This window comes from Anopheles cruzii, chromosome 3 (genome assembly GCF_943734635.1).
Source record: "Anopheles cruzii chromosome 3, idAnoCruzAS_RS32_06, whole genome shotgun sequence".
Taxonomy (NCBI): Eukaryota; Metazoa; Arthropoda; class Insecta; order Diptera; family Culicidae; genus Anopheles; species Anopheles cruzii.
The window spans coordinates 20,762,523-20,866,030 of NC_069145.1; the positions used below are offsets into that span (position 1 = coordinate 20,762,523).

At 51.4% G+C, this 103,508-nt stretch overlaps 8 protein-coding genes across 8 annotated transcripts; 4 read left to right on the forward strand and 4 right to left on the reverse strand.

The window, feature by feature from the left end:
- Positions 1–23,725: 23,725 nt before the first annotated feature.
- LOC128274430 (linear gramicidin synthase subunit D) lies at positions 23,726–29,887 on the forward strand. The gene is made up of 6 exons (XM_053012631.1): positions 23,726–23,858; positions 26,508–26,972; positions 27,034–28,107; positions 28,185–28,590; positions 28,660–28,923; positions 29,009–29,887. Exons 1-6 carry the CDS (start codon positions 23,726–23,728, stop codon positions 29,337–29,339), a joined length of 2,673 nt encoding a protein of 890 aa, XP_052868591.1. The 3' UTR covers positions 29,340–29,887.
- A 201-nt stretch (positions 29,888–30,088) lies between these two features.
- LOC128271274 (negative elongation factor A) lies at positions 30,089–36,834 on the reverse strand. The gene is made up of 4 exons (XM_053008731.1): positions 36,625–36,834; positions 32,617–35,658; positions 31,497–31,652; positions 30,089–31,422 (listed from the first exon to the last, which is right to left on the reverse strand). The coding sequence occupies exons 1-4, from the start codon at positions 36,832–36,834 to the stop codon at positions 31,210–31,212; spliced, it is 3,621 nt and encodes a 1,206-aa protein (XP_052864691.1). The 3' UTR covers positions 30,089–31,209.
- Positions 36,835–52,602: 15,768 nt separating this feature from the next.
- LOC128274048 (3-hydroxy-3-methylglutaryl-coenzyme A reductase) lies at positions 52,603–73,235 on the forward strand. Its single transcript, XM_053012134.1, has 5 exons — positions 52,603–52,966; positions 66,558–66,645; positions 69,129–69,704; positions 70,482–72,218; positions 72,293–73,235. Exons 1-5 carry the CDS (start codon positions 52,609–52,611, stop codon positions 72,384–72,386), a joined length of 2,853 nt encoding a protein of 950 aa, XP_052868094.1. The 5' UTR covers positions 52,603–52,608; the 3' UTR covers positions 72,387–73,235.
- Positions 73,236–74,871: 1,636 nt separating this feature from the next.
- Positions 74,872–78,810, reverse strand: LOC128270028 (protein O-GlcNAcase). The gene is made up of 5 exons (XM_053007431.1): positions 77,610–78,810; positions 76,750–77,546; positions 76,611–76,675; positions 76,033–76,544; positions 74,872–75,953 (listed from the first exon to the last, which is right to left on the reverse strand). Exons 1-5 carry the CDS (start codon positions 78,808–78,810, stop codon positions 75,061–75,063), a joined length of 3,468 nt encoding a protein of 1,155 aa, XP_052863391.1. The 3' UTR covers positions 74,872–75,060.
- A 613-nt stretch (positions 78,811–79,423) lies between these two features.
- Positions 79,424–80,356, forward strand: LOC128271728 (ATP synthase subunit C lysine N-methyltransferase). Its single transcript, XM_053009350.1, has 3 exons — positions 79,424–79,535; positions 79,634–80,007; positions 80,066–80,356. Exons 1-3 carry the CDS (start codon positions 79,439–79,441, stop codon positions 80,228–80,230), a joined length of 636 nt encoding a protein of 211 aa, XP_052865310.1. The 5' UTR covers positions 79,424–79,438; the 3' UTR covers positions 80,231–80,356.
- Positions 80,307–81,572, reverse strand: LOC128271727 (uncharacterized). Its single transcript, XM_053009349.1, has 2 exons — positions 81,316–81,572; positions 80,307–81,239 (listed from the first exon to the last, which is right to left on the reverse strand). Exons 1-2 carry the CDS (start codon positions 81,436–81,438, stop codon positions 80,583–80,585), a joined length of 780 nt encoding a protein of 259 aa, XP_052865309.1. The 5' UTR covers positions 81,439–81,572; the 3' UTR covers positions 80,307–80,582.
- Positions 81,573–82,067: 495 nt separating this feature from the next.
- LOC128269666 (N-alpha-acetyltransferase 15, NatA auxiliary subunit) lies at positions 82,068–87,191 on the reverse strand. Its single transcript, XM_053007049.1, has 6 exons — positions 87,053–87,191; positions 86,605–86,845; positions 84,334–85,974; positions 84,080–84,143; positions 83,328–83,977; positions 82,068–83,231 (listed from the first exon to the last, which is right to left on the reverse strand). Exons 2-6 carry the CDS (start codon positions 86,659–86,661, stop codon positions 82,950–82,952), a joined length of 2,694 nt encoding a protein of 897 aa, XP_052863009.1. The 5' UTR covers positions 86,662–86,845; positions 87,053–87,191; the 3' UTR covers positions 82,068–82,949.
- Positions 87,192–87,632: 441 nt separating this feature from the next.
- Positions 87,633–89,095, forward strand: LOC128272771 (peroxisomal membrane protein PEX16). The gene is made up of 3 exons (XM_053010643.1): positions 87,633–87,855; positions 87,954–88,206; positions 88,278–89,095. Exons 1-3 carry the CDS (start codon positions 87,732–87,734, stop codon positions 88,948–88,950), a joined length of 1,050 nt encoding a protein of 349 aa, XP_052866603.1. The 5' UTR covers positions 87,633–87,731; the 3' UTR covers positions 88,951–89,095.
- The last annotated feature ends 14,413 nt before the right edge of the window (positions 89,096–103,508 follow it).

Sequence of the window (103,508 nt, forward strand, 5' to 3'; positions counted from 1 at the left end):
GCTCATGGTGACTCGAACGCTGGCTAAAACTTGACGACAGAAACAATCATTCAAGAAGGAGCAAGTCTTATTGGTGAAGATTTCACCGTAAAACAGGAGACTGCAGCATTCCACAAGTCAGTTCAATATTTTCTCTCCTAAACGAAATTGAAGGCCCTGACAGTGTGGCTTCGATTTATGGAAGGAAGTTCCGTGCAAAAATAGAACATAGCAATCGATAGCTATAAGACTCGTGTAGAATCAATCAGTGAAAGTGAAACGATTAAACGACAGATGATTGAAACGATCGAGATATTCGATACATTTTTCGCCGTCAACTCATCCAAAACTTTCCGGTTTACAGGTAGAATTGACACCGTCTCGGTTAAAACTGCCAAAAACTGTCTAAAAAAATGGCGAAACGATCTAGACTGTGCTTAGCAATTGTTGTGCCAATATGCCAATCTGTTACCTCGGCGTAAACGCCTTCAAAACAATAGTGTCGTTAGTTTTGCTACACTCCCAAAAGAACCGGGAGAAGACACGCCCAATCATCAGGGGTACAAATTAGTCCGGCTCTCACCATGGTTGGGAAAATCTAAAAAAAAACCTCGAACTTCGCGGAGCCTTACCCGCTGCGTTATAGGTTACCGTTGGCTACCCTTTCTGGCTAAAGTGACCAACGGCCGGTGCTAGAATGTTTTGGAAACTTGATTCCTTGTGTTGACGACCGAAATAGAACAACAAGACAACCTGGCAGCGTATAATAAGCGTGAGCAAGGTTCAAGAAACACTCGAGGAAACATCATCTGAATTCAGCGTACCAAACAAGCCACGGTAACCGGCCAGCGTCGGACATCCTTCATTTTTTTGTTTTTTCAAGTACCATCACAACTCCAATCCAGCGTGGCCTTCCAGTGGCAGCGGCCCAGGCAGCCCAGGAACCACCGACAAAGACCATTAAGCCCCCCGTGCACACGGCGGCGTGTTGCCTTCACTTACGCCAATGAGGTCCGCCGGGGGCCCTATGCGCTGTGTGGGATTCGAGCAAATTACTAAATTAGCCAACAGACATTATTCAATTATAAAAAATCAACTACATCTGCTTTGGCAACAATTTAGCGTCCACCCCAGCGTTGTCCGGTCGCCGCCCGACCAGCGGGTCCCCCCAGGATAGGACTTCGTCCTTCTTGTTGTCGGTTCGCCGCCGGTTGCGATGGTTGACAAACAAATGTTGATGGATCGGTGTTGTTTTTTCTGCATCGCACCGGGAGGGGGAGTTGTATTTAACAAAACACTTTGTTTCCGTTTGTCTTTTTCCTCCGCCGCAATTAGCTACATCAGCTCTTCGTCACACACCTGTCACTCTTCCGCGTTGCGGCCGCCGGGAAACAATTGAAAGATGGACGAGCTCGGAGCTCACCATCCTTCGGTGGCCGAGCGCACCAGAAAGACGGCCTGAAAGAATCAGGACCCAATCGCGCCGCTCGGCGGTGTGGCCGTTCTAGCCACTTAACCACACGTGCAGTTATGGTTGAAGGAGTTGCGGAGCAAAAACAATCCGAGCGCTTGCGAAATTTATCGATACTAGGCGTCGTAGTTACGCCGGAGAATCTGCGTGAGCAGAAGGCTCGCCCGTCGGTGAAAGGACAGAACCGACGACGAAAACGACGACGAAGGCAATCAACCGGGTACCGGCCATTAATTGGACTCGATGCTCCATCAGGCCGGAATCGGGGCTGCACAACACGTCACGGTTGGCGAGCCCGACGGTTCTGGGGACTCACAAAATATTGCACCATTCCGATGACAGATGCATCGACTGAAATCGTAAGCGTTTCCTCAAACACAATAAGGCTTTCCGACAGGTCTGTTTGTTTCTTTTGTTTTCCAATCGTAGTTCAAAGTAAACAGTAGTTCAAATCTGCTCCCTTTAAGACAGTCCAGACCGTATAGAGTAGGGCCATGCCCATGCCAGTGCCAACTCCACCACAACATCACATCGGATGCAACGCAACTTTCGGCTCGAACCAGCCTTTAAGGACTGCCTGTGAAGGTACCTCCGCGCTCCATTCGAAGGTCCATTTTGCGGGCCATTCTTTTGCCTTGCATTTTGTACCCAACTGAGACATTGGCAATCCCCGGGCAGCGTCCAGCGGGGCCGGGGCAACCTAATTTGTTGCCAGCACTTTGCAAAACAAATTCGCATCCATCGCGCCGGCCAAGGCAGTGTCGGCGAATGTGTCCAAACGGTATATAGTGGCGCTGGAACTGACTGGAACATAACTAGCCGCCCGACGGCCGACTACCGGCCGCGAAGGTGCGTCATAAAACTGCTCAACCGTCACCTCGCCTTGCGCCCAATGATTTGAAGGAGTATAGTAAAAAATCGATGGTTCCCCACCTGACCCGATCCGTTCGCCGCACGGCGCGGGTCCACGGGCTTTGTTCTTGGCCCCAGGGCGGCTTAGCATACCTTGCCGTGTCATAATTTTATGACGCCCGTCTCCGGCAAAGGGTTGCTCCGGTTGCAGTTGCAACCGCCCGCCCGGGGGTTGCATTCTAATCGAACCGTCGAGCGTATCGTTCGGAGGCCGGAATTCAAAGCATCGCCGCGTGATGCGTCCCTAACGAACGTCACTCATTAGTAGCCCCCAGTCCTTGGCACTTCCCGAAAGTGCAACGCGGCCGTTGACCGTGAAGTGAAGGAACTGCCACCGCGAGATGGTGGGGGGCTACCGAACCACTAATGGACCGGAGTCCGCACCGCGCTGAACGTGCGGCACTGTAACCTGATCCGTGTCAGTTGCTATCTCTGTTGTCGCATTTGTTGGGAGTCAATAGCGCTAGGCTTGGGCCAATAACCAAAATCGGGGGACATTTTAATACACCCTCAAGGTCACGTTAATGTATCTCCGCCGTTTTGTTTTTTTTTTTACAAACGCCCCAACAGGTGGAAAATATGAAAGGAGGTAGTCTGGAGCGCGCGCGAGCCTGGCACACGACCGGCGGCCAAAATTTGCGCCAACGGCCACCGTAAACGGCTTTGGCCAGGGTCAGGGTGGATTAAGAATTTTGACAGAGCGATTAACATATGCCGCCAATGTTCGGCGCGGCGAACCGGTTCAAACCACCGAAACCTTCAAACTCCCGGTGAGTGATTCGCATCCCAGTGAACAATTTTGAGTGCCCGAGCCGAAAATCCACGATGACGTCGACGGTTCGACGGCGCCTCGACATCGCTTCGGCAACGGTCCTATGTATATTTTCTTGAGCAAATTGTTCTAAACCGTTGTTTAGCCGCCGAAGGGCCCAAGGCGCGCGCCGTCGATATAAATTCTCTCGAGCGTTCTCTCTCCCTCTCTTCTATGTGTCCCCTCTCTTCTTTGTATTCCCCCATTTTCTTTCTCTTCTATTCCGACCCCAAATAAAATAGTTCGTGTTTGGTCGGTTTCGAATCGGTATATTTTTTTCTCTCTTTTCTTTGGATCACTCTCACTGTCACTTTTCACTATCGGTATGATGCGGTGCGGATGATGCTTGGTGACGACGCAGACACTTGTTGTTGCATGTTTTGTGTTGGAATCCCATCAATCCATTTAGTCGGGCATCTGAAACGAGCAGAGTGAAAACTTTTGAACACTATTTGAACATTACTGAACACTGTCCAATAAACTTACCTGGATTATTTCTATCAGGATCACACATGATTGAACGAAAAGCACTGAACGAGAACTTGACACTTAGGAAATACCAAGTCAGAAGCTTCGCCCCGACACGAAAATTGAACTAAGTCCTAACCGAACAAAATAGATACTGACTGTCGTCGGTGGTCCCGAACATAGAATTTCTTCGCTACCCTTCCCTACCTACCTCACCATGCACTCGGACTTGTAAAAATTTCCGAATGCCCGGCGACACAGACCCGGCGACTGCCGGGTCTGTGTGTCGCTCTGTCTCTTTTTTTCTATTCCTTTCCCTTTCCCTCGTCCGTTCGTCTTCCACTTGCTCCGTTCGCTTCGTTTCTCGGCCCTTCCTCCCTTCCCTCTCCGGGTAAATGAAACCCACAAGCTCGCGTTCGGCCCGTCTCGGCTCTTTTGCCCTTCCATCTCCAGGTAATTCAAACCCACAAGCTCGCGCGTGGAACTCCCTCCTCTCATGGTTTCCTCCGCTCTTTTCCGCCGCTGCCTACGAGCGGACCCTCACGAGCCCGCCTGCCCGACTTTTCTCTTCCTCGTCGCAGGCAGAGGGGGTTCGGTTTCAGCCTTCCTCATCCCTTCCTCAGGCCGAGGGGTACCTCGGGCACTCAAAATTGTTCACTGGGATGTAAGCGACTTCAAAAAGATTGATTGATCGATCGTTTAGTAGGGCACTCTGGTGAACTTTAGTGAACTTTCGTGACGCGCCAACGTTGCGTGAACGCGGGTTGCCACTGGTCGTGGTCGCAGCAGCATTCCTGCGACAGGCAGTCAAGTTTCAATCAGCCTTCTTCTGTCGGCTCCACCCCCCGGACGTGCGAGGCGCGCGCCAAGCGTCACTCGAAGAGCGGAAAACAAACCTCCTTCGGTCGCAAAGTGCTACTGCCGATCCCGATTCGGCACACACCGCTCGACTCGACTCGTTAAGGAGCGTTTGCTTTTTTGCTCCACTCCGGAGGCTATCGCACGGTGGCGCACATAATTAACATTTAGAATATGGTCGCACACACTCGCGCCCGTGTTACCTTTATCGAACCGGAAATGTGTCTTGCAGTAGTAGAAGGCCTAGTAAAAGTAGTGACGGAAAAGCGGAAATCAAATACGAGCACGATCCTTACTGTCTCATCATACGACATGACCTAATCAAGTTCGGTCCGACGAACAGAAACTTGACTCGAATCGAAAGCAACCAACGCTGCACATGCAACACAGACCGATGCCGGTATCTTGACAAAATGACGGATCGGGCTGGAGCACTTCGCTGACCATGGTGATGCGTGTAGGCCGCTCGATCCCGTGGAATATGCCAAACTAGGTTGGGCGTAGAGTGGCAACCTTGTCCGCAACCGCACATCATCCTGCGTAAGACGTCGGTGTAGTGAATTGGCATGCGTAAGACCTCGAAATCTTGGGTAGTTCTGGTACGAACTAAAATCGAGAAGCGTATCATAAACAATCCGAAGGACGCCTCGGTACGAGATTGGCACCGATCAATAAGTCATCGTTCTTGAAGACATTAAGCGATTATTTTTTAGTAGCTGGTACTGGAAGACCTGGAAATTACCGGAAGACCAAAATCGGTATCGGTATCGCGGTTTCGTTCGCATTTTCTGGCTGGTCAGAGTCTGGTCCGTATACTTAAGGAAAAAGTATACCACTTACCATATCATACCATGACGCACCCATCGCGTAGAAACAATTAAGTTCAATGCCAATATTTTAAATCAGTATTTAAAAATAAAACTCAGAAATATCTACAAACCTTAAGTTAGCTGTTCGTTGACATACTTACCTAAACAACCGGAACGACTAAACTTGCACTAAAAATAATATAGCTCAATCTATGATCAAAAACGAAAGGCGAAACCCACAGCCGAGTAGATTGTGTTGAGTTTTCTTTGGAGCAATCATATGCAATTACTATGTAGTTCAATAAGTTCGTAGCCTCGATAATAAAAACACCCATAAAATTGTGTTTTTTGAAACACACTTTATTATTAAATCTCTTTCAGTCATTCGACGATTTTCCAATACAATATCCTGTATTTTTTCTACGGTTTCAGGTGTTGTGTCTGTTTTTGGACGTTTTTGTGTACGACAACGTTTAAAATCAGAAATATACACCTTCTAATGTACTAATTGAAGGCGAAGAGTCCTTATACACTTTCAACACTCGTTCAAAACTTAAAATTCAAGAAAATCAATCATACTTGATTTCTTCCGTTCTAAAAAACACTTTGACTTGTCGATACTAAGTTGTCGAACTAACTAAATACTAAAACAAAACTAAGCGATTGATTGAAATTAATCTTCACATACGGTCATGTGAAGGGTGTACCAACATAACGAAAACTAGACTCGTAGCAGCGCCCTCTGTTCGGCTACTGTCGAATACGTAGCTTCGAACTCGAGACTACGAACTTATTGAACAGCCCAGTATGTCTATTATGATTCTTTTTAAAATCTTATATAAACCGTATTTCTCGAATCTGTCTATAAGAAATTGATTAATTTTGTAACAGAGGGTTGATATTCATTTTTTAGTAAAATATTCCAGCAGTATTCGCCCCAATTCGAAAACTGTCTTGAGTACGACAAGTACTGTCTTGTTCCTCGCAAAATTGAAACAACAATCTCCATAATTGAGTGAAACAACCAATGTACATGGGAAGTGTCAACGAGCCAACGCAAGGTGGATTTTAAAACCGGGTTGAGTAGCCAATTTTGATTTGTCATTAACACTCGCTGGAGCGACCCGTCGACGGCGCCCGCGGTCGATATCCTTGTTGGATTTCGAAGCTTATTGGGCAAGCGCCATACTTCCTACAACCTATCGGCCGTGTGCTCGCCGCCAATCAACTAGTTCGCATCTACCGGAACGATGCAGGCCCGAAACGAGGTGCAGAAACGAATCGACGATTAAATGTAAACAATGACTTTCATTTTGGTATGAGAAAATAATTGATTCCGGCATCAAACACTCGCGAGCGGCCACAACGACCGGCCTTCTCTGAGTTAATAAACATTTCGTGACCGCTGTGGTCTTCTTCTTATTACCGGTGGCCCCCTAGTTTATCCCACGATCAAGTTCAGAACAGTAAACAGTGTGGATGTATCTTAAGTCAGGTATTGCGAATAAACCATTGGACGTTAGTTAAATTTAGTAACCAGCAATACTAAAAACAACTGTTTGTCTGGACATTTACAATGCACAATTAGCCATTAATTTTATGTAATTTTTGAAAGCCTTTAGTATTACTCAACATTCAATTTAATGTAATACGAGCCCTGTAGGAGCCCCATTTGTTAATAGAATTCATACATCGTCTTAGCTCATATTTATAGCAAGTATTACCGTCACCGGGCGGTTGTCGTTGATCGAGATTCTTCAAGTTGATCACAGCGAAACAGGGTTTCAGATGTGCATTCCATTGTCGTGGAGATTTTTCGCATTCGCCAAGTTGTTGTTGTTTGACGGGGTAGGGATCACACTCAGTCACTAAGTTAACGTTATCGAACCTGACGTTCCAGTTCTCCGGAGAATGTTAAGCTGACATTACGGAAGTTAAGTTTGCGTTGCCGTTTCTTGTTGGTGGCCAGAGTCCCAGACAGAGTTCTTTCCACGGACGACCCACAACTCGTAGAGGCCGCAAAGAGCCCGACAAGAAGCCCTACGAGTGGGTGTGATCCACGCTGCTGTTGGTACTCCGTAGAATTTGCCCCGACCGAGGGGGCTACCTTCGTTACTTCTGGAGTAACCGGTTCTTAAGCGTGAAAGCACTCTAGGGGCCGTTGTTGGCGCGATCGAATCGGGAAGAGGTCAAACATCTTCACAATGTCAAAGCATCACAACGTCCAATCGCCCGTAGGTACGCCGTAAAAGTGAGCGTTCTACCGCGTAGAAGACGCATTTCATCTCTATAAGGACTCCAGGGATTATGAAAACTTACGAAACGAACGATTTAGCTAGGTTAATCATGTGAAACTGGGCCGCCAACCGCAAATAAAAACTCCCGAATACTCAATTCGGAGTTAGTTTGGCTGTTCCCTCGTCGCTTCGAGCCATGAGCTTTTGAAATACATTCCCCAGTCATGATTTATGATGAACTTTACATCCCTGTTTTATATTACCCTAAACAAAAGATTAACAAGACTGGTTTTTTTATCTTTACTGCCATTAATAGGCACCTCCGATGTCTGGTACAACTTTGTCAATAGCTTCATCATCGATGCTTAAGAAAGCGTGTAGCGTAAGCGTAGCCCATTCTACACAATCTTGATGCGGTACAAAAATAGCGTCTTGGAGATCCAGTTTTGGTTCCTTTCATCCTACAGAGAACATACATTCCTAGAACAATTTTCAGATGAGCTACGGCGTCCATGCTTATGCGTGGAGGGTTTGCGATCCAGAACAAGGATAAACGACGTACTGACCTCGAACGGCTCCACTGTTTCCTCCACGCTATCGAAGCCGCTTCAGAACCACTTTCAAATCAGCGGCAACTTCATGCGACTGTTGGCGATAAAAACCGTACATACCGTTGTGCAGCATGGAACAAAGAACGAGGAAATGACAAGTTTTAAAATAACCATCTAGTTTCGTGTCGCTGCCATTGCTACTTTTTGCTTTAAATTATCGGGTGAATCAACAAGCTGCTACGATTTTATTCGAAACTATTAATTATCGTGGATGAACATAACACAATTTCTCGGGTGTTCTCCAGAACTTTAGCCACCGCATTGCTTCACGACCAACAAATCAGTTTTTGGGATTTTAATGGCAATTATAAAGGTGACATTCCAAAATGTAACAATTAACTTCCGTCGGTTGCAACAGTGATAGAAACTGATTTTATTGTTCTTTTAATTAGTATCATAATTAATTTAAACAGAAAAGGTATCACAGCAAACCAACGTGATACAACAGGCAACGGAACTTTCTTGGACACTCAATGCAATGCCTCAAACGACGATCGACCGGCAAATGCAGGCAAACGTTCGCGAGACGACGGCCCTCGATCCCCGATAACCGATCATCAACAATGCGGATTCCAGAGTTCGATGGGGCAGCACTTCGGACACATTTGAAACACTGCCCACCGCCGTTGCATAACGTCAGAGCGAGGAAAATTTAAATATGAAAAGAAAACCCTTGCCACCACGCTCGGTTCGATCAATAAAGGCCTGCCCTGGAGTGCCCGGGCACCTGACACCCTTGACATTGCGACGATAAAGCCACTATCAGGCAGTGCGCGTTGCATCACGCTGCACCCGTTTAATGTCCATTAATCAAACCCGCTAATTATTTCCGAGAGACGGACACCACACACACAGCGGGCGGTAAATGCAAAGTACAGCCTTTGGCCCGGTCAGACATCCCACGATCGCAAGCTACCCGAGGTACGATTCCGGTTCCACCGTAACACCCATAGAACCTCACAACCGCAAAGCGCGCGCAGCGGCGTGTCCTGTGTGCCATCGTCGGCCATTTAAAGTCGGTCGCCATCACCGGCGGCCATTTTCACACTCAGCGCGCGCACCCGTACACGAACGTACAATTAACACTTCAAAACATCGCCTAATGCACCTTATCACTTACCAACGGGCGGGACCGTCAACTGTCACGGCTTACGGGCGCCTCCATTGGGCTGCACCGATCCGTTGGCCCCCCGTGTCACATTATTATGCACCGCGCGTAATTGAATGCCGAGCTCTCAGAGCATACAAAATGTGCACAAACTATCGTGCATATCCTTCGTCGGGGCGACCGAAGCGCGCCCGAAGAAGGAGCCGTGCCGAAAAGCCGAGGGACAAATGACAAGCCTTTTCGAAGCGCCCACCAGAAGCAAGCCCATTTCTCTTGGAGTGCGACCAACCGGGCCAGAACGGGGTAGAGGCGCCGCCGTGGTCGTGTGTCAAGCGTCGTGTCACGTGTCACGAGCCGTGTCGCGAGCGCCGAGACACCCGAACAGCAGCAGCAGCAGCAACCGATCGGTTGCCGATCGGGTTGCCGCGACCACGAGAGCGCGCGCCACTCCGACGGTTCGCGATCGATCGGCCGACGTGGTCGGTATAAAAAGCAATGGCGGGCGTTTCGAGTCAACTAGTTTGTTTTGAAAGCAGAAGCAGCACGCGCGGCAGCCGTCGTCACGTCGTCGGAGTCCTGTTTTTCCCCCCAAAAGCGCTAGACACCCAGTAGACGCGCCCGGACCAGTGTGGAACCGCGTGACTGGGTTTTCCTGCGAGTGAGCTAACAGTGTGACGAGAGCAGACGAGAAAGTAGTGCAAATAACTAGGGCAAAGAGTGCATTCCGCAAGCAAATCGCACGCCAGAAAGTGAACTGCGAACTGATCATTGTTTTTCTCGTGGCTCCCCAACCAAACACAGAGCACGGACTGCACCCCGTGCGGACGGAAAAGTGAAGTGAGTGACGACCCTCACACGGCGGCCCGTAGTGAGCGATCAGTTTTGGAATCGAAAAACTAAATCCTCATTAAGGAGCCCGTGCGCGTGGCTCAGAAAATCCAAAACAAAAAGCAAAACAACAACGGAACGCTGCAAGGTTGTGTTAGTGTCAATGCAATCGTGTGCAACGCGATCGTAGTTTGAAGCCTCTCACAGAAACCGACGACAGAAAGACATTCTCGGCCGATACTTCGTTTGCTAAGGACGGCGGCGAGCGATCGGAGCGATCAACGCCCACACGACACGGCAGCCCAGCCCGGCGGGAAAATTGACGACCAGCCCAGGGAAAAAACCCCGCGTCCCAGAACAGGTAACCTAGCAATCCATGCACCGCCCGGGGATTTTTAACGGTTTTCCACCAACCCCGACGGGCCCTGGCCACGATGTGTGCCGCGATGGCGACGTGATTGCCATTTGCAATCGGTTCGATCGTTACGCTTTCGAAGGCCGGCCGCCACCACAAAGGGACACCTACGTCGCTAATGCATTTTCTATTGTTTAACCGTGCCCTATCCTTGGGATCTGTGCCGTTGCATTGTGTTCCGTTCCGTTCTTGTCTAAGATGGAAAGCTAGCGCTACCTTCACGCGCAATCCCCGTGCTAGATCGTCGTGATGGTGAAGCTTTGTTCCTTCGGTTGATGTTGGTCTGTTTGGCACTGAACATCACGAATGTCCTCAAACTATTGCCGAAGTGCCGAAATCTGTTCTCGTCTTGGGAACTCCCTCTAGCAAACGACGGCATGAAACTCGAAATTCACCGAGAGAAGCGCTTGACGCACACAGGCGGCATATTTTTCGCCAACGGCAGCAGCAACAGGGTCAATTAATTTATGCCCCATCTAGAACTTCAGTCGCGCTCTTTCCAGGCTTACTTTATTGAACCAGATTTATGGCGCCCTTCGGTTCGGTTGTTATCGTATAAATTATTCAGTGTTTAGCGCTCCTCACCGGGGGCGCGCGCAGATGTAGCCGATAGCCTGAGCCCACCCGCCTTTGTTTTGCCCCGCGAGCTGGATGGTTTCAGCTCGTTAAGTCGTCACGTTTTACGTAAACAACTGCAGCAACCGGGCGCGGGCTTTTTTCTCTAATGAAATAGAACTTTTCCTCCATCAATTACCGGGCGAGTGAGCGCTTTTCTTATGCTCTCCTTGACGAAAGGGAAACACTCGACCGACGGGGCGACACTCGAGGACATCACAAGGGTGCCGCACTATAGGAGTGTCACCGGTGTGGCAACTTTGTTGTTGAAAAGATAATCACTACCATTATTAACGTTGATGTGATGATGAATATTTGATTGAATTCGATCGTGATCGATCGTTCTGTGGGTGTGTTTTTTTTTGTTGAAATTTCGCTTAATGAAACAATCTCGAAGGATCGGTTTCATTTTGTAGGAAAACAAAAACGATCGAGTAAATATGACATCAGACACATTCCACCGGCACCCACAGCAGCAGGACTTTGTCCAGACGATCGTCCGGAGGCTCGGCACACAAGTTGCAATCGTTGTCGTTTTTTGTTGACTTCAAGTTCCACAGCGTTCGCAACTAGCGATCGCGATCGCGCAATCCGCTTTTTTTGACAACAGACAGCTTCATCGGTTCCCGGGCGTGGTACGAAATAGAAACAACAAAATCTCGCAAATCACTGTTCCATGAAGTGCCGCCGACAGCAGGCAGCACCGCCACCGGCCGCACAGTAGTGACCGGGGCGAGGACCAATTGCCATTCGAATCTGTGTTTGAACATTTGAATTTCAAAGCAAGCGTTAATTGTTTAATGATCAATTGCCGGTGCGGTGCGCGAGCGCCACCGCGTGGACCGGGACGGGACGGGCCGGGCCGGGCCTTGGCATTGTGAGCGAGTGGAAAAAGCAAAAAAAAACACTACCGTGGCACGCGAACAAACGCGGCTCTACCATTTTGTTCTAGGCGGCATCCCGCGGCAGTGGCTGTTTGTGCTCCGAAGCTCGCGATTCCGCAGCGTCAGCGTCAATGGAGGTGGTGCATTCTCACGCACGCACGCACGCGAACGAGCGAGTGCGGAACTGAATTGCTAAAATAACAACCACCCCACGGAGGGCGGTGGCGAGTGGGCGCGTGCGCGTTCCATGCTCCGGTTTTTACCCTTTAAACGGCCGAGCGGAATCGGAATGCCGAACACGAACGGTAGTGCGTCCGCTGCGGCAAAGGTCCCTGCGAAGGGTTTTTGAATAGAAACCGTTTACGCGAGAACTTATTTAATGCCACCATAATTAAACCGAGATTCCTGTCGATGTCGGTGAGTGAGGTATGCTGAAGTTCCGTGCTTACGTATCGAGGAAGACGCACTCTCGGGCATCGAAATCGACACCAACCGAATTTTAACACCTTGTTAAAGGGGAGACAGTTGACCTGGTATGGCATTGGTCAACGATATTCGAATAAGAATATTCGATATTTAAGATAAGCTTTCAATGGGGCTGGTGTTAAAGGATTTAAAATACTCGATAAAAAGATGACTTTGAAGTTGTGACTGAGTTCTTGAAGTTGACATCTTTACAACCATCCACACGTTCTGGCTAGGCCGGATTGACAATCAAAAGATTCACATTCAGTAAACTGGTACAGAAAACAAAACAACATGGCATAACTACAACAACAAAACGTATGGCTGCTTTAATGAAAGTATTGTCCGTCGTTAGCTACTACTTTCTGCCATCTATTAGGTAGTTCCTCAATTCGGTGTCGATAGAACCCCTTATCTTTATAAGCAATCCCCTCAGAGACCCATTTTTCAATACTTTAATAAAAAGTGAACCACTGTGCTGCTAAATCGTTACTCATGCAACGGAACATGTAGCAGTCCTAAAGAGCAACAACTGGTGAATACAGCGGGGAGGACAACAATTCCCATCCGACATTTGCGAGAGAGGTTTTGATCGGTTTTATGATGTATGGTCGTGCGTTGTCATGTTGAAAAATCAGCTTATCATGTCTTTTATCCCATTCTGGTCCTTTTTTGGCCAAAGGTTTGCTTCAAACGCATAACGCATTATTTATGAGTCGGCGGAGGCGTAAACCCAAGCGTAAAACCGAGCGTAAACACTGTTTGCATACACGTTGTTTACAAACAGAGGATAATGTAAGTCCTTAAACGCTGGTACAGCAATAAAATCTAAAAACACAGAAAAAAATGTTCACAAATCAATTTACCTCTCCGATTTCTATTTTCTCGGGCCAAAAACACGAATGTGAACACGGTGTTCAATGTTTCGGTGACCGTTTTTATATTTTCAGCCTGCCATACGAAGCATAAACGATTTGACAATATAAATTAATTTTACGCTCGGTTTTACGCTTCGTCTGCACCGCCCCCGCCCCCCACCAGATATTTTATGAAAAAAAAAAATGTGACATGTAGTGAGTAATCCCATCTATTGTAAAATTGCAAGAATTAGTTGGCATTAAGGCACTAAGGCAGCTAAGGCAACTTGGCATTAATTAAGTCTGTTGATCCTCTTTCATTAGGCTTACCTTTTAGTATACTAACTATGCCCCCTGCTAACTGTAGCGTACCGTTCTTGACACTAAATTCTATTGCGCGTTCCGTGTCCTTGCCGAACCAATCCGAACCATTACCATTTGTTTCGCTCGATGGTTGCGCCCACCCGCGGTTCCCCACGGCTCGGTTCGTATCCTGGGCAGGGACACCGACCGAGCTGGATCCTCGAGGACGCCCGGTACGCACGTCCGGTTTGCAGCTGATGCAATACCTCGCACCCGTTAAATCATGCTGGCCAGAAGAGGAAGAAGCGCGAAAAAACACGGTGTGCGTGAAGAAGATTTAGCTGCCCGCCAAGGCCCTAGCGCCTTACAAGCGCATTCCCTGAAGTGTTCGCGTTCCTTTGTGCGGGCGCGCGCGCGGAGCCACGCTCTGTTACGCTTCGATCGACATCGCGGTTCGGACGACGACCGGGCACGCCGCGCTGCTGCCCGCGGAACATGGGTGCGGAACCGCACGCCTCCACCCCGCCCCGCCATAGGGTCAGTGTCTTGGCAGTAACGCAATGCAACTTCATTCACCGCTCAGATCGCGGTGCACGGGTGCAACGGGTGTGCCGGGCGTGCGGGGATTGAAAATGGAAAATCAAACAACCACTCATCGCTCGCGTGGCGTAAGGTTAGACAAGCGGCAGATGGCATCGATTGTCCTCTACTCGAAAGATTGCTATCGGCGCGATCGGGTGAAGCTGCGAAGCTGAGTCGAGAGTTCTCCGGTGCCGTGCCGGCCCCGCAGCCATTATTCATCAATGAACGCAGAGAACGGAACGTCACTTCCGGGTAGGGCGTCACGGCGGCGGCTGGGGCGAGCGGGGATCAATCGGGCTAATTGAATGTGGGGTCAGAATTGTGGGGTTGCCACCGGCCACCCCCGGGCCGACTCGGGTGGGGCACCTCCAATCGCGCGATTGCGCGATTAGAACGCGCGCGACGTTCTGCGGTGTTTGCGTGTATTTGTAGAGGCGTATGTGTTCCGGCTGGGGCGTACTTAGCGCCAACGCACCGCCCCGGGGGCTTTCACTTGCACTTCTAACGCCATCGGGTGTGCATCTTGGTCCACAACTCGCTTCACTGACGCCCATTCGTTTCCGGTACCGGTGTAGGTGGAGCCCCCACCCGCCAGTGAGTGGGCCTGTAAAGTGTCAGTGACGGCATCCTTATCACCGATCAGGTGAGTGTCATCCTTGTCGACAGTGCACGCCGCGACGCAACACTCGATCCATCGGTCAGTCACTGTCACCGTGACACACAGCCACACTCGAACTTCCCTTGGTGGTGATCGTGATGGACCAACAACGACGTACAGCGCCGTTGGCCGGCATCAATTTCACTTTATTCCAATCAAAACTGTTCAACGAATAGATCGAAGTGGCACTCGTGGCAGGCAAACGTCAATTGAGAGACCGCGGGTCAGAGAGACCGTGTCTTGCGCGTCGCACGTAATTGGCGCTCCTCGGGGCTGTGACGCACGCATTTTGTGACCGTCCGCGAAAAGAGTGGCCGGAAGCGTCGGAAACACGGCGACGACAACAGTCTTGATACCGGCGCACGATCGAGGATCGAGGAGGATTTGTGCGCGGGATGGCCCCCGCATGGGACTATCCCTTGCAGTTATCTCGTTTCTTGCCGATCGTGCTGCACTTCTCGAGGGTTGGAATTTCCCCGCTGCAGTGAGGGTGATTAATGTGTGAACGCGGCATTGTGGTGTACGCTCCCCCTCTCAATGGGATCGATTGTGTTTGTTTGTCCGGATCAAGGAGCAACCGTTACGATCGCAATCGGTGCACGAACGTCGCGTGCCAGGTGCCAACTGGTATCGCCGCGTGCTCTGGTCTAAGTGGGGCTAGTGAGGTGGAGATAAACATAAATCATAAACTAGTAGCTGATCTTACGTGGTGTTAGGTTATTAGTTAAAGTCATAGAACGGTGATCGCTAGACTGGAACATGAAGATCGTAATTTGTGACCGAGAACCAATAAAAAACCGAAATTGGGTACTTTCAACCTGTCTGATGTGCCGTGCTCTAGACGTTTATTTTTTTATCAAAAACCATCAGTCCAAGGTCGTCAAAACAGGCTTGAAACCCTTCCAAATGATTTATTTAACTGAATATATCTTAATTTTTATTTTGTGAACGAGCATATCCCTATGAGCATCAATTTGAAGTTTTGAAGTCTGGTTCGAACTGACGGCGGTCCGACTGGAAAAAATAGTGATTAAAAACATATGTGTTTGACTAATGCTTAATTATCTTCAAGAGAGCACCCTCAAAATGAAAAATCTTATAAGACTAGCAACAGTTAAATATTAGTTTGGCTACAAAGCAATCCATTATTTTCTCGGTAGATGGCTTTAGTGATCGATATCTCGTGAAGTATCGTACAGTTTCAAGTTCAGGCTCGTTTTAAAGCTGACACTTGACACTTAAACAACTGCTTTCACTGTTTTTTTGTTTGTTCCATTCGTTTGTGAGTTAACAATGGGAGTCAACGAAAGGAAAATCCGGTATATTTTACAGTTGTTTTCGGTAAAGGCAAGTAGGCTGCTGAAATCAAGGATGGTGTTTATGGTGTCGATACTCTAACAGTTAGTTACGTGCAATTTTAGTTTCGTTGACCGGTTTCGGTTATTTTTAATGTTAAAGCTGCAGCTCGCACAGACAGTTCCGTCGTCGAAAATGTCGATCACAGAAATCATCAAAATTGACTTAAAAACGCAAATCGGATCATCAGAAACATTTTATATAAAGTTTTAAAATTCACACAAAAATAATGGATTTCTTTTTAGCCAATCAATTATGAAACAATATTAGTGTACCGTCTAAAATCCGTCCATCACTCATCGGAGTGTGTTAGTGCGAAGCGCTTCTTCGAAAACTATATCTCCAACCAACTTTCTAATTGAACCATGAACAACGGTGTTGAAATAATGATCATTCAATCAATGATAATGACACATTTGCCAAGTGTGGCAAGCAATGGCACATTTGCTAAATCGAAGATTTTGGTTTATTTTCGTTTGCGGCAGCCCTTCGTATTGTGAAGGGCCGCCGGTCGTCATGGCCGCCGCCGTCGTCGTCGATTGGCGCACGTGAAGGCGTGACCAGCTTGAAGTCCAGTGTGCAAACAAAGCTGGCAAATGTTCGCACCACGCCAGTTGACCAAAATTACCCCACAGGTGGCTAAACATTGAACATCATTTGCATGTCGTCACCTTGCTGACCGCGAAAACCCTCAACTGGCCCCACACGCCCGGCACACGGTTTCGGTAAGAAATGTTCCACGACGACGGCTACGACGTCTCGGCTACTTCAGGGTTAAATGGTCCGATGGATGCTCGATTTGTCATCGTTTCGCGCCGATGTCGCGTTGTGGTCCACGCGTCCGGTACAGTAAACATTCGGTCAGACAATTAGTTCAAGATTCATATCTAGTCCGATGCGCATAGCAGTGCCGACAGTGGTAACCTTCGCTAGCCCGAAGATAGCTGAGCTCTCCGTTCCTACCGATAAATCCTCCTGATACCGATCTCAATAGGAGCCAATCAGGCCAGAAAAGAATGATAAATGACTTAATTCTTCCGCGAAGTGTCACTTCGGCTGCGCCAACCTTGATCCAATTTCCGATTCCCGAGCGCACTTCAGACCACTCACCTCGAGTGCAGCCCAGTGTCCTTGGCAGGCCAACTGTGCGGCCTATTTTCGGTTATCCTTTTATGCCCTTTTCTTCACCATGTTTCTGTATCATTCTTCACGCGGTTCCTGACACGGGCTCAGGCTGATTGATGGACAAGGGCTCCGGCAGCGTGCTTCCGGTGAAAGGCAATAAACGCGTCTGAGTATGTTAAACACGCCTCAACGTCGTCCGATCCCTGAAGGACAATACCCTCCGCCGGCGTTACATTCCCCGAATTGACGGGAAGTGGAATAAAGAATAAGTAAAAGTTTTGAAAGCAAACCAGAACACCAAAGACCCCGCAAAAAATCCCCCCGCACGGGCGTCAATGAGTCAACGGCGTCACGTAAATATCTGTCGCCGGAAATGGATTTCTTTCCCACCGTATTCGGTACTTCCCCGAGTTTTGCGGTCGCCAACGCCGTTACTCATCCGGGGATGTTTCATAGCGCACACGAGCATCCCGCATCTTCGCTTCGCGGGAAATCTAACGGCCGAGGGAACGCGTTTGTCACTAAGCGCACGTTTCCGGTGGTCGGGGCTACCCTCGCACACATTTCGTATGCAAAACCCCACGGCGTGCGGCGTGCCGATTGCATCTATCAAACGGGCGCGACAATAAGAACCAGTTTCAAAGGCTGGCGCCTGCAAATGATCAGCTGATTCGATCGGTGGGACAGGATCGGGCGCCGATAGATTGCCACGATTAATTGATCCACTTACAGGGTGCCATTCGAGTGGAGCACCTATTTCCTCATTGACTTTGAGTGCGGAAGGGTCCCGCAGCTCTCGAAACCTGAGTGACGACCCGGCTCACTCTCAAGGGAAACTTTCAATGGAAAAGTTTGGCATTGGGACTCTGAAGCCACCGCTCTGTTGAGTGCCTGGCTCTTTTGTAGAGCATTTTACTATAGTTACCCTACGGTTTTGATGAACATGATTACAGCCATAGACTAGTGATGCTACGCTAAACAATTAATTACTGTAACAATACCATTATCGATGTCACTCTATGACATGGGACTCTCTATGACAAGGCCAATCGCTAAGTCTTCCGTTATTTTTGTATGAAACCTGTAAGCCTTAGCGTAGTTCTAATCCCGTAATATAATTCCATCAAAGGTGTTTCCTTGTGACCAAACACTATTTTCTAAAAGTATGGTATGGTTTGCTAGAAGTTTGGTCTTTTCACCCGAATCGCGTTCGCATCAGCTCGTATTTGTTAACAAGAGAATCATTGCTTTAAGAAAAGGGTCAGTTTTTTTGCCAAAAGAAAACAAGAAAAAGCCTAGGTCGCTCATTAAGATCATCCTCGACGTGGGTCTTCATCCTCCATGGAAATGGTTCGATTACGTCACCGTTAAAAACTTATTTTTTTATCCAACCTTCCTACTTTCAACTCCAATGCTCCAATGCATTGCAAGCCAATTGAATGTGGGTTCAAATTGGGCATTTTTTCTCTTTGCTGACGTCCATCTGTTGTGGGCAGTCGAACAACAATAAGTAGAGCAATCGAATAAACCATTCGGAGAAGGTTTTCTGAGACAAAATCTCACAGTTCTAACGCCGCTTAAAGCAATCCGATCACACTTATCGAACGCTAGGAACAGTTTATTAAAGCCGCATTTGAGAAGCCGTTGCGGATTTACCGATGGAGGTAGTACACGTTGATAGTTGATCGTTCATTGTGGTCTTGGATAAGATTGGCCAGTTAATTCTTCAACTCCCGTTAACTGGTTTGTGTTTGGGTCGCAATCGTTCTCTCGAAGGCAAGTGACAACTAAGGTCCTGGCTGCTTACCTTAAACTTTTCCCAGGAGCCGCCCCGGCTCGCTGGAAAAGAATGCTTTTGCCTGCAAACTCAAACTCATGCCCCGGCAGTGCGCACTCGCACGTGGGTATCGCGGTGGCCAGGTGTTGCGGGCCACACGCCGCAGCAAATGATGATGAGTGTTGAATAATTAATCGATGTATGGATTAATTTATGGCAAGCCAGGGGCCCGACGAATACCTGGTTCTACAATTTTTTTTGTTACTTTACTTACTACCTGTAGGTCGGCGGGGTGAAACCCGTTTTGCGTAGTTGAGCCCAGATGGCCAAACTCGAACTCGAAGCAGCGCGGGCGTTGGTTAGCCAAATCAAACACACTCAATGAAGATGTTTGGTGCAAATTGCTTCCTACTGAGCGCCGTCGTTGTTGTAGCACTTGGCACCTCGCAATTAAATCATTAACCCGGTGGCCAGCGGCAATTATCCCGCGGTGATTAGAAGTTGGGCGGTGCAACACGTCACGCAAGCGCTAAGGGGCTACGCATCGCGGAGTTGCGGGCGTGAAAAGAACAATCCCAGACCGCACCTTGCTGCTGTGACCGGTGTCCGGGGACCCCTCGGTTTCCGTGGACCTTGAGGGTCACAGCGTTGGGATTGGGAACCGGGTTGAATGACCCCGCATGGGGTGCAACCGCAAAGCGGCCCTGATCGTAAAAGGCCCCGTTAAAGTGAATGTCAAACCGATGTGTGATGTCCTTTCGATCGACGGCGGGATTCGATGTTGTTTGGCCGTGCTAAGGCCTACGGAGCCGTCCTGATTTCAAAAACCACAACACCCCGCTGTATTGCTCGGCGCCGAAGGGCGCAGAGGAGGGCCCTGCGAAGCATCCATCCATCAAGAATTAGATTAATCGGCACGCCGACCGTCGTCAAGCCGATTGTTGTTGGTCGATCGAACGCAGGCTACTCAACCAGCTGCTACGCTTCGTTTCCCTATTTCTTACGCCTGTGACCCCCGACCGTAAACTTCTCCGTGCACTCTGCGCGGAGACCCTCGTCGCGCCGTAGCGGAGTCGGCGCTCGCGCGCACGCGCCCCAAGCACCATTCGCGCGCACCGGATTTGCGCAAGGACACGCGCTTAACGCGGGCGCGCGCGCTGGTCGCGTGCCACGGAGGCGTGTGATTATGATTTGGATATGCTTTACTTCTCCCGTCTTCTGGGCCGCCATCGATCGCACGTCAGTCCGATTTCTACCAGCTCCACCGGGGCTGACCGGAGCTGACAGAAACTCTAATCGCCAACGCCAACTGGTGGAGAACCCACAGGGAGGCGGGGGGCCCTTCAGGGCTGGACAGCCCGGGTCATTGAATCGCCGGATTGAATTATTCATCGATCATAACACCGTAATTGATTCGCTTCGGCTTGAATTGATCAAACGACTTCAACGCCCGCCAAGCAACGAACCTCGAGTTGAGTGTCTATTTTTTTTGTCTTCGCGCACACGGTTCTTGCAACATGCGTGTCGCAATGCGAATGCGCATTTGACGAGCCTTTTCGGCCGACCACCGCGTAGTAGTCGCGATGGTCAAGTGCCTGAGTGCCGCTTCGAACCGGTCCCGCCGTTAATGATTCACCGTGCGCGGCTTTGTATGCTTTGCCGTCAAAGTGTCCCAAGTCCACGGCACGGCACGGCACGGCACTTTGCAGATTCTTCGTCACACGCGCGTGCCACCGGATCGCACTTGATCTACATCTGCAATGGGTCCAATTGGGCACCGTGTTTGCGTGTGGTTGCACACAATAAGTGAGACAAAAAAAGCGGGCGAAGGATAACGGCGGATTGAGCCTTGAGTCGTCCAGCGATTAGCAAAAACGGTTTGCTGATAAATAGCCGACTCGAACCAACAAATACAGGTCGTAAATCAAAGTACGCCGCGGGGTTTCTGCGCAGGGAACGGAACCGACCGTCTGAAACGAGGCTCACCGGGTCGCACTTACTGCGGCGGCAGTAATTTTCCAATAAAATTAATATACGTAAATTACGAATTTCAATCACAGCCTTCACCATGTGCAGCCAAAACGAGCGGCGCGACTAATTGAATTACCAAACCAAGTGGTTTCCCCCGGGTCGCTCAATATTGACTGAATAAATGCCAACCGGCGGTCCGGGACCTTGACCACCCGAAGCCTCTTTCCGGACCGATCCGCTACGATCGCGCCGAAGGGGCTCACCGAAATGGCCCACTTTTGTGCCGGCGGGAGTTCACAAATCACACTAATCATATGATTATTAATTAAAATTTCCTGCCGCCCGGCTCGAATGAAACAAAATAAGAATATGCGGGGCCCGTCGGGCGGGCCAGCAGCAACGCCAGCCGGCCAGCCGCCCAGATGGGCTGCACTTCAATTGCATGATGAGCTCGCATTATTTACGCAATTTGCGCGCGGATCATCAGTGAACGGGCCAGACGGGGGGTTAAAAATAATGGTACAGGTCAAACCTGATAGATGGGTTCTTTGGAAATAAAGATGCGATCGGTCAGTCGGTAGCAAATACCGGTAGTTACGATCAAATAGGTTCCGCAATCGACCTTTCCATCAATCCGCACACATACACACGTCACGGTTTGCGCACGTCGCGGTGTAATTGTTGACGAGCCGCCGGAGACGGGAACATTAAAACGGGGAGGGCTCTTGTTTGCGATCCTCTAACGATCCTCTCCGAACGCGATCGCGTCCGATCCGATCCGGGTTTCGTGTGGTTGGTCCCGGTTGGTTTGGCACCCCGGGAAGCATCCGACCGGTCTGATGGTCGAGTTCAAGTGCACACCAGCCGAAGGACGTAGAGAGGCTTCAGGATCCGGGGCTTCAAGGTACACATTCACGGTACACGGCTGTTCGACTGCGGCATTAAAATTAAACTTGATCGTAAAAACCAGATCGCAGTCAGAAAGTAAGCTTCAAAAAAATGTCAGCGACGCCGGCATACCGGACCGGTTCCGGAAATACTATTCTGGATCGCTTGTTCTCGCTGGTCTCGGCAACCAAACACGGAACGCAATTCAAAAAACTCCTGTCCGCCCACAGAACCGGTCCGGAGGTTCCGCTTTGATTGAGTGGCACGGGTAGATTGAGTTGTGAGGTAGTATATGAGCTTATCTCCGCTTTGATCTGCACAACGGACCCACAAAACACTAGAAGGTCCTGTGTGCCGCTGTTGTGAAAGGCGCGGTGCGATCGCCCATTTGCACGCGATCGCCCATTTGTGCGCGATCGCCCGTTAAATCGCAATGGTCGGTGGACCCCAAATTGGAGAAGCAAATTTCGGGTCAGCTGGGTCGCTTCTTTACCTCCATCACGCAACCGGACCCTGTCAGTTTCAAGGCGAGCAAGGAGAACGGAAACCGACCCACATTTTTCGGCGGGGAAGAAGCAATTAGGCATCGCTCCACATTCGTCGCGTGACAGAAGGTCACCGTGTGATGCAGTCCTTCCCCGGGCGGAAAGGATACCGGACATCCGGAGTGGCGCGATCGCGACCCGGGGAGCCTCCAGCTATTTATGGCCCCTGGCTGACCGACGTGCCGAGTGACACGCTTCCTGGTACGCCACGACGACGCAAGGTTCCGACGACTTGCAGCTCAAGGCCCCGGGGGTGTTACGGTTTCGGGGACCTCGTCCAACCAATCAAGCAAGCCCCCCGTACACTCCGATCAGTACCGGACCGGGTGGCGATTGTTTCAGTGTTTTTTTTTGGTGCTCCAATTTTCTCACTCTTCACTGTTTCTTTTTTCTCGAAACGCCCAACGATCTCGCGCGGACCTTCGCGACCTTGGCAGACCTCGCACTTGAGATGGCCGCGCCGCGCTACCGTTCAAGTTCGCGGACCCGACTCTCTCTCTCTCTCGCGGTCCCGTACGTATTGACCGATGCCCTGTCCCTGTCTAGGCAAACCAAAAAACAGATGCAGAGACGTCGTCAACATCATTGTCATCACCGTCGCAACCGTCGATGGGGTCGCAAAATTAAACGACTGAAAAATGCATTCACAAAACAAAACACACAACGCCGTGGGGTTCGAAAAGCAGGCCAACAATTCGAACGAACGGAGCAAAAAAAAACAATCGCCACCAAAAACAACTGGTTCGCGCGTGGCGAACCGCGAACCTTGAGACGGGGGGACCGTCTTAAGCGCTGCCGGCGACGGCACTTCAAAACGGACCGGACCGAAAATGTGTATCACTTTGTCGGGCAGCCTCGCGAAATTGAAGCGCTTGTTATGGGGTTGCTCTTTCGACCCCCGGTGCGTGAGCCACCCTCTCCCTCTCGCTTACTGTCTCTCTCACGGATTTTAATTAGGCTGGGGTCAAACGTATCGCGCCTTCGAATGGCTTTAATCCCACCGTAATGCGGCGGGTAAGCCGCGAGTGAAACCAGCTCACGCGCTAATCGCGGTCCATAATTATGCACTTTGTTTTAATGATCGCGCCGTTTCGCTTCCCATTTCCGTTGCAGCCGCCCGGAAGCAGAAGAAAGGAAGCCAGCGCCGAACCAGATCACGACGTAAGGCAGCATAAGGCCAGCAAACCCTCCGATGGGATCCTTACCGCAGCTTGCCGTCGTCAAGGGACAGTTGCGGCCCCAGCTGGTGCCGACCTTGCTGCACCGCACGTTCGAGGCGAACGTGGACAGATTCTGTGGCACCGAAACGGCCCTCGTCTTCAATGGTAAGCGACCAACGGGGACGACCCCCGTGAGCACAGACCTCCAGACCCGGCCGTGGAGGCCTCACGGATTTTCACGGCACTTTCCATTGTGTGCCACTTGACCCCGTCGTCACCGACCGAGTCTTCGAGTGTGAAGCGTGAAGTGTCACGCCGGGGCGGGCTGCCCGTGCCGGGCCGCTGCCCTGAAACGTGGTGTGGCGTCAACCGCAACTTTTCCACCGGTTTGTGCCAGTTCTGACCGCGGGCGCGCTAATCGAGTGGAGCGCACCCCACTGAACGTTTGGGGCCAATGTCGATGATGAACAATTAGATTTTCCGCAGATTATTTGCGCGGTTCGACGTAGGCTCACCGAACAGCAGACGCCGCATTACGGACGCCGCGGACCGTTTACGGAGGTGCGGTGGCACGGTGGCTTATGCCGCTTTCCGTGGCCCCGATGTTTTGGCCCCGAGCATTTCCACGCTTGCACTCGACCGGTGGTCTTGGATGGTTTCTCGTTGCTTTTGAAGGTGTCATTTGGTGAAACATTTGGTGGCTACTCTTCAGATAGATAGACCTGAGGCTAGACTCGGCGACCTCGCTGGAACGAACAGAATCCTCGACAGTTTTGAGTGATTGCTTTAGCCAGTGTTGAAGAATTGAGCGCACGTTTAACATGTAGTATGCGACAGTATTCTAGATCGATCGCTGTCACACGATTTTACGCAAAAAATCTCTTGAAGCACATTGGAACCCAGGTTTAAAGCCCCATTGGATCATTTATCATCAAACGAATCCAAAATTGAACGTTGAATTGTTATGATCGAAACCAACCCAGCTGCCCAAGCCAGTATTAAAGGCCAGCAAGATATTCCTTCGTTTTTGGTGGGATTGGAATGGCGTTATCTACTCGGAGCTCCTTTCTTGTTTCGAACCCGCGAGAGGAAGAATTTAGGCCAATAGAGCCATGCTTCTTAAACTTAAATTGATACCTTAAAGTTGCCTAGGCCTTCTAAGATTATTTGACCAAAGTTCCCCCTCGGTGCTTCCTTCGCCTAAGAACACCATCGAAAAGATATCATTCAAAGAATGGCATCCAGAGATAGCTTCGATTGAATATCCCACAAAAATATGGAATGAAAACAACCGAAGGCTAACCGAACCATACCGAAGGCTGCCTTTGTTGTTCAAGTATTTGTTTTGATGGACTTTTTTGAAGCTTCAAACATACAGTACGTAGTATCTTTGCCCCGAAAGGTCCAATCCGTTCTCCGCAGTGCCACACATTCGGCCGCGATTTTCTAAGCCCTCTTCGGGGAGTGGGCTAACCCCTGCCGGCCCCACAATTGCACCACTCAGCGATGGCAAGCGATTGTACCGAGAGGTCCGGCGAGAACACCCCTTAAGCCTGTGGCCTTGAAGAACCAGCACACAGCACGCATAAACCGTACGTGCTGTGGCTTCTGCGGGGCCCGGTGGAGTGCACACTGGTGGAGCGTAATGAAAAACACACGCACGCGGACCATGATGATCACCATGCTTCCAAATCAGAGTGCAGAGAGCGGGCATACTGGTCGCAAACCAGCATCTCGGACACTCGGGTAATTTCACGTTTAATACGTTTTCCTTTCACCACCATCGTTAGGCGTTAGGCGTTAGGCCCGGCCCAGCCGGGGCCTAGCAGTGACCCGGTGCGCTTGGCAAGAACGAAGCCGGTGCTCGTTAGGGGCTGCGGCCCGTAGGATACCCACCGGTGCCGTTTACGTTTACGACAAGAAGCAGAGCGAGGTGTCCGTCGTCGCCGTCATCGTCTCTGCCGCTCTGACACGGTCTGCGAAACCTGTGGACCGTAGCTTCTAGTTCAGGGTCAAGAAAAGTGAACCACCCGTCCGGCTGCGGTTGACCGAGAGAGCCGACGGCGGCAAAGGCAAACGGTAGACCGCAGCGCCACGCAGCAGACCTTGCCGGTCTGGGCGGCGGGAGGAAAACGCTAGCTAGCTTTTCCTTCAAGCCGCGCCACCCCGAGGCGGGTTGACCATGACGCGGACGCTTTGGTGGGGCTGTCTTCACTGAGCCTGGGCTACTTCTCGGCACTCGGTCTCTCGCTCACTCATTGATGGCCGTTTGTTAGACGCTGAAGTCGTTTCCACTTGGCAGACCAAAAAACGAGCCAGCCAGCCATCGCCTTCACCGGCTGCTACGTGAAAATCTTCAGCTGAGGTTGTGAGGTTGCCCAATATCTGATTCAACACCTGCAACCCCCTAAAACATGGGTGGCCGGTTCTCGAGTGCAATTGCAGGTGCTGTCACAGAGAGACCATGTCCGACCACCGTTGGTGGGGCCGGTTCCGTTGCACAACGTGTGGCACTTTGTGCGCTGGGCAAGTTTTTGCGCAATTCTTCGCCGGTCTGCGCGAGGTGCACCCAGTTCCTCGCGTTGACCGTTAGATGGTAGGTAGTGGCAAAACAAGAACACACTACCAGATGCTGATTGAAAAGCGAAAAAAGGGTAATAATCGATCGACCACGTAAACCGACCATCTCAATTACGTTGGACACCAGCGCGAACGGAGACACTCGTTGTGTAGTGGGTTGCTATTTGGGCCAACTTTGATCGAGTGTCGGAAGTGATCACACTCCACGGTGTCTAACCTGTTTCCCCCCGGCAGACGATGAGCGCGGTGAGCTGCGGATCAGCTACAATGTGCTCAACTCGACCGCCAACCGGCTGGCGGCGGCCACGTTGCAGCGCGTCAAGGAGCACTTCCGGTCGCCACCGAACGGCGACGGGGACAGCATCGTGGCCGTGTGCATGCACCCCTCGGACCGGCTGGTGACGATGCTGCTGGCCATCTGGAAGGCAGGCGGTGCGTACCTGCCGATCGACCCGACCTTTCCGGCGAACCGCATCCAGCACATACTGGCCGAGGCCCGGCCGGTGCTGGTGGTGTACGACGACGACTACGACAACGCCGCAATCTTCGGTCGCACGCCGGCCATCAGCTACGCCGAGCTGCGAAAGCGCGCCAGCGACATGAGCAACGCTAACGTCCGGTCGGAGGCGATGCTCGGGGCCGGCGCCAACCAGTTGGCTCTCGTCCTGTACACGTCCGGTAGCACCGGAGTTCCGAAAGGTAAGCCGTCTTTCAATCTATGTTCCGTCCCGCGGGCTAATGCATGCATCGTGATCTGCAGGAGTGCGTCTGAACCACGGCACCATCCAGAATCGGCTCGAGTGGCAGTGGGACCGCTTCCCGTACTCGCCGACCGAGAGGCTCGGAGTGTTCAAGACGGCCCTCACGTTCGTCGACTCGGTTACCGAGATTTGGGGTCCGCTGCTGAACGGAATGGCCATCGTGGTCGTACCGAAGACGGTGACCAACAACCCGGAGAAGCTGGTCGATCTGCTGGAGCGGTACGCCATCGAGCGGTTGGTGCTGGTACCAACCCTGCTCCGCTCGCTGCTGCTCTACCTGCCCCTGCAGCACCGGGCCGGTTCCGAGGAGAAGCTGCTCCACCAGCTGCGCATCTGGGTGTGCTCTGGGGAGCCGCTACAGATTTCGTTGGCCCGCGAGTTCTTCGACTACTTCGAGGAAGGCGTACACCAGCTGTGCAACTTCTACGGGTCCACCGAGGTGATGGGGGACGTGACGTACTTCGTGTGCGAGTCGAAGAGCCAGCTGGAGCACTATGACCGCGTACCGATCGGCTACCCGCTCGATAATACGGCGATCTACGTGCTGAACAAGCACTTGACGCCGGTACAGGTGGAAGAGATCGGCGAGCTGTACGTGTCCGGCCTCAACCTGGCCGAGGGCTACGTAAATGGGCGCGATCCGGACCGCTTCATCGACAACCCGCTCGCGGTGAACCCGGTCTTCGATCGGCTCTACAAAACCGGTGACTACGCCACCGTCCGCAAGGGTTGCGTGTACTACGAGGGGCGCACGGACTCGCAGATCAAGATCCGGGGCCACCGGGTGGACCTGTCGGAGGTGGAAGCCAACCTGCTCGGGTTGCCCGGAGTCGACAAGGGCATCGTGCTGTGTTACCACGCCGGCGAGATCGATCAGGCGCTGGTGGGTTTCATCACGCTCGAGCCCGGTTGCCACTACCGCACGGGACTGCAGGTGGAATCGGCGCTCGGTGACAAGCTGGCCCACTACATGATACCGCAGGTCGTCCTGCTCGACACCATTCCGCTGTTGGTCAACGGCAAGATCGACCGCCAGGCCCTGTTGAAGATGTACGAAAGCACCAACAACAACGGTAAGTGCGAAGCGGCGGAACTGTCAGACGATCACTGGTCGTGCGATCACTCTCGGCAACTCTTTTCGCTCCGACAGATGATACCCAGCTCGAGATCGAGTACGACTACACGGGCGTCCCGCTGAGCCGTATGCCCACCGCGAAGGATCTCTTCGAGACGGTCGGCCAGGTGATTGGGCGCTCGGCGCGGGACAAGGTTTCTATCGCCAGCAACTTCTATGAGCTCGGCGGCAATTCGCTCAATTCGATCATCACCGTGACGCAGCTGTGCGGCAAGGGCTACCCGCTCAGCATCACGACGTTCATCGGGGCCAAGAACCTGGGCGAGGTGCTGGACAAGATCTGCGCCGACCAGCTGGAGCTGCAGACCTTCCGCGAGAAGCACCTCGGTACGGTGCCCATCGTGAAGGTGCCCAGCTTTGACTATACGATGCGCCTGACGGCGTACCCGCTGGCGATGGATCACAAGGACGACACGATCAAGTAAGTGCGGCGGGTTAGGCCCCGAGCGCCCCCCAGACCTAACGATCTCCGTTCTCTGCTGTTCCGTAGCATCATCACGTCCAGTTTCTTCGAAAAGGCCGACCTGGAGCAGTGGCTGAAACCGCAGATCTTCGAAACCGACTACCGCGACATCCTGGAAGACATCTGGCCCGTGCTGATCGAGAAGGGGTTGAGCTTCATCATCAAGGATCACACGGGCCGCTCGGTGGGCGTTTCGCTCAACTTTGATGCGCGCGACGAACCGGAGGTGACCGTCACCAGCAAGCTGCTGATCGTGTTCGAATTCCTCGAGTTCGTCGAGGGACCCATACGGTAGGTTGGCCGCCCTGCTACCCATTAGCCAGCCTCCATGTTTAACGCTTCCCCGCCGTCCCTGTGGTGGTCGTTTTCTTTACAGCGACACGAAGCTACCGACGGGCACGAATCAGATCCTGCACTCGTTCATGATGGGCACGTGTGCGGAGCTGTCGGCGCAGGAAAACATCGAAGCAATGCACTTCATGGAGAGCGAGGTGCTGGAGTTGGCGCACCGACGGCACTTTGCCGGTATCTTCACCACCAACACCAACCCCTTGACGCAGCAGCTCGGCTCGAACGTGTACCAGTACGAGACGATGCTGGACTTCCAGGTGAACCAATTCGTGTACAGCGCCGATGGCTCGAGACCGTTCGCTGCGGCACCGGCCAGCCAGCGGGCAGTGGTACACTGGAAGGACATTCGCTCGTAAACGGGCGTGCCCCGGCGTGGGCGGCTGTGTAGGCGCTCCCCTTGGGGGGGCTTGGTGAACGTTTAAATTATTTTTTATTTATAAACCCCACGATGGCCTCTCACAGGCTACAGTTCGTTCCCACCTCCTTCGGTCCTTTAACCCCACCAAACGGAAAGCACGGAGAAACGCGGATGCTCCGGCATGCTCCGTGAATGCGGCCCACACGCACCTCCCGCAGGCTCTGACTCCTCTGCACAACGTCGCACCGTCGCTTCTTTTAGTAGGTTAACTTCGGTACGGGGCTTCCAAGTTTCTTTTACTTGTCTTTTGCTAAAGATCGTGATCAAGTAGCGTTAAGCAAACAGTATTGTAATAGTTACGGTTCGCAGCTGCACCGGCGAAAGGGCGGCGGCAACGCAACGTCTTGTGCTATGGAAGTGTTCCCCCCGCACAGGGGGACAAGTTCCAACAATTGGCACACGTTTGGCAGGCGCATAACGAAACGCGCGCGTTGGTACAATGATGCTATGTATTATTTTAAATATAAGGCGATAAATACAGTAATACATCATAGATATTGATGAAATGCGCCTCTTGTTGTGTAGTAACTACAGAAAGAAGCACAGCCGACGAAGGACGGAGCAGACGGTAAGCCACCACCAATGGGAAAACGCATCCAGTGGATCAACACATTATTACGCACACACATTATTTAATATGTATATAGATATACACATATACATATATTGTATCGATTTCTTGTCGTCAGAAGCCTGCAGCATTACACATTTACTATCATTGCATGCTTTTTTATGTGCCTAGCTTCTCCCTGCGGCATCGGCAGCTTTCCTGTTGCTCCCTGCCTCCTACCGGCCAACAATGACGCATCTACCTGACTGTACACATTTAACTAGTTCACATTTAATCGCGCCGTGCCGATACCCATTTTACTAGAGGTCTGCCTCCTGTGTCTTCTAAGTTCCTACCTGTTTCCATGCTTCCAACGAAAGGTGTTTCCATCCATTTAGACGTCCTAATTGCTGCGGGATCGCGTACGTGTTCATTACATGCAGTTTTGTTCCAAGTAAGCAACGCACTTCTGAAGCAAGTATATGTTTGATTTTTATTACCCATCCAACGGAATTTCAACTTTTCACGGAACTGAAATGCAACATCGTCACTGATCAAATAAATTTCCACAATGAAAGAAAGGGCTATCTGTCTCGTTAGTTTTCTATGAAATTTGACTACGCATTGGCTCTAACACGTACGTGCGTATATGTTTTAAGCTTCGCCACATCTATCGCATTGATGAAACTGCTGAACTGAAGACAAGTTCTTACGAAAAAGATAAATCGTGAACGCAAATAAATACGGCCCAGTCCGTTTCTCTAAGTTAAAAAAAAATCGCTAACGGACGTCAACACATTGCACGAGACCGTGTATGAAAGAGAGAGAAAGAGAAGGAAAGAGAGAAAGAAGGAAAAGATACTACCGAAAGGTTTCGTTTTTCTAAGACAATACTACGAACTAACTTCGACTAAGATGGGTGATAAACTGTGTGATCTTAGGTTAAGAAATCCGAGCCCCAGGAAGCTGAACGACCGAACACAAATTAACCTCCACACAAAATACCACGATTCTTAGAATCCTTCCGCCAAACCGTTACCCTGCAAACAAAGGCGCTAACGAAACCGGCTACGACTAGCATTTGCCCCGTCGTCGTGTGTGCCTACCCGAATCTACGCATTAACAACAGTCTCTAAGCAGAGCGCACCATCCGATGTGCCCCTATTTGGCTGAGAGATATTTATCCACTTGAATTTTAGCAGTTTTTGCCTATTTTTCGGTTTTCTCTTCCATTTTTTGGCGCATTTTACAATAAACATTAAATAACTACCGAGTTCTGCTGACCGGGGGTAGGCGCGGCCGAAGCCGCTCCGCTAGCCGCCAACGCGTCACCGCCTTCGGTGAGCTGCTGGCCGGGCTCGACTTCGCGGTACTTTCGGAATGTTTTCCACTGACCCGTGTTGTAGTCGAGCGTGATGAGCGATTCCACCAGCATCATCGCTGTTCGGTCGTCAGATTGGTGTACTTTTTCCTATGAAAAGTAAAATAACATAATATAATTAGGCCGTTATTCACGCATACTTTGAGAACCAATATTTTACTCACAATGCTTTCGTTCAGCTTGATGGTGACTATATTTTCCGGATTCGGTCGTGGATTGTCCCGGTAGCCGGCCATGAATCCGATTATGATCGCCTTCTCTAGGCGAGATACGCAATTCGCCCGCTTGAACATATCATGTGCTTCCATGTAATACTTGCTCTGTTAAAAGAAACGGATACCACACTATATAATTCAACGGAAGGAAATCATCTGAATATTCATCTAATGCCATGTCTGCAGGCTACTTTTTAATTAGAGGTACTGAGAACCGTACACCCTTACTTTAAATAGTCAAAAAGACCAATGACTGATGTACTTTGTTCACTACATATAATTGGTGCATCATAGCAACACCAGGATTAAATGTCGATACCACACGTCGCCAACGTGTGGTATTTTGAAAAGTGAAGTGTACGAATTATCGCAGTAACCATAGACAGCAAACGAGTACAAACAAGTCGAAACATTCAAAAGATTGAAAACTGTGTACAAAATGGACGAAACGTTAGAGGATGAGGTGTTATCGACCAACCTCTGCCAATCGAAGAGAAAATTGACACGGAAGGAGACGAAATTCAATATCGATCCCCTGAAGGGGCAAGAGCTAGTAGTCATGAGTTATATGCGTGCCGAGTATGAGAAGAAAATCCATCCATTCCCAACGCAGTCGCGATAGTTGCCTTGCGACTGTAACCACGGGAGACTACTGGAAGAAGGCATCTTCACGAGCGAGTGGAAACGACAAAAGCTGGTACTGATCCCGAAGCCGAGAAGACCCCTGCGATTGGCGCTGAGGAACACCGATCAGAAGCCAGCCGATACTAGCGGTGGGCCAACCGCGTTAATCCGGACATAATGCGCATAAGAATCATGAACGCGTGGACTTTCACATGTCCCAGGTGCTCTCAAGGTATGAATTTTTAGTAAGCACTTGAATAATATGTAAATCCTCCTTGTTTCATCCCTGTATTTCAGGCGAAAGGTTTTAACCTTTTGTTTTGTTCATAAAAGGACTTAGTTTCTAGCTAACCGTTATGGATGTTTTCATTGAAAACCAGAAATGGCTCGAGTGCGTCGAGAATGCATAAACCATTTTCGCCGCTGTTAGAACTTTGTCCCTTACCGAAATGGAGAGGCCTTTCCTAGCGCCGGCCTGTTGGGGCTGTTGCGCTTGTTGTTGCTGCTGCGCACCGCCACCGCCTTGCTGCTGCTGTATGGTAACGGCAGTAGTACCACCGGTGGAAACAATCGATTGGGTTCGCTGGACTTGCTGGGTTTGTTGCGGTTGCTGCACGAGCTGAATCGTGGTGCCGCCGGTTCGTTGCGTTCCCGGTGCCTGGAATTGGATCGTATGCTGTTGCTGTGGCTGCTGCTGCTGCTGCTGTTGAGGGATTTGCGTGATGATGGTGCGCTGACCACCGAGCGTGGTTGTCGCCGTCGTTTGCTGAGCTTGGATCGTCTGCAGCAGCTTGGGTTGTCCCGCGGCCGGCCGCTGGATAAGCGTAATGCCTTGCGGTAGAATCGTTTGCACGTTGTTCGCACCGGCCTGGCGGAAAATCACTTGCTGCTTGACCTGCTGCTGCTGCTGTTGCTGCTGCTGGGAAATGTTCGTGATCAGCGCCGGTATCGTGGAGGTTTGTTGCGGTTGCTGCACGACCATCGTGGTGGCGCCGGTCTGCTGCTGCCCCCCGCCAACCGCCGGCTGTATTACGACCGGCGTGAGTGCCGGAATGTTTTGGTGCAGCGAACCGGTCGGGACGAGGGCAGGAATTTGACTAAGCTTCGTGTCGGGCTCGGTTTTGATGAGACCCGGCGGTCCGGTCAGTATCGTTGCACCGCCCAGCCCGGACACATTCTGCATTTGCAGCTGCTGATAAACGGTATTGCCAGACGCGTCCACCGTGCGCAGAATAACGCCTTTCTGCTGCAGCACGTTCGGTACACTTGAAGCGTTGGTCAGGTAGATCGTGTTGCCTTTCACATTCGGTGACATCATCACCTGCGCGTACTTCGGCTGCTGGCCGACAAGCGTGGCCGCATTTGCTTGTAAGGCTTGATGCTGTTGCTGCTGTTGCTGTTGCAGCTGCTGCTGTTGCTGCAGGATCTGCGCCACCGACGAAGTGATGCCCGAAGTGGGCGGATTTTGCGCCGTTATCGTAATCGTGCGCTTTTGCGGTGCGGCGGTGGGCGTAATCTGCAGTTGATTCTGGTGCCCTTGGAGCTGCCCCTGCTGCTGCTGAACCGGTTGAATGTTCAGTATCGTCGGTTGTGCATTACCACCCGGCATCTGGGTCGATATGAGCGGAGGAATATTCTGCAGCAGCTGGTTGTTGTTGAGCGAAACCGTCGGGGCCGTCTTGATCTGCACGATTCTCGTATTCTGTGACGAAGCCAATCCCACGGACTGTTGCGACTGCAACAACTGCTGCTGTTGCTGTTGGTGCTGCAACAGCTGTTGTTGATGCTGGGCCCGAGAGATGGTCGTGGTGAGCGTTGGCGTGCCGGACGCATTCACGCTCGACACTATCCGCTGGATGTTGATCTGCTTGCCGGGAGAACTCGTGTTCAACACGTATGACGTTAGCGGTGGTTTCTGCTGAATGATTGTTGCACCTGCCGCCGCACTCGTTGTCGCCACCGTCGGCAGCTGTTTGGTGGTGAACAGTATGTTGCCGCCCCGATTGATGATGGTGGTCGATTTCGGTATCGATGAGTGCAGCGCCGATCCCGGAGTGATCGATTCCGACGAAATGATTTCTATCTTAGGCTGCATCGTACTGCTGCTGGTGACTGCGGCTGCGGCGGCCGCTGCCGCGCTGATAGTTTTTCCGGTCGATTTTTGAATAATGTGCACGCCACCGATAGTGCTAGTCGTCACCGGAGATTGCGCCTGCAGAATCGTTTTGTTTTGCTTCGTTGCCAGTGGAATAGTTCGCACCAGCGATGGCGGTTGCGACGAGAGGGTGACGTTCGAACTGGCCGTACTAACAATGATGCCCGGTTCGGTTTTCAGCACCGTCGCCGTTAACGTTTTCGACGACGCAGGATACGCGAGCGGAGGAACGGGAACGGAGCTCACAACCGAGCTGACCGCAACGGACGTCTGAGGCGATATCAGGCTGATTGTTTCCTTGCTATCTTCCTGGCCGATCTCCATCGGTTGGTCTTCAACTTTGGGTATTTGCGTTGACTGCGGCTGCTGAGGGGTCTGTTGAGACGTTATTGTCGGTTGCGCTGTGGCTTGCTGCGGCCGCTGAGGGGCCCCTGACAGCGACTGTGGCTGTTGTTGCTGCGCCGGCGGCTGTGTGGAATTTACGATAGTCGAGGACATTATGCTAGCCGACGAGTCCTTGCTGCCTGACGTCGCCGGCATCGGTGTAGCCGGCTGACTGTACACCGTCGACGGTGCGGTCAAGCCAGCCGCGTAGTCGGGCGTTGTGGAGACAGCGGGTGGCGGCGTGGTCGGTGTGCTTGGCACGGGCTTGGAATCGGTCACACTTTGACTCTGCTGTTCGGCCACCTTCTTCGCCTGCTCCTCGCGTTCCTGTTCGCGCTTCCGTTTCTTCGCCGCCGCGTAGCCCAACGGTTGCTCGCCAATCTCGAGCAGCTTGATGCCACCATCTTTCCGACCGGCCGGTGTTCGTACCATGGCCGGGCGCGACTGACCAGCCGTCGCTGGTGGTGAGCGGAATCCGCCTGTTGGCACGCGTGACGGAATTCCCTTCAGCGGCGTCGTATCGGTCATCTTGCGGGGAATGCCACGCGACCGTAAAGGCACTGTCGGTGCGGATATCTTCTTTAGGCAGCTCTGCGCATCCGATGACTTCTGTAGCAGCTCGGCGCGTAAGGCCGCACTCTTCGGTTTGCGCTTGAGTGTGAAGTGTTTTACCGGCGTGGCTTGCTGCCCCACGACCGACACCAGGGCCGATTTGTTCAGATACTGACATTCGAGCGGAAGCATACCAAGGTCGGCGTTCTTCACCACCAACCGCTTCAGCTCGTTGACCATGTCGGTAAAAATGGGTCGCGTCTCCTCGTAGTCTGAGATCTCTGTGTTCAGTGAGCCCGTCGTCGGCAGAGTTTTTATCGTTTCCGCAATCATCGATACCCATAGCTCCGAGTCGAGACCGGCCACCTCGATCACTTCTTCCAATTCGGTTTTCCACTAGAAGAAAGAAAGAAGAAACAATGAGGCATCGAATTATCGCAACGCCTGCTGCTACTGCTGGAAAAAGGAGTACGAATCTCGCTGCTTCAATGACAGATTATTGTTGATGTTTTTGTTGCTGTTTATGTTTACATGCACACCACAAACACGCACACTCACTGACTGCGTTGGCTTTGTTTCGCGATTCGAAGCATGGCGGAACGAACAGATAATCACCCGACAGCATCCTTCTTCGCCGCGATCAGAACCAATTGAGCGCATAAAGAAAAGAAAGACTCATTCGATTGCCATTGTGGAGGCGCATTTGCCGCACTCCTGATCATATGGGCACGGCATGTTGGAGAGCTGTTGCTGCCAGGCGGGCAGATCAGAGTAGGCACGGTTGCACCAACACAGACGCACGGGCGGAAACGGCAAGCCGCTTCGAAATCCCAAACAGAGAGCCGCCTGCTAAACACTTTTTCCCTTTTCGACACGCCACGCCGCCCAGCGAGAGGGAGCGCCGAGATGCACGAGAGACTGCGGCGCTGGCTCTCGACGTCGAGGAACCCCGCAGCAGCAGCTTAGTTCCTTGCGGGACTCGGCCGACGACGGCAGCCTCTAACGTCAATCGCGAAAAACGGCGACACCAACGCGTAGCGCAAAACCACCGCGCCACCTCCACCACATCGACCGCCAGTACGCAACGTACGCTTCGCGCGAGACAAATACTATCATGTACGCGCAAACCTAGGCGGAACATCCGGCGCAACGACGTCACCGCTCTCGTTCTCACTTATCGGCAGCCGTCGCACTCACACCTACGCGGAACGCTGGTGGCCACTCGTCACTCGTTGGCGCCTTTGCCAGCAGCGCCAGCAGCAACCCGAGACAAGAGGCCGCCCGTCATGTCACTGGGCCGCCGTCCGTGGGCCAGCACCACCACACTCGGGACACACACACGGCAACCCACCAAACGCTTACCTCTTCGACGATCCGTCGCGGAATTTGGAAGAAACTGAGCAGCAATTTCAGCTTCACCTGCGTCTGTAAGTCCGGAAAACATTCTTTGATGTTGCGTAGCACTTCCTTGTTCAGCTGGGAGGTGATTGAGCCGCTTATCCAAGAGTCGTTTGATGTACCAAGCTTATTATGTAGCCACAGAGAAATGTCGCTGTCCCGCACGTTCGCCATCTTGAATAAAAACTGAACGTACGCACGGCTTGCTCGGCTACGAGAGCTGATTCGAAGCGCGAGTACCGCTCACTCTCTCGAACTGTGAGCGCTATCTCGCTCTTCCATTCCACGTTCTCTTTCACTCCACGCGCCATCTGTTGGAAGAAAATTAAACTAAAAATCAAGAGGAGCATGTGACGCAGAGCGGCTGACGTTTTGGATCATGGGCGTAGTGCGCAAGAAGGGGCTTTGAATTGTAATTGCGAGTTGTTTCTTTGTTTTACACCAAAACCACGACGGTGAGAAAAAGGGATTGTTTGGGTTCTTTTTCCTTTCTCTTGGCGGTTATTGTTATCTGAAAGAAAAGTAATTTAAACTAAATTTTTCGCTATTCGTTTCACTTTCAACCGAAGCGTTACAACGACGTGCGACTGTAACGCCTAGATAACGATTGTCATTTCCGTAACGTTTAGTTGGCAGGATCGTACTCGAGCAAAACGACCTTGCAGCAGCAATTTCTACCTCATCTAACGCACTTCTACGGATATTCTACGGGTAGTTTAGTGTAACATTACCCTGCCTTATTGTTCACCAATTACGGTAATACTTTATTCAACCTGCTGTATGGCTGTACTTTGGTAATATTACTTTCTCATTTCATCATGGCAATCAACTCAAAACAAACGAGATTCGCATGAAACTGATCACTTTACGTACATTTACAGCTTTCTGCGAACTGATGCGAGTTATTTACATCAATCTATATCGGGAATCATGTCCAGGACGTAGTCAGCGAAAGAATTCTTACCGTGCATGACTCACCATGCTATGTCCTACAGCGATACACTGGCCATGATACTATCACCGGATACATGCATTTCCAAAAACATTTTCGCAACGATTCAAGGAAATGGAAACGTATGATCATTTTATCAGCATGAACATCCATTACCGGACTTGCTACACTTTCCAAGAAACATCCAGTGTGTATATGTCTTGTGAAAATCGAAAACAAATGCATGTACCATCTTTTGACTGTATCGCGCACGACCATTCGTCATAAACAGCTCGCAAAACTTACAATTCTAGAATAACCATTCATTTACTAACTAAGACGAGAGACAGCAAAGAAATACCCCACAAGTAACCCAAAACGTAGGATAACGCAATCATGCAAAACGATAATAAGGATGTAGAAATCTAAACTTTACAATGCAATGCTTACTGGTTTATAAAGGAACAATCCGATGCCCTTATTTGCATAATTGCACCTCTAGAATATACAAAAAACGTTCGTATGGTGCAACATGCAACATGTGTGCGTTCGTTCCGCCAGGTGTGATTAGTTGTGATACTAGTTCTAAGTTCCAAATTAGTCCTGTAAGTTGTCAATCAGTCCTGTCCTGTAATTTTGCACCAGTATTCTTAAGAAGTTCCTAGATGCCTTGCCAGAAAGTATTGATAAATATTGTCTTATTGCAATATTTAAAACGAGTGACTAATTAAACGAGTCCTGCAACATTAATTAAACGAGTCCTGCTTAACTTTTAAACGAGTCCTGCGTAAATACACACACATTTATATACATTCACTTTTCGCGTACTATTTCGCTTCCATTGTTGCAAAAACGAACCTTTCAAAAACAAACGTTAACAACAGTTGACAACTCTGGGGGGAATTTCCAGCTTATTTGCAAAAGAGCCGGAAGCTAAACATTGTTATTCGAATCACAGGAAGTTCGAACGAAATGCCCCAAAAGGATGCGAACCATCATCACCATCGGAGCTAATTTTATCCCTTTTGTTCGCTTAGCATTGTCGTTTTTATCTCACGTTGTCGTTGGTTAATTTACATACGGGCGCAGTTTATTTTCCGTTATCGCTGCCTTCCGATCAATACACCGAACCGCAGCACACGATCGGGATAAAGAAGTGACGCATTTACATGCTTTTTGTAACCGAAAGAGATCATAATGCCACTCCATAATAATCGACACGTGAAGATGGGAAAATTTAAAATGAAAAGGCCTACCTTCCGCGAACTGTACTACTGCACCTCGAAGTGACAGAACAACATTGGCGTGTGATGTTTTTTCATGCTGCGTGAAGAAATCCAACCCAACCACTGCAGCGAAGCGCAGGGCCGGGGGGGGTGTTTGAGAGGTGAATTGTGCAACGCGAGAGGCAGTAAAAAAGCAAACTTGCCGCCTCAGCTGTGCGCGCTGTGGCCGGTGCCCTGGGGAACGCAGTGTCGGCGCTGAAAGCGAGCTCGCGGGGAAACGGAATGGTAAAAATGAGGATTTTCTTTTCCGTCGGCACTGCTATCGGTCGTCGCCGTCGTGATCGTGGTAGTGGTCGTCGCCATGGGTAGAGTAGGGGTCCGACTCGGCGGTGCTCGGGTGCTGCTACAAATAGGGTACCCCGCGTATGCTGGCAATCGACGCGAGATGCGGTGAAACTTTCAAAACGGTTTCGGTCAGTCTTTCGCTGACGATTGGATGGTGCTGTTCGTGTGATTTGCCATTTGAACGTGAACGGGTTCGAGAGTTCGAGAAACGAAATAAAACGGAGAACGAGTTCCTAGCTCAACTAGTCACTGCTCGGTCGTGGGCAACTATCCCTCCATCCTTTCCTTTGTTGAGCCAGTAGTGACATTGCGGAACGGTGGAAGTGGGCGGCCAAAGGACAAGGCGGCAGGTGGAGGAGGAACCTGGTACCGATTCTCGCTACTGCTTCTTCGCGCGACCGCGGAGAGAAGCATAGTAGCCGAGCAACACGTAAGCCTTTGGGCGTGCAATTTGTGTGCTGTGGCGGAAGAAAGTGTGCGCCCCGTGCCATCGGATTGTGATTCGTTTTGGTTAGTAAACGCCACCGTCGCACCAGTGCTATTTGGACGGTGCGAGGTGCATTTATGAGAAAAAAGAAAACAAATCGTCCAGTCCGCAGCCGGGGGGAGGGCAACCGGAGGAACAAGACGGCGTTCGTCGAAAATGAAAGTGCAAATGAAGGATTTCTGAATACACGCGAGACGAGTTATTGATGTTTTGCTCCAGATGATGAGGAGACAATAACAAAGCGCTGTCAAAACCACGCAAACGTGCAAGCGAGACCGAGCCAGCAGAGAAAGAGAAAAGTGCTGGTAGCCTGCTGATCTAGGCAGTGCACCGAAGTGCGTAGAAAAGGGGAAAGCCAGCAAGTGTCAACATTGCGGTACACTAGAACGATCAATGCATCGGAAGTCTTCTTGTCATCGCGCACCGCTCGCCACCGCGAGCAACGTTAAATCGAACGGGATCATTTGTGAAACGGGCGCGAGAACGTTGGGCCGAGCGAGGATCCAAGCACGCTAGACAGAGACCGCGAGCGCTAGAGCACGTGCGCTGCAGAGTGCCCGCAGTTTTCTGTCTGCCTGCGTCTGTGTGTTTGTGTGCATGTGAGGTGATACTCGTAACCCTGCCAACGACAGCTGATCTGAAGAGGAAAATTTTCACCACACTTTCCCGGCACTGTCGCACCTTCGTAACCTGTGTCCTCTGGGGTTTGTGCTGCAATCTGGCTTCAGAATTGGCCAAGGTAAGTCCGGCTTATCGATGGTCACCATCGGGCAATCTTATCACACCTCATCCGCTTCTGTCGTCATCTCTTTGCATCCCGGTTGGCGATTAGTCGGCCACCGGACCGAGGGCACGCAGCGAGCACAAATAGCATGCCGTATGCCGCCCCACTCGACGATTACTTAACAGTTTGCTGTGCGCGCGCGGTGAGGAAATCGGCTCGGCTCGATCCGCGATCCTTGCAATGGCGCCCCGGTGGCCTTGTCGATCGGGGGCCGATCGAGTCAACCTTATGTCGCAAAATATTTGCCATACTCCGCCGTCTCCGCGCGCTGCTCTCGATCGCGCCGGTATGAGGACGGCGCCAAACGGCCAGAAGGGAGATATGTCAACGACGTCACGCACGACGCGTGATACCGTGTGTGCATGGGTTCGGTTTGGCCTTACCAGTCTTTCTCTCTTTCTTGCGACCGCCACCGTATTGCATCACGTTGCACCACATCATCTCGCGGGTTTCCCTGGCTACGTGAAGGTTTTCCACTTTAGGAACCATCGGTTCGTCGATCGCCACTTCCAGTGCAGTGCCGCCGAGCACTTCCTTAGCAACCGGGGATTGCACTTGAAAATCCGACTGCATTTTCCCGGAATGCTTGCCAATGGCAATCGGATGATGAGGAGCAGGCACTTGACCACGAACTGCAGGCTAATGCAGGCCACACAAACGCAGATAATCGATCGTTTCGATTAGAAATCGTCATTATAATTTCAATTAAAACATTGCACCAATCGTTCCGATGCATTTCTGAGGAATTTAATAGTGGCGGTCTGGCATTTGAAATGCGTCATTGTGGGTCCATTTTGTTGAAAAATGGCAAAACACCGTGTAGGTGCTGAAAGTGGTAAATAAAACTATTTGAGCAAAAAGTAAAAATGGCACTGCATCGACACTACATAGAAAAGTCTTTAGTCTGTTACAATTCGAACCATTTAACTCATCTCCGGTAATATTTACAGTCGCTAGAAAGTTTTTACAATCGTAGAATTATAGTAGAAATGGATGAAGCTTTTTTAACGGTACTATATCTTGTAGCTAATCTTGTAGTTAAGAGGACCAAACACAAAGTACATGCAACGGTCACCCGATCGGACGTAAAGTCACCCGGATTTTGGAAACCCGTTCCACAGAGAACGGGCGTTCCTTTGTTCTGCAACGCAACGTACTGTCCGTCCGGTATTAATATTATCTTCGACTAAAGATTGAAACTAGTTTTTCCGGCTTCGCGTATCATTACATCACACGGTCATCGTTTGCGTTAATGGCGCAGTGGCGGCAGACGCACCGGAGAGGCGGAACCGGCAAGCAAACGGTGCCATACTTCACGTGCTTATCACACCCATACATCATAAAGCCGAACCGGAAGTCGAAAACCATTTCCAAACCCCAAAACCAGCTGCCATTGGAACCATCCCAAATCCAATAAGCGCAGCGATCGCGCACTCACAGCAGCAGCGACCATTGGCCGCCAGTTCCGGGTACGTGCCGGCAAGCGGTTCTGTGGAAAATGGTTATCGGTTTTCAGAGATGTTGTTTTGCATGTTTGCCAGCGCCGATCGGAAAGAGGCCCCTTCCCGTCGGCACCGGTGCGTGGTCTCTTGGTCACTCGGTTGGTTGGTTGGTTGGAGTCGTCGTACACATAACCGAAGAGATCCGGATGCGGAACCACCGCACACCGAACAGCTGCGAACACGTAACCGAAAACTAAAGTCGGCCAAACGGGCCGGACCGACATATCGTGCCGGATTAGCATAAACAGATCGTTGGAAGCAGGTAAAGAAGCGCCACTAGGGAGAGGAACGAACGGGGAACCGATGACGTCCCGCTGAAGCTCCAGTCAACAGTTGGCTCCTGAGTGTACTGAAAGATCGCCTGATGTGGAAGTGCCTGGAAGCAAAAATCCAATCCCTGGTGATCACAATCCGCGGCACGTCACCTTCGATGCTTTGCGCCAGCTGCTGCCGATCGAGCCAATCAACGATAACCGCAACAATCGGCAACAACCGAAAAGAAACTACAGACATTTTTATTGCTCGTTACGGTGCGTTACGAAACACACGGACGGACAATGTTACTAACCGCAACGCACCGTTTTGGGATAAACATCGCTGGTTGGTAGCGCTGGTGGCGCAGGTTAATCCAGATACTTCACCGTCGATCAACATTCCAGCCACGCCAGACGCGGCGCGCCGTGATTTGCCTGCGAGTTGCCACGGACCGTGCATTATTTCTCGTGAAATTCACCCGCACGGTGCGGACCAGGATGTGCCTGGACTAGGAAAAGCGTCTGAATCACCAGGCACTACAGTACTGTCATTGCTTAGCGCAGTTCAGCACTTCCGGTTGTGTGAAAACCGGACAGTACTCACCCGGCGAAAGGGGTTTGTGTGTGGTTACAAATCACACTTTTGTGGCCAACGGCCATCATCGGGCCTCGCACTTTGTTGCGAGAATCCTTCCCGGGCCATCTCCCTCGCCGCCTTACATTGGCAGTGTTTTATCGTGTCGTTGCTGGGAGGTGTTTTTTTGTTGGTCTCTCTCGTTCATGTTTGGGGCGCCTTCGTCTAGCGGTGACAAGAAACGTGCGTCTGCGGTTTAGTCACGTGGTCAGTCGGGTTTGAAGGCGTTCGAAAGTAAAAGTCTTTTCGTGTTACACTTTGCTTCGTGCTTCGGTGTCGCGTTCAAATGTTCGAGCTTTTATTATGTTTTGTTTGGCCTTTGATTCAATTTCAGCGCCGGAGCGAATGTTTGACGGACATTAGTCTGGAGCTGCAGAACAGTTGAGGTGGTATGTGTTAAGCCAAGCGATCACCGATGATTAATGATTAACGGAAGCGGTTCTGTGCCATTGCTCGTATGACCCTCTGGAGCCACTTCATCAGTCCGGCAGAGCGTAAATCGGAAAACACTCGACACGGACCGAATTGCCACAGATTGTTCATTGTGCATAATTCGTGTGCATCGCCCGTAAACGTCGTTCTACTTGGGGGTTTTGTAAGAAGTGATCTCATTACAGTACCCCAGTGACCGATCGCAGACTTCCAATCAACCCACCCTGGGGCAATCACTGTGCACTTGCACACCACGAAACCCGTTGACCACCGGTGAGGATGTCTGGTGGTGTTATGCCTAAAATCTAAAAGGTGGTAAATGATAGCATGTGTGGCCCCGAAGGACCGCAAAACCTCAGCCAACCGCGCAACGCTGAGTGTATATCGAATGCGAACTAGAAAACGGCTCATAAACCGATACACCACCGAGCTACTAAATTGACCAACACACGATCATTGCAGGGCACCCATCCGCGAGCAAGTGAACCGACCGCCCCGCCCGCCCCGGTGTGGCCGCGGTTTCAGTAAGACGATCACAGCACTACGCAGGCAGTGATGACAAGTGCGCAAGGATTGCCGTCCGTCCGTTGCGGTCCGTCGTAGTATCGCAGCTCCCACAGCCATCCAGGGTGTCCGCGTGTGTGTGCGTGTCCGCAACCTCACGCATGATCATCACACGGCGCTCTCCCCCCCTGGAGCCAGCTGTCGCAAAAGGCGAAGTGGAGATAGCAGTGGCTGCGGCGGGGTGCTTGGTTACACACCCGATGCCGTTCCATTTGCGAATGACAACGCCAAATATGACACCCGACGCTAAAGGTGGGGCCGTACACGACGGCGACGAACCCGCGCACTCGGTTGTGTCGTGGGGGGGAACTGAAAAACTTGAATGAACGGTCCAAAACCGCCGCTGGCAACATTTAGCGCGCGAACAATAAATCGTGTTGCGAAAGCCACCGCCGCCGCCGCCGATTATTGCGCGGCCGAAGGTCCTGAATCGGTGCGCTCGGGATCGCAGGCTCAGGCGTCATCGATCGATGCCGCAGGGAAGAAAGGGATCACGCAGGCGCACGCCCATTTTGAAAATCGATACTTTATTTTATTCATTTCTGTGCATCCATTAAAGTTATGCCGCTGTTTTTTAATGGGCTTCTTTGCCAACAATTGGCCATCGCAAAAAGGGCATCTCCGAACAGGATCTGCGTCTACTATTCGGCGCACCGAAGATGCGGTGACGCACTACGAAACGTACGCCGATGACCTCGGTCTCGGACACGATCGGTGCCAAGATGTGTGCCGAAATAAACGGGTGGGGGGTAGGGAGGCTCCCAGGAAAATGATCATCGCGCACGACGTCTTCGGCACCAAAAGTCGACGCAACTTCGTGTCAACCCCGCACCGGGAGAGTGACATAACTTTCACTTTCACACAGCGCCGCCGCCGCCGTTGTGTGTGCTTCCTTTTGGGCGTCTTCCGATAGCGTAGCGCGAAGACGCGTGCACACACACGCACACACTTTGGGGTCGAGCTTGGCTCCCCGCGAAAGCCATGCCCCGCCCGGTCACCCCTTGAGTGGCTTCCTTTCGGACCCCGGTCGGTGCTTGGTTTGGTGTTTTAACAATTTCGTGCGTTCATCTCACGAAAGCTGCAGCCGGCGACACAGGCATGGCACACAGGCCCATGTATGGCCACCCCTTTTGCGTTGTTGTCCCAACGCTTCCTGCGCCTGCAGCCGCTTGAGCCGATTCGGGTTGTCCCCTTGGCTCAACAAAGCTCAGCACCTGGCCTGGCCTGCGCCTGGAATGCGCGCGTCGCGTTTTCTCTTTCATCGGCACCGAAGGAAGTAGGACACGCAGCCCGTCCGCACCGTCCGCCCGACTCGTCCCCCGGGGGCAGGCAGCAGAAGCAGCCCCGACAGACGCTCTCTGTGGTAGTGGTGGTGGTGCCGGTTTCGTATGGAAATCACGCAAAGGAACCGTTTGCAAAAACGCGAAGAAAATGACACACCCATACCGAAGCGCCAAAGTCCGGTGTGTTCAACACGATTATGACCCATTGTTTTAGGTGTCCTGGTGTGGCCACGCCGATGGCCGCACATTGTATGCCGTGAGGTTGAGTGATTTGTGGCGTTTGTTTCTCAGGTTCTGGCATCATAACGAAACGGGTCCTTTTCTCCGTCGCGCGATCCGTGAAAGAATATTTGGTCACGAAACGCATTAACAACCGGCACCGGCGACAAGCTATCAAGTGGCCATCTAGTGGCTGGATGACGACGGAATCTTCCCTTTAATTTATGCTGACGATCTGTTCGTGTAAGGCGAGAATAAGTTGTCCGTTGTTTTGACAAGTCGATGTTGCGCTCGTGAGGTCAGCACTTCTAAAAATGAACATTCCTTAGAGGACCCGCCAAAGGTGCGTGCGTATCCGTGGGCTAGACCGGGAGCCATTTCGCCCTTTTCCCCACGCCACGGCGACGTATCGGCGATCTGGCAATGAAACTTTCACTTCTATCACAACCCGGTTGGATGGTAACGGAAAACAAAATGGAGTTCTTGAAACACAGGTCCTGTTTCCCCAAATCCGGTCCGCGGATCCGCCGTCGCCCCTCGCTCGCACCCCACGAGCTGCCGACTGATCGATAAACCCCAAATTACGCGGTTCGCCGAGAAAAGTTTCGGAGCTAAAAAATTCCTCTTTAAATGCCTCCGCCAGAATGTGGGTCAACACTGAAAGAGTTTCACTTTTTCGAATTTTGCGCGCCTCGTAGCACTTTCACGCGAACGCACGAACCAACTTTGATGTGGGTCGGTCCCGCTGGCCTGGCCTCGCCCAGAGGCCCGCTTGGTGGTCCCGTCGGCCGGCACAGTATCCCGCCGAGGGGACGACGAACGCCCCGATCGCGCGGGTCGTTGGATGAAGACGACCCGCGACTTCAGTCCTTCTTCGGACCGCCCGCCCATGGCCAGTCTCGTGGCCGGGCGTACGTGTGTGTGTGTCTATGTCACCGGACAACAACCGGGTCCGAGCGGGCGACCACATCAGAAGTAGGTTATGAGGCGTGCGTTGTTGTCGGAACGACGACGACGACGACGACGAAAGTGTGTGAAAGGTTGATTGGCCACCAAAGTCCCCACCAAAGCGACCGAGGAACCTGGAGGACGCCATCCAGGGCTGTTTCTTCGTTGCTACGTGTGTCTGTGTGCGTTTGCGGGCCTCTCTTTAATCATTCTTTTCCACCTTTTTTGAATCATTTCGCCGGCTTTCGGCTTTCCTTATTTCTTTTATTAGCTTTCCTTTTCGCGGGCCGCGTTGCTCGGTGTTACGGTGACGGACTGACTGACTGGTGAGTGATCGATCAAAGTGTACTGCGACTTGCGCCGTTTGTTGAGCCGATGATTTTGATCTTTTTAGGGGTTCGCCGCTTGCTGTGTGCTGCCGTGGGGGTCCTTTGACCAACAACCCCCCCAAAAGGGACCGCCGGTTTCGTGTTGCGTAAAGCTGACCTTCGCTGTACTTTTACCCGGCGGCCCCAACTGGAGCGGTTCCCACCGTTAGCCCAGGCCAGGTGACCCAACTTCGGGACCAGACCAGGCGCAGTCAACGCCATTCTTGGCGCTGGCGGCTTGACACTGGCGATTGTATAACCGGCCAATGCTTCGGCTGGTTGCTCTCGTTTGGTGGCTTTGTCATTATCCTAAATTAGGGTTCGCCACCCGAAAGGAGTCAATTAATTGCACACGATGTACACAATCGCAACCACATGGTCCGGACAACACCGAAAGCCAGCCGCGCACGCGGGATGCTGTGCTGGTGCTGGTCCACGTAATGTGCGGCCGCGGCCTTCGACGCGATATTTTCACTCCGCGCGACTGCGCCGAGAAATCTTCGGCACTCGGCGAAGGTCTCCCAGGTCCGGCCCTTAGCCTTAGCCCTGACTCTGTGGCCGTGTGCTCCCATCCAAACGGCCACACGGAAAGTGGTTTAGAAAACTGGATCTCGCTCATCTTCACGATCGCGCGCCCTGACCGAGCGGAAGGTCTTAGGCTCGGCTTTAGGATTCTCAGAAGCGCACCCGGCTCCAGACCAAGGTCTCGCCGTGGACCCGGGCGACCCTAGCGAAGGATCTTGGGTGGCGGCCGTTGCGTAACACCCCGTGAATGTCGCCGGACAAAATCGCCCCCCGCACAAAACCAGCACAGGACCGCGCCTACACGAAAGACACATTTCCTAATCATTTGGTTTGGTTGGAGGTCGAGCGCGCGCGCGCGAGAGGGGGCCCAAACGAGTCAAGAAACGACCGCACAGCAAAAAAAAAAAGAAAAAGCCTAATAATAAGACAACCCCCGAATCGAACATCGGCGTCATTTTTCATCGAGATGCAAATTTTTCCCCCAAAGACATTGACCCTCTTTCCCAGTAACGGGGTGGCCAGCACAGCCACCACCGGGTTGACCGGTTCGGGGGAAGTCTTCTTTTTCTAAGAAGACGACGGCCAAAAAAAACACAAATCTCCCCTATCTAAAACACAATCAGCAGCAGCACACGGATGATATGCGCGCGCTGTGGGCCGGTCGGTTGGTCGTTCTTCAAGAAGAAGAAAAAAAGGCCGATAACTCTCGGAATGTTCGATGTGCGTGGGTCAATAAAAAATTTAAATTTTTCCTCGCGCTGTTACGACATCCGTCAGCCTTGCTGGTGTGGCCGCAGGAACGCGGTGGGTGCGGACGCGTTATTGATCTTTCCGTGGCGGGGTCGTGTGCGGTTTTAGGGCGCGCACGCTGCAGAGCGAGACGGTCGAGAGAATTGGTGATCGCGATGGCGATGATCGCGCGGTCAACCTGTTTCATTGCGGCACTTTACGACCACGGCCAGCGCAGTATCGGGTGTCGGGTCCGTGGCTACATCCGTTTTGGGATGACAAATTAAACCACCGGCTGGCCGCGCGCGCGATTCAGGAGCACGGGGTAGGGCATACACAGAACTACGAAATCCACCACCAAAATCACCAAAGGAAAGGTAAGGCACGGCTACTCCGCGCCAGATGAAAGCGCGGCCGCGCGGAGACAGAGAGAGAGAGAGAAAGAGAAGAGTTTTGAATAATTTTTCCAATCTTTTCTTCGCTCAGCGCGCCTAGCAACAGCAAGACGATCTCGCACACGTGTTCGCCGATCGAGCGTCGGGCTTCGGGCGAGACGATTCCGAGGTCCACCACCGAAAACGGTGTGGTCGCCACGGCTCGGCGACACCACCTGGACTGCTCTGCAACTCCCTCGGGCAGGGCGGCCGACCAGCCGAGAGAGAAGGTCACGATCGCGGCGGAGCGCCCGAAAAGGGGAACGGTGCGCGGCCAGGGCGTGGTGTCGTCGATGCTTTTAGCACATTTATCAGCATATTCGGCAGCCGCCGCCGCAGCCCGCGGCGCGCCGCTGGGATGCGATGCTCGTTGTGCGAAACCACGGCCCTCCCCTCACGGCCGAGAAGAGCCTCGGTCGAAGCGCGGCACAAAAAACCCCTGGCGGCGGTACGAAGCCGCACATGCGGAAAGCAAACACTCCAAAACCCGGTTCGAAAAACGGTCCGGAACCCTCTCCACACGGTGGTGCTGCTCCCCCCGGCCGGGGCTTTTGCAAACATATTTAGTTTCGCGTGTGTTGGAACGGCTGGGCTTGTGGGGCTCATGAATAAGTAGTTCCGTCATGAATGGGTGTGCCGCCGTGCCGTGTCCCACGCTCGCTCGCGCGCGCATATGTCACTAGCGCGGCGCGTGCAGACTCCGCGGCAAAGTAGCAGGAAGCGAACCGCGCCCGCATTGGGGCCCCCCATTAGTATTCCAGCGCGGTGCGGTTGTCCCCGCGCCATCGCATCCAAACGGATCCACCCGGATGGTGGCGTGGCGAAGACGAGACGTGATCGCAACATTTATTTACCTTTTCAGGACGGGGGTTTCTAATGAGCGCGTCATCCCAAATCCTAGCCGGACAGAACTGCGGGTTGTGGTGCTGGGCTGGGGTTCACCCCGTTTCGCACGGACCGCACGCCGCGAAGCGTTGCCGTCTGGACAATGTTTCATTCACCGCAAACCACATCACCCGGACGTAGTGTCCGGCGCCCGATTCCGCCGTCCGCATGACACAAAGAAATCTGCACGCGATCGATGATATCACATCGACCCTCTCGCCGAATAGGAGATCAACTTGGCAATCATAAGACATCTCAGGTTGAGCGTGTGTGTTGGACGGGAACTATCTTCCCGATGCAACTACTCAACCGGCAAGGACCGGATGGCCTGGGCGGATCGGAAGGACGAGCGGTGGCGGGCGCTTGCCAAACCGAGCAGGCATAAACAAACGCACCGTCGGGTAAACAAATTTAAACGGTGGCCACTCGCTGGCCAAACAACAAACCCTCTTGCCCCGTGGAGGGTTGCGGTGAAAGAAAGTAGAAATGTGTGTATCCCGTCCGCCAACATGTATGCCCCTTTTGGGTTCTATTTCCGTACCGTTCGGGCATCGCGAAGTGCGTGATTAATACACGCAGGCACACAAGGTGGTGAAGCTCTGTAGTTTGCCTATCTCGTTACACCCCGGCCTAAATCATTTGGATTTTCCAGAACCGGCCACCGGGAAACGGAAAAGGAGCGGAACCATTTACGTCACCAGAGTTATTTGCGCATCGGTTAGTTCGTTGATTTACTATGGGAAACAGCAAACGGCGTTCCGATCGACCCTTCTACCCTAGGCAGGAAGGTTGGTGAGACAGGTTCTTTCGCGAGAATCGAAGATCTCTTCGGGTCACAATGGGACGGCGGCCGTATTAAGTATTCGTTTTGCGTCAACGAAAGGCGACAGCCTACAGCGGAGTTTACATCTAGATTATACCGAAAACACACCGCGAGGCGCGTTCTCGGAATTCATCTCCGCGTTCCGCGTTTGGCAACAGGTCATCTCGCGCCCGCGGCGATAAACAGTTCGGCGGTTCGGTGCAGGGCAATTTACAATTTCACCTGATCGATGATACGGGCGGCCGATCGTGGGTTGGTTCGTGTTGTTTACTTTAATTTGCATTTTTTTCCGCGTGTCTACTTTTCGCGAAATGCTCCAGCCGTGGCCGCGGCCGGCGCCCGTGAGGATGTGCAGCCTGGGTCCATGAACCGGTGGGCCGGTGGCCAGTGGCCAGTTTCTCCCCAATTAGGCCCACCCGTGCTCCCGTCTGTGTGTGTGTGTGAGTTGTTTGTTTGTTTGGCCCGAGTTGCGATCTTGCGCGCCATAACCCTCAAATCCGCCTAGCCTGTAGAAAGCTGTTTCGGGCGGGTGGGGCCGATGGTGCTGCGATCGTTATTTGAGGCAATTTTGATTTATTCGCTTTTAATGCGAATGCCCGGCCCGGTTTATCATTACAACCCGATCCGATGCTCATTAGGGTAATTAGCGGTTTCTTGCCCGATGATCCAACTTCCTATCTCGGGGAGCGTTTTCTCTTCCGGTCTCTTCCGAATTGCGTCTTGGCATTGTGACAAAGGCATGGAAACGGGTGGTGCTTCCAAAATAATCCGCTGACCTCGGTGCTCAATTTTGTGGGTGCTGCGTGCACTCACCGCTACTTCCGGCTACAGCGGGCGTACGCCTTAAGGATACCGGCCAGAAAGGTGATCCGAATCGATCCTCACTCTCTCACTTCAAGTGGAATTTAGCCACAGGCCACCGTGACGCAGTTGCTACGACGCCCATCCGTCGATCGGTTCGAATCGGCTAGAAACTTGAGCAATCCGTTCTTGTGTCCGTCTGCGGGATTAGTGCCGATGATGATGATGATGATGATGGGGCTGCGCAAGAGCCTGTGACCGTCGACGAAAAAGACGAACGGTGCTAGACTTCCGCAACAGCGACGGTATAAATCGTGTTTGTAAGCACACTTTGGGCAAATATTGAATCAATCGATGAGCGCGAGCGCGCGCGCGCACGCCAGCGAGCGAAGGTCCGCGCGCCAGCGATCGCGGGGTGCGTTACCGGACCATTTATACGTAGCTTCAAGATGAGTTGAGCACACTGGCGCGCGTCCGCTGGCTTCGTCGGGGGGCGGGTGGCCTTGTGGGGCTTAACATAACCAGCATCATCCGTCCGTGCGCGGGTTGACAATCCGTGCCCATCAATGAAACGCATGCACGACGACATTATCTAACACCCCGCTCCGGGCCATCCTCCGGGTGGCCAAACATCCCTTATCACCCGCGAAGCATAAGAGAGGCTCGCAGTACCCCCCCACCCGGCGTGTGTACGCTAATAACCTCGTGTTCTCTCCTCTTTTTTCCAGCGTGGTCGTTTGAATAGTGTGGAAAAGAAACGCCCGCCCGGTTCTTCGCGCCACCGCCGCGAACTTTGATCATCATCTGTTCGCGCCCGTCGAAGGAGATCGCGGTCGTGTCGCGATCGTCGCCACCCGAAGCCCCCGACGCTTTGCAGAGTGATCGAGCGAAGGAGAGCGACAGCTCGAGAGAGAAAGAGAGCGCGCGCGCGAGATCCAGCGGGCGAACCGGACCGCCGCAGCAGGGTCCGGGCCCCAACCGGGCCAGGCAGGCCGCGGCCGTGTGTTGATGCTGAAAGGCTGCAGATATCGAGACCGTCCGCTCAGTCTCGTCGGTACCGTGCTACGGTGAAGAAGTGCTGCTGCGCCTGCCTGCGTTTGCCTCCGGTGGGTGTGCATCGGTCCGAACCTGTGGGCAGCATCATACGCCGCACCGCCCCCACCACCAGCTGGCGCCCCGCTATCTCTCGATCGCACGCGGCAGTGAGGTGCCCTCCGTTGCCGAATTTACCGTGGCCAGCTACCGTTTGGGAAAGGTGTCGTGCGTGCTTGTGTGCGTGTGTAGAGAGCATCGGTGTTCCGGTTTTGCATTTCCGTCGATCGGTCGATCTCTGCGGCCGGCTCTGCGATCATGTCTGGCGTTCAAAGTCCAAGGCGCGCGATGCAAATGAATTTCTAATCTGCAGCAGCGACGGCAACGGCAGCAAGGAATCTGCCTTCACAGCTTAGGCCGCCTGCGCCGTGGCACGTGCCGTTACCGGGGAGGGGAGCGACCATTGTGGTTTGCGCGAGGCCCCGCTTCGTTCGCGCGAACTGCCAGGTGTGAGGAGGGACGCGCAGTGGCAGCTTTGGCGGACCAACCCAACGCGCGTACCGGAGAGTGAAGTTGGTGTCTACCTGCGTGTGTGTGTGTGTGCGCGTGTGTGTGTGTGTTCGAGTGGGTACCCTTAGGTCAAAGGGCATCCGCGGGCCACAGTAGAGTGACACGAACGAAGAACCGAAACGAAGAACACTTTTTTAAGGACGAAGGCGCGAAGCACACAGCAACCACAACCATGCGTCTCGGGCGGTTGTTTCGGGTGCACGGCGAGTTCTGTGCGTCCCACCCGTGGGAGGTGATCGTGGCGTTGGTCACCGTGACGGCTTGCATCCTGTCGCTCGAGAAGGGCAGCGGCGACGCGGCCGGCAGCCACCAGCAGGCCGCCGCCGACGGGGGCGCCCGGATGCACCCGTCGGTGTGCCCGAGCTGGCGCTACGGCGGCCGGACGGTCGGCGATGGGTTGCTGCACTGCGAGGAAACGGACCAGAACATCATCGACATCATCCTGATGATGGTTGTCCGCGGGTCGGCCATCCTCTACGTTTACTACCACTTCTGCAACCTGCAGAAGCTCGGTTCAAAGTACATCCTAGGTGAGTACAGATCGTCATGATTTAGTTAGTTCGTGGCCTTTCTACGGATTTATTTCAATGTTGTTGTGTTTCTGTTTTACCAATCTGGGGATTTCTACGAGCGATTCGAGTTCATTTCCGTTCATTTTTCCTTTATTTTTCATTTCTTGTTGGATTGTTTTCTTTTGTTTGTTATTTAACCGTTTATAAGTTGCTCTGTTTATCAGTTCTTTTAAGTTTTGATTTCTCATTACATTTTATAATTGAAAAATGAACGTTTTGTTTCTCTTTAATGATCTTCCAATTTCAAATAAATATTGCTTCCATTACAAGGTAGTGTTTTAAAAAATCATCATTTCGGTTGTTATCATTTTTCCTTTTCCTTCTTTCTTTCATTTCATTTCGTTTTTGTCGTTTACGAAGTTTTTTCCGTCAATTATGATTCTATTTCTGGCATGTTTTTTGTGGGTTGTTCTGTGTGCTTATTACGACGTCATGTTTTTCTTTTAGCGAATTTAATCACTTCATTGCCCCTTGCGTTGTGCGTGCGTTTTGGCGTTTAATTGCGCATAATCGCTGACGAACCGCTGCACACTATCTGCACAATGATGTCTTCGTGAGGTCCGAATTTCCAACAAAAAAAAAAAGTTAAACCCGCCGCGCTCGTCGGCCGTCGAAAAAGAGAAACAAAACCCCAAAATCCTTCGGCCAGTCACGAGCCGGTGAAGTATTGCCCCAGATCTGACCGAGAAAACGGGGGGACCGACACCGCACGGCGGTGTCAGTGGTGTCGGGAGCACGGGCGTCTCAGAGCCCCATTTCGGATCTTGTGCGGCCCTTTCGGTCGAAGTGTGAAACGAGACGCGGTGCCGTGCGGTGCGGTGCGGTGCGGTGCGGTGCGAATGGCGGGCTGGAGATTTGTTTTGGACACCGTTTTAAACGGTGTCGTAAGGCGTGCCCCATGCCGTTGACCTTCTGCGCCTAGATTTCACGCGAAGGCCGGTTTTCCACTTTTTCTTCTCTCCTCACGGACGGGGTTTCTACCGAAGGGAAATTCGACCCATAGGAGTGGGCCATTCGAGGGGAGGCGTTTCGAGCGAGTTTTCCAACGCACGGGCCAAGAAAGTCCAGCCCAGAAACACCCTCCCGGTTCGACAGGAAAGCGTGGTGGCCACCGGTTTTGCGGTGGTCGCGATCGAAAAGCTGGGGGCGCGCGATCGAGAGAGAAAATTGTGGAGCTGTTTGACTAAGCGGTTAGATGCTAATTAACACCCCGCGGGGTCTGCGCGCGTACGCGAGGTGTCTGGAGCTTCTGCCCCGGCTGTGGTGGTGCAGGCCAATCGGTCGCTTTCGGGTTCGTGACTCGGTCCATAACACCGTGGACCGTGGACCGCGGAGCTGGTGATCTCCTTGCTCGCTCGCATGGTGATCGTTGGCTTCTCCGCACGTATGCGAGAGATGTGTGTTTCAGAGATTGGGTCAGCTGATGAAACTGGAAACGCTGTTTGCAACACATATTTGCCAACACGTTCGGGGTCACCACCGGGGTGTCCTCCGTGGTGGTGGTCCGGAGGTACGTGGGGCCCAAACGAGCGAAATATGACGCGCGTTTCGTCCTTCAGATTCCTGTTTTTGCGAAGCGATTTTTGACGCCCGTTCCCGGATATTTTTAAGGTCAGAAGTTCACGCCGCACGCTGCGCCTCCGGTTTTGCGGGATCGTAAATAATGTACGTCGTTCGTGGTTTCAAGTCGTGTTTGGTCCGATTTGAAAGCCGACCCACCGGGAGATGCACTGGGAGAAGAAGTTATAAATATTGGCTCGCTTTAAATATTGCCAATGTTGCCAGACTCTTTGTGCCGGTTATAACATAATGACGAAGATGCATCGAACGAACCAGGCTCGTCGTTCAACGGAAAATGCGGCAAAGAGCTCGACGTCGATAATTGAGCAGCTTAGAGGCAAATTAATTGGCTAACTTTTCGTCGTGTCGTATCGTATTGGTAATATTTCGAGCTTAAGTCGAATTCAGTGGAACTTTTGATCGAGTTCGACAGTAACTGGGTGAGCCATATAAGATACATTTTTTTATTTGGTTAAAAAACTGCTTAATATTTTTCGAATTGAACTTTTACTAAAAAGGTTCATTCCATTTTTTTTATGAAAAACAGTTTTGGTCAAATGTCCACCACGGTTGGCTTAGCAGTAGCGCCATCATGTTGAATCCAAATGTCGCCTAAGTTCTCAGCTCAAATTTCGCCAAAGAACCAATCAGCCAATATTCCTCGGTAGCGTACGCCTTCGACGGTTCCGGCGGCTCCTTCTTCATTCATGCATACGGCTGCCGCTGATGCCACCAGACCAAAATCTGCGCCAAACAGTCACCCGGATTGGGGTGCATTGGCATCTCTTGCACGCAGTGTAGGTTTTACGAGTTCCAAAAACGACCATTCTGCATATTAATATAGCCACCGAGTTGGAAATGAGCTTAAATGAAATGAGCTTTTCAAACATCGTACCGTTTGAGATGAAGACTTACCACCTTAGAAATAAGTTTTTCATATTTTCCACTTTTCTGCAACTCAACCTTTCAAATAAATGTTTAAGCATCGGAAAATATTTGGCCGTTTTTTCATAACCAAATGAAAAAAGAACCTTGAATTGGTCACCCTGTAGATTAGGCGTCTTAATCGTCATCGTTTAATTTTTATTCCAATTCCGTTCCACCGCAAGGTTTCGGGAAGAAAGTTTCCACGGATCCACCAACTGGCTTTTATTATATGGCTTAAGATGCTGTGAAATCGATCGATCGAGCGGATGACCCAAGAGATGACACTTTTTTTTCGTGGGGGGGCTCCTTCAACTCCTACGGTCAAGGGCAACCACCACGGCGCGCGGCGCTTTGCCGAGCTTCGCTTCGCTTCGACCTATTGCTTTCTCTGCACCGAAGCAAACGCGCGATTTTATCCCCCCTCCCGGTTCGGCGGAGCTCAGTTAGCACACTTCATGGATGGGTCCGTCGCGTCACGCCATTTTGATAACTTGAAAAGTTCACCGACAACGATAGCACGCCCAGCCCGCGGTTTGCGACACACTACAAATTGCACGGGCCAACGGTCCACGTCGGCGTCGTTTCGTCAGCCGAGCTCAGATAAGGGAGGTTCTTGGATCGTCCCCGATCGTCGACCACTTTTGATCGAATCCCATCCCTCGACCCCGGCCCGATCATCAGTTTCGCGTGACTTGCGACGACGGGATGGTGTTTGTTTGCATAGAAGTGCGCCAACGGAAGACCGCCCCGCGAGACGTGCTGTGAGCAATGCTTCCTAATGCCTCTCGGGGGGCCACTGGGCCACCTGGCCCCGGGTGTGCGCACCGGGCCCCAGTGCGCGCTCGGTGCGGCGAAGGAAGTCAAGGGTAGCAACATAAGCCACACATGCGCGCGACTATTAGTAACGCCAACAAAAAAGGGCTCGCACTTTTGCTGCTCCGAGATCGAGACAGAGGCCGCGCGATCAGCGGGTTCCCGCGATCATAGCGACCTTCGCGGCGCGCGCTGACCTTCAGGTTCGCAACAATCAACCACCCGCGGGCCCGCGGTTGGGTGCGTTTTGCAACAATCATGCGATAATCAGCAAGAAGGGCCGAGCCTTCTCTCGCTCTCTCGGTGCGCAAAGAATTTGCGCAAATAACTGCCACTTTGCATCGCGTATGCACCGGCGCGCCGGGTTGCACAGGCTACCAGGCCCACCCCACACATGCTTTCATCCTCGACGCAGCGGCACACGACGGTCATTAATACGGTTCTCTCCGCTTGCCAAACAAAGAGCCCCCTCGGTGTCAGGTTGCACGAATCCTTCCGCTGCCAGTTCCAACATTCTTATGCTGATGGTGGTCCGTATCTTAAGACACTTAGTGATGGAACCATTCTCCGGGCCTTTTGTGGCATTCACGCTCAGCGATGTGCGTCACCGGTGAGGACCTGCCGAAGAGCGGCATTTTGCGCGATTAAAATGCGGTTTGCGTAAGTCCCTCTTCGCCGTGGTGCACAGTTCAAGGGCAGCCGTCGATCGCCGCCGGTTGTCACCAGCCGTCGACCCCGGCGCCCAATTGGCACATTCTCGCCTCGCGGGGTAAACCAGTTTCCAGCCGGTGGGCGATCGAACGGATTTTCCATTCTTCCCGGGCGCGCGCACGGATCCTGCGCAACAGCCGAGTGTGTAGTGACGTCAAACGGCACGCTGCGCGTTCACTGATCCTTTGCAAGACCCTTTGAAAACAAAGGAAACGCTGGATACGATTAATGATCCGGCGTGTCCACTTCTGGAGCTTGGTACAGGTCCTTGGCCCTTTCGCCGCCCGCTCGGGACAGGTAATACTGGTTCACGGGGAAAATCCTGAACGAAGTGGAAATTACCACTTCTCGCCCTGGGGCCCACCAGGAAGCGTGTTCCGGAGCGTTTTCGCGAAGGCAAAAATTATCGCACCGTTGCTAACTGCTCGAAACCATCGAACACAGAACCAAATGGTTGACGGAATTCGTTTGCTTCCCTTTTCTTTTTTTTCGAACCGTTCTATCCCAAACCCGTTGGGGAACAATCGTCGACATTCTGTCTCGAATGCCGTGCCACCGTGTTCCGTCCGTCGGATGTTCTTGTTTTCAGCAATTTTCGCACCCGAGACCACCAGATTCGCGGCAAACTTTTTCAGTAATGTAAATGAACTGGAAGGCAATTTAGCAAATATTTGCATGAATTAACATGAAAGGTTCTCGATCTGGGTTTGGGTCTTCATTTATGGCTTAGATGCCGTAGTCGCGCCAAGGTTGACTTAAGCACACTGTGGAGCATGTTTTATTTTTAATTCGGCACCTGCCGCAGATGGCCTTCCGTAGCTCGACCTTCGATATCCATTGTGGCTTCATCACGAAACTTTTGAATGGCGCAATCAAGCGGAGCAAGAAAAGAACTTTCTTTTTGGTTCAGCACCATTAAATCAATCGAATTAATGAAATGAAATGAATGAAATTATCTAAATTGCTGGCTTTGTAATTATAGCAAATATCTTGTTTATTATCTTGTAGTTAATTATCTGATTATCTTGATCTTTTGGTATTTTATTGTGTTATTAAACAAAAGTGTATTAAGTTGAGCAATAATATTCCACATCAGCTTGGATCAAATACCTATTTGGCGGTTTCTACGCAAAAAGTGTCGATTCAGACCCTAGCAGTGCTGCAATTCGAATGCAAAAATTGAAGTTGGTGATAAAATGGCTCTGTCCGTTGCAGCAGATTATTAGGAGTTTTAATTAATTCTTGTCCTTTTAACAATAAACTTGCATAAAATAAATATAAACATAAATAAACTTGCAGAAATGTTAAGAGTTGACCACAGGACATTTTCCCATCGCCTGAGCGTTGTGGGAATGCTTAGAAAAATGTTTTATGATGAAAGAAACAGATATTGAAAGAAGGAAAACCATTTTCGAATTTCTGCTTGCACGGCAGCAAAGAAAGGGGTGCTTGTACCGAATCGTTACTGGTGGAGAAAAGGAGAGTTACGAGAATCCTGAACGCAAAAAGGCCTGGGTACAGCCTGGTGAACCAGGTCCATCGCAACCAAAAAGAAAAATTCACTGCGCAAAGGTTATGCTGTACATATGGTGGGATACGAAAGGTGTGGTGTACTTTGAGCTTTTAAAACCTAATGAAACTACTGATGGACAATCCCACCGACAACAATTAATGCGTTTAAAGCAAGCTTTTTCCAAAAAAAGGACCCGAATGGGATAAAAGATATGGTAAGCTGATTTTTCAACACGACAACGCTCAACCACACATCCCAAAACCGGTCAAAATCACCAGATGTTGCTCTTTCTCATTGTATTGAAAAATGGGTCTCTGATTGGATCGCCTCTACAGACGAGGAGTTCTATCGACACGAATACCGTTAATTGCCTGAAAGATGGGAGAAAGTAGTAGCTAACGATGGGCAATACTTTAAAATTTTCATTAAGGTAGTCATAAAAACGGCAAGAATTAATTCCCCCAACACCTAATAGAAAAAAAGAGTCCTGAGCGAGTCGATTTATCCAATCGTGCCTTCGTCCTTTATGTAAACCGAAATACCGTCCCGAAAACCATCCGCCTCATAGGCATTCGTCCGCACTTGCCACCCGATCGACTTCCTGGAGCCCCCCAGGCGACACGCTGGCTGGCGTAGAACACATGTGGAGCACGCAAGGTGCGAACGTAGCGTGGCCGGCCCTCCGCATAATGGTTTATGTAATGGGCAGGGCCGCGCCGTGCTCGTCGCGCGTTGTCAAAAATCGAAACACGATTAACGTGCACTTTGAGCTGTTTGTGCAGAGCAGCCGCGCACAACGCGCGCATATTTGTGTCGATCGATCAGCCAACGCGCGCACCCAACAATCATAAGAGCCGGCCACACCAACGTGTGCCACATTACGACGCTCTTTAACTCCTCAACCACCGCCGTGGCCGTTCACTTCGCTTCGCGGCGGCAGTCTTTTTCCTGGTTTTGGGTTATGTTTGTGTTACTTCTTTGTTTCAAATCACGCATCTTCGCTCGCGTCGCGTGTGTATGTTGGCTCTTCTTCGTCCCCGGTTTCGCAATGCACCACCGGGCCCAGGGGTGACGTCACTAATTACTTTTATTGCTGCGTTTGCTGCTGCAACACGCCCCCCGCCGTGGTCCTCTCTCCCTCTGTAGGTAAAAGGGACGAAATTCGAGGAGCTCGCTCGCAACGAATGCTCGCCGGTGGGTGCCTTACCGATGCCGGCAAAGTATCCAATTTTAATTGCTCCACTACACTGCTGCTGCAATCCGATGCTTGCCCGCCTCCGTTGCAATTATGTCATGCGGCCACACACCAAGGAAAAAAACAACAGAAACGGTGCGCGTCATAAAGCCAGCCCCCCGATGTCGCTAAATGATGAATCGTTCACCACCGCGGGTTCGTTTATGAATCATTTTTGTGGCCGGGGCTCGTCGCTCGACGGATCGTTGAAATCACCGGCAAGCGGTGATCCCGGGAGAGACAGCACTCGTCGAACGAGCCGAGCCGGAGCCGAGCGACTTGTTCTCGGTCGTGAATGAAACCCAACCCGGGCCCGGGTTTTAGGGTTTTTTGTGTGCGCTTCTCTCCTCGGGGCCCACGACTAACCCAGGCTGTTACCCAGGCTTTTTCCACTAGCGCTACGACACGCGGCACGAGTTTTCGATTGGCATCTTTTTCGAATGCAAAATCGATGCTGGCGATTCCGCTGCCGTGTTCTACTTTGCATAAAGCCGCTTTGCACGCTGCCGTTCGTAGAATGTTGAAAGGAATTAGCATGCGAACCCCGATCCCGATGGGGCAGCTAGAGAGAAACAAAACCAGGTCCCCGTCGAGATCCACCATTCGTGGATGCCCCGTTTTATGGTAATGCCGTGTTTTATTTTTATGATTTTTTGGCTCCCACCGCGGGCGTCAGAACATATAGCTGCGTGTTGTGTGACAGCTGAACTGAACCGGTTTTGTCTCGGGCTCGCGCGATGATCCTTACGAAGACGTCACACGCGGCGGGGGGTGATTTAAATTTTTCCGATCCCCGGCCGTCCGCGTTAATTGGTTCTAAGCGAACTCTCGGCGATGCGGTCCGGTTTTGTTTGTTCGATTTTTATGCTCCTAATTTCGATAATCGTGCTCGGCGGCCGTTGGTGTTACCGTTCACACACCACACGCGCGCTCGGTTGCCAACGGATGCCACCACGCGGTTTTTTTTTGCCAGCTTCTTCTCCAACGGCCTCTGCCCGCCCGGTGAAGCTGGTGGAGTTTCTTTTTTGTTGCCCGACCAATTCCGGCTCGGACTAGGCCATATTTTTCGGCTTATTGGCTTATTGGCACTGATTAGCCTCACGTGTCGTATCTGGCCCCCCCGGGGTGGGGCAGAAAAAGAGCGGGTCTATCCGGCGGGGCCCATAAATTGAGTGTGGCAAATCTCTCGTTCCGAGAACCCCACGTGTTCGAAGAGCATCGGCTTCGTTTCGTTTTGGAACCGAGTTTGTTTAATGAATTAAAATTGAAAATTGAAAAAAATAGAGATCAAGTGAGTTGTGATCGGAGATCGCTCGCACTGCCCGCCGTGTGCTCCAGTTCGCGCGTTCGCGGCCGAGAAAGAAGGAGCGAGTGCGTGTGGAAAAGAGAGTTAACCGAGATCAGCGGCAAACAAGGTCATCCAGGGACCACCCCGTAGGGTAGGGTAGCGCTTCGCTTCGGACTGTCGGACCGTCGGATGGCGGCACCGGCTACCGATCGGTAGCGGCCGACGGTCGCGCCGATATGGAGGGGTGCCCCCGAACGGTGCACTCCGATCGTGCACGATACACTGACCCACTTTCGGGCCGGTCAGATCAACGGGGTTGGCACCTTTCCAAGGCACCTCCTCCGGTGCGCGCCAACAGCAGCCATCCGGCACTCGCGAGGGTGGGGCGGGGGAAGCTTTGCATATATTCCGGTGAATCAGCCTCACAGCCACATTGGGCCGCGCCTGAGAAAGCAGCCCTCGATGTCGATGAAGTAGTTGTTGTCGATGTTGTTGAGCTCCCAAAACGGGGACGCTGCGCACTCGAGTGGTGAACGTCAAATTTGACTTCCGGTTAGCATGTGACCGGTCGGACCCCCCCTCCCGGGTTGGTGCGGTCGAGAGGCACCCACATTGTTATGTTTTTCACTTTTTATCTCTCTCTCCAAACCCCACCGGTCCAACGGCCGTCGTCGCCGTCGTCATCGGCCACGACCACTTTCTCCGGGCTCCGGGCGCTAGCGGAACTCGAAGAAATCGAAAGACGCAGAATGAGACACCGCAAGCAAGGGCCCGCGGAGGGGGGTAGCGGGGAGATGGCGCGTTCACTCCACTCGCCACTTCCTTCGCACGGGTCGCACGCTCCGGTGGCCGTCGGCATGTGACGTCGGCATTGACATTCTGTGTCACATGAACTGCGCGCGTTCGCGTGAAAGGAAGCGGTGGATGGTGACGGTGTGTGTGTGTGTGTGGGGAACCTTCACGAAACCAGCGTGCTCTCCGATGGATCAACTCCGATGGTCGCGATGGCGTTTAAGAGCGGGTCTTTAAAGTTTCTAAATTGCAGCACCCCCCAGAACACAGGGGCCCGAACACAGGAGGTCGTGCCGCGTGATGCTGCACTTTTGGTGCGCAAAAGACAGACAAGAACCGCGTTTTGCTGTGGCATTCGATTCGAAAAAGTGTGTTAATAAGCCAGCCAGCCAACCAGCGCAATCAATCGCCCAATCGATGCGCTTCCTTTTAGCCTTGGAACTGTTCCACTTGCCACGAAGCGGCACACATTTCCTGTTTGCCTCAATTTTGCAGCTTATTTGGCTTGTTTTGTGTTTGCTCTTTCTTTCTTTCTTCCATGTTTTTGTCTCTTATATCGTCTTTTACAATTTTCTCTATTCGATGTTTGTTTTGTTTTATGTCATGGTGGACCTACTTTCATTTACATCTTAGAATTTTTAGAAACTGTTTGACTGTTTGACTGTTTCGTTGTTTTACGTTTGCATTTTCTTTTGCTATTTCTACACTTCTCCTTTCTAACACATTTAAATTTTGCAACATTTAAATGGCCCTTGATCATTTGTTGGCTTCGGTACTCGTAGCGTAGTTCGATAACTTTGATGATTGCGTTGTTTCATCGGCCTCGGAGCAGTCTTGGCCTGCAACACTCACCCGATTGCGATGTTTGAATTTCTTCAATGTTTTTTATTTGCTATTAATTTATGCCATTGCATGTTTATCTCCTTAATTGACTCTAATTAAATCTTAATTTAAAAACCAAATAAACCATTTTTATGCGAAGCTGATGAATGAATGAAATAGTAAATGATGTATGAGTATAAGTAAGGTTATGGTAAAGTAATCGGCCAAAGCCAAAATGGATTGGTAAAAACGATCACAAACGCTCAAAGGCAGCGCAAACATAGTGACCATTGCGAGCATTCGTTGTCCCTTCTTTCGAAATGGTAATTAAACCTGGACCCGTTCGAGCCTGAGCCTGAGAGAGAGAGAGAGAGAGATAACTGGTTTTTGTCTAGCCTACTACGGTAGTGCGCGCCGGTATTGGGATATTTTTTCTTCACACTAAATCAACATTTTTATGCAAACAGCGTTACACGGTAGCCCCGACGGTCAGGTGCGCGGTGGCCTCGTTTTATGCACATTTACGGCACTGCCTAATCGCACACAGCCTACTTCCAATGTGTCCCTCGTGCAAAAAAATTCGTAGGAAGACCATCGTTTAGAAATATAAAAAAGGCCAGTAGTATCAAAACGAAAGTGCGAAAGTAGAGGCCAACTTGGAGCTCCCCATTGCAACAAAATGGCCGGTGCGGTGCAAGGAAATCCGCGTTACACCCGGCACGGATGGCACGGACGCCAGGAAAATGTGATGCTATGTGGCCGCTCCACCCACTCCCGCTCGTTTCTGGGTAATCGTTAATCTCTCGGGCGATGGCGTTGCGTAACCCTCGAACCCTCCCGGATGGGCGTATGCGTTCGCTTTGGCCCCCCGGAACGTGGCCACTTTGGCACGATAACGAGCGGCCATTGGCGCTGACCCAGGGCCAAGTTTTGGATAATGATGCGCCATCGGTGCGTGATAATGGCACCGCCGATTATTGGCAACGCGCGCGCAGCCATAACTCCGTGAGTCGCGAGCCGCGGGCCACCGCGCGAACCGTTCCGAAACGCGTGTGGGGCCCTTAGGGCACACGGCAGACCCTACCCGTAAGCCCTCCACGGCGACCGACGACGACGACGACGACGTTTGATGCAGGTCGGGCACATCCACCCCATTAACGCATGACCGATTTGCAGCCAAAAGCCCTGCCGTGGCGCGTATTAGGTGGGCCATTAGGGGGTCGCCTCTCTCTCTCTCCCGCGTTCACCTTCTGTCGGTCACGTTCCCGGGCAACACTTTTTCCGGCGGCCATTTGTGGAGAAAGTGTAACCGGCCGTGAGCCCCCCCTGTCGCACGAACATCGCGGCCATCGTGTACATTCCGCGTGCGTTCCGCGTTTTGTTTGCCCTTTTTTTCACGGTGAACTTCTGCTTTCGGAATTGGTGCGGTCGAAGTGCTGCTCACGGGGCTGCTTTACGGTTATGCTTTGGTTCGGTTTTTTTTAGTTTGGTTTTGGTTTTCTTTCGATCGCGCACAACGCGAAGGCCACAAACCATTAACAACGCGCATGACTGACCGGTGGCCGGTAAGGATTTTCAGCAGTGCGCCTCGGTCGTCATTTTGGGTGCCCTGACGGTAAGAAAGCCTCGCAAAACCGCGATGGTCCGGCCCACTGATTAGTGACATAAACACACCAAAACATCAGCTCAAGGAAAACGGGTGAAACATTTCCGGATTCCGCGCAAATATTATTTCACTTCCTTTTCACACAACAATGAACCGGGTGTGTGTGTGTGCCAAACGCACAGCAGTGGGTTTTAGGTATGATAACAATGCATTTAATATGGAACACATTGGTTAAATGGAGGTCATAGGATAGAGCGGTGTTAGGTACTAATTTAAAGTTTGCACTCGAGTTGCTAACTATCACGGTTCGAACAGACGTTTTCCGCAATGCAACGATTAAAATGTTCACTTGTGTACCAAAACACTATAAAAACGCAACAAGAATTCAACGCTTGCTAGATTTTAGATTTTTGGCTTTAAGAGTTCTTGGATTTTCTCCAATTTGTTTTGCCTTTATTTTTGTGGCCCCCAATTCTTATTCTATTTTATTCAACTTCTTTGAAATGAAATGAAATGAGTCTTCTGAATGTGGATAATGCTTTTTACTCTATAGCCTATCTGGTTACAAAATGATATCTCCGTCAGTAACATTTGCCAAAGCAAACCAAACGACTCGCTCTCATTTATTCTACATTCACCTTCAGCATCGCCTTGGTTGCTATTCGGTAGCTGAAAAAGGAACGTCGGATAGTTATTAAATATTTCAAAATTGTTGCTCAAATTATTGACGATGAGACGATCTCCAAACCATCAAACGTCTAAATGTGTAATAAATTATTACGTTGGTATGTTAATTTTACGTTTACATGCATGCTTTTTAATAACAACTATTTAACGCCAACCAGATCGATAGGCCAAGCGGTTCTATGTAATGGTGGTGTTTCTATTCGGCACAAATCATTAAATCATTTTTACCAGTTGCCCAATCGCCCAATTAACCAATTTTCTTGCGCGTGTTTCTTTTGCACCTCGCCGCCATCGCCCGCGAACTTCGAACAACAAAACGGCCTCTCGTCGGCTGTCGTTGTTGGCCAAAAATAGTTGACCGACATATTGGCGCAGCAGCCCTGCCGTGCCGAGGCGTTTGGCACAGGGCGGCACACGATCATGCGGAGCGGAAACATCGAACCGTGTGGAGACTTATTTTTCTGCAAGCTTTGAAAGTAACATTTGCATAACACGCAGCCCGTTTCCGGCAGGGAGATCCTTACGGTGGGTAGAACCTGATCCCCGAACCGCGTGCGTGCGTGTAGTGGCCGTGAAAACCGAATCCATTCTCTCTGGCGGCGGGTGCGTTGCGTACCTTCTTGTTGCGGGTTTATTCATTCGGTCCGTTGAGAAACGCCGTTAATCGTGAGCATCGTCGCCATGATTACCGGTTGTTGTGTGCAGAAATTGTCAGCACCCGGTGGTCCCGGTTTGCCTTGAAGCGGTCCGAGACGCAAAATGGCATATGGGCACCGAGTTTCTGGGCCTTTTTTTTGTTGTTGCTGTAACGGAATCCTCGTGATCATTACTTTCGATAAGCTTCTTATATTTATGAAGCGCGCAGGTGAATGGGTGCGATCAATGCCTTCAATGCCAATATTAATTTTCCTTTTACATCGGTACTTAATTTTGAATTATTGAACGCGCAGCGCAGCGCCCCAGCGCCATTCGACGACGCCACACCTTACGAAGATCAGCGCCGAAGATCTCCATTCGAATGCCGTGTGCCGTGTTTGGGCACACAAGTCACGTGTGTGGCAGGGTTTGGGGGGGGAATTTAACAAGGAAGTAAGTGGCGCGAACGGTACGGCCCACTCGACGACACAGCCGCAGCCCTCTTCACCATTAGATCGGTGACACGCGCTGAGCACATGTTGAACCTTGACGTTCGATGATCACCGCCACTTCACACCGCTTCCGAGAGCCGCGGCGGGCCGCGGCAGCCTCTTCACCTTCACAGCGTGTAGCAAAAGAAGTGTCCTCTCGGTGCTGTGTCTCGGCGATGATGGGTGGTTGTCTACAATTGCTGGCCATGTTTTTTTTTGGCACCCACCCGGCGGCCCGTTGTTTGCCCGTGCTGTCGACCGGTTTGGGGCCCCCGATTTCCGGTCCCATGACCCTTCGCTCGATCCGTTCCGCCATTGTGTGCTGATGACCGTTGTGGTATCCGATTTCCGTGATTCTTCCGGTTTTTGTGTTGATTTTTTCTGTTCTTCCGTATGCATAAACATTATCATATTTTTTGACGGTTTTTTCTCTCTCTCTCTCTCGTTCTGTACGCGGTTTCTTTCACAGGTATCGCTGGCCTTTTCACGGTGTTCTCCAGCTTCATCTTCACATCGACCGTGCTCAACTTCCTCGGGTGTGAAGTTTCCGATCTGAAGTAAGTAACCAACGGAGTAAGTGCGCTCTGCCCCCTCTAAAGGGTTAGGGGTCAACATTGGGGGGACCGAAAATGTGGCTTTTATTGTTCACTTTTGGGAGGGCGAGTGCTTTCACATTCAAATTCGTTTGTTAGTCAGAAAACCCACGCGACGTGACATTCACGGCTGTGGTGAACCTCCCGATCTTTGATCTCCCGAACCGAACCGGAACCATCGCTTTCCGTTCCACTGCCCCATTTGCCGGGTGCGATTGTTGATCTTTGCTGACGACGACGCTCCGTGACGTGAGCGCGTGATATTAAAAAGCGATTAGGGGAAAATGTTTTGCTAAGGTTCACAAATTGCGGTTCGGTTCAACAACCTTCTTTGGGATAGTTTGATTAGGCAGAAACCTTTAGATAGCTTCGGAGCGGGATAATTACATGTTTACAGGAAGAGCACACGCAAATTGCATTAGACACACACCCATCGGGTGATCGGGTGAGGATCGAAGACATCACAAGACGCACGGCTGTTAATTGAATGTTGATTAGTTCGGTACTAATTGTATGCAACGATGTTCTGGTCGTGCAAAAAAGCCTTTACTTTACTCCCCGTTAATTATGTTCTTTTGTACCCATTATGATCAGTTTATTTTGATACTGAACTTGTAAACAATGAAGAAACAGTTGTTTTAAAACCGTTTGCTGTAGTTTTTATTTTTAAAAGAAATACCATATTTATTTCGCTTTTGAATGGTAACTGATTCTGATGCCTTTTTTATATCACCTTTCGCTGTTGCCTCCGAACTGAAATCAAAATTCGTTGAATGTCCTCAATTTAATAGATTTGAACGATTTAAGGGATACACACAGTAAAATTTAGTTACAGTAAATTGTCACCAACTTCCGTGTTGGTCGATTTTGTAACGGCATAACGTGTCGTAACGATTCGTTTGAAATCGATCGATCAACTATCAATTGCCACCTGTCTCGAACACTTCCTCGATTGACTTTGACTTTGACTGCCAATCCCCCGAAACCTGTACCCCGTGGTCAAGGATTACTTTTAATCGAAGCATTTCATAGAAGCCAGGTCAGCGATCAATATCAAGACCAAGACTGATTCTATACAGAGTAGACAACTTTTACAACTTTAACAAGAGACAACAACTTTGCAAAAAAAGAACTATAAAATTCGAGATTTTGGCTGCTAGATAATGAAATAAAAGTAACATTATGATATGATATGCTGACTGATTGTCCCTTTTTATGAGGATTTTTTGTTGGTTTGAACCCATCCCTTAGATTTGATTTCTTAGACAAATTGACGATGGCTCGAGGCATTAGCATATACTAGATCGGTCGTAAAGATTTCGATGTTCTAGTCGAGAATTTCCTATTTTTGCCGAAACACGTTACGAGATTGTCCAGATTTGTCGCATATTTTCGATGATGACTGCTAGTTTCATGATTCGTAATCTCCAAGCTGCGTGCGTCCAATGAATGAGTTACAAATGTCTAATGATTCTTTACAAAAGAGCTTCAATCGCTATACCAGGTATGGCTTAGATAGATATGGCTAGTAACGGTCTCGGCTTGTCGCGCTGTGTATTTGCCTCACTTTTCGATCGAGCCTTTTCAAGACGCAATAGAAGGGTGATCAAAAATTTCAATGCAAATGCGCGGCCGAATCGTTTATTTTACATCGCTGATCGTTTTGTCCAACCTATCGATTGGCGACACTTGGCTGTTAACTAAACCAGATCTAACCGGTTTACTAATGACCCCGGAAGTCGTTGGCGGGGCTTCCACTTGACACCTCAAGTATGTTATTTGCGCGCCATTGCGCCAGTTTAGGCACAGGCCCACGAATCCTTCAGCCTTGAGTTTCATTAGTTTTGTTGATTTTTGTGTTCGGACATTGGACATTATAATTAAGGCCTCCACCGCCCGTGTGTGTGTGTGCGTTTGGGTCGGCCACCCCAAAACTAACACCACGCCACGCCGGGGGGGGCGCTCTGTTCAGGGCTGAAGGAGAGTGTGTCTCGGAAGGGGCTCCACACGAAACCTTCTTGGGCTCTCTCGGAGTCGGAGCACCACCATGACCTTTGCCAATATTTTAAACTCGCCCGCGTCCATCAGTCCGCCAGTCGGCCATTTGGAACGGTTTGCAGACCAAAACGAAGCCAATTTTTTGGAGCGGCAGGAAGGAAACACAAAAAACTGGGGGTTGTTTTTGGCCGGTTGAACTTGAAACTCCCATCGGTTCGGTAGCTGCGGCTAGACCGGCGACCGGCGCGGGGAGACTTATTAATGCGGCCGCCCTATTGTTGGCCAGCGCGCTGGCTGCACTTTTTACTACCCTTGAACGAGCCCCCCCGAAGCTACCGCAACGAATCACAACGCACGCAGCCGACGATGATCGTTAGCCGTGGAAGAAGAGGAAGCACAATTCCGGTCACTAATCATCCGCCGTCCTCTGTTACTCCGCTCCGCTTTAGAGATGCGCTGTTCCTGTTCCTGCTGCTGATCGACCTGTCGAAGGCCGGTATTCTGGCCCAGCTGGCGCTGTGCGGCGCCAACCAGTCGGAGGTGACGAGGAACATCGCCCGCGGCATGGAGGTCCTCGGGCCGGCCCTCTCGCTCGATACGCTCGTCGAGACGCTGGTGATCGGCGTGGGGACACTGTCCGGGGTGCAGCGGCTCGAGCTGCTCAGTGGCTTCGCGGTGCTGTCGGCCCTGGTCAACTACGTCGTCTTCATGACCTTCTACCCGGCCTGCCTGTCGCTCATCCTGGACCTCACGCACAACGGTGCCGGCAACCGGGTGCAGAAGTGCGGCGGCGAGAACCTGATCCGGCGCGTCCTGTTCGAGGAGGACCACAAGCCGAACCCGGTGGTGCAGCGCGTCAAGCTGATCATGTCGAGTGGACTGTTCGTGGTGCACGTCATGAGCCGGTACGCCATCCCGGACCGGGAGTCCGATACGGCCGACCACATCATCGCCTCGCACGCCCACGAACACCTGGCCGCCCTCAACAAGACGGAGACGAACGAAATCTCCGAGTTTATCATGCGGTAAGTGTCCAGAGCCGCCCACCACCCAAGGGAACGGAATTTATCTTCGCGCGTTTCGCGCCGACGACGCCATAATTTTCATCCTCCCCGCCACAGTGTCGCGTGTCTTTTGCCATGCCACTGATCTTGACATGATTTTCTTCGGCCCGTAACGGCCCGACCGCGGTTGTTTTTCGCATCGTTTCGCGGCGATCTTGTGTCGCGGACAGGGCCACGGTGCTGCGTGCCGACTCGACTCGTTTGACGGGCGAAAGAAAAGCACAGTGTGTAGAGACAGACGCAAACACCGAATTCCCCCAAACTCGTTATTGTTTTTTTTTTGGTCACCACAGATGGAAACCGATACGGTTTCGTTTTAGTTTAATGTGCGAAGGTCGTCCGGTCTGTCGGTTAATTGTCTGCGTTTTGTGGACGACAAATTTCGTAATCAAATCCAAGTTCCAAGGTCAAATTCCGGTGGGACCGGAAAAAAATAATGGCACGTGCGTTGAGACCCACCATGCGCCTCCATTGTCTCCGGTGCGGTGGCCGTCTGACGGTTAACCCTTGAAGGTGTAGCAGTCGCGAGAGATCGGTGCGCAGTTTTTGTGTTGAAGAGAGTAAGAGGCGTTTAAATATTTTATTTGAATCAATACATCAATACATCAATTTGAATACAACTTTTTAATATAATAAGTTCGGCGTTTTATTTGACGTACGACTTGGCAGATTGTTTTACTTTATTTTGCACCTTTTGCCACTGATCTAATGATCTCGTATCCGCTTTTCCTTTTTCAGTTGGCTTTCGATCAGCTTGGAACAGATCGTCACCTACATCCTGATCATTACACTCGGCGTTAAGTTTGTGCTGTTTGACCGTCACCAGCTGTCGGATCATCTGATCATGTCGGTGGCCAATGAACAGGCCGCGGTTGCGGCCGCTGCTGCCGCGGCCGCTGCAGCGGCTGCCGCCGCCGATCGGCGCAAGGAAAGCCTTCACGGGCAGCTGACGGCGGCGAGTGCCGTCAGCGGGGTCGCTCCCGTCACCTTCACGCTGGCCGAATCGGTGATGCTCGAGGAGAAGGCCACGCAGAGCGAGCTGAGCCTGATTGGGAAACCGGAACGCTTCGTGCGCAAGGTGCGCAAGCAGGCGCTCGTCGAATCGGATCTTTCCACCACGGAGGACGACGACGATGATGGCGAAGAAGCGGAACTGCTCGAAGAGGACGACATGGAACGGGAGCCACGGCCGCTCGAGGAGTGCGTCCGGATGCTGCAGGAAGAAGGCGGCGGCAAGGCACTGACGGACGCCGAGCTGGAGATGGTGGTCCGGGCGGGCCGTGGCATTTGTCCGCTGTACAAGATCGAAACGATCATCGGCGACTCGGAGCGAGGCGTCCGGTTGCGGCGCAACATCATGCTGAAGGATGCGGGCCGGTCGGCGGGCACACTGAACGATCTGCCGTACCTGAACTACGACTACTCGAAGGTGATGAATGCGTGCTGCGAGAACGTGCTCGGCTACGTGCCGATTCCGGTCGGTTACGCTGGGCCGCTGCTGCTCGACGGCCAGCGGTACTATGTGCCGATGGCGACGACCGAGGGTGCGCTCGTGGCCAGCACCAACCGTGGCTGCAAGGCCATCTCCACGAGCGGTGTCACGAGCTTCGTCGAGGACATTGGCATGACGCGGGCACCCTGCGTGCGCTTCCCGAACGTGCTGCTGGCGGCACAGGCCAAGCGCTGGATGGAGTCGGACGACAACTTCAAGCGCATCAAGAAATCGTTCGATTCTACCAGCCGCTACGCGCGCCTCCAGGACCTGCACATCGCGATCGACGGCCCGGTGCTATACATCCGGTTCCGAGCATTCACCGGGGACGCGATGGGTATGAATATGCTTTCGAAGGGCACGGAGCGGGCCCTGCGCGACATCCAGGCCATGTTCCCCGAGATGGTCATCATCTCGCTCAGTGGCAACTTTTGCTCGGACAAAAAGCCGGCCGCCATCAACTGGATCAAGGGGCGCGGGAAGCGCGTCGTGTGCGAATCCATCATTCCCGCCGACAAGCTGGAGACGATCTTCAAGACGAACGCGCGCACCCTGGTCCAGTGTAACAAGCTGAAAAACATGACCGGCTCCGCGATCGCCGGCAGCATAGGGGGTAACAATGCGCACGCGGCCAACATGGTGACCGCCATCTACATCGCGACCGGTCAGGATCCGGCCCAGAACGTGACGAGCAGCAACTGTTCGACGAACATGGAGACGTGCGGCGAAACCGGCGAGGACCTGTACGTGACCTGCACGATGCCATCGCTGGAGGTGGGCACCCTCGGCGGTGGAACCGGCCTCCCCGGGCAGGGTGCCTGCCTGGACATGCTGGGTGTTCGCGGTTCGCACCCCACGCACCCAGCCGAAAACGCCAAGCAGCTGGCGCGCATCATATGCGCCACGGTGATGGCCGGAGAGCTGAGCCTACTGGCGGCCCTCGTTACTAGCGATCTAGTCAAAAGCCATATGCGACACAACAGGTACGTGACGCAACAGGCAAGTCGTGGAAAAAACTCTCCATTAATGTGTCCTTCTCTACCCCCTTTCCCTGCAGATCATCGGTAGCCGTCAATCCAAACGTTATTCCACCGGCGATAACGGTTAACGGCGGTCTGGCAAACCCCCCATCCGCCAGCAACCACCACTAGGCTCGGTTGGCCTAGGATGTGTGCGATCGTTTGTGTGCAACCTTACGTTCTGTGGGCAGCACAAGACTGTCTCCTGATCCTGATCATGACTGCTGTGCACGCGCACTGCTTCACATACTGCCGCTCGCCATCCCGAAAAAAAAGAGAGAAAAGAAAGTGTCAGTCACGGATAATAACGGATGGATGACGGGTCACTTGACGAGGAAGGTGCGTTTGTAATTTATTTCTCCCGCCATCGGAGCGCTGGGGATAGCAAAAAAATTAACGTAGGAATGGCATCGCGTTGACCACCACACCAGCGTCGTCGACCGAAAGGGACGATGGCTAGAACGTACGACGATAACTTGCCGATTACTTATCGAGTATCAACCAGTTGGTCTGCATGGTCGCCCGGAGGGCATATCTACACACGTGTGTGTGTGTGTCTGGCAAGCGCAATGTATGAAGGGGAGCGGGGAAAATGCCACAAGAAGAAGGGTTACAACACACACACACCGTAGTCGAATGAATGAAAGTATCTTTTCGTTTTTGTAAATAGTATTCATTTGAGTTCGATTTCGCTTCTGGAGGGAACTAGAGACACAGAGAGAGAGAGAGAGAGAAAGAGAGTGAGAGTGAGAGTGAGAGTGAGAGTGAGAGTATCAAGGGGGGGGGAACGGAAAACCATATTAACCTCTTCCTGAAGTCCTGAATTCCTTCTCACACCAGAACCCGTTACACCTATCCTCTTTCTGTTCTCGAATCACGGTACACCTTACGGTTGGCCGACCGAAAGGGCTAGGAAAGCAAGGGGATAAGCGCAATATGCAAGCATTGTATCATAAGCTTAAACATAATAAAAACACTATGACACTGCGGCAGCAACACGACGATCAAGAAGTGCGAGAAAGCGGCAGCAGAAAGAGGGCTGAACAAGGGAGAAAAAAACGGAAAATACAATGTTCAAATCTTCAATCGTCTGTTACGGAAGTTGTTTTTCTTTTCATGTTAAATAAAAATAGAACCTATGCAAAAATTGTACCCATCGTCTTGTACAGAAGCCCCACTTTCTTGATAGCATCAACGCGGTTATCGTGAGTATAGTTCCGAAATGAAGCTAACACCGTTTCCGGTGTCGAGACTGGCCAATGTAAGGCCAATGTGTTAAATTTATTAACTCTTGAGTCAGCGACAAACTAAAAACCTTTTTGTACAACCTTTTTTATTACACCGTAATGTGAAAGGAGGAGCTCAAAAATTATAAGTCACTGTCTGTCGCCAACTGCCGTTTCGTGTCTTCTCTATTACATCTACTCTAAGGATACTAGATGTGCATGAGTCGTTGTACCTTAGTTTCTAGTAAATGGCGATTAGGGTCGCGAGCGCCTACAGGACGATATCCTCAGAAGCAGTGTGCGTCATCGCTGGTATGATGCCAATCGACATCACGCTGGTGGAAGATGCAGAGTGTTACAGGCGAAGAGGCACGAAGGGAGTCCGGAAGGAGGTGAGAGCGGAGTCCTTAGCCAGGTGGCAAGAGAAATGGGAGGCGGCAAGTAACGGACGATGGACATTTAGACTCATCCCGAACTTGTCGACCTGGACCATGAGGCGGCATGGCGAAGTCAACTTCGCTCTCACGCAGTTCCTATCAGGACATGGGTGCTTCAGGCAGTACCTGCACCGGTTTGGGCACGCGCCTACACCGGGGTGCCCCGAATGCTCCGATGGAGTAGTGCAAACGGCAGAGCACGCGATACTGGAGTGCCCCAAATTCGCTGAGGTGAGGAAAATGTTCGGAGCCCTAACGGCGGAGAACATCGTGGAGGAAATGTGTAGGTCCGAGGAGATATGGAAAGCGGTCAGCAATGCTGTGACTATCATAACAAGCAGACTGCAAAAAAAGTGGAGAGAGGACCAACAAACGTTGTCCAAGACCTAGGCCTCAGGAGAAGCTCTGCTGGACAGCCCTCCCCCGAAGTAGTCGCTCAACAGTGGTCCCGGGGGAGATCAAGGCGAAGACGGCTAGTAAGGAGTGTTTTTTAGTGGGTAGGCGCGGGAGTGAATCCCACACTACGTCTTTAGAAGATTTTTAAAACCTTACTATAAAAAAAAACAAAAACCTTAGTTTCTAGTAAGTCCGCCAGGTGTGCTGGTGCCGGCGGCTAGGACATACCATGAAATCCGTTTTTACGCAACACAATGTGTCTCAGGGAAGGAATTTTACCACGCGAGTTCTGTTCCACCATTTATCTACGGCCAAAGGAGATCAATAAGAGATTTTGAGGTATTAATTTGCTTTCTTGAATCGCTTCGTAAACGATTAGAACTATTACTAATGGCCGCAGCGGTGGTAAAAGTTCCTTGAGCGAATGTCATCAACTGAAATTCGTGCGGGAAGTGACCAAAACAACGGCTCGGAATCTTTTTGCGCATGGTATTATATTTGATAAGCCGTAACGCATACACCGTTACACAACACGATGATAAATCACTTTTCGACAGCTGACAGCAATTACTGAACACGGTTCCGCGAAAGATTTCACGGTGGTCACGGTGGAACATAATGCTGGATAGGAATACCGGATAGCTCTAATGGAAGGGGAGAGATGCGAGAGTGTTACTAAACCTATCAGACGGATCAGCCAGAGGCAAAGGACGGGCCGGCGAGCTCGGGACGCTCAGGTGCAGCTGATCAGAAGTTGCGGCCCATGTAAACGCTCGTATCGATCTCGCTCGCGTAGATCTCGACAAAGCCCAGCTTCTGGTAGAACTGACAGAAGAACCGATCGCTCCGATCGATGCACACGTGCACACCGTGTGTGGCACCGTTGCACCGGAGGGCCGCCAGCAGGACCGTCACGAGCCGCTTGCAGGCCGTTTCGTCTTCCAACAAATGCTCCTTCAGCATGCGACAGCACAACAGGGACGGATGCGTGGCAAGTACCGTCGCCGGGTAGTCGCTTTGGAAGTGATGGAAGTAACGGATACTCTCACGGATCATGCGCTTCGTTCGCTCGGCCCGTCCCTCGGTCGAAGGTTGCGCTGGGGCTGACGAACCGTCGGCATTGGGTTCGAGGGCGGATGATGCCGTGGGCGAACCGTGAGTCGCAGCGTCACTTTCCGCGATCAGCTCGAGCGGGTACTTTAGACACATCTCCGGCACCCAACATTGTTCCATGTTGCGCAGAAAGGATTGCGTGTCGAGCACGGCGCACGCATACCCGACCGCCTGTCCGTTCGGATCTTCGAGCACCAGACACAGCTCGGGAGTCATCGTGAGAAATGGGCCGAGGTACCGATCCGCTATCAGCTGCTCCAGTGGTCCCTCCGTGGGCCGATCCGCCAGCGCGTCCCCATCGTGTGCCGTCCGGTGGCAGATTGTGTACAGTGGCAGTTCATCGGCAAACGCGTACGGCCGGATCGTGTAGAGCGTAATGGCGGACGTTTCGGGTGTTTTGTAAAGAAACAGATCGTTCCCGGCATCGAGCGGCACCAGGCGCTGCAGATCCGCTACCAGGCCACCGCGAAATACCCACGGTTCCTGATCGCCCGACATAAACGTTTCCTTCCATCCCTTACTGAACCCTGCGCAGGACGAAAGGACAAAGAAACGATCACCCGTTAGTCATACCCGGCGGGCCACGTCCCCCGATGCTCTACCTACATGTGTAACCGCCCTGCGTAAAGGAGCTAACGTTGGGAGGAAAGTGACCGAGGCCAAGCCACCGAACCAGCCCGCTCAGCAGCGACAGAACGGCGGCCACATCCCAAACGTACGAAAACAGATCGTAACACAGTTCCTTGTTCGCGCAGCGCGCAATCTTGCCCGACAGTGCGAAGATCGCGTGGCAGAGGGCGTGGAACGACTCCGAGCGGCGCAGCCACTCCTGGGCGTCATCACACTTGCTCAGATCGCGGCCACCACCGTCGGATCCATTGTTCGTTGGGGTTTCCGTAATGTCTGCGTCTTCCAATGCATCCGTGTGATCGGTCGAGGCCGCCCCTTTGGTGCTCAGTTTGCGCCGGGTACGCCGACAAACCACGTACGCATTATTGCGCAGCCAATGAAACTCCGTGAGCAGCTGCAACGCTTTCGCGCCGTGCTCGAAGGGCAGATAGAATAGATCACAGAGCAGCATTATGTCCGCGGCAGTTATTTCCTTTTCGGAGCCATTCCTGGGAGGGTAAGAAAGCAAACATAAACCGAAGGTCGCACGAATGAAGGCAGCGGTCGCGCCATACTTGTTATCTTCAGCCATTTCCAGCGATGTGTCCGAGCTTTCCACCTGCATCGTTCCCGAACAAGTCTGCGAAGAGGCGAAAACTCGTATCACTCTTCCGGCGCTTCGGCAAAATGCGCCCTCAAGTACCGATGACTTACCGACGTCGTTTCGGACATTATTACATCGTCAAAGTGCGTCTTAAGCAGATGTTTCGGAGAGGTAAGATTGCTTCCACATTCCATCGGTTCCGGTTGCACCCCATTACCGGCCGGTTCCACCTCGGGCCCCCGCTTATCGTCCGTTTCGAGCATCTCTCGATCGATGACTGGTGGCGGTGGCAAAGGATCGGCCAAGTGCCCTGCCCTGTGTTCAGGTGCACTGCCGTGATGGTTGACCTCATCGCTCACCGTCATCCGATCGTCTCCATCCGCTTCCTCGCTCGCATCCACCATCTTCACCTCGTTCTCATCCAACGTGTCGATCGGTGGCCGCCCACAATCCGGGCTTCCCTCCGAGTCCCGTATCACAGCGTCACCTACGGCGGCCGACAACGGTTCCGGGCTGTTTTCGGTCATCGATCTACCTTCCGCCCCACCAGCTACCGGCGATTGATCGGACGGCTTAATGCCGGCCAGTAACGGTACCGAAATGCTCGAGATGGGAATCGTTGGCGGAAGTGACAGATTGCTGACGACGGAAGCGACCGGATTCGGAAGAGATTCGTTGGTGACTACCTTCGTGGCCGACACGAGCGAGTTCATGATCGGATTGGGCAGTGCTTCGGCCACACTCGTAACGGAGCTGCACACGTCAGCAAACAGTTGCAGCTGATTGGTGTTCACTTCCGGCATCGCGGGCAAAGCGCTGGCCGCCGTCGTGGTCGTGGTGCTGGTCGAGGTGGTCAGCGTCATACACGTGTTGACCGACGGTATGATGGGAATAATGGGCATTACCACTGCGAAGAAACGAAAGGCCGAGAATAAAAGTGGAACAGAGGAACTTTCATTCAACTACTTACTAGTGACCGCCGGTTGCGGTTTCGTTATCGGTCCCCAGGCTTCTTTTTCTTGGAAAAACTCCGGCAGCCAGTTGGCGACGGCATTCTTCAGTGCCAATCGCGGATGGTAAATGTTTTTCGACAGAAAAGCGGGCGCCTCGCCCTGGCAGATACCGTCTTCGTTCTCCATCTCTAGCTTGATGTCGTGCTCCGAGGCCGTGCTCCCGATGCGACCCGTATCGGCACTGCACTTACTCCAGAAGGCCAGCGTCTGAATGGCGATCGCGTTCGCGTGGAACTCGCAGTTCGGATTCGTGACGACGCCCCGCAGCAACGGAATCAACTCGGGAGACCGGCCACTGTACGGCCCCAGAAACACGCGCTTCTGGTCGTAGTCGTTCGCGTGCAGATTGTCCCAGATGACGGGCGGCCGATGGAGCACTTCCGTTATCTCCTCGATGCACTCGACCGTCAGCACCTTCGAAATTACCTTGGGCCCCGTCCACAGCACGTCGATCGCTTTCACCAGCTTCGTACCGAGCGTGTTCAGGTATTCCGACTGTTTCACGGTCGGCACGGCCCGCGTGCTACAGTACTGCGTCGGGCAGAACAGGAACCGCGGACAGTTGAGGTGGTTAAAGATCTCGTTTGTCACGGAAACCTGGGCGTAGGCGAAACTCTGGAACACCTCCTTATCCGGTTTCGACATTTCCGGTTCGATGTCGTCGAACAGGAGGGCGAACGCTTTGCACCCAAACTGCGACACCTGGTCCAGCTTGCGCTTGAGAGCGGCCACCTCCTTGGCGCTACTGTACGTGATGTCAAGCCCCGGCGAGAGGGCGTAGTAGAAGTTGATGTTTTGCGCGTGGGCCGCCGTTATCAAGCCGGTCAGGTGGTCCGCTTCCTCGACCGTGTACAGCTCTCGCCAGTACGCCCGGTGCTTGTAGTCGTCCTTCGGGGCGTAGATGTACGCATCCATGCCCCAGCGTTTCAGCTTACGGAACAGATCCTTCCGCTGTTCCGTAGTCCACGGGCGGCCGTAGAACCCTTCCACGACACCACAGATGAACGCATCCGAGGGTGCCGTCGCTGAAAGTGGCGGTGACGAAGATGCCGACCGCTTGCTCGCCTGCGTAGCTGCCCCGTCAGCCATCCCCTTTTCAGGCTCATCCGCAAGGGTCACCAACGCTTCCGTTTGCGCTTCTGCCGGCACCTGAGCCATGTTGTAATCGAATGTTTCTTGGTTGGCCACCGCTATGCCACCTGCTGTCCTCAACCGCACCAGAGATTTCACTCCGATTTCACAAACCTTTGCCGTTTCTTACGCGATTGTAGCTCACTGGCCACCAGCCATCGGTTGCTAGTGGGTCACCCAAGTACACAATATTCGTTGTAATACTTCACTTGGAGCTTGCCTGGTCACTTTCACTCAAAACAGGCTGCCAACAGCGGTAAAGTACTGTATTTCTCAAAGGCCTGTTCCTACAAACGACCAGCAAGGGTTTTTGTGATGACTTTTCGCAGCAATGTTGTGGCCGACTGGAACTTTGCCGGATGGTGAGAATACAGTTTTGAAACAATTTTCACAGTTTTTTACACCGTTAGGACACCACTTTTGTTCGTTCCAGGATACAGGAACACTAGCAGGAATACAGACGGAAAGAAGTTGGCATGCGAAAAAAAGTTGTTTTCATTGCAAAGGGACCAGCAGCGCCTTTTGCTGCAAGGGCTGAACTTTCGCTGACAATTGTTACTTCTTCGTTTTCTTCTTCGTCCATCAGCGGGTATGTCAAAGGAGCCGGTTTTCTGTTGTCACAGCCGTGAATTGTTTTCTTTTTGCCCAGCGAACGATGTCAACAACCGCCGACATCGACAAACTGCTTACGGATCTGGACACTCCTCGTAAACCGCTGTCGCTTTCGGGAAAGATTCTCATAGGAATTACTGGTAAGTAGCCTGTCGCGTGCAACCACTAATGCGATTGATTGTTGGAAAATCCGTACTAATCAACCTTCTGAACCTGCCGGTTACGTCATAATTGCTAGGTGGAGTTGCAGTGGGACTTTCGATCGTTTGCTATCCGTTCGTGGCACCGGCCCTCCGAAAGCATTGCCTGCCGTACGTTCCGGCCACGACGAAACAGATAACCAATGTACTACGATACGTGACGCCTTCGGCGACCGGCAGCCGACTGCTGGATATTGGCTCCGGTGACGGTCGAATTGTTATTGCTGTAGCGCGTTCGGAACCTACGATCCGGGCTGATGGCGTGGAGCTGAATCCGTGGCTTGTATACTACTCACGGCTGGCCGCACTGAGGAATGGCGTTCTTGGCCGGACACGCTTCTTCCGTAAAGATCTTTGGAAGTTCAGTCTCGCCCCGTACGATCACATTGTGATCTTTGGCGTAGAACAAATGGTAAACGAGGTGCCAAAGTCTCATGTTTATTCCCTAATATTATCTTCTTTGATTACAGATGGAAGACCTCGAAAAGAAAATTGAGCAAGAAGTGTTGCCCGGTACGACGATTGTGGCGTGTCGGTTCCCGTTTCCCACGATGCCTGTCCAAGAACGGATAGAAGAAGGTGTCGATTCCGTGTGGGTTTATCGGCCGAAAGGAAGCATAATTGTACCGGCTTGACCTAGACTGGTGTGCGGGTTAGTGCATTGTTTCACATAGTTTGCAAATAATAGTCCAGACTTTTGAAATATAACTTTGTTAGCTTAAAACAGATATATTTGTTATATCGTAACAGTAGCAAAACGTAAAGTTTGTCATGAAGAGAGAATCTAAAGTCGGTGCCGGTGCGGCTTTGAGAAAAGCAAGATCTTGAATAAGGCTTTATCGCATTTTTGGCCACGAACTCACAGTGTTGGTGCTTGGTGCAGTAATGCGTTTCACTGAAAAGATCACGAGCGAAAGAACGAAACAGTAGTTTGTAACGTTATTGGAAAAAGTAAGGCAATAATGTACTCCACTAGCTTCGGCGGTGCTATTCAATCTCCACGTTGATCTCGTCACGATTTTGGTTCCACTCGTGCAGATCGATACCGAGTTGGGACTTCATCACCTTAAGTGTGTTACCGATGATCTGCTTGTGATACACCTGTCGTATGTTGAAGCCGATCTTCAGATACACCTCACGCACGTCCTGATCGCACTCAGAGGTAACCGTTTCCAATGCGTATAGCGAATTGTCTGAAGCGTGCTGAAGAACTCTCTGTATGAGGTACTCTGTGACGGGCACAAGGCCGTACTTTGGGCTAACGGCCAGTCGCGTGATGAATCCCGCGTTATCCATGGCCAGATGATTCCGACAGCTGATCGTACCGATGATGCGCTTCCGCATTTTGCTTACCACATCAGGCTGAACTTCCGCTCCAGGTCGATCGGTGTAACACCGTTCGATGACGGTTTGATGGTTTTGTTTCGCTGAAGTCATTGTCAATAGCGGCTCGTAAAGTTCCGCAACCCAGCACAGTTTTGTAGGTCGAAGGACTAGCTCGGTTGATTTGTTGTAGTAACTACCGTAAACGGTGAACCATATCAGTACCACAACGCACGGTATTGCCATTGCGCACATGTACAGCGGAATACCGAAAAAGATGAACATCAGCGCCCATCCGAGCACGATCAACTGAAGGGTAATCTGCAGGGAAATTGGAAGCAATATTTAACAAAGAGTCGTTCTTGTATCCGAATATAATGGCCGAAAAAACACAAACCTCACGAAATAAACACGATACAAACGCTTCCCAGGCACCGGACATGATAAATTCTCTGATAAGATGCTGCAGTGCGGTATTGTCTTGGCTTTCATGCTTCCGTATCACGACAAACGGTTTCATTCGAAATTGGGCACGAAACGGTTCGTCGTTCCTTTCTTTTGGCCGTGCTAGGACGGTTCGCTACCAGAGAAATCAAGGATGTTGTTTACCTATTCGGGCACCGCCTTAGGTCATTCGAGGTCACTAGCTGTAATGCAGTGCTGCAGCATCCGACGTCGCCAGACGAATAATAATGGCCAGAAAACAAACAGATGACAGTTGCATACGGAATGCAAAAACTTGCATCTTTGGAAGTGCACTGTGCCCGGTGAAAAATGTACACGCCACTAGCAGCCCAACTGTAGCCGACGCGGTTACCAAGTTTAAATAAATTAGTTGAATTTGCTTGGAGCTCAAGGACTCCAATATTCAAGATAGGTTGTTTGAAAATGTAATACATGATTAGTAAGAATGATTCAGTTCGTTGCCGTCCGGACGGCATTCCGTTGATCAATGAAAGATTTGAACATTCAAGGCTTCCTTATGCTTTGAAACGTAGCTCGATTAAGAAATCATTCACTTCGTTTTTCGCGACTAAGGTGACTAACTTGCCTGGCATGATGGCACTAAAATTCTACAAGTAACAGCACCGGTGGTTTGGTTTCAATCGTTTTATTTTCTTCTCTTGCTTTCAAATCCTATCTCAGTATTTATCGACAAATATTTGATTATGTTGACGAGGGCAAGAAAATGGAAAAAGGCGTACCACCATCTTCATGCTCTTCAAACGATCCGTCGACACATTCGGGAAGGGTGCGGAAAGAAAGATCAACTTTCGGATGCTTCGGCCCTTCGTTGATGAGCTGAAAGCTGTGATTTACGAGAACGGTTGCCACCCGGGGGAAAACCATACATAATTAATCTAGATTATACAATTTATGACTGGCGTGAAGTGTATGAAAACCATAATTTACTCACAGCAGCAAGTACTTTGCAATGATAGGTACAAAAAACAAACGAATGCAACCCTAGTGATCGTCATGGGCATTTTAAATCGAGCCAACACGTTACTCGCAGGCCATCCTGTACTAGAGTTCCGTCCGGTTCTATGATGTAGTCGATCCCGGCCGAATGTATGACATCGTTTTTCTTCCTGTTATCTTTACTATCCTCACATCTATTTCCTATTTAGTTTTAGTTTCACAAACAAACAAACGAAGGACGACGGTTGCAGCAAAGAAAAAGAAAGAATTTATAGAAAAGAAAGGGTTCCAAAGCGCCGTTTTCTCTGCTGCGTTCTACGGTTCGAGAATGATCATGTTGGTGTGTCGCTGATGATGCTTTTGCGGGGATTTTTATTTACGCAGTTTCACGATGCTATGAACTACTGTCGTACGAATGGCAGAAGAAAGGGATCAGTTTCTTGAAGGTTGCGGGATCGGTGGTCTGGGCTCACAGCGATGCGACAGAGAACCACCAGCACCACCACCACCACCACGAACTCAACTGGCCTGTGGCTTCAAAACACGTACGCCACCAGCGTTGTTATCTACTCTGCTCGCAACTGCCCGCCGTCGGGTAGATGGGTTGTGTTAGTTTTGTGATTTAATTTCAGGACCATTGGCCGATTTCGTTTGTTCGCTCGCTGTCATCGTGCAACGGGCGCTGCCGGCATCCGTAACGCTCGTGTTCGTGTTTTCCGCAGCACCAGTCGCGGAGGTTGTGGTCAGTGTCGTGATGGGCGTTGCAGTTACGTCGGCAAACACCACCGCCAGGGGAAACCGCTTCTGGCAGAGCTTCTTGAACGTGGGCAGTTTCTCATCCAACGAGCCGAAGTAGCCGGATTTGAGCAGCAAAAATAAATTGGTTGCTTTCTGCAAGACAGGAGGCCGCAGATGGAGGAAAAAAAGATATAAACTTTTCGTTAGTAAACACCCAACGGCAAAACCACAGTTATCGCAGCGCGTTACCTCCAGTGGGACATTCTGTAGATCGCAACCGGTGAGCATGGCGATTGCCTCTTCCCGTCGCTTGTTGTCGAGTGTGAACATTATTTTGGCCGATTCGTAGACGGCATCGAGGTTGTGGCAGTTTTCCTGCCGATAGCCATCGTTTAGAGCGACTGCCGTCACGTGGCCACGGAATAGGTTTTCCCGCTGGCGATCGATGACGATTTGCACGCTCGGATCGATGTCACCCGCGGCCTGGCGTTCCTCGAGGACCCGATGGAACCGTACAATGCACCCGTGTAGGGTTGGATTGCCGGCGTCTAGCTGGTGGGCACGTTTCAGCGATTGTAACATTAGAAGCAGCTTGGCACGCCGTTGGTAGATCTCGAATGCCATTAGGTGCGTTTCGATGTTGTCTTTGGCCAGCAACTGCAAGGGCTTGAGAAACTCGATCGCCTTTTCAAGTGGATCGTCTGGCCGGGCCAACTTTTCCGGCACTAGCTCGTCCAACTGTGGCGCCTCGGGATCCCCGTCCTGGTACAGTTGCTTCTTGTTATGCTGCTCCTTCTTTTGGTGCTCCTTCGATTGGGCACTCTCTTGTTCCGCTTTCTTTTTCAGTGCTTTACGTTGCTTGTTGCGCAGCTTCTTAAGCTCGGTAGGGGGCAAGTTTTCTAAAACGGAATAAACGAAGGGAAGCAAATTACGTCGGAGCCAGGAACGGAATAAATAAAACGTTGAAAAATCACTTGAACGAATGAAAACATTTCACCTACCAATGTCAAGCTCCTCGGCAGCCGATTCGGCAGCTAAAGGTTTGTCGAAAAGTCGCAAATAGACCTGATTGAAACAGCAGAAAGGATAAAAGAAAAAAATGCAACATATATTAGAATTGCCACGAGTGTTTCGACTACTTTCATCATATTGCGTGAGCAGTACTTGACAGAGCAGGAACAGATTGCAAAGCGGTTTAGTTGTTTCAAACTAAAACATGATCGGCTCCATTGGCAGATAGTTTCATGGCTCTTACCTCAATCGCACATTTCGCTGCCTTAAAGTAGAACGGATGCCTTCGTAGAACGTCTTCCAGCCGCAGCAAACCCACGTACGAGCGAAGAGTCATCTTCCGCATGCAGTACGTATGGAAATCGAACTGATCTTCGATGATTTCAGAAAAATGACGATCGATTTCGTGACACTTTTTCAGTGCTTCGCCCCACTTCTCTAGGCGCTGATACGCTAGCGCACACTCAGTCTGGAACCACATGCACTGCATTTCGTTGAGATTTTCCATGGCCGATACACCTTCGCGCGTAAACTTTGCGCATATGTCTTCTGCGTCGCTGATCTGGTTCGCTCGTAGCAGGTACTTGGCGCACTTCGAATTGATGTAGCGATCAGCTGTGTCGAGGCTTTGGGCCTCGTCCAGCCACTTAACGGCCTCCAGCACGTCGCCGGCATGCTTGTAAATGCGGCCCTTCGTAACGAACAGTTCGATCAGCGTCGGCGTGTGCTCGATGGCGGCGTTAATGAAATCGAGTGCCTTCTCCGACTCACGCAAATGATCGTAGTGCTGAGCAAGGTAGTACATGGTCCACAGCAGTGCCGACGCAGGTTCCTTCGCGACGGACGCGTTCTCTTTGTCGGCCGTCGAAAAGTACCCGGAACTGATAAGGTTCTGATAGTAACATTCCACCAGGCTGCCGATGATTTTGACCTTCTCCTCGTCCTGGTAGAGCGATCGAAGGTTTACGAACAGTGGTGGCACTCCTTTTCGCAGGTTACGCCGCAGATGCTCGTCGACAAGCTCACGAAACACGGAACCTTTGGCGATATCGAGCGGTAACCGACGGGCGCAAAACGATTGAGGATACTCCTGCTGCTTCGTGCGGTATGCCTCAATCAGCTCGTCGTCGCCGGTCAGCTTGCTTGCCTCCATAAACATCCGATAGTAGTCCGTGTTCTCCGGATTGCGCGAAATCAGCTCGCAGTAGATGGAAAGGGCTTCGTCATGGCGGCCCAGCTTAAGGCACAGATCGCCCATCGTCTCCTGCACGGCCAGTTTGTCCAGCACCTGCTGGCCGCACTCTTTCAGATGTTGCAGCGCCTTCTCATAATTGCCCGCTTCGCGGATTACCTGATTCTGATAGAGCAACAGCTCACTATGTTTATAGTCGTACGTTTCCGTTGTTTGCGACGCCCGGAAGGACTCCAGTATGTTGATGGCCGTCTCGTAATCACCGAGCAGATGGTAGCTCATAGCAAAGCCAATCCAGCTGGCGTGCTGAGACGGGCGCAGCTTGAAGAGCTGGTGCCGCGTTTCTCGGTAGCCCTCGAGATCGCGCATCTGGATCTGCAGCAGCGACAGATCGCGCAGGATCTGTATATTGTCCTTTTCCCACTTGAGCGCATTCCGGTAGCACTTAATTGCCTCATCGTACTTCTTGTCCGAACGCTGCAGCAGCCCATACACGTGCCAGCAAACATGCGACTTGAGATCGTTGCGAAGTCCGCGCCGCACGTGATCGTATGCCTCATCCTTACGCCCAAGACAGTTGAGTGTTAGACCCTTCATGGCCAGTGTCTCACCGTGCTCGGTGAACTTTGGATTCGTCAGGATCTGCTTCGCCAGCTTCAGTCCGTTTTTGTATTGTTTCATTTCGTAACATTTCTACGGCGGAAAGGGAAACGAACAAAACTCGTCAATTTACTGAACTAGAATTGTGGTTGTTAAAAGGATTATTATTCATCCGTTCAACCGTTTCAATCGTTCATCATTTATAATTCATCGGTCTATGGGTTCATAGCGGAGATAAGCTGAGATTGCATATTCTTTTATTTTCTTTAAACGTTCGTCCGTCAGAATCCGTCCGCGATGTGACAGTCGCAATCACTTTGAGGTTATGTGTGCATTGCTAGGTGAGCAAGATTCAACAACACAACTAAACAGAAGCTGGACATTGCACAGCCAACTACACGCGACATGCCGAAGTAAAACAAGTTAATGAACATTTATCATAGTCCTTGCCGCCCGGAAAAATGCTTTAACCGGCAAATGCGAGTTAGGAGCCAAACACACAACACAGGCTCGCCGCATGAAGTTTCCATTTTCACTCTCACTACTCGCCGTAGCTCCCTGTCTCGCGCTCGTGGTTAGTTCGGCGCACATTGCTGGTGCCATCTCCCTCTAGCTAGATGTTGGTGAGCCGTGGGCCGTCCATACACGAATTGACTTTAACTTTTTCCACGTTTAGAAACACACACGATTTGAAACTAATTCTTCACTCGCTGCGCCACTTACCAGTATCTTACGGAACAGGGCACTTTCCTTCGGAGGCAAAGGATCGCTGGAAGGCATTTTGCGGTGTTTATCTCGCGCTCTCTACCTCGCGGTTGGTCGGTGCCGTCGGATATCAGATCTGCTTCAACGGTAAGTGAACCGAACGATGAAGAGCCACGGACCAGGAGCAGGGTCGGGAGCAGAACCAAGAAAACGTAGAAGCAATCACAATGCTCGTCTGCCGAGGGGGTGCGCACGTTCACTGTCGAGGAGGAGGGGAGGATAAGCATAAACGGTGGGCTTTGAAATAGGTCTCCAATGCGGTGCAGTCACCGAAAGAGAGCTGCACTGGGAACGGGGACCATGATAACGAAAAGGACTGGCGATAGTACACGACACACGGTCAACGCACGATTGAACGAACGCACTCCGAATGGTCAAGGGATGCTCTTTCGGGATCGTAACGCACCTGTAATGCGGATGCTAACGTTCCGAAAATAACGTGAACCAGCTCGCGGGCGGGTTTTTGGGGGACGACGGATCTGCTCGACACACACACACACCTCGCGGACTCGCGGAAGCAAGTTCTCAGTCACTTCAAAATAATTTCTGCATGGAACCGTCAGAAGCCCAACCAGAAGAACAGAGAACTCCGACTGCTCATTCGTACTCAGATCAGGGAACCTCGTGCTGTGCTGCTCACACGTCTCCGTACCAGTTGCGTAACGAACTGTCAAATCCGTGTGAACTCTATTGACGGCTGCCATTTTCGTTATGCCACTTGGGTTTGTTTACGGTTCAAATAGCGAGAAAAAACTCGCAGTGTTCATTAAGTTAAAGGGCGGCTAGGAGTTTCAATTTATCCTGTGTTAAGCAATATTATTCTTGCGCGATGCTCTTCTGAAAAGGGAATACAATCTTTTCCCCAACGCGACTCGGTACGGATTTTGTGCAGGGCTGTGTAACATTCCCGGGAATGCGTCGAATCGTAATATAAACATTGTCAAACGTCACTGATCGAGTGTGGAGCTGGACAATCCATTTTTTGATTCCAGTAATACGCAGTGCGTGATGTGTTGAATTTTTGCATAAAACCCAGTATCACCTTTGATCCTGCGACTTCGGCCACGGTGCCAACGATACAAAACATGTCTTCGTCTCTCATGGAATTGCAAAATCTGTACCAACGCTACGTAAAATGGGTCTCGGGCAATCCAGGCAGCCTGGGCGATGTAGAGCTCACAGTAAAGTGGCTTTCGTATTTCATTGCCGGTGAGTAGCGTGCATATGCCAGTGCACCGTTGTATGCGACCAATGATAACGAACCCAATGATACGGCGGCCTAACTGAACGCACATACAACTTTATAGGAAAGATTAACAATTCTTCCGCTGTTTCGGAGCTGGTCTACTCGCTATCGAATTTACTAGTGTTCGCCAATGACCGCATCATCGAGAGGGCACACAGGAAAGTTGCCGAGGATGACACGCAACCCCTCGAACGCCGTCTCAAGGTTTTGCTCACGACGCTCGAATACTGCGAGGTGTTTATCGAGCTATCTGCGCACAAGGTATGGGGTACGCGAGGCCGCTGGTTTTTCATAGTCATCATCCAAGTGATAAAGTAAGCTTATCGGATTCGTTTACTATATGAAAGGAAACTCCATTTACGTTTCTTCGTCTTGTCTTTCATAGGTGCATAGGACGACTAGTTTTAACGCTCTACTGTTCCAACACAAATATTGTTCAAAATCCGCCCATTCCGGTGCTCAATCGAAAGACAGTGCATCGTATCAACGGAACGATCGACAATGCATCGTTCCGGGACAACGCTGATGCGGAAGGCTCAAGCATAGTTCTGAAGCGATCGGGACGCGTGATGCGAAAGGTGAACTGTTCTCCATCGCTTATGTCACGCAGTTGGAAACCTCCGTCGAATGCGGCGGACCGTACAGGCCGTCCGGCTAGCTCAAGCTCTTTGCAATACGGCGGCAAACTGTTCGAAACAGCTGAATTAGTGTACATTTTTAAGCCACTCATTCACCTCGGCTGCATGGGTCGGTTTGGATCGAAGAGCTGGGCCGCCTACCTGGTAGCATTGGCCCTAGATGGCACTAGCCTGCGAACGTACTACAACAACCGGCAGGCGCTCTCGAAGGAACAGCGAGTTGAGCTGTCGCGACGGTGTGTCTCGCTACTACTGTACCTCCTTCGGTCCCCGTTTTACGAGCGGTTCACACAGAATAAAATCACAAATGTGTTGAATGGAATCGGGAATAATGTGCCGCTAATGGGCACAATTTCCCAGATGATTCTAACTTACATTCCCCACTGGCAGGAGACCTACTTCTACATGTGGTCCACGTAGGGACACAGCCAAACGTCTCGCCCATTTAACTGTACGGACGGGTGTACGGATTGTATGATTGCTTGCTTTTGGTACGCAGTGAAAGGTCTATTTTGTAACGGGAGCATAATACTTATATTGAATAAAAACGTTATTTACCAATCGGGCAGCATCTCAAGTGTCTGGCCTCCGTTTAACCGTTTGCGTCGGAAGGCTGCCCTCGCCGATGATTGCACCTAATTCAGCCTAATTTATGCTGCCCATTCATGCCACGTCATTCTCGGTGGTGTTGCACGAATTGTCCCACAGAACGGAGCGCAGTCTCAATCCCGGCCAGCAGCAAACCACTAGACCGTGCTCGACCGGCAAGCGATCAAGTCGACGGACACCCCGCGCTAGGGGAAGAAATCTATGTGAACGGTGAATGCAGGAAGCGGGAATAACTGAAAGGAAATTGAGCAATCATGGCGTTGCACGGAGTGCGTTTCCCGTATTGCACCATGCTCCAGCTACTGCTGCACGAAATGGACCATCGAGCGGCCGATGGAGATTCGTCGTTGATTGAATTTGATTAGAATAAGACAACATAATGCTATCAGCGAAGCACGTCTGCTCGATTCCCGCAACCAAAATGCTGCTGCTGAAGGGTTTCAAATTCTTCCTAAAATTGTGCCAGCGCTTGTAAATACTTTTCATACACCACAAGCCACTCCGTCACTGTTCTACACAAAGTTTTACGTTTAAGCTACCGAACAAACCTCCATTCCCGAACCATTCTCGGCTTGCTTCGATGCCATACCACGATTGAGAAACGCGTGCTGTTGGCAAAGTACATTTCCCTGACCGGTGCACTTTTATCAGGTCCTCGGCGCACAGCAATGCGTTGTGGGGTGCATTTCCTGCTTGGTCGTGCGTTTGAATTGAAAAAAATGTGTTGTTCTATTTGCCGTTTGTTTACTAGATCTGCGGTTGGAACCCGGTGAAGGTGGCGCGTCCGGAAGCGGGTGCCGCGCACTTCCCTATGACCTACTTACACACACACACACACGAGTGATGCCACTCGTGGGACGTTTGTTTTTTTGGTTTGCCAACCAAAGAGAGGCTCTGGTGACAAATCGCTAACCGCTTAACGGTATTTAAGGGCAACCGAAGCTTGTTCGATCGGTTCATATTTCGTCAAACGGTGGTCAGCCACCCAGGCGGGGCAACCTTCACAGCCTGTCCCAGCGTGTGCCAGAATTATCCACGCCCTGTTGTGCTGCGGTTCCAGTTGCGTCCATGCTAATTCGTCAATCGCGCAACCGTGAAACGCAGTGCCAGAATCAGCTCAGACGACCACCGCGTAGGTTAGGAAATGCACCTCACTAATGTAAATCAGTTTTTGTTTCGGAAAGGTACCGTTGTACTGCGCTGGAGTTGAGAATGGCTTAAAAGGCCCAGGCGAGAATGGCAGCGAAGGTTTGTTTACTTAAAATACGTAAAAAGCGGTTACTGTACTGAGCCAGTTGCGCAGTTGATTTGTTTTCTAGGTTTGTAGGTTCGCGTTACGGTACGTTTGTTGCGCTACGGACATTTGTTTGCAGGACTCATTGCAATGTGTCCGTTCCGGAAATGGAAATATTACACCAGCGCAGAGAAAAGCCACCACAAGGCTGTCAAGCCAAAAGTAGGAAATATTTGCGTAGACATATCCTATCGCGTTCCGCAACCTAGCACCTAGATTTGTTTAACCATTCCTCGATTCGCAACGTCTGCCTTTGGTTACATAAGATATTAGTGCTAGTCACCCATTACAGTATCATGCGGGTCACTTGCGCGACCCGAAACAAGCGAAACTTGCCCCGTAAATATGACATTCTGCACGACGAGAGGACCTTGACGCAAAGCTTTCCTCCACGCGGTCCAACAACCTTCGATCAACTTCCATCAACCATTGGCGACTCTTTCTCCTGGGCACCTTGTGTTGTTGAAAATTTCCGAACCAGATCAGATTGCACGCGCGCAACGTGAAGGCACCAAGTTGGGCGCGAAGGAGAACGGACCACAGACCACTCCCCGCCGGGCCTTGTGCCTTGCTGGCTGCATTGGTTGTGCTGTTGGTGCTTTTTGTTTACCGCAATACAACGGCGTCTTTCGAACAGAAGAGTTTGCATTTCGGACTGAAAGTAAGAGAATGGTTAGCGTTTCGCCGAAAAAAAAAACTTCAAAAGCAACCTTGTAACTAGTAACCGTGCGCAACTGCTTCGACACCTGGGCTGGTGCGGCGATCGGCACCCACGATCGCCAACCGCGTGGCTGTTGGAACTACTTTCGTGCGATGATGGTTTACCTGTTTTTTTGGAGGGGAGCTCCCGCTCTTTCGGTACAGACATTTTTAAAACCACGGGTCCTAAAACGGTGAACGGCCTGTATTAACTGGATTTTGTAAGGGTATGCAAAGGTATGCAGAAAACTACGGATCATACTTTCATAAACCTTACTAAAGAAGTATAAACAACATAATTGTATCATTGGTATAGTCCACCCGACGTCCGACGTGGACTAAAGTTTCGAATGTCGCTTTTGATGGAAGCTAATGCAAAACAAATAGCCCAGAGTAAACGATAAAAAAACGATGGAGCCAGCAAAACGGGTCCCAAGGTCGGCCTGTTTCCTGATACCTTGCAATCAGACGGCGAAGGCCGACGTTGACATATGCTCCACCGGAGCACCGCATCCAATCTCACGGGCCCCCGAAAACCTAATGCCAATCAGCAGCCTCACGCGGAAGTGGTCTGGTGTTTGAGAGGAAAAAGAAAAGAAATAAATTACAAAACCGTTGCTCCTTATTTTTCTGAGGTCTACCGGGGTGTGATCGGCACCCCGGTGGTCATTAGAGTACCGTTGACCGCAGAACGTACTACGCTCTTTTGTGGTTGGTGACCCGCGGTCAGTGCGGTGGCCCAGAGTGGGTGTGCCGTTTCAAATTTCTAAGCCCCCGACCACAGTGCGGCCCGCCCGGAACCCTTTTGCGGGTTGGGCAACGGGTTGTCCGTTGTCCACCCATCTCGCGTTTGTTTCGCGCGCTTTTTATCTCGATTGCATAAGGCACGGGGCGCACTATGGGCGGGTGATGGTCAAAATGAAAGGATTTTGAGGTTTCCCTCGCAGGGTAACGAACGATTGTTTCTTCTAATTTCATTTTCCAATCAAAACACTATAATTAAGGGGACCGCGCTAGGGGCAGGCCTATCCTGCCTCTTGGGGTCCGCATGCCTTCCGAGCGAACACTTTCGTTTCGTCCGTTGTTCGGCCACAAAGCCACCGGAACGTCCTTCGCCGTCTCGTCGGCCGCCATTCGGGGCGGGCGATCGCGGCGATCGTGGCGCGTTTCTTGAGCCGAGTTGCGGCCGGTTCAGTCTGCAGAGTACCGTGCGCCGAATAACGTCGCGCACGTCGTGATTCGTACGCTCGCGTGGGTCGTGTGAGTGCGTTTTGGTGGCTTGGCGGCGCTTGGCCGAGCACTCTTCCTGTGCGCTGGCTCAGTAACCCGATATTAGCACCCGTTTGGTCCACCTCGCGATCGACAGAAATGTCGACGGGTTGACCGTTCTAGGTGTGTGCCGCAGAGTGTAAGTGCTTATTGGGCTGTGTTGGGATGGCCAGTGCGCGCGTGTGTTGGTGGCGCCTGGCGGTGGAGCCCGCACGCGGCAATCAGCTGCGGCGTTGCGCGTGTGTATGAATGGCGCACCTGCGAGTGTGTGCGAGCAGATCGCCGTGCCGCGCGATCCGAGAACGGCGCTACCAGTTTCGCTTTCGGCGATGATGAGTTTGAGTTGAGCCACTGTGCGCGCGCGGCGGGCTAGACACAACTAAACCCCGAACCGAGAACCCGTTCTGGGGGCGGCAGTGCGCTCGTTGCCTCGGTACAGATCGGTCACTCGGACCCGCCACCGCTCGGTTCCTTCGCGCGGCTTCAGCTTTCCGCTTCGCTACGTTCGCCTGTGTGCTGAAAGGTATCAGTTGTGCAAAGAAAAGCGAGAAAATGGAAGCGGAATTTGTGGAACATGTTGCGATAAAAAAAAGATAAAGTGTCTCCGGATCGGCCGGAGGAGGATGTTTACTTTACAGTGCAGCTGTTTGCAACCCGAAAACCGATACATCTCCGATAACACGTGGTAGGCGTCGATGGACAATCACCCTGCAAGTGTATCGGGCATGTCAGCTCCCATCCCGTGGCGCAGGACGTAGAAAAGGCCAAATTACCCAATTATTTTTTTTGGGCAGCTGCAAAAAATTGGCAGCCATGCAACGATAAGTAGAGTGAATCGCATTCGCTCCGTACGCCGGTGTTACGCTCTGTGTTGTTTGAAGAAACATTGAACTTGTGTGTCAAAAGGCACGTAATTTGGCACCATAGTTTAGGGTGGCCAAATTCAGTTTATTTCATGCACACACACACACACACGCACACTCGATTACGTAATTGCAAAACAGACTACATTTCGCAGTCCAGTCCACAGTCCACATATTATCCAGCTTCCATCCAAGCTTCGGCAAATTCAGGCAAAGGAAGTCACAAAGCGGTGTTTTTGCGTGATGCCATTGCGTTAACCAAGTGCCGAATGTTGCTTATCATGTGTGTGTGTGTAACACACACACACGCAGATCATATTTCAAATGCGAATTTCATGTCGAGTGCGCGCATAAGTTTTTGAGCGGCTCCTCGCTGTTGCAGCTATTTAAATCCAGCGTTTCGTACGCACGCGCCGCAAGATGGCAATAAAAATGGCAACCGAATGGTCAGACGGGTCAGAGTTGACCCAAGCCACCTGGCCGGTCGGGGGGTGGACATCGACTCAAGAGTTTCGCAAATCGGCCCCAACCAGACTCTCTATGAGGCCATCGAAGACGTGGTTACGGTGGGTGAAGAACCATCGGAAAATGATCCGTGTGGGAAGGCTTTACGGGTGCAGTTTATAATATTAATCATTGGCAGGTCCCGTAACATGCCTCCGACAGACCGCATGCTTCGACAATAATTTCTTTTTGAACAAAACATTGTTTCTCTCTATTCGACCCAGTGTTCGTGCAAAAAAGTGCAATTCTAATCGACGGCTCCCTGTAGAGAGGGAGAGAAAAAGCGAAATGTTGTGATATGATCCGGCGAACACTACTCCACTCTATCACCACGGTCATAACCTTTCAGTCTAAAGTAGTGCGGAACGGCCTGCCATCTGTCTAAATATCTCTTTTCGGGGGGCGCAACTGTAGTGCAACCGGGGAGTGGTGTTTTACGCCCGTGTTCATCGTGTCCTCTCTAACTTGTGCCTTCAGCAGCCGCATAACCAGCAGCTATAAAATCGGCTAATAAGGTCTCGTAAGGTAAGTACAATGTTTTGGCCTCAAAGAGGAGACAGAGAGAAAAAAAGAACCGTTGCTTGTCCTAATGACGCGCACCGACGAAGTAGCTAGTAAAGGTCACCGCTAGTGACGCCTAGTAGTGACTTGCAGCTAGGCTTGCAACGGAAATACAGACCGCAAGACGGACAGCCGGCAACACTCAAAAAACGCTGCTGCCCTAAAACGCCCCATCCCGTCACGTGGTGGATGTTTGCTACAAAGTGTGGCATTTTGGTAACGCCGGGCCTCTTCTTCAACTTCGCCATAAACTTCTAAAAATAATACCGTTCCCCCATCGAATTTCCTTCACGACACGACCCGAACGTAAAGCGGCCGATGACCTATTAGAGCGTTAGAAGTTGAACACGAAGCGAGACTTAGGTTGGAATCTTATTTATTTACTTATTATTGCTAGCACGGCCAGAGCTCCAACTTTAGGGTTTCCTCGGTATCCGTATTGTATTAGTACTGTGGAGGTAAAAACTTAAAATTGCCAACAAGTAATCCTGGCGCGATCGGGATGCTTTTTTACCGTCTTCGAGCCCAAGAAACCATGACTAATTGCTACATTCTTCCAGTGCAACTTGCGCAATTTACGCTGGGCTCCACGCGCGCAGACACCGGAAATGAGTGCCAGCGGTATAAGCCGGCCACACTCGAAACGATAAGCCTCAATCAATCTGCACCGGGAAACGAAACGACACGTTCGTGCGCCACAGATTAGAACTCTCGCGCCGGCCAAGAGGCGCCGCGACACCCAGCGCGCTGCGATTGCGCAGTGTTTGCCAAAGCTGACACTTTCTTTGATTCCGGTTTGGCGTCGATAATGGCGCCAGCACTCGTGCCCCGGGGGGAGTTTCGAAAAGTGTCCAATCTAGCAGCCGGGCAACACTTTGAAGAGGCATTCCTTAGGAACGTAGCCGTCACTCGGGGGGCCCTGCTTCCCGAAGCACGTCATTCTGCGCAACCTGTTTGCGTCACTGCCTTGAAAGCGGCTGCGAAGTCCTTCGAAGTCCTAACGCCAGACACTAGCGGCTCCCGGATGTGGGTAATTATTTGCAATGATCACACATTTATTTGATGAAGCATTTTAGGATGAAACATACCTGGTTGCCACTGCCGGTGATCATTACCACAGGCGAGGATCGCGAAATCTTCAAAATGGAAAACCGAAACCGGCCGATCCTCTCGGGCCCCTTGTCAGAAGAAGCATAATCTGAGATCGAGAGTCTTGCGGCGCCGAACCGGAGGTGAAACCCATTGTATCGGGTGACGGAACCGTTGACACGACGGCGACGACAACGACGGGAAAACGAATAAATTGAAACTCGTTAAAACCGGATGGAGCCGCCCGGACCCATTGTCCGCGGTGGCCGCGGGCCGGGAGGAACGTTCTTGCACAGTGGTTCTTATCTTCCCATCATACCGTATCGCCGGTAAGGTCGGAAACAAACATGCCGATGATATAATCGATGATGGATCCGGCCCGGCCTGCCAGTGTCATGTGTTTCGAACACGTTTTCTTGCCTTCCTTCAAGTATCCCTCGTCGGCTCACGGGAGTCACATGCAAATCTGTGGCGGCTGTGGCAAACCCCGAGTGGCCATTCAGTCGAAGTGCTTGCCTCCGCCCCAGCCGGCGCATCTTCAGCACACCCGAGTGCTCACATAACTTGTCGCACCGGGCCAGGCACACCTTCGGCCCGCTGTGCGCCCCACAAGTCGCGGTAGTGCGTAAGTCGATAGTTCCTTCTTTTTCGTCTTCGCCAGCGAACGATTATCGAATCGCTGGTAACGCAGAAGAACGTGTCGATCCGGGGGGGAGCACTGGGCCACATGGTTGAACCTCATTCTTCGGAGCGCAACCATTGCCGGGCGGTGTATGTTGATTGTGGCCCCCCGTGCTACCGATTACGGTGCGGGCATACCTTTCGCCCAGTGGGGTTGGTAAGTCGATAGGTATTTCCTCGATGCGGACAGGTGACCAGAAGACGGCCGCGATACGGTTGCCAGTTTGCTGTTGCTTCACAGCGAATCCACGTTCGGCATACACAAAATGATTTGCCGCCGACAGGTGCCGAAAATTAAATCCTTCTGATAGAATCTTGGCTTGTGAAGGACTCTCAGCCAGGTAGCCGGGTGAATGATTACCTTCAATTTGTGCGCGATGGCGCTATAGAGTTTCCGGTTGTCCGGCCACGGCTCTGCCGGTCTCATTTGTCATCTTCGCGGGTCGCAAAAGTTATAAATAACTTACGCGCAAACTGGCTGACCGCGAGTCCAACAGGTCAATGTTTATCGATTTATTTTGGGTACGTGCGATTGCTAAACCGCACATCGTCCGTCGTTCGTGTGCCTCAGGGACGTTTGGCAAGATGCGATGTGTAAGAGAAGGCTCGATAAGCTTAAAACGTCCGATCGCTGTCGATCGCTGTCGATCGCCACCATCTCCCGAAACCCATCTCCATACAACCTTCGGGCCGGCATTAGCATATCCCATGGAGGGCGCAGCTCAAAACAAAAAGTTGTCCGATTGTCTTGTGAAGTAAATCAAACACACACACACACACGCGAGAGGCGGACGAGGAAAGTGTCGTCCAGAGACTACCTACTACTGGGGGGCCGTCTTCTGTTCACCTTTCGGGTTTCGAAAACCGGACGGCGGAACTGGGGATCCGGCTGCAGATCCGTGTATCGTCGGAGATGTTCAACCGTGATGCGCCTGGGACGCGAGATCCTTCAAGGCGAACTACTTCCTGATGCCATCGAACCGAACCGTCGAAGGTGGACCATAAAATCTGAATACATAAACGCTTTTTTTCGCCCCCTCCCGGCCCGGTAGAAATGGCCGTCTCTCGGTGACATAGTTTTGTGTATAATGTTTTAACGATCAAACCGAATGGGTCAATGTCATAGTTTTCGGATCGTTTTCATTCACACCGAAACGAACCAACTTCATCTTATATAGTCTATGCGTTTGGTCCGCGCGCATAATCCCGAGCTCTCACGGGTACGTAAGCATTGTATCGGCCGTTGCGCAACTGGGCGCGATCGCGACACCGTTAGATCGGTCGAACCGGAACGACCTCGTTTACCTTGACAGTGACTTTTCCAGTGTCCAGCACCACCAGAGAGGGTCGGTGGAAGATGTCAACCATGGAGCTGAGTTGGCCACTAGCGATTAGTGCACTCTAATCCCATCGTTGACCTCGGCACGTGAAGTGCGAAGCGGTTACCGCCTAACTCTGGTGTCGTCTGAAGTGGATCGAAACGGTGTAGTACATCCAAATAGTAATCGAACACTCCGGTAGCCATGAAAAGGCGCGATTGTCGAGTGCCAATAGCGGGCGCCAAACAATGATCCCTCCAGCCATCCAGTGTCAACGTGTTGTGGACCGCAACTGTTTCCTTTTTTTTCGTTGCCGAGGTTACATCCCCGCGCAGGTTGCCCACGCGTTTAGCGGTGTAACAATCGGCTGGTCTATTGTTTGTAATCGTCACCATGTAAACCACCACGCAGCACCGAGAGCTGCGGGTCCCATCTTGTTCATCCCCAACAATGTGGTGATGGAGCGGTGATGATGGGGACGCAAGCTACCCTATAAATTAGGCACCCCTGATGCACCGCGCCAGCTCAATAGTGGTTTAGTCCAACGTGTGAATTGGACAATTTACGGTCAAACTGTGAGCGATGGAGGTGAAGTAGTTTCTAGGTCATCCGTGGTACAATTGCTTGTGAAGAAGCCACGACCACTGGGTACGCCAGTGGCGAACAAAACTTGCTCCATTGATCTTGACATGAAATGGAAACCTACCAGAAATTGTGTCGCAATGATGTTCTTGGCGTCGGCACTGGACTTCCTTCATAAGGGGCGACCGACCGTATTTCTTCAAAGTCGCATCCCACATCCATTGGCAATCGAATGCTAATAAACCGCCACCGGGCAGGATATCGCCATACCGGGCTCACCACTCACCATCGACATGGTAATTTGCCTAATCCAGAGGAAATGAACGAATGTGAAAATCCAATTTGAGGCTTTCCTTTGCGCTCCATCGCCACGACAACCCGACCCGGAGAACCCGACACCCGGCGACGCCGTAACTACTTGTGAATGGCCCCAAAATCTCGGCCAATCAATCACACAGCCACACCGACCTTGCCGCGGCTAATGGTGTGTGGGGCGGGCCTGCTTTGGGGTGTCGACCATTGTCGTAACCTATTCGATTTAGGATTAAGACCTTCGAGTCTGGATGTCTTAGGAGTCTCAAAATAGTTTTTGGAAGTTCCCCGGGTCGAGCGCGTTGGGCTGAGTGTGTATTGGGCGTTTAAAGAAAATTCACTTCATCGAGTCGTGACGTTTGAAGGTCTCCAGGCCTTTTGCTTTTTCCACGGCTCTGCACACACACGGCGGCCCGCCTCATCTACAGGTTGTTGAACACGGCGTACCAATCGATCCAATAATTACCCTTCGATTGTCGCGGAAAGGTTGAAGAAATAATTTATTTGTTTCGGCCCGTATCAAGTTAAACTTTTGCATTCAAGTTGCAGCACTGTCAGGCTCATAGGAACCGATAAATCGACACGGCACAGCAGATGAAATAACTAGAGACGAATCATTAGCGAGTAATGATAGAACGAATAAGAACTAGAGGTTCTAGCCCCTCAGAAAGTCTCACTTAAGTGGACTGGAGCATCAATGCTCGATTCAGCATGGGCATTAAATTGATAACGATGCCCCTAGCCCACCTGGGCGAGGGAAATTGCATCGCGTCTAATTGGATCATTTTCGCGGCGTGCGAAAATCGCCTACCGATAGCCTTGTACGTAACCGACCCGATGGCCAGAGCATCGTGGCCGTAGCGCTGCTGTTGAAGGCAAACCATAGGCTCGACGAAGGATGAATCTTGATCAATGTCGTGCGCTTCCCTTCGTGCATAGCTGGACCGAGCTTTGCACAATCCGGATGTACTGTGCCAGTGCCAACCGCCCTATCATCGGCAGCGATGATGATGGTTATGGGAGGTTCAGGGAACTCTGTTCTCCTTGAACCAACGACAGCCGTGATCTTGGTCCGACCGATCGCCATTGACCACCACAGGGGTGGGTACACTGTGGGAAAGGCAGTGAAATGGTGAAGGCAGCCGAGGATAATCGGTGGAAGCGAAGTAAATGACGAAACGAGCGAATGAGAGAGAGAGAGGCTGGACACGCATGAAGAACGCAGCAGAGAAACAACATCGAAACCGCACATCAACAATGAAACTGAAAGCGCGCCGGCTCGCAACACCGCTGGTGCCTTCCGGTGGCCATCGGTGGCCACTAGCGCGCACGGTACAAGCACGCGTACTCCGCCTATCTCATAATGACCTCCGCCGGCGGCTGGCGGCCGGCGGACACTGGAAGATGCTGTACTTTTACCGGATGTTCTGCTTCTCCTCGCTCACGCTTGACGCTTCAGTGCCTTCGTTTGCGTCAGAAATTAACGTTTTTTTTTCACCCATTGACCGTAGCCATTAAAAGTTTTCCGGAGCCTCACGAAAGCTCACCCGTTGATCGTATCGTGTGTCTGTATATAACGCGTCTCGGTTCAAATTAAATAGATCCGTTCTGTAAATGCAATTACACCAAGCCTCGGGGTCCGCGCACGGCGATGAAGAAGGTCTTATGACGAGATCTGACGACTGACGATGGACGATGTCTTATGCCAGCTGCTTCAAGGAAGCTTTGTATCCGTGTACGGGAACGATTAAAATTGCATTAGTCCGTGGGGTGTTTAAAAAAAACCGATGGAGTTAAACATTTAGTGTATAAGAGACTGTTCTGCACTGCTGAATGATCAACAAGGTGATTCTTGCCATGCTTTTATATTTTTTTAAAGATTACATATGTTGTAGACATTGTTGAGTAATTGGCTTGAACATTTCACTGTGGTTTTTGTGACATTAATTATGCCTCATATGGTTCAAGAATATTTTTGGATCGTGAAGGACTAAATCGATGATCGAATAAATTAAGTAATATCAGTACGACTTCAGTACGATCAGTACGTGTTTCCTTTTCCAAACCGTCTAGTCGACTCATCGGAATTCATGGCTTGGCCAGTGTTCAATGTTGCGTTGACGGGGCGCAACCTTCTACGAAAACACACCGTATTTATGTTCCTTACACGTTTTCCTGTCTCATAGCTTCCGATATGAAACAGGTATCGATTCCATTTCAGTCAGATGATCGAAAACACGACCCTTACCCCGATGGGAAACGATTTCGCGGGCGATCGTGAGTCACGTGTAAATAAATCATACCGAACGCGCCCCATGAACGCTACTACTCCGTAGGGTGATCCGCTGCTGAATCGGCTGAAATCAGTCTTGAAATCGAAACACTTCGCTCGGCGTGCGAGGTTGCGAGATGAAAACAGAAGCAACAACCTCGCAGGTTCTACCGACATTTTCCTTCTCTCCGGGGAGAACGATCCGCGTTCTGCAGTTGATCGATTGTAGCCGCGCGAGATCGCGTCATAATTGCAGTCAAGACGCGAGTGCAAGACGCGTGAGAACTACATTGTGTTGCGAACCGAGCGAGGGAAGAAGATTCGTGATGACCTCTGCCAAGTTCACCAATCCAAGCATTGTGGTGCCATCCTTCACCAAAAGCACCCATCGCTCCGCCAGCCAACAGACGACAGGAAGTTCAACCGTCGAGGTTCACGGGTTGGTTGTTTTAAAGGTGAGCTGAATAAATGCGCTCATTAGCAGCATAGCCCCCGCGGAGGCTCATCAACTTCGGTGAAGGCTTCGGTTGCGAATCGGCAAAAAAACCTAAACTTCCAAACCAATTGACGGATGGTCACGGTTCCCAGGTTCGAGTGCACCTCGGCGACCGGCAACTCGGCTCTGTCGGAAGGCATCGCAATTGAAGCAATCAGCGGGTTTCGGTGCTGTGCCTAGAGCCACCAGTGCTCAAATCACACACCCATTGGCTGGTCATCCGCGCCGACCGAGAATTGTGTCTAATTGAGTCCCATTTAGATAGTTTATGGATTCTCGAAACCATTCCTTTCCCGCGGGTGGGTCGCGAACGTTTGATTTATTGGCCCGCTCGGTTAAAAGGTTCCGTGGCCATTTGTTTCGAATGAAATAGAACTGCCGCGTTATGTGCGGTGCAACGTGCCTGGGATCAAACCGCAATGACAGGTGAGCAAACGAGTCAATTTACCAATTGCAATTAATTTGGGACGTATTTTCAAACTTCAAACTTTGAAATGTTCCTCTTCGATACGCTCTTCATTGTTATGAAAATTTAATTAAAAGGAGTACAGTGGTAAAATGAGGATGCTTCAAGTCTTCCGACGTCAAGCCTCCCAGCGTATTTTACATGTGGGTTGGCTGTAGGGTTACCGCCTGCCGGGCTGCTGGTGACCGGCGTCGATCCGAAGATCATCATCGACCTAATGAATCGTCATCCCGGTTACTCAAACTCTGCACCACCCTGTATGGGGCACGGCGATGGCGGAACTAATCGTTAAGTAATTGTTTCGGTAATCGATCCTTCACTAATCGGCTCGGGTTTACCTCACGTTTTCCGCCTCACGGCGGTCGGTACATGACACACAGAGACCATCGGGCCACCGGCAGTGAGGGCGAAAACAGAAAGAAAAAAGCAGTACATCGTTACCCCACCCGTGCGCCGGGTCCTAAAACATGACACGTAGTTCGGCAGCAACGACCACGTCGTTCGCAACTAATGAATAAGTAAGTAACGGCGCAAGGCGTTGGACGCTAGTGGCAGCCGGATTATGCAATCCGGGGGGGCCAAAAGCCCGCCCCGAAGCGGTGTGATCAGAAATCGTGCATCGTGAATTGCATTCGCCCCAGTGTGCAAAAAGACGGCACCCATCTTCATAACTCACCCGACACCCGCCGTCGATCGAGCCGACCGCGATCGATTGTTCCGCTTTCGGCCGGCGGGGTGACCCAATTTTCCCGCGCAGAGGGCCTTCGTACGAAAGTGAGTTTTCTAGCACCGGACGCGAAAGCTTTCGGGGACCCGCGGTATACGCTTTCGTTTTCGGCAAGCAATGGACGTCGCGCACTTCTCACGCAAAGCACGTGCAACGTAGTGTGTGGCGGTCCACAGGTCCTCCGGTAATCAGTGGACACGTTTGATTGTTTCTGTTTTTATGTCACCGCACAAGAAAAGCGCACTTCCTGGCTTCATTGTCCCGGTCTGGCTTTCGTCATCAATCATTCCGCGGCTGCTCTGACCAATCCGGCGATCTTACCGGAAATTGATCTTACTGTGTGGTCTCGCCGGTTGCGATTGGTCTTTTTTCCATCGATTTCGCTCTTGCCACTTGGTTTCACTTCCTGGACCGTGCGTTCGACTCAAGCGGACGGTCCACCTGCACTTGATGACATCGATTACGTCATGTAGTAAATCACAAGTTCCAGCCAGCGTTTCGCAGATCGCAGAAAGATAATGATTTTGTCTTCGATACAGGAAATCTGAGAATGAAAATCATCGTCAAATGAAGCTACTAGTTCTTGCGTTGTGATCGAAACAGATAAAAATATGATGACCCTCAGCGGGGCCACAACGGACCCCAAATCGGTGAGTCGTCTGCCAGCCTTCAGTGCCGTCACCCGTAATGACACTTTTTGCACCAAACATCGGATCGGACTTAGCTGGCGATGATCGGCAACCGTCCCGAGGGTCAATCCGAGGCTGCGGCCCTTGGATTTTCCGCACCTTTGCGATGCCACGGTCTAACGAACGCGTCGATGCGCTCTTCCTTGCCGAGGGGCCGAGGCTTAACAGACCGTGGCCAGCGATTGACATTGGAACTGCGGCGGGAAAGGTTGTCATTAAGCCCCAAAAGCGGAGGAAGGAGACCACTTCCTGAAGGGCTCGGGCCACGCTTGTACTACTAACCTCAGGGCGAGGGCCACACAATCGGTGGGGCCTATGCTGACCCTGGGCTGGGCGCACGCGATGATGATGTTCTACTTTCTGCGCAACACACGTGTGTGTCATCGGTGACAAGAGCCCCCGTAAGCCTGCGCGCCATTTGCAGCCCGATCCGTTTGATGGATCGCGTACTCGTGCCGCTGGGGGATGCTGAGGTTTCGTGACTCCGAGTGTGTGTGTGGCGAGCACAAGTCGTCGGTTCTTACATCAGGCAGCTCAGCGTGCGTG

Bases quoted from the DNA above. Each gene is read 5' to 3' on its own strand.
- LOC128270028 (XM_053007431.1), bottom strand. From the start codon at position 78,810: ATGGCTCAGGTGCCGGCAGAAGCGCAAACGGAAGCGTTGGTGACCCTT. The intron at 76,545-76,610 runs GTATGGCGCGAC...TTACCCTCCCAG, and splicing joins GAAATGGCTGAAGATAACAA to GAATGGCTCCGAAAAGGAAA. The intron at 75,954-76,032 runs GTAGGTAGAGCA...CGTCCTGCGCAG, and splicing joins TACGCAGGGCGGTTACACAT to GGTTCAGTAAGGGATGGAAG.
- LOC128269666 (XM_053007049.1), bottom strand. From the start codon at position 86,661: ATGCCTTCCAGCGATCCTTTGCCTCCGAAGGAAAGTGCCCTGTTCCGT. The intron at 85,975-86,604 runs GTAAGTGGCGCA...TTTCCGCCGTAG, and splicing joins CCCTGTTCCGTAAGATACTG to AAATGTTACGAAATGAAACA. The intron at 83,978-84,079 runs GTAGGTGAAATG...ATTCCGTTTTAG, and splicing joins TGCCGAGGAGCTTGACATTG to AAAACTTGCCCCCTACCGAG.
- LOC128274048 (XM_053012134.1), top strand. From the start codon at position 52,609: ATGCGTCTCGGGCGGTTGTTTCGGGTGCACGGCGAGTTCTGTGCGTCC. The intron at 66,646-69,128 runs GTAAGTAACCAA...GCTCCGCTTTAG, and splicing joins TGTGAAGTTTCCGATCTGAA to AGATGCGCTGTTCCTGTTCC. The intron at 69,705-70,481 runs GTAAGTGTCCAG...TTCCTTTTTCAG, and splicing joins ATCTCCGAGTTTATCATGCG to TTGGCTTTCGATCAGCTTGG.
- LOC128271727 (XM_053009349.1), bottom strand. From the start codon at position 81,438: ATGAAACCGTTTGTCGTGATACGGAAGCATGAAAGCCAAGACAATACC. The intron at 81,240-81,315 runs GTTTGTGTTTTT...ATTTCCCTGCAG, and splicing joins TATCGTGTTTATTTCGTGAG to ATTACCCTTCAGTTGATCGT.
- LOC128271728 (XM_053009350.1), top strand. From the start codon at position 79,439: ATGTCAACAACCGCCGACATCGACAAACTGCTTACGGATCTGGACACT. The intron at 79,536-79,633 runs GTAAGTAGCCTG...CATAATTGCTAG, and splicing joins GATTCTCATAGGAATTACTG to GTGGAGTTGCAGTGGGACTT. The intron at 80,008-80,065 runs GTAAACGAGGTG...CTTTGATTACAG, and splicing joins TCTTTGGCGTAGAACAAATG to ATGGAAGACCTCGAAAAGAA.
- LOC128274430 (XM_053012631.1), top strand. From the start codon at position 23,726: ATGGGATCCTTACCGCAGCTTGCCGTCGTCAAGGGACAGTTGCGGCCC. The intron at 23,859-26,507 runs GTAAGCGACCAA...TCCCCCCGGCAG, and splicing joins AACGGCCCTCGTCTTCAATG to ACGATGAGCGCGGTGAGCTG. The intron at 28,591-28,659 runs GTAAGTGCGGCG...GCTGTTCCGTAG, and splicing joins CACAAGGACGACACGATCAA to CATCATCACGTCCAGTTTCT.
- LOC128272771 (XM_053010643.1), top strand. From the start codon at position 87,732: ATGTCTTCGTCTCTCATGGAATTGCAAAATCTGTACCAACGCTACGTA. The intron at 87,856-87,953 runs GTGAGTAGCGTG...ACAACTTTATAG, and splicing joins GCTTTCGTATTTCATTGCCG to GAAAGATTAACAATTCTTCC. The intron at 88,207-88,277 runs GTAAGCTTATCG...TGTCTTTCATAG, and splicing joins GTCATCATCCAAGTGATAAA to GTGCATAGGACGACTAGTTT.
- LOC128271274 (XM_053008731.1), bottom strand. From the start codon at position 36,834: ATGGCGAACGTGCGGGACAGCGACATTTCTCTGTGGCTACATAATAAG. The intron at 35,659-36,624 runs GTAAGCGTTTGG...TCTTTCTTCTAG, and splicing joins CGCGACGGATCGTCGAAGAG to TGGAAAACCGAATTGGAAGA. The intron at 31,423-31,496 runs GTGAGTAAAATA...TACTTTTCATAG, and splicing joins TCAAGCTGAACGAAAGCATT to GAAAAAGTACACCAATCTGA.